The following is a 143,431-nucleotide window of genomic DNA, read 5'->3' as shown; positions in this document are numbered from 1 at the left end:
CTTCACTGCATTCAAGAATATGTGGATTGAAAATCCAAGTAATCCTACTGAAGTGAGAAACGGTTGGCTTTCCAGGGGGAAAACTACTCGTCTCATAAACTCTAATCTTCCAAACAATGTAGGACCAAGAATTATACCTGTCTGTTTAACAAAATAAATATTAAAAATCACCATAAATAGAAAATAAGACAGCAACAAAAGACATCTGTAATTTAATATTCCAACAATATATTATATCAATAAATATTATATATATTACTTGATAGAATATAGAAAACGTTAAATAAATAAGACCCTTTTTTATTTTATGATTTTTAATATTTGATTTATAAAATAAAAGTTCAAAAATAATTTAAATAAAAGATAATATATTAAAAACAACAATATAATGAAGAAGAGAATAATTGTAATTTAAAACAAGCCACCTACAAGTACTTGGCAGATGAACATGGTGATTCCAATACGCTTGAGAATGAAATATAATACATTTGTGGTGAAGATGATGAGAGTCAACTGCAATTCTAGAAGTGGCAACGCGTAAGTTAGAAATTTCTCTGGAGATTTTGGGTGTTCAAAAATGCCATCAGAATGCATCAAAGGAGGGATATTGAAGCAAATCTTTACTTTATCCGATTGCGTATGATCTGAGAAAAGTTGGACATTATTATGGGAAGAATTATGGGAAATATCCATTAGAGATCTTGATTCAAAAGAATCAAAATTAAGAGGCTTACAGAAAAAAATAAAACTTGTTTTTTTTTTTTCGAAAGCAAAATAAAACTTGTTAAATTGTCTCAATTTAATAATAAATTTTATAGCATATAATTAAGAAAGTGATAGGTGGTCAAATTACATAACTAAAATTGTAATATTTATTATCTTTATCATATTTACAGTTAGAGCAGAATTTTCTATATATATAAAAATTCGTTAATTGATTTCTATTTCTTTATAACCGAGGATGATATTAGCTTCTAGCCATTAAATTGTGCGAGTTATACAACTGAATGGGCATGAAATATAAGAAATAACTAAACTCCATACTATTCTCAGATATATTTGAAACCAAATTAAAGCTTGAAACCATTTTTAAATCAACAATGTCGCTTTCAAGAAAAAGTAATATTCTCCTTTTTTTTTTTTTAGTATGTAAGAAGCAATTTGGCACAATAATAAATTTAGTCAAAATTAATTAAATAAAAAATATTATATCCATTCACCAGTTTGGCCTTTCATAGAAAAAGTTTGTTTTTTACAATTTTTTTTTTTTTTGGGTGGTTAACAGGACAGAGAATGTTTCTATTTCGCTCTCTTGTTTTCTCACCAATCCTTGGGGGTAGGTCCTCTTTCATCTGCTGTATGTCGGCCTTTTCTATAAAATCGAGCAAGAAAGCTTTCCTCCCTTGACTCAGTATGGGTTGTCTTCTCCACCGCCAAGTTGGAGTTGTGAATATATTGATTTGAGTTTTTGAAGTAACGGTGCTTGTTTTGTGAGGAGTTCTTTTGAGTTACCTTGGTGTTTTTACTTTTTCTTTGGGTTTTTGCAAGCTTGATGGAGGAAAAGAAAGAGGAGGAGAAAAGGACCCTTTATATAGTTGCATGCAACGTTTCCTTGGAAATCTCCGATGGCCTAAAGAGATTTGAGTTGATTGAAAAATGGCCATGCAGAGAATATTACTTTGTGAATTAATTGATTTAAAGCGATATTGTTGACCCGTTTCCTTGCAGGCCATGCAGAGTAGGCTACCACCGCGGTTGAGATGTTTGTCTTAGTATTTTGTGAGTTGTTTTCATCGTATTATGGCGTTCAGTGGTGGCACAACTGACCAATGTCGGTGGTTCTTCGCTTTGTGGTGATTACCTAGGTTTTAGAGTTAGGCTACCACCGCGGTTCAGATGTTTGTCTTGGTATTTTGTGATTTGAGTTGCTTTCATCGTATTATGGCGTTCAGTGGTGGCACAACTGACCAACGTGGGTGGTTCTTCGCTTTGTGGTGATTAGCTAGGTTTTAGAGTTAGGCTTTGGCTTGGGCTTGGGTCCGGCTCGGTTGGGCCTCCTATGTAGCTTATTTTTACTGAGGCCGTGGGCATCTTGTTTTTGATATACATGGGTTAGGCCATTAATGCAATACAACCTTTACCATTGGAAAAAAAGACATGTCAGAGAATTTATTATTTTTAGCATGGTGAGAGACAGGCTGATATCTAGGAATAGAACCTAACCTTAATTTGTCTGTACTTCCACCTAACTTTCAGATACGTGGATAAAATCTCAAAACTATTTTCTAAATCTTAGTTTTTCTTTTTCGAATTTCTAAATCATAGTTACAGATTGAAAAATTGGAAATTCTGGTTTTCCACTTAGAAACTCTATCTCACGTTTTCTAATTTTTAATGGATAGAAGTCACATATCAATCTTTAAAAAAATAATTTGTTATATATATAAATTATTATTATTTTTATATCTCATTAATACTGAATCGACAAGTTCTAATTTAATAAATTAAAATCATTTTTAAAATCATTAAATTTTAACTTTAAACACCATTTAAATTCAAATAATTAAAAAAATGTCATTATTCAGTCTTGTTGGCTCTGCAGATAAGGATGGGGTAATTTGATAAGCCGTCTAACTTCGATTTATATATATATATATATATAATGCTTTTAAAATTTAAAAATAAATATTTTATTTTTAATAGATATGTACGATACAAATTTAAATTAATTGAGCAATTAAATTTTAAATTGTATACGCGAAAATAAGCGAAAATAAAAAATCTAAGTCGAAGGTTAAACTATGAATCCATGGCTTGCTGGTAGTTGAGGGACACTTTCACAATATTTTCTAAAGTCGCTACCTGCCAACTACTTAACCTACAGACGCATTCTTTCTTTTTTAAATTAACAAACTGATGAATATTTAAGTTGTATTTTATTTTATAATCAAAAGACACGTAAGTTTGCAGTAACTCAGCTAATAATTGAGAATCTAAATCATTATTAAATTCATTTCTCCAATTCCATCCAGTTACAGAATGCCAATGTACCTGGCTAGATGATTCTAGTCTAGCTAGAATCTTTGAATATTCCTTGAGATCTGAATCTATGATTCTCCAGATGGATTCCATTAATCAACTATTCTCTTACAAGAATCCTTTGAATATTCCAGATATGATATATATAAGGAAATTTTTTAAACATCTGAGTTTAGAGTAAAACAAGATGAAGCACACAAGCAAAAATTAATTAAACAATCATCAATCTTGATTAGACATGGTTGGGGGTGGAATTTGGTGGTGTTGGAGCTGAGGCAACTCGCTTCCCACGCTCCGACCGGCTGTTCTCGGCGAACTTGAGGCTTTGTTGGTGTAAGCCCTTTTGCTTCTCATCGTCGTCCCATTCTGATCCATAATAGAATTCTTCGGTGGATTTCACGACGTCTCTCGACGGTGGAAAGAACATTCCACCCCACTGTGGGAAGTAAACTAATGTAACAGGAAGAGTGCAGCAAACAATCATGACACCCATTAAAGAAAGACCAGTTGCTGTAGAGAATTTTGAACTTGTGAAGAAGATCAATTGAGTCAAACCAGAACCAAAGTTACCACCGGCACCAGTCATGCCGGAAATAATACCCAAAGATCGTCGAGAAATGAAAGGGATTATACCAAAAGTAGCTCCACAAGCAGCCTGAGCTCCAACAGAGAAGAGAATCATGGCCAACACAGCAATTGGAAGAGAATTGGCTCGGCCAAGCCAGATGCAGAAGGCTCCTCCTAGGGTTTGGAGAATCCAGAGAACCCATAATCTGCCCCTCATGCCAAAATATCTTGCAGCTCGATCGGAAGCAAACCCACCAAAGGGGCGAGCAACAATGTTCGCCATACCAAATGTAGCAGCAATTATGCCAGCCGTGTGAAGCTTAAGATTGAACCTGTCATGAAAATGAAGATTTTATCATTAGTTGAAGAAACTTGAAGATTAAAGAGAAGGAATAGTTAAGCAAATATATACCTATCGTAGAAGTACTCGGCGACGACGTTGTCAGTGGAGAGTTCAACGCCCATGGAGTATCCATACAGAAGGACAAAGATCCAAGTCCTGTAATTTGTGATGGCATACCAAAAAACCTTGGAGAACTTATCCCTGGCGACATCACCCTTCTTCTGCAGGGCACCGAGATTCCCATCAGGCAGATCTTGGCCTAGAGTCAAGACCAAGATTCCCATGATCACATGAAGACATCCAGGAACAAAAAATGCTATCCTCCAAGCAGTAAATGGAGTTGCACCAGCTCGCTGAATCACATCATAGACCAAAGGCATTATCAGCTGAGTTGCACCACCACCCATGTTCCCCCAACCAGCTGCGGTTCCATTGACAAGCCCTATGATCTTGCTATTAAACATAGTGCTCATCCAGTACTGGCAAGACACAAAGGTTGCAAGAGAGAATCCAATCATGAATCTGACGGCTATGTAGCCTCCAGCTGAGGACACAAAAGACATACAAAACACAGTTGGAGCAGTTAACATTATGAGAAACGCACATCCATATCTTGGACCTAACAAGTCGCAAATCGCACCCATAGCAAGCCTAGAGAAGATGCTTCCAGAAACAGAAGCAACACCAGCATTACCAATATCAACTTTGGTAAGATTGAGATTATCACGAATGATAGGAACAAGAGGAGCTGCAGCGAAAGTAGAGACAAAGCAAGTGAAGAAGGAAATCCAAGAAAGATGAAAGGTTCTCATATGAGGGTTAGCGAAAGAGAAAAGCTTAAACACTTTGGCTTTGTGTTCAGAATCAACTGGTAAGTCAAATTTCGCTGTTGTATCTGTCGGGACAATCGGTGAAGCCACAGACAAGGCAAAAGTTTGCTCTTTTCCGGTGACTCCATGCATGGAGCTACCTGGGGATCCCTCAATATCACCCATCTTTGTCTCCTTAGAAAGAAAAAAAGATCAAAAGAACTGAACTACTAGCTGGAGAAACAAGTTCTTGATGATGGACGAAGACAATGCATAGGGTATTTGTAGAGAGTTGTAGAGTTGACATTTGAGAACGTGAACTAGTTCTCTTGTAATATTGAAGGGCCAAAAGAGATTCCATTGGTGAAGAAATCTTTGTTTATAGAAATTCGGACAGAATCCATTTCGCCGCAAGCAGGGAAAGTCTCATTGTACATCCCAAAGGATAAATGATTAATTTACAATAAGGTAATTTAAGTTTCCTATGACTATAATATAATTATATATATACTTGTTACAGCTCCATCTGTTATAAGACTTTTTTCGCTAATTAAAATATGCTGAAAGTTTAATTAATTATAGGATTTTTTGTCATTTTATTAAGAAAAAATTACTACTTAATCCCTATAATATAAAAAAACTCATTAATTAGTTCTTCAATTTTGAAAAATATTTTAAAATGTTTTCGATATTTTAAAAAGTGTATTAATTAATCATCCATTAATTTTAGTCATTAAGTATTTTACTGTTTAGTTCATATAATTTTAAAAAATATATTAATTGATCCTTGATATTTTAAAAAATATAATAATTAATTCTTCATATCACTGGGCTTTTTAAATTTTTTATAATATTTAACAATTAAAATTAATGTAATAACTGATTAATAAATATTTTAAAATATCAAAAACATTTAAATGTATTTTTTAAAATAAATAAATTAACTAGTGAGTTTTTTCATTTTATAAAAACTATATAATACGTTTTTCTTTTATTAATTATACTTCGATTATTATTAGCTTAGTTAAAAGTAATGAAACTGTCTAATATGAATTTTTTCAAAAAGAAATATATATATCTTGAAAATATTTATTAGAAATTTTTAAATTTTTATCTAAATTTAAATTTGATATGTTTTAATAAAATAATAGTGAAAAATGTTAAGTGTTTTTTCTAAATTTAATTTCACGGTTTTAGTCGGACAGTAAATAACTATTTAAATGGAAAATTTTTTGTTTGAATTTGCTGGAAATGTTGTTTGCATTGTGATACTAATTTCTCTCTGATTTCAATATAATAAAATTTCTACTCGTAAAAAAATAATAACTTAAAATCCCAAACTCTCGTATAACGTGATTATAATCCTTAATTTTTATTAAATTATATATAAAAATCAATGGGATAATTATATAATTTTATAATAATTTACAAGACTAATTTTCGCTTTTAATATTTTTTTAACACATTGAATCAATGATCTTTTAAATTACTAAATTCGCGGATGATAAAAAATATTTTATAAATCAGCTTGCATTAATTTTACAACAGTTTTAGGTGGATTCAAAAATTGTTTCAACCCACTAAAAGTTAACATCACTGCTAGATTAGCTAATCCATTTGCAATATAATTTGTTTGTCTATCATTATAACTAAACCTCAGCCGCCAATTGAGACATAACAATTGATGATATTAATACAAAACATTAGTATAGCGCAAGTTCTTACCTATGTCAACTTCCATTAGATTAAGACCAGCTTTATAGTCTATTTCTACAATTAACCGTTTGATCTTCATATTCCATACTACTTGAAGGCTAAATAAACAGCATATAGCTCCGCATCCATTGAAAAACAAACACTCATATGGATGTAATACTCCCTTCAACTATATTCCACAATAGTTGCACAAGACCCCTACACCTCTCCTTAATGGGCACAACCGATTAGTTAGCTTAATAAGCGATGAATGTCACGAAACACAGTTTCATTCCTCCATTTCTATATCCACTATAGACCTAAACATAAGACCTGCGCAGAAGATGACTCAAAACATACCCCACATTCAAAATCCTGTAAACGAGAGAACCATGTAAAAATATCCATAGATAAGAAAAGATAGAGAATCAAGCCTCCAAACGCAAGACCATAAATGTTGAGCCCTCAAAAAATCTCAAAAAATGTGGAGAATGTATTCTACTACTGCCCCACATAAGGTACAACTCTACTCTTGCGAAAAAACTGCTTCTATCTTTTCATATTGGTCATAAGTTTCTCATGAATTAAAATCCAAACGAAATACCGAACACGTTGAGAAATCATGACTCTCCAAATCATCTTTCAAACTGAATTGGAAGCCGAGGAGGAAGCATCCAACAACAAGTCATATGCCATTTTGACGGTAAATCGACCATTACACGTGAGCTTCCATGCCATTTGATCCATAGCATAGACATCAACTATCAAAAACTTGCCTTCCACCAACTTACATCCCTCACCAGACAGATAAAGTGTGATTTCATTCCAATTCCAATAATCATTCTTCCAGTATTGAGTGACCACAGCTTGTTCATACGAACTTAGAAGGGCCTTGATTAAAAACTCCCAAAGAGGTCCATTCCCGACCTAGTTATCGTTCCAATGTACTCATATCATTACGTACAGCCATGTATAGACCTTTTTGCAATAATGCAAAGCTATTAACAATACCTCTCCAAATAAAAGAGCTAGTAGACTTAGAGACAAACACCTCTAAATTTGACCATGAGTGAAAATACTTACTTTTTAGCACTTGCACTCATAATCCACGATCTTCTTTCAAAATCCTCCATCCCAACTTGGGCAGAAATGCCTAATCCATTTACAAACATGATTTTAAACCCAAACCACCTTGGTTTATTGGTAAGTAAAGCTGACTTCAATTTTCAAGATGTACTTTTTGGCTACCATGTATATCTCCTCAAAAAAAAAAAAAAACTCCTAATCCTTTAATCAAATTCATCACACATAGCTTTTGAAATATAAATTGATTGCGTCAAATGGTTAGAAAGCGCAGAAAGGACAGATTTAGCTAGGGTTATGCGATCAGCAAAAGAAAGCATTCTTGTTTTCCATCCTACTAAATTATTGTCCATTTTTACTAAAAAATCATCAAAATGATGCCTGTTAGCCCATCCTTGTACCACTGGAACTCCTAGATATTTGCCAATAAATTCAGCTTCTAGTATCCCATCAACAGAGTAAATAGCTTGTCTTTTAATATCATTCACATTGGTTGAAAAAAATATTTTTGAGTTTTGAAAATGTATCCTTTGTCTTGAAGCAAGCCCAAAAGCTTCCAATAGTCCTTAATTACCATCATTTGTTAAGCAGAGGCTTCTCCAAACAGTAAGAGGAAAAAATAAAAAGGAGAGTGGGGGACCACGTCGGCTTATTCTGATCGAGCACTATTCACCCGAGTCAACAGCTCTATTAATTAAGTAGTCCAGTCACTCCATAACCAAAATAAATAGATAAGGTGATAGAGGATCTCCTTGACGAGCCCCATGGATAGGAGAGAATTATTTTAACATTTAGTTATCTCAGCAAACTCGCATATGACATGACCTGAGGAGCATTTCAATCACAGAGATCCAACTTGCTGAAAACTTAACCTGAATAAACGTTTCTATCAAAAAATCCCATCGTAGCCTATCATAGGCTTTCTCGAAATCTACTTTAAACACCATCCACTACATTCCGGATTTCTTCTTTTTCATACTATGAACCACCTCATGAAAAATAACTACATTATCATGTAGTTGTCATCCTGAAATAAAATTACTTTGTATAGGTGCAACTAATGATGGTAAAACAAGCTTCATCCTATTCACCAATACTTTGGTAATTACTTTAAATACAACATTACAAAAACTTATTGGACGAAACTGATTGAGTGATTCTGGGCTGAAACTTTGGATATTAACGTAATCAAAATCTCCTCTACTAAAGATGGAAGAGCGGACCCCATAGTACTGTTAGGACCATATTAGTTAAAGAATCCCCCACCATACTCCATGACTTCTGAAAGAAGCCAACATGAAATCTATCTGATCCCGGAGATTTAAAGGGATCCATAGAAAAAAGAGCACCTTTAACTTCATCTGGTGTAAAATCCATTTTCAAGCTACACCGCAGATTGTCAGATAGGCCCTGAAACTGATGGTCCATATGTGCATATAAGTAGTGTACTCTTGTAACGACCCGAAAATCGGACCGCTACCGGCGCTAGGATCCAGGTCGGCTTAAGGCCGCCGGGACCCGTAGCAAGCCTAACATACATCCTGAAAACCTGTTTAATCCCATACATGATCAACAACATACATAAAAATTTAAAACTTTCCTTCAAACATCCAACTCAACCTGAACATACATGTACATAGTCATGATCATAATCGTGATCCCTCTGTGGGATCTCATCAATGCCCCAACGGGCGATACAACATGAGATGAGTTGGCTTTCATGAACATTATAAAACATTTCTGATCATGTAATAAAAGGGATACCTCATACACAATATCAAGCACAATATCTAATCCTCAATATCAATACATGACTGAAACTGTACTTTTACATAACATTAATGCATTTATCATGTCCACACTATCTATTACATGCACAGGACTTCAATACTCTTATGGATCTCCTGGTCTACCCTGTACCTGCAATCCTGGGGAAAATGGGATAGGGATGAGCTACTAGAGTTGTAACGACCCGAAAATCCGGACTGCTACTGGCGCTAGGATCCAGATCGGCATAAGGCCGCCGGGACCCGTAGCAAGCCTACTATGCATCCTGTACAGCTGGTATAATCCCAAACATGATCAAACATATCCATAAAACATTTAAAACTTTACCTTTAACCAGATTGACCTGTGTATGCACTATGACTGAACTCATAGAACCCCCTAGGGTCAACATACCCTACGTCAAACTCGGTCCATCACATGTAACAACATCAAATAAAACTCATGTACAAAGGGATTATCCAACTCGGGCCAAGCACAATACTATAACTCTGAACATATAACATAATATCATTATGCAATACAACTCTTTTTACAACAATACATAACCTTACATTACATCATGTCCACTTCTATTCTATTACATAAACATGACCATGGACGTAACCTGCTGATCTCCTGACTATCTCTGACCCTGCAAACCTGGGGTTAGGGGAGAGGGGTGAGCTAAAAAGCCCAGTGAGCAGAAACCATAAAAGAAAACAGTTCATTTTAACGTATGCTATCATGGAATGCGTCACATCACAAATATATCACCTCAAGGATGAATCTGTCACCAATAGCCCTCTACATATCAATCTCGTACCATAACAAGTCAACAATACTCTATGCCAGGGGCGATACGGCCACGCCTGGACTTCACATACTTTATGCCAGGGGCGATACGGCCACACCTGGACTTCTCATGCTTTATGCCAGGGGCGATACGGCCACACCTGGACTTCTCATCTCATATCATATCATTCCATATCATGTCATAACATACTGAGGGCTAGAGGATCATCCAGTATCCATCCACATCATTGTCATCGTATTATGCAATGCATCATATTCGTGAATTCTAATGCAAACAACCTATTGCATAACATGGTATTCATGATGCATGAACATGCTTGAACATGCTAAAAACATTTGATTTAAAACATAAGGGTTAGTTCCACTCACCTCTGGCTAGCTCTGGACTAACTCTGAAGCAGCTAACACTGCTAAACACCTCGGTTCCTCGGGTCCGATCCTACATAGATGGACTCCAGTGAGGTGCCAAACATACTCTAAACAACTCATAGACAACTACCCAAAAACCCCCTAAAGCATCACTTAAACATGCATAGAAAACACCCATGAAAGGGCTGGACAGGGCACTTTCGGCGGCACCTTCGGCGGCCGAAAGTCCCAGACAGAGACGAAAGTCAAGCAGGTTCGGCGGCACCTTCGGCGGCCGAACCCTCTCTCCAGAGACGAAAGTCAGGCACTTTCGGCGGCCGAACATTACCTTCGGCGGCCGAAAGTCTGCTTTCAAGCCAAAACTCAACTTTCGGGGGCAAGGTTAGGCGGCCAATCCCTGCATCATCAGGCAGGTTCGGCGGCCGAAACCACCTTCGGCGGCCGAACCTGAGTTCATCCAGAACTCAGCCTTTGTGCATTTCAAGCCTCCCAAACCTTCCATACACCCCAAAACAAGCACCCAACTTCTCAAACACATGCATACATCCTTAACCATGCACAAAGGAGCTCAAACAAGCTTAAACTCCCAAAAACAACATCTAAAGCATACATAGATAGTTTATGACCCACATAGGCCAAAACCATCAAAACAAACCAAACCTCACATACTCTCTCCCAATCATGCATACTCTCTCCCATAAGCTCAAGGGGCTTGAAAACTAACTTAAACCCCAACACAAACATCACAAGAACATACATTGGGCATAAAACCCACATAAACCCTAACATGCATATCTACCCATACTCAACCATCAAAACCTCTTAAAACTCACTTAAAACTTCATGAAACGTAAAAGAAAAGCGTAGATCCACACTTACCTCTTGAAGATCGAGGATTTGTGCGAGCTCTAACTTGGAGATGGGAGGAAACTACTCCTTGGGTCTCCAAGCTCCCAAAACTTTGATCTAAGCTTGAAAACTCTTCAAAACAACCATGAACTCATAAAAATATGAAGGAGATGAAGGGAAAACATGAAAATGACCAAAGGAGGACATGAACACACCTGAGCTCGAGAATGGGGAGAAATCTCACCCATTTTCGGTCTGAGGGGCTTTTATAGGTGGCCAGCCAAACCCCCTTCAGCGGCCTAACGTGCATGCAAAACCCCCCCATGTTCGGCGGCCGAACTTGAGGTTCGGCGGCCGAACCTGGTTTGTTCAAACATAGCTTTCGGAGGCCAAAAGCACTTCCGAAACCTTCCCATGTTCGGTGGCCGAACTTCACTTTCGGCAGCCGAACCTGGCAAAAACCTCCTTGGTCTTTTCTTTTCAAAACTCACTTAAAAACCATGAAATCAGTAAAAATCATTTTAGAAATCACATTTTACCCCTCTAGAAGACTCTGGCATCATCAAAATTCCATATTCCAACGGAGATTCCGCCGGAAGGTAGGGATTCCGATGCCGGAATATAGCCGGGTATTACAAGAGCCCAGTGAGCAGAATAATAAAAACATTTAAATCATATGGATCATGGAATGCATCACATCACAGCTAATCACATCAAGGATGAACTTGTCACCAATAGCCCTCTACATGGTCCATGTAACAGCCCGCTTACCGGACCATCACCGGCACTAGGATCCAGATCGGCTTAAGGCCGCCGGGACCCGTAGTAAGCCTACTGTCAACTCTGTGTACCTGATAAATCCCATACATGATCATACTTAAGTTTAAAACTGTTACTTACTCTTTTTTTTTTTTTTTTTTTTTTTTGCTTGACTATCTTTTCTTTCTGTATCACTTCCACTAAGCCTGGACTATGCATGCTCTGTCTGTATGCACTCGAAGAGTGATACCTGCTATGGTACCATACAGTGACTACAGAGATAGAAAGACTACCATGCACCAAGCTTAGCTCATCATCATCACAACATTATCTCAATCATATATAACATAAAAGGATCATGTGCAAAGGGATAACAAGCACTAGGGCCAAGCACAATTCTATAACTCACTATATAACTTACTAGTACATCATTTCTATACATTACATAAACTCTGTACTGTACATCATTATCATGTCCACTATTCTATACTATTACATATGCCTTTTACCCTTGCTATCTCTTTCTCTTTCTCTTCTCTGAGGCCCTGAAAACATGGGTTCGGGAGAGGGATGAGCTGCTAAAGCCCAGTGAGCGGAATCTATAAAACAAATCACATTTAAAACATGCTATCATATGATGCATCACGGCACAAACATTTCACATCTCGGATTGGACATGATCCCAAAACTCCCTCTGTCAGTGCCCGGCCCCCAAAGGAGCTCACACAGGTCTTTCACTAACTACTCATGGTGCCCGACCCTATAAGGGCTCTCACAGGACTCATCCAAGGTAAATGCCCGGCCCCCAAAGGAGCTCACACAGGACATACAATAATGACAGACTTATGGGCTATTGAGATCGCCTCGGTCCAATCCACATATACAAGTAATAATGAAATGCATCAACTTGGTGAATACTAATGCAAAGCATCCTACATAAACATGGCATTAATGATGCATGAATCATGCTAAAACAGGTCTTAACTTTTAAAATAAAGTTCTGTTCCACTCACCTCTGTCAACTGCTGAGCAGTCTCTGTAACTCTAACTCTGTGGGCCTCCTTGGTCTCTCGGGTCCGTACCTACACAGGTGGACTCAAATGAGGACCAAACTTACTTAAACATAACTTCTACTATCTCCCCAAAACCCCCTCTAAAACATCATCGGCATGCATGGAAAAATGGGCAAAAGAAGGCTGGACTGGGCACTTTCGGCAGCACTTTCGGCGGCCGAAACCCCTCTCCAGAGACGAAACTCATGCATGTTCTGCGGCACCTTCGGCGGCCGAAAGTCTCGTCCAGAGACGAAACTCATGCACTTTCGGCGGCCGAAAGCCCCGTTCTCACCCAAAAGCCTAGCTTTCGGGGGCAAGGTTTGGCAGCCGAAACTGCCTCCACAAGGGGTTCGGCGGCCGAACCTTGCTTCGGCGGCCGAACCTGGATTCTCCAGAAAGGCAGAATCCGAGCACAACTCATGCTCTCAGCCTCCAAAATCCTATCAAACACCCAGAACATGCATACCAACACTTCTCAACTACCATATAACATAACTCATGCATATAGAGGCCTAAAAACTAGTTCAAGCCCCAAAAACAACAACAAAACGCATATGAGCAACATATGCTCAAACTCATGCTTATACCCCAAAACATGCCATAAACCTCTCCAAAACTTCTAAAACTTGCTTTAAACATAAGGGGAGGTGAGGATCCATGCTTACCTCTTGAAGAACTAAAGGATTGATGATCCAAGCTTGGAGATAGGAGAAAACTCAATCAAACTCTCCAAGTGCTCAACTTTGCTTCCTTTTGCTCAAATCTCTAAAACAAAGCTCAAATCAAGTTAAAACATGCAAGATTTGAGGAAAACATGAGAAATCACACCAAGGAGAGCTTGCACCTACCTTTGACCCAAAAACAGAGTGTTTAACACTCAAGTCTCGGGCAAAGGGGCTTTTGTAGTGGCCAACCGACTCTTCCTTCGGCGGCCTAACGTGCATGCGAAACCATGCAACTTTCGGCGGCCGAACTTCACCTTCGGCGGCCGAACCTGGCTTTTGTTCCCTTGGCCTTTTCATTTCAAAACTCAATTTTCTTAACTCAAAACATGCAAACATGATAAAAACACTTAAAAAACATCTTACAAACCTTTCTTATACCCTTAGGGCAAGCTCCGACATCCTCGAATCCCGACTTCCAACGGAAAATCCGCCGGAACGTAGGAATTCCGATACCGGGGTCTAGCCGGGTATTACAGTCCAACTGTGCCAGAACGTAGAATGGGTCCTGGTCTTTCCCTTACATATCATAACATAACAGTGTCCAACTGTGCCAGAACGTAGAATGGGTCCTGGTCTTTCTCTTACATAATGCTAGTGAACGTAGAATGGGTCCCACTGGTCTTACTTTCCGTACCGTACATATCACATCGTCATATCATAGATCGAGGGCTATGGATCATCCAACATTCATCCACATCAACATAAAAATATGCAATGCAACATATTCGTGAATTCTAATGCAAGCAACCTAATTCATCACATGGCATTCATGATGCGTGAAACATGCTGAAAAGTTCATTCTTTGCTTTAAAACATAATAAGTTATTCCACTCACCTCTGGGTAGCTCTAACCAGACACTGGGGCAACAGACTCACTGCTGGGGTTCTCGGTTCCTCGGGTCCGAACCTACATAGGTGGACTCAAATGAGGGATCAAACATACATGAACATAACTCTAAACTACTCCCCAAAAACCCCCTAAAACATCATGGAATAATCATAGAAAAAAACATGCAAGAAATGGCTGAACAGGGCACTTTCGGCGGCAGGTTCGGCGGCCGAAAGTCCCTCCAGAGCCGAAAGTCAGGCAGGTTCGGCGGCACCTTCGGCGGCCGAAACTCCCAGACAGAGGCGAAACTCATGCATGTTCGGCGGCACCTTCGGCGGCCGAAAGTCCCAGACAGAGACGAAATTCTCTTTTCGGGGGCAACTTCGGCAGCCGAAAGGCCTGCCTCCCCAGCCATGTTCGGCGGCCGAAAGTTCCTTCGGCTGCCGAACCTGGTTTCTGCCAAAGGGCAGAAACTTGGCTCCTTGAAGCACATTTGCCTCCAATCTTCCAAACATGCATTTAGCTCAACCAAAACATGCAAATACACATACATTGGCTCCTAGGGGCTTCAAACTAACTTAAACCCCAACTACAACACACAACAACAACACAATCCAACATACATTGCTCAAAACATAATATTAGCTCAAAAACCTAACTAGGAGCTAAACATGCATTCTACCCCATAGATCTTGCATAAAACTTACTTTAAACATGAAATGAGCTTAAGATCGGCTCTTACCTCTTGAAGATCGAGAGAGAGACGTCCTAAACTCGGAGGTGGGAGATTTTGAGTTCTTAAACCCCAAAGCTCCAAAACTTGCTTAAAACTCAAAAATCTTCAAAACAAAGTAGAAACTTGTGAAAAAACTCGAAAGATCTGAAGGAAAAGACTCAAGATCGGTGAGGGGTGGCGGAGAACTCACCTTGGCCGGAAATGGGGAAAAAGCTCGCCCGTTTTCGGCTAAGGGACCCTTTTATAGTGGCTGGCCAGGCCACGTTCGGGGGCCGAACGTGCCTCCGCATGCATGCCATGTTCGGCGGCCGAACTTGAGGTTCGGCGGCCGAACCTGGACTTTCCTCACTTATGCTTTCGGGGGCCTAAAGGCGCTCCCGAAGGCATGCATGTTCGGCGGCCGAACCTGAGTTTTCCTTCAAGGTTGTTTTTATGCAAAAACTCATTTCCATTTTACTTAAAACCATGAAATACCTTAAAACATTTTATGAAAACATGATTCTACCCTACTAGAGGCTTCCGACATCCGAGATTCCACCGGACGGTAGGAATTCCGATACCGGAGTCTAGCCGGGTATTACAACTCTTTAGCCGTATATAACTCTTTATAGAATCTAAAAGCAAGTAACCTCAACTCTTGTGGATCTGTACACCAGTTGCTTGAACCATCCCTTAAAGCAAACATCCTCTTTTTCGCACCTCTAATGACCGCACTAGTATGATAATACGATGTATTCCTATCACCCTCTGTAATCCTTTTCTCACGAGATTTCTGAAACTAAATTAATTCTTCCAGGTCCAAAAGAGATTGATACTCAATATTTAACTTCCACTCCAGTCTAACCAGCCTAGAATGCGGTGAATTACAAAGTTCCTTTTGGGCACCTCTTATGCTAGCTAGAAGGCAACTTTTACGTTTATAGATAGATCCAAAAACCTCTATTTTTTACTTATTAAAGTTATTCTGCATACATCTAAAGCGGTAGCCAGAGGAACTTCTGAACACCAGCATTTTAACACTAAATTACTATAATCAAGATGTCTTTGCCACGCGGTCTAAAGACGGAATGGTGTTGCTTGCCTATTATTCACAGAATTTTCTAAAGCTAGCAAAATCGGACAATGGTAAGAGCAAATCCATGGAAGGTGGCACACTCCGGCTGATGGATATAGCAAGATAAATTGCACAAAACTCTATCCAATTGAGCAGCCCTCACAGAATTATTCAGATTTTCCTCGCCCATCAAAAAATCATTGGGTTTGCACATTATCGGATATACATGTTCTTTAAATTGCTTGATAGCCACTAGCTTGCAACCCTAAGCAAATTAAAATTACCACTCCATTCATTCTACAAAATATATAATCAAACTTCTCTATCTTGTTTCATATAATTTTAAAAAATATTTGTGATTAATACAATTAAAATAATAAATTATTTATTTTTATTCATATTTCATTTACTCATATTACTTTATAAAAAAATCATATTTTTAAATTACTTTTAGAACTAATAACTTTATTTTTAATATATGCCCATTACCATTTCCAAAAATATAATTAAAAAATAAAAATAAATAAATAAATATATTTTTATGAAACGGAATAACATACGATTGTAGTGGATGAATTAATATCTTGTAATGACATACAGAGCATACAATTTGAACAATAATTCTCCATTAAAAAAAATTGCAAACAAACTAATATTGATTAAATCAGTCACAATTTATTTTTAGTCATTCAATTTGTTGCAATTTGCAAGTCAACAAAAATTGCTTTATAAAAATAAGAAAAATATCAAAAGTCATCCAAGGTAGCTATCATTCTCTAATACTTTTACAAATTGATCGATGATAATTGCTATAAATGGTTCTTATATATATATATCTATATATATAAGTTAATTATAATTATTTAATAATCTCTATATTTAGATATTTGATTGATTCAATTTAAAATTAAATCGAACTGAATATCTTGAAAATTGAAATTTTTGTATCGATTGAATTGAATTTTAATAAAAATTGATTTAAATTGAACCGATCTAATTTAACTGAGCTTTTTAATAGATTTTTTATATTTTATTTTTAATATTTTAAAATTTAATTGACGTATTAAATCTTGATTATAGTCTAATCTTTATATTATCAAAAATAATATATTATTATTAGTAATTGATTCAATTTGATTTTATTAATTTTTTCTCATTAAAATCAAACCGAATCGAAATTATTAAATTTTTTAAAATAAATAAAAAATTAAATTAAAATTTTAAATTAATTTAGTTCGATCGTTTTTTTCGCTTTAAACTAAATATTACTCTTCCATATCTATATCTATCGTTGCTGTCATAATATACAGCAATAATTTATTTAATTTTTTATCACAAATAAAAAGTTAAAATAAATTATTTATTAGAATATATTATTATATGATATAAAATTAATTTTTATTTCTAATAATTTTAAATTATTGCATAACTATTATTTTAATTGCAGTAAGACAACAATTTCATATCTATCATTAATAATATTATTATTGTTGAAACCCTAAATATGATAGTTTAATAAGAAAAATTGACAAATTGCCAATTTGTCCTCCATTCTTTAAAAAATAAAAATAAAAATGTCCAATTTATTTATTTAAATAAATTTTGTACAGTTGCATCTCCCACAAGTTCTCAAGAGTCAAACATAAAATAAATGTTATGTTGTTAAAAAAGTGCAATTCTTTTTCTCCTAACCCTCATATGATAAAGAAACAAATTATATGATAAAGGCACACGTTACCCTTTCATTACCTCTTAAAGATTTTTTCTGCTCTATTATTTTCACTAGCCAAGGCAAGAACACTTCGCTTGTAGTTTGTAATTGCTGGAACTGGACCGTCAATAGACTTTCTATTCATATTTAATTTGCCTTAATTTTGGCAAATTATGGTAAATTAAAATTATATATAATAGATATTACGAAAATTACAAAATAATTTGGATTAATAATTTTGAATCAAGTGAAAAGTGGATTTAACGATTATTTGAATCAGTTTAGGCGTTTCAATTTATATTAAAACCATCCTGAGTCAGACAAATTATGCAGAATTAAGAAGTCTGTGAGAAAAGAATTATTCGTGTGAGACGAGGCGGAGCCATCCGAAATATTAGCAAATCATAATATCTTAGGGTCTGATTCTAATTTAAAGATTGTATTTGATTCAATTCCAACAAAAACATTAAAAATTTAGCGGGATAGAATGTAATAGTTAGTGAAAATGTTTTACATCGGCGGATTACGATAAATTGAAATCGTATATAGTAAATACTAAATAATTTGAATTAACTATTTTAGATAAAATAAAAAAATGGATCTAAAAATTATTTGGATTAGTTTCGATATCACATTTCAGTTTATAAACAAAAATTTTATATTTTCATAATTTTTTTATTTTAAAAATTATTTGGATTAGTTTCGATATCACGTTTCCGTTTATAAACAAAAATTTTATATTTTCATAATTTTTTTATATTATTTAGTTTAATTTTAAAAATAAAATATATTGATTAATAATTTTATATATAAAGGTATTAATAAAAATTTTAAAGTAAAAAAAAAAAAAAACTTTTTTTGGAATATCTTGAGGTGTAATATTAATGCATTGCATTGACCAACTTAATTATGTGAAATATATAAGAGATAGGCTTCAGTACTTATCCTTATTCCGTCTTCATAGTCAAAGGGTGGGTGGATATGCAAGGTGGCTAGCTGAGTCAGAACTGAGATGATTTCAGAAAAGCTAATCAAATGATGCAAATGCTCTTATCTGCCAAATGTCCATGTATGAAAATCTATTAAATAAGCTTATCATTTAGATTCAAACTCGGTTTTCTATTCATGGCTAGGGCTGAGCACCGTTCGGTTAGAACCGAATAAACCGACCGAACCGATTTAATTTAATAATTTGGTTCGGTTTTAAAATAAAATCGGTTTGGTTCGATTTTAATTTTTAGAAATTTCATATTGGTCGGTTCGGTTCGGTTTTGGAGTCAAAATAATTCGGTCAAACCGAACCGACCGAAATCAATTTTAAACGCAGCGTTTTATTATAGGGTTATATCAATTCACTTCCTACCTATCCCTCGTCATTCTTCACGCGGCGCATACCTTCGTCTCTCTCAAACCAAATCCCTAATCTCCATCCTTCGCGTCTTCAATCCGTAGCCACAGCCACCCACCCCAGTCGCTAGTCCCACAGCCACCCACCGGCCACCCACCCTGCCACCCTTCGCGTCTCTCTCTCACAGCCATCGCTCGCGTCTCTCTCTCTCATAGCCATCGCTCGCAAGACTCTTTTCACTGTAAGTTTCATGAACTTAGCTTGTAAGTTTAGCTTGTAAGTTTCAGTGTTTCACAGCCGTCTCTCTCACAGGCTGTAGAACAAAACTTGAATCGTCATCTCGTTGGACAGTGTAAGGAGATACAAACACAGAAGGTGATTCACAACACCTAGCACAGATTCACAGAAGGAGATACAGACAAACCTAGCACAGGTGATTCACAACACTCTAAATACTCAAAGAAGGTTCAGTTGCTCAGTCTCACCGTGTTGGTAGAGTTAGCTCAGGTATTTTTTTTTTAAGAAAATTTTTTGGTGAGTAATTTCTGGGTTCTTTCTAGGATGAAATTTGGTTGCTGTAAATGTTTGAATTATGCTTTTTTGGGTTTTGTTTCGAGTGTTTTGGTATTGTGTTTCTGGTAAATTTTGTTGCTACTTTGATCTGTTAGTGTTTTGCTGATTTCTTTTTTCCTTTAGTTTTAGTGCTACAGTTCATTTGATGGATTTACTGCTTGTGGATGAATTAATTAATGAAATTAGAAAAAAAAGTTCAAAAATCGGTTTCAAACCAAACCGAACCGAACCGGTTCGGTTCGATTCGGTTCGGTTTTCTATCTTATTTGGTTCGGTTCGGTTTACATTTTGAAACAATTCGGTTAATTCGGTTTTGGCCGGTTCGATTCGGTACCGAACCGAACCGACCGATGCACACCCCTATTCATGGCTGTAAATTCTTGCAGCTAGAGATGAAGTTACACTTATAAATGGGTGGGCTGGGCCTGAAAAGCTCTACCTGGGCTAAAAATTATTAAATAAATACTATACATTGATAAAATGAAATTTAGCGTACGGGTATTTATTAAAGATAAGGAATTATTATTTGAATGATATTATTTAATTAATTAAAATATGACCCCTTGATTTTTTTTTTCTGTATTACTCAGAATTCAAAAGAAAAACTACTAAGACAAAACCCATGGGTTTCTTGGACCAAGCTTATTCAGCTACTAGGATTTTATTTGGGAAAACTTTGACCCAATCATCAAGCCCATAGGATTATTAAGTATATACTAAATAAAAAAAATTTTAACTTTTCGTTGCAATTATTATCTAAATACATATAATAATTAAAAAAAATTGTCAGGACATATTATAAATAAAATCAATCAACTTTGAATGCTATATTTATTTTGTGCGGTACAAAATTTAACATGTGAATAAATTTATTAATTATTAAATTAAATTATTTATATATGAATTTATGTATAATTAATTGAAGTATATAATAAATACATAATTTAAATACAAAAAATTTAATTTAAATAGTTATTAGAAAACTCTAAAACCTTACTCTAAATTTATTTATCACTAATTTATGAGAAGTTAGTACTCTAGAAAACTCTTCCTTGGAACAACAAATAACCGGCTCAACAATACGTAATATTTTTTTATAAAATATCAAGTAACGCCTCCTAATATTTATCTATTTTATTTTTTTATATATATTAAAAAATATTTTTTTATTAATTTTTTAATTATATTTATTTTTAAAATATTAAAAAATATTGTAATAATTTTTTTAAAATAAAATAAAATAAAATAAAATTATGATAGTTAATTTATATATTATTATAGTATAAAAAATGAATAATAATTTTAAAATAATTAAAAAATAAAAATGAATAAAAATTATGAGATAAATGAAATAATTTTTTTATTAATTTTTAACACTCACTTTTACAAAAAGTATAATTATTTTTAACATTTAAATTTTATAAATTATAATTATTTAATTTTAAATATTATCAAATATAATTATTTAATTCTTAAAAATTTAAAGTATATACACATAAAATTAAATAATTATATTTTTATAAAAATTAAGTATTAAAAATTAACAATGAAAATATGGAAGTTTAATTATTTTTTTAATAAAATTTAGAAGCTAAATTATAAATTATAGTTTTATAATTATTAAATTTTACATTGTGTACATTTTAATATAAATATTTAATTTAATAAGTATTAAAATAATTTTTATATAAAATCTAGGTTATATTAACACATCTGGATCTACTTTATAAGAAGTCTTCTTGATCAAGGGGCACCAGGGTTTGGCATTTCTAGATGAAAAATAAACTAATATCTATTCTATCTCAGCCGCCTAATTAACGCTGGCCATTGAATTGGAGAGATTGACAGTGATTAATTATCCCCAAATATTTTCTGACAGCAAAAAAATTTCAAAAAAATATTAAAAAATTGTTGTTTAGATCTTCATCTGATTTGTTTAACCTTAGTTTTTAATTCTTGTTTCCTCCTTCCATATACAATTAATTATCTTAATAACATGTTTGGCATATGGAGATTGAACACTATATTCTAATAAAAACTTGCTATTATTCAATTTTTGCTCACGTGAAGTTCAAGCTGACAAAACACACTGCACAAAAAAAAGAAAAGGAAAAAAAGGAAAGCAAGTGGTTAAATTAAGGAGAAGTACTAGGTTGCTTGGTATGAATAAAGCAGAGACAGCCCCACAAAGAAAAGGGACTTAGCATTTGTTGGCCATGTGAGAATATTTCTTGCGTTTAAGCATTGCAGCACCGCTGTGCTGTTATTTGAGACTGAAGCTGAAGCTCAACTCTGAAAATATATATAAAGAACTGAAGCTGAAGTAGCAACTGCAAGAGACTTGGTTTTTAGCTAGTCAAGCCCTCAAAAATAGAAGTTAACCAACAGAGGTCTCTAATTTTAGCTTCAAAAGCGAACGTGTTTAAATTTGTTTTGTTTAGCTCGCAGAAATTGACAGAAAGATAAATGAATACAATTGATCTGATGAATACATGTGTGTATGCAAGTTCAAGAAACCAGATTTTAAAATATTTGGTCAATCTTGGTTGGCCAGTTTTGAATCACAATCTGAACCCCCAACATGATCACCACATGCTTGAAATATTTCTTCAAAGAAACCATGTCTAATTGCCTATGATGTAACTAAATTTGCTTGGGGAAAAAAAAATGAGTGTAGACAAGGACGCAGATTTGTGTGGATCCCAGCAGAAGGACAACGCAATTTCATCCAACTTCACGTGGCAATGGGGCCCTGTCCGTACACTTTTATTCCATTTCTCTCTCAAACAATCTCGTGCTTGTCCCCATGTGACACCCCACTCTCTTCTTCCTTCCCGATAATATGCATCAAAGTTCATATCCTAATATAAATCCGGTTCGACATTTATTTTCTATTAGATTAATTTATTAACTGTAATACTAATTAAATTAAAAATATATTTATATATTTTTTTCTCTCATATAATATTTAATTAATTTTTTATTTTTTTAAAAATTGATCAAATAATTCATTTATTTTTTGTTTAAAATATTAAAAAATTAATTAAACATTAGAGATGAAAGGAAAAAAAAAAACTTTTTTTAATATAATAAGTAACACAGCCACCAAATTAATGTAGAAATCTATTATTACATATAAAATAAATTACTTTGCTAAGTTGGAATTACGCACAATTCTTCTAAGTTTCTCTTTAATATATATATAGAGAGAGAAAGATGGTCATAGTTTGACTTAAACTGCAAAGTTAATTAACAGATATTATTTTCGATTAAACAGTTTTGATTCATAAAACTGAATTATAATCAGTTAATTCGTAGACCGATTACAATTCCTTTAATTAAATTAGAATCGAAATCGTGTAGTTGAAATAAATAAATTTAAATAAAAACTATCCTAATTTAAAAATTATATTGATTACGTTTTCCTTTGCCATAGAATTTAAGATATTATAAACTTCAATTTTATAAATTTATGTGTTTTAATTTATAAAATATTAATATTATTTATAAATTTTAAAAAAATTCAAATAAAATCAAATTAAAATAATTTTTAATCAAAATCATTTTAAATTAAAACCATTTTGAACTGAAAATTAAGACCACTATGTGGTTTAGAGCCGTGATAATATTTTTTCTTAAAATACTTCTATACTTTTGGACAATATTTAATAGATAATCATCTAATACAATATAATTAAAGTTTTTAGTAATTTGAATTAATATATATATATATATATATATATTGCATTACCATCTACTTAATTCATTTATGTAGTTCGACGGTTATAAGTTTTTTGAGGTGTTATAAGAAATATATTCATAGTGAAAAGAAAGAAAAATCGTAAGAAGTTTAAGCCAATTATTGAAGATTTTTTGCTATTTCTGTCAAGATGTTTTATTTAAATAAATTAATTTTTTATTAATTTGGTTTCCTTAGCTGCAGGAAGTTAATCTCCATTTATTATTTGTTTTTAGTTACTCATTTATAAGAGGACAGTCTTTCATTTTCTATTAATAATCTCTCATTTTCTATTAATAATCTCTCCAAGTTGATTATCTTTTTCATTTTTTATTTAAACGATCGATAAAATCATCAAAAAAAATTTTCAAATAATTATTAAATACTTAACTTAAAAGATTTCATATTCTCTCTTAAATTTGTAAAAATAAATAGAAGCAGGAAATTCAGCTTCTCCTACTTTTCACAAAAAGACTCTTAATCACAAAAAAGACTCTTAATTAGATCCCAAACTAAGACTTGTATTATTAACCTATTCAAAATCACTCATAAAAATATATAATTTTTCCATTTATTGAGTAGCTTCCAAATTAATATTATGTCCTGTGAGTTTAGTTTGGTGGCAACTTCAAAAATTCGGGTGGTGATATCTAGAAATGAAAAATCATAAAATACGTTCTTCTCTTTCGAGACTTTATAGTCCAACCGTTCTTCCTAAATCTAATTGTGCATGTATCTTTTTTCGTCTTTTCTCTTTGATTTTGATATGGTTCATTGGGTTGATACTTTCTCTTTGCTTTTCGATTTTCTTTTAATTTTTTGACACAGGTCTAAAGTTATTTTGAGTACATCAAAAATTAGAAAGAAAACAATTAGAATGAAACTGCATGGATGATTCTCTTTTTTCAGAACATATGGTTAGTCCGTATTTCTTTGTCTATATATTTTTCAGAATGTTTTTATGGCTGACGAAAGACTATTATTGTTGGAAATTTCTTAAATCTTTTCATGATTCTAATTTTAAGCTGTTGGCATTTTTCGGAAAAGAGATAACAGATCACACGAATGGAAGATAGTAGAATTCCAATTATATGGGTCTCCTTCATATTCTTTTCTTTTATTCTTTGGACCATGTTGTTTGGATTTGCCTTATCACATATGTGGCTTTGGACCTTGTTTATGAATGAATTTATTTTTTTGTCTTTTGAAAAAAAAATTTTAATTTCACTAATTTCTATCATTATTAAATTTTAAAAATATTCATAATTCCGGATGCTTATTTTAATGGCTAAAATAGCAATCATACGTGGCATATTTATGACCCTCGTTCTGAATACAATAATATCATGTCTGTAAGGAAATTGAACCACCTGTCTACCAAATCCAATCAAAGAAAATTATAAATAAATTTTCACAAAAAGTAAAGAAAATTCACAATAAATGCGAATGTGCCTTTCACGATGACTTGAAAGTAGATCTGTCCTAGCCGGATTTGAAATTAAAGCCTCGTTTTGTCGGAGTAATAAACTAAAAAAAAAAAATGACACTTCTCAAAAATTGTAAAAAGTTATTTTATTTATTTTACATTTTAAATTAATTTTTTAAAAATTATTTTTTATATAAAAAATAATTTATTTAAATAAATTTTGATAAGTTAGACTTTCTTAATTACTTTATATTAAATTTATTAATTTATTATATTTAAAATTAAATTATAAATATTATTTTTTTATTTAAAATAATTTCACTTTTAAAAAATTAATTTATATATCAAATATAATTGGGTAAACTATAATTTAGTCCCTCTGATTTAGTGAAATATAACCTTTCGTCCCTCTGTTTTAAAAAACCTTTAATTTAATCCTTCACATTTAAAAAAAACTGTAATTTAGTCCCTACCGTCAAATTTTCAGTTAACCTTCCATTTATTTTAATAAAAATGACTAAACTATCCTTTTCTCCTCATCTTCTCCTTCTTTTCCCCGATCCTCCTCCTCCTCCTCCTCCTTCTGCTTCTTCTTTTTCTTCTTCTCCTTCTCCTTCTCCTTCTTTTCCCGATCCTTTCTCCTCCTTCTCCTTCTCCTCCTCCTCCCGATCCTCTTCTTCCTTTTATCCTCATCCTCCGACGTAAGACTTTGGAGGTGATGGATTCTCTTACAGCGTTTAGTCCATTTTCAGATATGAACTTGAAATCTTTTTCCACTATGAATGTCGTCTAGTGCTCCTGAAATGTAATATTATTAAATTTGCAAGTTTACAGGTTAGCGTGGTGTTGCTTAATTAAGGTTGAGCTAAAGATTCATGCAAATTTATCGAGGAATTGTTCTCCTATACCCTCATAACTTATGGGGCTAGTTTGGGGCCATAACCGTTAGTGACTTGGAACTCTCCCGGCATCTTTCAAAGAATTTTCATTACAAATACTGATGGGTCATCGTCTCCCCAGTTGCTACCACCTGCATTATCGGCTGTCAGTAGCTCCTCTGTTTTCACCTGCAATTGCCAACCTGCTGAGTAAATGGAAAAGGAAATGCTCAATATTTTATGTATAGTCCGAAGAGAAAGAGAGTGAAAGCCACCTGCAAGAAGAACCCATTGGAAGCTCTTATCCTAACACGTGTAGAATCATTCGAGTTTTTCACAATCTCAAATGTGTTGGAGATGGCTACTAAGTCAGTCCCATGCCACTGGTGTCCAATCCTAGGAATTGTTTGTTAAATACCCTGAAGTTGAAATGGGTTTCATTGATCCTCCACATCTTCAATAACAAACACCAACATCTGTTAATTAAAAGCACTAGAATAGAAACCAGAAAGAAACTGAAAATGGTAACTTATTTACTTTAAAGGTTTCCCATCGTGAGGCAGACGTCCGATTTGCTACTAAGACGGTTCCTCCACCCAACTCAGCGCAAAGATACTTCCCAACTGTGACCGACTTAAACTGAAGTCAGATCTAACAGCAATAAGCCAATAACAGTCCGACCTCTTTCTCTCTCTCTCTCTCTGAACTTGAAACGCTGAATAGCAAAAGAAACGACGTCATTTTCGACTCATAATAATTGGCATTAATGTTGAGAATGGCGAGCTCCTTCCCGGAGGAGGTGCTGGAGCACGTTTTCTCCTTCATTCACAGTGATAAGGACCGGAACGCAATATCGTTGGTATGCAAGTCCTGGTACGAGGTAGAGAGGTGTTGCCGGAGGAGGATTTTCGTCGGGAACTGTTACTCCGTCAGTCCGCCAATGGTGATTAGGAGATTTCCGGAGCTGAGATCGGTTGAGCTCAAAGGGAAGCCGCACTTCGCGGACTTCAATCTCGTCCCGGACGGTTGGGGTGGTTATGTTTATCCATGGATCGAGGCCATGGCTAACGCATACCCTTGGCTGGAGGAGATCAGGTTGAAGAGAATGGTGGTTACGGATGAGACTTTGGAGCTGATTGCTAAGTCCTTTAAGAATTTCAAGGTCTTGATGCTTTCATCATGTGAGGGTTTCTCTACTGATGGACTTGCCGCCATTGCTGCTAATTGCAGGTTTTCGTTTTTTCCTCTTCTCCACTCTTGAAGCATTCTTTTCCACTTAAACCATGATTGTTGGGTTGTGCGTGGTTGACGAAGAAATGTGGTTTAGGAGGAGACGAGGGGAAATGGAGGGAATACTGTTTGCTTGAGTTTTTTTTATGTAAGGGTAGTTTTGTCATTTTTATTAAAATTAACGGAAGGTTAACTGAAAATTTGACGGTAGGGACTAAATTACAGTTTTTTTAAATGTGAAGGATTAAATTAAAGGTTTTTTAAAACAGAGGGACGAAAGGTTATATTTCACTAAACCAGAGGGACTAAATTACAGTTTACCCAATATAATTATATCATATTTCTCAGTAAATAATTTTTTAAAAAATATATATTTTTAAAAGTATAGCATTTTAAATTAAATAAAATTTAAATGTCGACTAATTTAATTTAAATTTAAATTTAAATTTAAATTTAAATTTAAATTTTAACTTTAATTACATAGAAATTAATAAAATGGTAGAATAGATGAGTACGATTTCATAATTACATAGAAATTAAGTGTTTTTATTTTAAAACAATTAAATAAAAAGTAATAAATTCAAATTGAGAATAGACCCACGGCCAGCACAGCCGATTGAAAAGTAAGAGATTAGACGGCCCACCCCTTGAGGACAAGTTTAACAATCATACTGAATAGACTCACTGATAGGGGTGAGCATTCGGTCGGTTCGGTTTAAAATCGAATCGAACCAAAATAATCGAAAACCGAATTACAGTATTTTACATAAATCGAACCGAATCGAATAAGAGAGATAATCGAATCGAACCGATTTGGTTCGGTTCAGTTCGGTTCGGTCGATTTGATCCGTTAAACCGATTTTCAAACTTTTCATTATTCTTTTTACTCTTTTTAAATTGATTTTTAGTATTTTAAAATTTAATCCAAAAAGAGTAAAAAGAATAATAACAGCACACAAATTCAACACACAAATTCAACAATCAAACATTCAACACACAAATTCAACAATCAAACGTACACAAATTCAACAATCAACAGCAAATAACACTTGCCAAAATAACACTTGCCGACTGAGGGCTGTGGAATAAGCACTTACCGACTGTCCGACGACGCGTGGAGAGCCAATAGAGTACAACGACCGACGCCGATGATGAATCAGTTCAGTTGAGAGGAGAGTGGAGGCACAGGTGCGAGAATCTCGCGGCGAGATGAGAGCCATGCAGAGCATAGAGATGAGAGATTGTCGACTGCCCGACGACGCGTGGAGAGCCGATAGAGAGCAACAGCCGACGCCGATGGTGAATCAGTCCAATCGAAAGGAGAGTGGAGGCACAGGCGCGAGAATCTCGCGGCGAGATGAGAGATGGAGTAGAGCACAGAGAGAGAGATGGAGCAGATGGAGCAGAGCACAGAGAGAGAGATGGAGCAGATGGAGATGAGAGATGGAGCAGATGGAGATGAGAGATGGAGCAGAGAGCACAGAGATGAGAGGAGCACTGGCGGCACGCACGAAGAGATAGAAATCTGTTTTAGATTTAGGGAAGGGAAGGGAAGGGAAGGGAAGGGAAGGGAAATAGGGCATAGGGAACTATTAAAACGACGTAGTATAGGTGATTTCGGTTCGGTTCGGTCTAATCGAAATTTTTACGTCTAAAACCGAACCGAACCGAAATCACCGATTTTTTAAAAATTTCAAACCGAACCGAATTGAAAAAAAAAATCGAATCAAAATTTTAAAATTAATCAGTTCGGTCGGTTATTTCGGTTTAAACCGAATACTGCTCAGCCCTACTCACTGACCAATAAAATAAGCAGCAAAATCTGCCACCCGCCACCTGCCACCTGCCACCCCCCACCCGCCACCCTCCACCTGCCACCTGTCACCTGCGTCCTGCCACCTCATCATGTACGGCCACGAGGCATCCTCAGGTGGAGGCTTTGTACACATCACTCTATTATCCATCAACTTTCCTTTCTCTTTTTAAGCCCACTCATATAAATATATAAGAAAATTTATTTTTCCATTATAAAATATGTTAAAATTAATTCATTTAATCCTCTGTTCAGTAAAATTAGCTGCTTTAATAATTAATAATTATTTTTATGATAATTAGTTAATTTAAAAAAAAAAGAAATTTTCTTAATTACTATCTAAATTTACTTGTATAATTTTCCTTAATGTAGACATTATAAAGTATCAAACATTTGGATAACAATATCAAATTTCTCTGAGAGTCTAAAGGACTCGTGTCCAAAACCATGCTCCGAGACCATGGACCACAAGAAAAATCACATGAAAAATGCAATGCTTTATTTATTTTTTTTTATATTCACCGATCATTAATTTTTCATTTGGTATAAATAATTTTATAAAAATTAAATTTAAATTAATTTTTTAAAATGATTTACGACTCCATCTTTATGTATGATGATATTTTTTTAAAATTAAAAGTAATTAAATTATTTTATTTGAAACAAAATAATTATAAAAAATAATTTAATTAAATTTTTACGAAATTTTTTAATAAAATTTTAAATTTTGTAAAATTTTTATTCGCTAATTTTAATTAATTGTTTTTTTTTTCTTTTGAGAATATATATTAATACGTTGTTAATCAGCTATATAATTAAGATTTTGTTATATAATTTGATTAGCAATGTAATATTATTAATTCTCGTTTTTCAAGTTGCAAATGAGAATTAATAATATTACATTGCTAATTAAATTACATAACAAAATTTAATTATATAAATGAAAATTTAATATAAAATTTAATTATATATATTTGTGTCTGTGAGAGAGAAATATATTTTTTGAAATAAAAGTTGATAAGAAAGAGATTTTTTTAAAAAAATAAATTCCTTTAGATATTTTTCTGTATTTATTTTAATGTTTATAAAAAATAAATTTGAATTTGAATTTAAATTTATTAAATAAGTCATATATATATATATATATATATATAATTATTTAAAAATAAATAAATGTTCTATAGAAGTGCCCATAATTTTTTTATAAAACTGTCAGAATTATGTTGAAAATTTGAAAAAGTAGGGCATGAAATGTGTGAAGTTGGTGAATGAGAATTGAGAACCCTACTCTGGTCTGATCTCCAACTGCAATCCCTATGCCTTCTTCTACCCTATCATCATGAGAATTGAGAAAGAATAGAGAATTGTCCTTCTTTCTCACCACTTTTTTTGTTTCAAAAAGAATTATTCAATCAGAATTAATAAATTTACTCTTTTTTTTAAAAAAAAAGGTAAAGGAGCTCTACTAATAGCAATAATAATAATATAATATAATTATTATTATTATTATTTGCTAAAACATGATACGATAATTATTACCTGAAATTCATTGATTGAATTCATTCTTATTGGTACTTGTCAAAGGTAAATCATAAAAGGAAACTGATCAAACTCCTATAAACAGGCATTAATATATTCTGATGACCGTTGAGTTTTACCACTCCAATATGAGGCCGAGCTCACAATGACAGTGCTAGCCTAAAGTTCACGAAACTTCTCAAGTGGGTCGGCCCAGGCCATTCGGCTTTGAGATCGGGCCTCCCTTAAGCCCCAATCTTTTCACCCCCAGCCCGATCATGAGACTTAGCAGAAGAGGGGACAACCGGTCCAGCCACCTAGCAGTTCTGTTTACACGCGTGCCATGGAGAAATTAAATGGCCTATTAGTATGGAGCAGACGATTGACGCTTTTGTACGTATGTACCTATATGATAGAGACAGGTGGCCCAGTAATAGTAAGGCCGTTAGATGTCACTAGCAGACAAAAGAAAAAAGAATAAAGGAAGAGGAGCACCCTCCTCTCAAACCAAGCTTACTCAACTACTGTAAACCCTATCTTTTGGATCTCATATCATCAATTGGCGCCGTCTGTGGGAACGGAGGAGATCTTTCCATCACTGGAGTTCCACTCTTACAAAACCCACTGAGATCCACAATGGTCAACCATAACAAAAACAACACCACCAATACCTTCAACGACCTGAGCTCTGCCCAAGAAGGGCAACAATTCTTTTTCTCCAGCCCCACGACTCCCAATAATCAACTACCAACCCCTTTTAATCCCTCGCCGAGCTTGGCAGGGAATATACCCAGAGCCACCTTATCTAACCAAGATCTTCAGGCCATGACCCTCCAGTTGCAAAATACTGCTTACTGGTTGGGGTAAACGATGCAATAGAGAGGCCTCAACACTCCACCGAATGTGTTGCCTACGATAGAAGGAATCCAAACCAATGAGCCCCAGCCTATCTTCAATCACCCAATCCCCCAACAAAACAGTAGAGAAATCGGAGAAAGAGGCAGAAGGGCCGGTGAAGAGGAAGAGCCGGAGGCTAGAGTCCATGGAAGAAGGGTAAGGGAGCTGATAGAAAATGACGAGGCAGAAAGTTACTCTGCCAGAACAACCAGAAGAACGGAGAATGAAGAATGGAAGGAGGAGTATCGCATGGAGAAGAGGCCCAGACAATAAGAAGAAGATGTAGATCAAAAACTGTGAAAGATGAGAGAACAACTCCTGGCCGAGTTCGGAGTGAAGGATCACAGTCAAACCCTCTTACCCACATCCTTGCCTTTCTCGAGATGGGTACAGCAGGAGACCATCCCCAAAAAATTCATGATGCCGCTTATAGCAGCATACGACAGAGCAGGAAACCCGAGAGAACACGTCCTTAACTATAAAACTTTCATGGAGTTGCAGACCTTATCGGATGCCTTGATGTGCAAGGTATTCCTAACGACGCTTACGGGGCCAGCACGGGCGTGGTTCAATAGCTTGGAGGTTGGAAGCATCAGAAGTTTCGGAGACCTTGCCAATGTTTTCATCAGCCGGTTCATAGCTGGAGTGCCGGCTGACAGAAAGACTAGTTATCTGGAGACGGTCAGGCAGAGGAGGAATGAATCCTTGAGGGAATATATAGCCCGTTTCAATACGGAGGCCCTACAGATCCCTGAACTAGATGAAGGCATGGTGGTAGAAGCCATGCAGAAAGGGACAACCTCCCCCGAGTTCTTCAGCTCGTTGAGTAGAAATCCCCTTACCTCATTAGCAGAACTGATGAGGAGGGCTGAAAAATACATAAGGCAGGATGATGCCTTGATGACGAGCAGATTTGCCAAGGAGGCAGCAGACAGAGAAAAAGCCCCGGAGGAAAGGAGGTCGGAAAGACATGAAAAGAGGCAAAACAAAAAGCCTAAAACGTGCAGACAACCCTGGGACCGGAGGGACCAAAGACCATTTCCCCCACGGATTCTTGAGACCCTGACCCCTCTCAATGCCTCCCGAGCTGAAGTGCTCATGGCAGTCCAAAACAAGGAGTTTCTCCAATGGCCCAAACCCACATGAAGGCTGAAGCAAGCCAAAGAGATTCTGACAAATACTGTCAATACCATCGCACACACGGCCATGACACCAATAACTGTTACCAGTTGATTAGCGAGATTGAAAGGCTAATTAAAAGGGGGCACCTCCGAAACTTTTTGAAAAAACTAGAAGGAGAAAGGCCTCAGCAAAATCCTGCGACAGAAAGACCTAGGAGGTTAGGAGCAGGACCAGTGAATGACGGTTCCAGTGGAACCATCAACATGATTGTCGGGGGAACTGGAGGTCGGATGAGTAGGAGAGGAAGAAAGAGGGGCCGAGATGGGGAAGGCAGCAGTACTAAGGTCATGCAAGTAGCAGAACATTCTCCAGCGGTCATCTCTTTCTGCTCAAAAGATGCCCGCGGCATTCAGATGCCTCACGACGATGCCCTCGTTATCGAAGCCGTTATTCATAACTACCGAGTCAGGAAGATCCTAGTCGACGAGGGAAGCAAGGTAAACTTATTGCCATACAGGATCCTCCAGCAGATGAGAATCCCCGAAGAGCAGCTAGTTCGGGATCAAGCCCCGGTGAAGGGGATCAGAGGAGCCCGGGTACCTGTGGAAGGAAAAGTGAAACTAGCTCTGACCCTCGGAGAGGCACCCTTGGCTCGGACTCACTATGCGTTATTCTTAGTGGTGAAGCTCCCTCTAAACTATAACGTGATATTGGGAAGGCCTGTGCTGTATGATTTTGAGGTAGTAACCAGCATCAGGTACCTAGCTATGAAGTTCCCAACTGAGGCAGGAGTAGGAGTAGTCAGGGGGTGTCAAGAAGAGGCGAGAGCAGTATACCTGGCCACAGTGTCAGAACCGAGCTCGGCAGGAGAATAATTCTACTCAGAAGTTCTGGAAGTCCGAGATGAGAAGAAAGAAGCCAGAACGGAACCGGTCGGAGAACTGGAAACCTTCCCCTTATCAGAAACATAAACATACAAGATTTTCAGTCTCAATGCTGGACTGACTGAAGAGCAGAAAACTGAAGTGATGGCTCTGATCCGAGGTCACGCCTCAAGCTTCGCCTGGAAACCATCTGACATGCCTGGGATAGACCCTGAGGTGATGACTCACAAGCTGAACGTCCTCCCCGAAGCTAAGCCGATAAAGCAGAAGAAGAGAGTAGTGGGAAGAGAGAAGCAACAGGCCACCAGGGAGGAGGTACGAAAGCTGGAAGAAGCAGGGTTTATTAGGGAAGTAATGTACCCGCAATGGCTAGCAAATCTTGTACTAGTGAAAAAAGCAAATGGCAAGTATAGGATGTGTATAGATTTTACTGACCTGAACCAGGCATGCCCCAAAGATTGTTACCCCCTCCCTGATATTAATAAAATGGTCGACTCTACGGCTGGTTTTGATTACATGTCGTCTCTGGATGCAATGTCTGGTTACCACTAAATCCCAATGGACAGGTCGGATGAGGAGAAGACCTTGTTCATAACAGAAGATAGGACTTACTGTTACAAAGCCATGCCTTTTGGGCTAAAGAATGTTGGGGCAACATACCAGAGATTGATGAACAAAATTTTTCAAAGACCAGATTGGTAGGAATGTCGAAGTATATGTGGAAGATATGGTGGTGAAGAGTCCGACATTTTAACAACACTTGATAGACTTGAAGGAAGTATTTGAGGTACTGGAGCAGTACAAAATGAGGCTAAACCCAGCAAAATGTGCTTTCTTTATCAGGGGCGGAAAATTCCTAGGTTACATGGTGAGTGGAAAGGGTATCGAGCCCAACCCTGAGAAGGTGGAAGCAATATTGAAAATGCCTAAACCAACCTGTGTGAGGGATGTCCAAAGACTCACTGGAAGGGTAGTAACGCTTAATCGTTTCATGTCAAGGTCGGCAGAAAGGTGCCTACTATTCTTCAAGAAGTTGAGAAAATTTTCAAATTTTGAATGGACTGAGGATTATCAAGAAGCTTTCAAAGAGCTCAAGTGCTATCTCAGTTCTCCATATGTACTCAGTAGCTCGCTGGAAGGGGAAGAGCTCTTGATCTACTTATCAGCCTCGGAACAAGCGGTCAGCGCGGTGCTAGTGAGAGTGGAAAGAGGAGAGCAGAAGCCAGTATTTTACGTCAGCAAAGTACTCAAAGATGCTGAGGTAAGATACCTGAACATTGAAAAGATAGCATCTGCTATGTTATTGGCAGTCAGAAAATTCAGGGTATATCTAGAGAGTCATCAAGGAGTAGTGATGACGGACCAGCTGTTGAAGAAAATCCTCCATAGACCAGAAACTTCAGGACGGATGCTTGCTTGGTCCATTGAGATCAGCCCTTACTGCTTAGAGTACTGACCTCGCACCACCATAAAAGCTCAAGCCCTCGCCGATTTCATAGTGGAGTGCTCTTTCAACGAAGAACAAGCAGAACTTGGTAAAGCACCCTCAGCAGCAGTAGAAGGAGAGAGGGAAAGGCAATCCTCACAAGAATTCAGCTGGAAATTGTATGTGGATGGAGCATCCAGCGCTGGAGGCAGCGGCGCGAGAATAATGCTGAAAGGACCTGAAGGGTTCAAAGTTTGTTACGCCCTACGCCTGGAGTTCAATACTTCTAACAATGTAGCAGAATATATAGCCTTAATAAACGGGATGTTGATCGCAATGGAAGTAGGGGCAACCGACCTTGAAATAAATAGCGACTCCTAGTTAGTGATCAGCCAGATAACGGCAGCATATCAGGCAAGAGATCCGACCATGCGAAGCTACTTGGCGAAGGTAAAGGCCATAGAAGCTGAACTCAAAAGCCAGGGAATCACAGTAAGATACCAGAGAATACCTCGAGAGGAAAACGAAGAAGCAGACCTGCTCAGTCGATTATCTAGGAAAGAGCTGGAACAGCTCCCAGATGAAGTATACATACAACACATCGACACTCCTGGTTTCGATAAAACAAACACCGTAATGGAAATCGAAGAAGGACAAAATTGGATGACCCCGTACCTGGAATACTTGGAGAAGGGAAAACTCCCTGAGGACAAAGCCGAGGCAAGGAAAATTGCAGCCTGGGCTGCCAACTACCAAGCAGTAATAGGAACCCTATACCGAAGAGGGAAGTCTAGCCCATGGCTCCGATGTGTGAGCCCAGAAGAAGCTATAAGGGTGATGGAGGAGATACATCAAGGAATATGTGGAGCCCATGAGGGAGCAGGGACGTTGACGAACAAAATCTTCAGGCAGGGATACTACTGGCCCACCGTCAAAAGGGAAGCCGAGGAGTTCGTCCACAGGTGTAACATATGCCAAAGATTTTCCAACGCCATCAATGTTCCAACCACACCTCAATGCAGCATATCTAGCTCATGGCCGTTCTCACAATGGGGCATAGACATCCTAGGACCTTTCCCTAAGACCACAGGACAGAAGAAGTTCGTAATAGTAGTTGTAGAGTACTTTTCAAAATGGCCAGAGGCAGAGGCAGTCCCCACTATCACAGCCAAGAAAATGATAGATTTCATCTGGGGCAACATCATCTGCAGATTCGGGATACCAAGAGTGCTCATATCAGATAATGGCAAGCAGTTCGACTACAAAACCTTCAAAGAATTCACAACAAACATGGGCATATGGCATAAATTTTCCTCAGTGGCCCACCCTCAAATCAATGGTCAGATAGAGGTCACAAATCGAGCTATCCTCCAGGGACTGAAGAAGCGACTGGATAGAGCAAAGAGAAATTGGGCAAACGAGCTTAACAGTATCTTGTGGGCATTCCGAACTACACCTCGGACACCAACAAAGGAAACACCCTTCGCGCTGGCATTTGGAACCGAAACTGTGGTACCCGTCGAGTTGCAAATTCTTACTCACAAAGTACAGTACAACAGTGAGAACTCCAATGACGACAAGTTGAGAAGCAACCTGGATATCCTAGAAGAAATTAGAGATGAAGCCCAGCTCCATACTGCCGCTTACCAGCAAAAGGCAGCTCACTACTACAAGCAAAGAGTCAGGGAGAGAAACTTGAAAGTAGGAGACCTGGCATTAAGAAAGCTAGAAGCCATGGGGAAGAGAGCCGCGATAGGAAAGCTAGCACCAACTTGGGAAGGCCCCTTCAGGATAGATAAAGTTGTCAAACCTGGTGTATACCGAATCGAAGACTTACAAGGAAATTTGAAACCCCACGCCTGGAATATTCAGCACTTAAAGAGGTATTTCCCTTGAATGTACGCAAATATAGGCAAGCATTTGTATTATGAGAAATGTGGATGAAATAAACAAACATATTTACATCTGATACTTGTAACAAAATATGCTACCTTTACTATTATTATAAGGCAGGATTTCTTTAAAAAGATAGAAAAACAACCACACCAACCTTGTTCAAGACCTCAGTGAGGTGGGTGACCGGGCTCCAAAATGACCCCGGCACCACAAAATCGGCTGAGATGATGAAGCGACAGTAAGGCCAAAAGTGCCTGAATCTTGTTAAAGATCTCAATTAGGTGGGTGACCGGACTCCAAAATGACCTTGGCACCATAAAACCAGCTGAGATGATGAAGCGACAGTAAGGTTAAAAGTGCCTGAATCTTGTTCAAGACCTCAGTGAGGTGGGTGACCGGGCTCCAAAATGACCTCGGCACCACAAAACCGGCTGAGATGATGAAGCGACAGTAAGATCAAAAGTGCCTGAATCTTGTTCAAGACCTCAGTGAGGTGGGTGACCGGACTCCAAAATGACCCTGGCACCACAAAATCAACTAAGATGATGAAGCGACAGTAAGGCCAAAAGTGCCTGAATCTTGTTCAAGACCTCAGTGAGGTGGGTGACCGAGCTCCAAAGTGACCCCGGCACCACAAAATTGGCTGAGATGATGAAGCGACAGTAAGGCCAAAAGTGCCTGAATTTTATTCAAGATCTCAGCGAGGTGGGTGACCGGGCTCCAAAATAACCCTGGCACCACAAAACCGGCAAAGGGCCTCGAAGCGGTAACAAGGCTAAAAAGGAAAACTCAAACTTCAAGCAAGTCTAAAAATTGGAAAGGAACAAAGCAGATCTGAAAAGGCTGAATCCCGAGATGAGATACATAGATCTGAGCTCGGAGGAACCAAGCGAGAGAAGAGCCAAACTTGAGAAAAGCAAATGGTAAAATAAAAGCTACAAACTTCCCCTAACCCAAAGTGGAAGAAGAAATCGAAGGCATGAGCGGACGGGTAAGGCTACAACCTCAACTCCACTCAACGCAGGATAGAAAACAAAACCAAGAAGACAAGTTCATCATTCTAAGAAGGTACATGATCTAACTTACTTTGATTATATGGAAAGTATACTTGGGAAAAATAAAGCGCTAGCGAGACACCCCTACATACACCCGAGCTAGCGTTACTGACAAATCAACGAAATAAAAAATAGGAACGCCTTCGCAAGATTAGAAAAACTCACAAGTTAGAAGTTTAGTCAACTACTAAAATCTCAGTTCGGATTAACTCAAGGAAGGAAAAGACTGACAACAGGGCTGGTCAGCCTAGTATAGCTGAACTCTTTGAAATTTACTAAGTGAACATATAACCTAAAAGCCTTTATCCTTAAGGTAAGTCAAACCAGAAAAAGGTTACGGATAGGAGAAACAAATTAAGCCTTTAATAGGTTAAGCAGCTCAGTAAATCCATAAAAACAAACAAGAGCAAAAATAATTCAAGTATAAACACAAATAAAAGACATATCTCATTAAACAAAAGAAAAGTAAGTTACAACTTTATCTAATCATCTAAAAGTATGGGGGGAAAGATTGTCCGTAGAGGACTTACATTACTAATTACATCAGTATTTACATTGTCACCTACACCACTATCCTTGGGGAGCCCAGTACCCTCCTGCTCTGACCCCCCAGCACCCATGAAGGGCATTATCTCCCCTCCCCGGGGTCCAGTGTCTTCTTCCTAGGACTCGGCATCCTCTCCCTGAGGCCTAGCATCGCTCTCCTTAGGCTCGCCGCTCTCTCTTTCATCTCCTCCCTCAAGCTCAGCATCCCCTTCAAGAGGTTCAGTTGCGGTGCGAAAAGCTCCTTCAGGCAGAGGGTTGTCATCCTCCTCATAACACACCTCCTCGCCATCAGAGTCCACTTCAAGGGCTCGGAGTTGAGCTAGTGGGGTGGAGGGTGCATCCCTGACTTCTTTCAGGCCTTGATTGAACCCGGAGGCAAACATGCAGAAACCCCTGTTCCATATCTCGTGTTTCAACTCATCAGAAGCTTTAAAGTTCGCAAGCCGTGCCTCACAAGCCTCCTCTATCTTTGCTTTCAGCTCGGGAGAATTCTGGTAACGTTGAAGATGATCTTCACAGGCCTACTCGATCTCAGCTTTTAGCTCCGAGGAGCCCTTATATTCCAGTAAACACCTCTGGCAGGCCTGATCGATCTCTACCCTCAACTTAGTAGACCCCTTGTATTCCTGCAGGTGCTCCTCACATGCCAATTGGACCCTATCTTCAGCAAGCTTAGCATCCTCAAGCAGGGCTGAACACCTCCTTTCCAAAGCCTTAACTACTTGGCAGAGTTGTTGATTTTGAAGCTTCGACTCCTCTGCTGCCAAAGTCAGGTCTTTGAGATTATCAGCACGCTTGCTCAGCTCCTGCTCAAGAACGACTGTTCGAGCCAGAGCTTCATCCCTTTGAGCCATCACGGTATCGTAGCAAACCTGAGCCCCATCATAATCTACTTTCAACGCCTCATACTGATGCCAGACCTCATTCCTTTGGCCCACAGCCTTGTCCCTCTCCCGCTGGGTTTCCTCCAGGGAGGACAGCTGCTCCAAAACTTCATCACGGCGAACCTCTGCCGCAGCTGCCCTCTCATCAGCCCTCTTGAGAGCATCTTGGGTATAAGACAGTTCCCCCTGTAGAGTCTTCAGATGCTCTTGGGCCACGGCAAGATGGCCCCAGGCATCACTGGTCGCAGCAAGGTTCTCCTTGTGGCGCGCCTCCTCAATCCGGTGGTCCACCGAGTCCCGGAGAGACTGGTCATGGACGTCAACCTCCATAAAGAGGCCCATCACCTAGCGTGAAGAGAAAACTGTTAAGATAGAGAACAACGGAAATCAAATGAAAACCCAACATCAAAGAGGATAAGTTACCATGAGGAGCATTTCCCTAATTGTATCTCCGAGCTCCCCTCGAGTCCGAGACTGGAACGCTACTTGCTCTCGAGTAGAGCTGGCCAAAAGACCAGTGAGAGCAAGCAAACGAGGTTCCGAAGCCTCAGTGACTCCACCAAACATTTGCTTCCGTAGTGTCTCTGCAACAACGCTCGCCGGAGATTGATGGGTAATATCTTCCGCGTTTAAAATCTCATTGTCGGGGGCAGAAAGCAAGGGCACCACGGGAGTTTTCTCTTTCTCAAGGGGAGACAGAGCTGGGGCTGGCTGCTTAGAAGCCCGAGACTTGTTGGGGGCAGGAGCCGAAGCAAGAGCATGGGAGGGAAGAGCTCGCTTGCCAGCGGCCTCCTTAGCAACAACATCACTGGCAGCTGAGGTTTTCTTCCGATGAGGAACAACATCATCTGACTCGGACTTAGCCCTCTCCTTAGGGATGCCCTTATCAATAGGTGCGACCTCGGCACCGGCTTCTTGGACGCCCTCACCAACCGAGACGACCTCCATCTCACCCTCGGGAGCCCTTCCTTCGGATGGAAAGACCTCGAACCTCTCCTCAGGGGCATCCCCAAAAGATGGAGCAACATCCGCCCTTGCAAGCCCCAGGTCCTCTGCTGGCTCGTCAATCACCTTAGGCACAACCTCCGTCCTCGCAATAGAGGCCCGTTGGGATCCAGAGGCCTGGGAAGATTGAGGAAGAGAGCTAGACCTGCTGCGGTTGGAAGGCTTGGAGGTCCTAACAACCCGGGAGCTCGGCTTAGGAGCTCGAGAGGGAACTGAAAATGGGGCAATAGATCGGCCCGCCGACCTGGAGGAGATGACCTGGGCCACCTCCTGAGTAGCATCAGACATGGACTGCCCAGCTCGGAAAGCGTCCAGGGTGGCTTTCATGCTCTCCCGAGATAGAGTAAAATTCTTGGAAGGCTTGATCTTGTCCATGGGTACTTGAGAAGTTGTAGAGACCCAAAACCAAAACAAGTTAGAAAAGCATTCGAGGAAAATTAAGAAGGGAGAAACAAAGCAATTAAACGAAGTGAAATACCCGCATCCCTGCAGTCCTGAAGACTGGACACAAACATGCATTTTTTGACATCATACTTCTGCTCAACAGAAGTCAGTCGAAGGTACCCGACCTGTTCAGAAAGGCTTAGCTGGAGCAGATCGTTGCAGCCTAGAGGGACATCCTCCCAGGAGAGCTCCACCTCCCAAGACAACCCAGAGTCCTTTTTCAGCTCTACCACTGCGAACCCCTCTACCCAGCCTTTTATTGAGTCCTTGTGACCCGAAAAGATGGATAGCCCTCCGCGAGGGGCAAAATAGTAAAAGCCCTAACTTGCCCTAACTAGCTGAAAGAAGGTAACAAATAGACGCGTTGTGGGCATGAACCCCCAGCTCAGGCAAATAGACTCAAAAGAGCACATGAACAAAATGGAATTAGGAGCCAACATCCGAGAGATTATCCCGAAATACCGGAAGACCTCAATGAAAAAAGGGGAGAAGGGAAATGTTAAATCATACTCTCATTGTTTGACAAAGAAGACCAAACTGTGGTCTTTCTGAGGGTCGATTAGACCAAAGGGGGGAGGATTGGGAAGAACGATCCTCTCATTACGATAGGAAACCCGAATATGAAAGAGAGGGGTATCTAAATACTCCCATGAAAAGAAATTTTTTAGGGTGGAAGGAGTAATACTAGACTCTTGATTAATAACATCAGGAAGTTTCGGGCTAGCCATGGTGAAATGAGAAGCGTACCTTAAAGACGATGGGGGCAGAAAGACAGAGCAGGCGAAACGTGCAAGGAGCAGAGAAGAGTAAGAGTTCTGTGAAGGCTGAAAAAATTCGAATTTTGAAACAGTAAAGTGAAGAAGAGACGTTTTGAGGAGGATAGTCCTCAGGCCACGCGGTCATAATAGGTTCTCGGTATTTACCCCATCATCACTCATTTAATAACTGATGAAAAGGTAAAGGGGCAATTGATGACCGCTGGGTTTCACCACCCCAATATGAGGCAGAGCCCATAATGACAGCACTAGCCCAAGGTTCACAAAGCTTCTCAAGTGGGCCGGCCCAGACCATTCGGCCTTAAGATCAGGCCTCCCTTAACCCCCAGTCTCTTCACCCCCAGTCTCTTCACTCCCAGTCCGATCATGAGACTTAGCAGGAGAGGGGACAACCAGCCCAGCCACCTAACAGTTCTGTTTACACGCGTGCCAGTAAAAAATTAAATGGCCGTTTAGCATGGAGCATATGCCTAACGCTTTTGTACGTACGTATCCGTATGACAGAGACAGGTGGCTCAGTAACAGCAAAGCCGTTAGATGTCACTAGCAGATAAAAAAAAAAAGAATAAAGGGAGAGAAGCACTCTCCTCTCAAACTAAACTTATTCAACTCTTGTGAACCTATCTTTTGGATATCGTATCATCATATTCTATTTGTCATCTGAAAAGGAAGACACCCAGAATTTAATGTTTAATAATCAATTACGAATTGGAGCTGAGAAAATAAATAAATAAATAAATAAGAATAAATATATATGAACACAGAATGTGCAAAAGACAGTGAGGCAAGTGGTGGGGGGCACTCAATACGCCAAACTCGAGGGACTCATTAGCTTAATTATCAACCTTTATTTAATTAATTATTTGTAAATTTATATTTATTCAAAAAAATATTAAAAATTTATTGAAGAAATAAAAAAACTCGGGAGAGAAGAGAGCTATTAGCGAAAAAATTTTAATTTTATCTTTGATTTAATTAATTATCTATTCAAAAGACAACTTCACGTGCTTAAAGGCTTGGCTTAGTTATACAACATTAATTTAATTAATTAATTTGTTTTCTTGATAATGGCTTAGCTTATAATTAAAAACTTCATCAAGTTCCAAGGGATTTAATAATCTTTACTTTCATTCCAAACTCCTATTTTCTTTGATTAAGGGCAGAGCTTTTAATTTTTTTTTTTTACGAATTATATTTTTAAGCCATAGTCTAATAATTAACTAAAAATAATTAGAGATAAATACTTTTATTTCCCTTTTTAAATTTCAATGTTCTCCAACATTACAATTTTTCAATTTTTATTACAAATAATTAAGTGATCATCAACATTGTATAAAATATTTATATAACTTTATTTTTTTTATAAATTATTCAATTTTACAGGCAGAAAATACCCAATAAATTATAATTTTTTTAAGCAGAGCCAACATTCGATTGATTTGGTTTAATTTTGAGTGAATATCAAGTCGGTTCGATTTAAAATTGAATCGAACTGAATAAATCAAAAATTAAAATTTTAATATTTATAAAAATTAAATTGAATTGATTTTAGTCAGAAATTGAATCGATTAAAACTGATCTGATTTAATTCGATTCAATTCGATTTGATCGATTTGAATTTTTAATAATTTTTTTTATTTTTTACACTTTATTTTTAATATTTTCAATATTTTAAAATTTAATTAAAATATTTTAAATTTAATATGATCTAATATCTCCATATTATTGAAAATAATATGTTATTATTATTAATCGATTTGATTCGATTTTTTTTAATTTTTTTTTGATTAAAACATAATTAAAATAACTAAAATTCTTAAAATTAAAAATCGAACTTAAATGAATAAAAAATTGAATTAAAATTTTAAATTAATTTAATTTAATTAATTTTTTAATTTAAACTGAATCGTACTCATTCCTATGTTTTAGTGGGTAATTTGTTCTTAAAGCTTAATTAATATATTGAAAGCTAAATTGGGAATTATTTAATAGGCTTGAATTTCTAGATATTGGATTGGAGAGAAAGAAAGGAAAAAGGGAAATTAGAAGATAATGTTAGAATATAAAGAGTTATACCCTTAATTTAAAAAAAAAAAAAAAACTTCTAGAAACATTTTCCCATTTTATTTTTGGACTCTTATGAATATTAATTTATTATTCTTTATACCTTAATCATTAAGATCAATAAATAATTAAATTTTTATGTGAATGCATATATTAAAAAACTCAAGCATTATTTAGTACTAAAATTAAGGTAGTGGGTTGAACATATATAATTGGTTTGGTGGTCAAATGTTGTCATGTGATAGTTGAAATAGAAAATCACATAATTCGTGTAGCACATGTTATCTTAAAATAAAAAAAAATTACTTAATTAGATATTAATTCAAATCCACATTCAGTTTATTCAAATACATGTAAATTTATAATCATAGTTATATCTTTATATTGTAGAATAATATGGACGGTGATCTGCTGACTAACCATAGAATATGAATGATAATTTGCTAATTCACGATCTAATGACCTAATATTGTTGCCTGATTTACTTACGATCAACCAATCCAATAACTGTTATCGACTTAACAACCGACTTGATGATTTGAGACTGATTTGATGACCTTATTAATTGTATTGTATTATTTTAAAATATTATTTTGTAAACGAATTTTGCTAGAATCAAATTATTTTAATTTGAATTTTTTAAAAATTTTTATACTATTTTGTTTTTAAAATTATAAATTTAGTATAAATAGCCCCTTTGATACATGACTGATTGAATTAATATATCTAAAATATTATTCAATTTTCTTTCTTTACATGATATCAGAGCGAACGAGTTTTTAAAATTAGAATTCAGTAAAATATTTTCTCATTTCAATCTATTTAGTTGAATTTTAAAAAATCAGAAGAATGTGCCTACAGTGAAAACTAAAGTGTTTGAATTGAAAAAGATAAGTAGCATACTGTGAAAGTGATGAGTGAAAATCTATTCTGTTTACAGTCTGTTATTAGACCGTCAAATTATCGATAGGAAGTCGTGGTCCTCTCTAAATTTTATAGAATAAAATAAAATGTTTTCAATAATGGCTATTCTAAATTGAATTTGATAAAATTTAAAATAAATTATAATAAAATAAATAAGTCTACACTTTACCATTAGTGCTTTATTATATACATCTCAATTTTTTGTTTGAATTATCATTAATTTTAATAAAAATTATATTTCAATCTAAATATAAGATTTTACAAATTTTGTTTTATTAATAAGATATTATATTAATTTAAAATTTATTTTTAAAATAAATATTTTATATATTTATTATAATAAATATGGTAGGCTATAGTTATCTGACAACATTTCATAAATTGAGAATAATACATTCTACAACATTTCAATTTGATGACGATTGTTCATATCTAAGGAGTTGCTAATCATTAAAACATATATTTTAATATAGGTTTATGGAATTTATCGGTTTAAATCCTATTATTCATTGGTGATTTGAATTTAATTTCATTTATAATATTAATATTTTGTAATATATAGAATACAAAGTGGTTGAAAAATCATAATATGATCAGAGATCGTAAGGCTAATATCTGAAAATACATTTTGAATTTTTGGAGAAAAAATATAATTTGAAAAGTTATTTTATTATTTTAATTTTATATACATATGAAAAGAATCACTTTTAAACGGGTATATTCAAACGAAAATAAAAGATATTCTGGAAATCAATCTGTATTAATTTTGCAACGATTTTAAGTGAATTTAAAAATTATTTTTAATCCATCAAAAATTAATATCACCACTAAATTAGTTAGTCTATCCATAATGTAATTTGCTTGTCCATAATTAAATTTCTATCTGTTAATTAAGGCATAACATACGTGTACAAAATATTATTATAAGCATAACATACATACCAAATATTATTATGACGTAAGTATATAAACTTATCTAATGCCAGCTTTAAATTTCATTTCTATAGTTAACCATTTATCTTCATATTTTATACTACTCGAAAGCCAAATAAAGCAGTATATATATTCTATATTTATTGAAAAACAAACATCCATACGAATATTATACTCTTTCAATCATACTCTCCATCAATTGCGCAAGGCCCTGCACCTCCTTTTCTGGTTCCCTTTACACATCTATTTATGTTACACTTACGGAGGCATTTTGATTCGTTTGCTAAAATTACTAATAATTTGCATAGAAAGTTAGGTGTACAACCAACTTGTACATAGACAAAATTTTTTTTTTTAAATTGTCTGATTTTAAAAAATATTGAAATAATTATAAATTTTACCAAAATTCAAAAAATATGATATAATTTATCTTAAACATTTTCAAATTCAATTTGAAATTTCTATAATTATGAATTCCTTTAAACATTTAGATTTTTTAATTCAAATATTCAATATTTGTTTTTTGTTTTACTTTAATTGTTAACTAAGTCTTATGTTTAGACTTTGCAAATGGCATCCTGTCAAATTTATTTTAAGAGAAAAAAAATATTATTAAAATAATAATAAGAAAATAATAATACTAATTATTTTCCTTTATAAAAAAAGGAAAAGTTGGGGAGGTGCGTGGTAGATGCAGAAGGGAAACCTCATTGGATCACCACTCAAAAACAAAGACTAGGGTTTTGGAAAGATGGCGATGTGTAACTGCGGCAACACTTTATGCAGTACTATACAGCTAAGCATCAACCAATCAAAAGAAACCACATAATTATATTAAAAACACACATAAACTAGTTCAAATCAAAACCACAAAAAAAGAAATTAAAAATCTTAATAGAAAATTTCCTTTAATCAATGTATATAAACACTTCTCCATCCACCACTCCCTCGATCTACTGTTACTATCTATCCATCATTCTTTGAAGAGTTATTTTCTTCTTCTTCTTTTCCATCTATCCCTCAAACCTCTTTCTCTGTATATATCTTCATTTTCTAGCTTTTCCCAAGAAAGAAAATATTGATCTACCTATATATATCTTCATTTTCTTTTCTTCTTTGCCTTTTCTTTTCTTTTCTTTTTCCCGAGAACTAACTGGTTCTTGTATTTCAGATGTTTTATGTTTTTCACTAAATTCTTTTGCTGTATTTGATCTACCTATAGGTTGCAGAAGATCATAGTTGGTGATTTTGGCATTACTATGACATGGAAATTTTCTATAAATGCATCATTTTGTCATAATCTAATCAGAGAAATCAGACCCACATAGCAAAATCTGTGGATTCTGAACTTACATGGCTAGTTTTCTGTTTTTTTTTTTTTTGTGTGTGTTTTCTTTTTCCCAATTTATTTATGATTTAATATATTATAAAATATTTATACAATTTTTAATGCCAAAACATTGGTTTGGTTTTGTTGTCTTTGGTAGCTAATAAGTTGAAGGTTGAGTTCAACACCAAGAGGGTTGGATTCTTCTCGGGCATCCCCTTCACGTAATCCTTTTGGAATTTAACCAGTGGTAACAGGCCACGTCAGATTGTGCTCGTGGCTTTGTTGCTACATTGGTTGAAGAAAAAAAAAATCTTTAATAATCACAAAATATATGAAAATTTAGTTTGGAAAAATATTATTTTGATCGTCTTTGAAAATTTGAATCCCTATATATACATGGAGGAAGGATCTTTATGCATGGATTTATAGATTGACAGTCGTTGTTTGCGGGCGTAGCATCATCAAGATTCACATGCAAATGCACGGTGGTGATCCTCTCTCTCTTTCTCTCTTCATCCCCATGAACCAAAGTTATTTGAAGTGAGAATCTTGATGATGCTGCATCGGCAATAAACGACTATACAAAATGAAGAATCAAACACAAACAGTTCAGAAAGGTGAGTAAAGTCTTTTTCTTTTTTTTTTTTTTTTTTTTTTCTTTTTCTTTCTGTTTCTGTCAGTTGGTGGGTAAAGCCTTTCTCTTTTTCTTTCTTTTTAAGGTCAGAGAAATAGATTTAATTGGTGTATCTTATAATTTTATATGTTTTTCTTTTCATGGTTTTGCAGAGAAATGGATCTTTGAGGTTGCTGACTTAGCAGATCTATGATTATTCTCCTCCTAGGAAACTACTCTGGGATGCAAATCGTATCTTTCATTAGTTTCTTCTTGCAGATGTGATGGGACTTCGTCAAATAATTTTCTCAAGAAAATAGAGAGAAAGTCTTTATGATTCTTTATTTGGAAAGGTGATTAAATTTCCTCAATCAATAAACTTTTTCCTATAATGGGTATTTGGTTTTAGATCCATTTATGGATTCTATCTACATAGATGATAGATCTTTGATTCAGACTTTTCTACTTTCCCAATAATAAATTAAATATTTCTGGATTTTCAGGGAAATTTTCCAAGCTTTTGCTGTGGAGGGTTTTGGCTCATGAGGTGGCCAGTTTTTAAATCAACAGAGAATAAGGCAAGAAAAAAAATTTTTATATTTAAATCAAGTCTTTATCTGATTTTGTTGCTACATGGAAGCATGTTGATGATCTCAGCTAGAATAGTTTACTGCAGTTTTGGGTTCTCCATCTCACAAAAACCTTTCTCTTCACTATAAAATGATTTTTTTTTTTTTCCAAAAAAAAGGTATAAAATACATTTATGGACATTGAAAAAAGGGGAAAAAAAGAAAAAAAGAAAAAAAAGAACTGGAAGCTCTATATGAGAAAACTTTGATATCAGCAAAATCTGATGGTGGGAAGTGGAAACATGTCACATTGTCACTGCCATTGCTGTATTGGCTTTAGCATTCAATCACCCATCACTCTTATTTTTGGTGGACCAATAATATTTTGCTTGCAACTTGTACTCTCTCTATCTTGCCTTCAGTCCACCTATTTTCTAATAATAATAATAATACCAATTAATTTTTAATTTCTTTTTTCTCTGTCAAATGATCTTGATGATTTCATGATAGTGATGATTCAGTAATTTTTCAAGTTTGTGGAAATCTGTGTGCCTCTATCACTATCCAAGCCTTGGATCACACATATTGTGATCTCCATTACAGGGTATATTCCCTCAATTAATTTCTTCCCCACCAATTGCAATGATTGATGACCAATAATATACTCATCTATTAATTTTGATTGATTGTTTGTGAGTCTTGTTAGAATTCTTACAAAGACTTGTTCTTTCCTAAGTGAATTTCTTGATTGCATGCAGTGTATGGTTTGAGTTTTTACTATATTCACATTACTTGCAGTTGCTCTTATAGCATACAGGACAATAATTGAATAAACCTTTACCTGCAAGAATCTAAAAGAGCCATATAGGACAGCTTCTGATCTTCAATCAAAATTCAGTAGTAGATTTTTTTTTTCTCTCAAAGATATATCTCATTGAGCATGCCTTAAATCCTCCAACAAGGAGATAACAAGATTGATTTGAGTCAGAGGATTACAATAGAAGAAATCATCTAATAAACATCTTTTAGGTAGAGTATGGGCTAAAGACTCTTCTTCCCTTTTGACATACCTAAAAAAAATTTGGGAAGGTTGATTTAGCCTGCTTTTAGGTGGATGTGGTTTTGCTGAGTTTTTCTTAGTTAATCAATAATTTCTTCCTATTTCTGTTCATTTTTTAACTTCAATTCACAAATCTTAAGAAGCATAGTCTGCAACTCCATTTTCTTTAAAGCTGTCTTCCCCATCTCAATTAATAGGCTTCACCAAATGGTTTGTTCTTTTTTATTCAAAAATTTTCCTATAATTTTATTTGTTTTTTTTTCTTCAAATTAATTAAGTCCAGTTTTCAAGTAGGCACTGAGTCTCTTCTACTGCTTTTTCTTTGAATCACAATGGAGAAAATTGAGAAAAATAAAACATACACCCCACTGCCAACTTCCCAGTTTTGCAGCAGCTCTATTTGATTTTTGTTTATGCTAACTTTAGTACCAACATAATTTATCTATTTATTATTATTATTCTTTGACAGTAGAGTTTCAGCTGGTCAAATACAATATCATCAGAGGAGCACAGCACACAGGCGATTGAGAATCTATAAAAGTTTTGGAAGGAACATTAAGAATATTAGAAAAAATAAATTCAAGGGTTTGAATCTGACAATTATTTTAGCTGGTTTGGAATTGAGGTTAATGATAATAGTTTTTGCTGAATCTCCCTTTTGCAGAGAGATGAAGAAATTCAGTCATGGGTAGAAGAAATCAAAGCATGGAAACTAATAAAGAGGAAAGACAGTGCAGAATTTTTGGGAAGTGTAAAGCAATGGATATTTGATCTTTTGGAGGATAGTTTGATTGAGATTTTAACAATGAAGAGTGGAATGGGGAGGAGGAGAGAAGCGACGTGGAAGAAAAACTGGCCTTAAAAAGATGTGACTAACTGGAGAAGAGGATGGATGATTGAAAGGAACTGATAATGGAAAAAAGAATCCAAAAAGATCCTTTCCCATTAATTCTCTGCTTCAAAAAAGCAATGGTGATCCCATGTAAATGGTCCTATTTTGTGCCCTACCATTCCCCATTCACGTGCCGTTCATGCAACTCTTGGATCCACCCCCATGCATCCTTCTTCTCCTTTTTAATCCCCACTTGTCTCTATCACCCACTACATCGCTTACCAAGGTATAGGATAGAAATCTCTTGGTGATAAACTACAATATTTATAAATTATTTGTAAAACCTATATTATTATTCAAATAAATTAAATTCAAATATTAAATAGAATAATTTATTTTAAGAAATATAATTATAATTATAATGTATTTAATAATTGTGTTTTTTATAATGATGAGTAATATCATAAAAATATCTATAATTTTTTGTTATAATAATTTCTAGTAAAATTTGAATTATTACAAGTCCTTAAAGTCCATCTAGCCTTCGCAGGCCGACCAAGATTATAATATTGGGTTTGGGCTCCTACAGCATACTATACATCCAAGCCCAGATTGTGAAAACCATCACCAGAAGCTCTGCTGCTTTTAAATTAATTTGTTTATTTAACATTTTCATTATAAAAAAAAAAAAAAAACTCATGTATTATTGTAAAAAATAAATTATTTGAATTATTTACTTATAAAATAAATTAAATAAATAATAAATTATAATATTTAAAAAATAAAAAAATATATTATAATTTTTTAATATTATATTATTAATATATATAATAATTTTTAAATATTAATACGAGTTATTGGCGTGATAAATAAAATATTATTTTTATGTATTTTGAATTTAAAATAATTTAATTTATATCATATTATTATTTTATAATATAATTTTAATATTAATTATTATTTATTATAAAATATTATTTTACTACAAATCAAATAATCTCTAGAGTTAGCAAATTGTTTTTTTTTTTTTTTTTTTTTTAATTTGCCCCCGATATTTATTACTCAATTGGATTTGGTCCTAATATCTCATCCCAGAGCGAGACGTCCTTCTGGGTAGTAGTGTGTGGCTGCGTGGAGGGGTTCAATCGGAAAACCGGTTGGTGGTATTTCCCTCGAATCCTCACCGGCGAATCTGACCTGAAGAGAGCCACCATTCTTTTCCAATCCAAGCTTCTTCCAATTTCCATTTTACACAAATATGTCAATCCAAAAAGTTCTCAGAACCCTCAAAACTGTCAAAAGGACTCTCCCGGAAAAACCCCATCGAGAAATCCCTTACTCCATCTCTAAAACCCTGGTTTCTTCTTCTTCCTCCTCCTCCTCCTCCTCCTCTTCTTCTTCTTCTTCTTCTTCTTCTTTAGGGATTCTCTCTAATCTCAGCCCAGCGAAGCTCCACCAAATTCTAGCTAGCCCAGAGCACAAACCCTCTCAATGCTTGCGTTTCTTCAACTTTATTATTGAAAACCAATCCTTGATCTCATTCAAACCCGACCTTCAGGCTCATTTGACTCTAATTTTCCGGCTTTTAATGGCAAGAAGGTTCTCGGATGCAGAGAATGTGTTGAAATCTGTGTCAATCGATGAATATCCCAGGTACCCATTTCCTTTTTTAGCTGCTACTGTTGAGAATTGTTGCTGTTTTGAACCAAAAGTTGTGGCGAAGTTATTCAATTTGATGATTAAGGTTTATTCTGATAGCGCAAAATTTGACCAAGTTTTGGAGACTTTTGATCACATGAAGAAAAATGGAGTTAACATTGATGAAAGAACATGTACTGTGCATTTGTTTACTCTTAAGAGAATTGATGAGATGAGGTTAGGCCTTGAATTTCTCTATAGAATGATTGAATCTGGCATTGAGATTTCTGTGTATTCATTGACAGTAGTTGTTGGTGGATTGTGTAAGAGTGGAGAGATCAAGAAGTGTAGAGAATTGGTGGAGGATATGTTGAGTAAAGGAATTAAACCAAATATTGTAACATATAACATAATGATTGATGCTTGTGCCAAGAGATGGAACTTTGAGGAGTTGAATTCCATACTGGCATTAATGGAAAAGGAAGGAGAGGCATTTAATGTCAACACATATAAAATTTTGATAGATGGGTACTCAAGCTTTGGAAAAATTGAAGAAGCTGAAAAATTGTTATTGGAGATGCATGATAAAGACTTAAAAGCAGATACCCACATGTATAATTTGATTATAAATGGGTATTGTAAACAAGGTCTGGTGGATAGAGCGGTTTCTGTGTTTGATAAAATGACCAATAGAGATATTAACTTCAATTTTGATACATTTTGGGCATTAGTTAATGGTATTTGCAAGTCTGGGAAGATGGAGAGTGCAATGGTATATGTAAGCAAGATGCAGAGCAAAGGAATTGAGCTAGACGAGGCATTATTTAATACATTGGTTGATGGATTTTACAATAAGGGAATGATAGATGAAGCTTTGGCATTGCAGATTGAGATGGAGAAGAAAGGTTTCGATTTTGACATATCCATATGTAGCAAAATACTACGTGGGCTATGTAAGTCGAAACGGTTCGAGGAAGCAGAAGAGTTGGTTGACATGATGGTTAAAAGACAATCCTCGACACACGAATCTCCATGTAGCAGCCCAAGATATTGATGCACAAATAGAAGTGATTTAGGCTTGTCAATGGAAAGGAGAAGTTTGCAATGTCCTTGACCTTCTTTTAAATTCTCAAAATTTCTGTCTCTCCACCCCTGCAGCTTCAGGGCAGATAACTTGTCGTTATCTTGGCTGTGCAAGGAGAGTCAAATGGGGTAACCTTTGGCTTATTAGCTGATTGGCTCGGCATCAAGAAGCTGGAAATGATGATCAGGAGGAAAGGTGATTAAGTTCGGGGCAGCCTCAGCTTGATAATTTGAAAAGACTGGAAAATAAGAGAAAAGAGTTTTCAGTTGAGGGCTCAACATATTTGCTAAAGGAAGCAATACCAGTCTATGAGAAAATCGCTGGAAGCACTCCCTATTATAAGCAGAGTGAAATTTCGTTCGAGGAAGGCAAAGGCGAGCTAAAATACGTCGATTTTCTTACTTTGAATTCCTCTCTTTCTATGATTTTCCAATTAAATTTTACATTTTACCAACGGAGTAATGTCGGAGTATTTCCAGTTTGAGATTTCAGTTTAGCTAATCTCAAATTACTGGTTGCCTTGATGAATGCCTCCTATTAAATATTAGAAGTCGAGATGAAATTTTGTTTTCCTATGGTTTCAAAATATAATAAAATCATTTATTTTTTAAAAATATTTAAAGTTTGTGCAATTTTTTATATTTAAAAATTTTATATAAAGTGATTTTTTGCGAAATTGTTATTTTATAAAAAGATACTATTTAATTAAAAAGAAATATTTTAGATATAAAAATATGACATTTCTATAAATTAAAAAAATATTTAATTTGATAATAAAGTTTAAAAACATTGTTATTATTGAATAATGTTTTATTAACAGTTTTGATTTTTATGAAGTGATTATATTTTCGGTAGAGATTATATTTTTTTATTAACTTAATAAACCTTATTGTCTTTACAGAAAATATGATCACTCTATATAAATTTATATTAAAGTTTAAAAAACCATAATACTATATGTTAAACTCGAGTTAAAATTGAAATTAGTTTCAATTTAAAATAACTAAAATTAAATTAGTTCAAAGGTCGTTGCATCAACTTCAAACTAAGTTTAAATTGACCAATTTAATATAGAACCAAAACTAAATTCTTTCAAAAACGAAAATATATTTTAATGCATAATCAATCTCGATTAAAATCATTTGAACCAAAATCGCTGAAACTACAACTCCAATTTTCTTGAACGTTAAATCAGAATGCAGTTCTAAACCGATTTCAGGCCGACTCCATTTCGATTTGACTCGTTAGTCAGGCCTACCGGATCCCACAACATTACACCACCTGCCACTCGCTAAGCAAATGCCACGAAAACGTAGCAGTTATCCATCTCCCTTTATTTGCATACTCGACTTTGGTGAACCCACTATGCCCCCACCCCATAATTTACTAGAAGCATTAAACGGGGAGGGGGAAAAAAACACTAAACAAAGCTATTCCAAGTCTTACAACTCATGACTCATCAACTAGAAGTTAGGAGGAAAAAAAAAATGAAATGGGCGAGGAAACTAGAAGTCGGCACAAAATTGATATACTACATGTCTGGGGTCCCAGAGAGAATTCGGCCGCTAACCACAGATCCATGTTTCCCTATGGCTGGAATGCTGAGGGAGCGTTCTCTCCTTTTGACACGGCCAGAGTTGGACAATCTTCCCCCTCCCTTTTCCACAAGCAATGAAGAGTACAGGTATAATGGCTCACCCAGTGGCTCACTTCTACTTCGAAGGAACCGATCAAGATTCTGCAAATACTTATCTTCTTTCAAGGGGTTCATCTCGTTACCAGTGGTAGGCCACACTTTATCTTTTGACTCCTCGTCGTCGTCTGACCAATAACCATTCTGTTGCATATCCTGCATTGCTAGATCATCATACTCTTCATCAGATTTTGTGGACTCCTCGTCAACCGAGCCAATCTGTTCAGAATCAATTCAATAAATCCAAAATAAACGTTAACATAAGGTCCAACACATTGTTTAATAGTATTGATTTCCAAACCAATAAGAACTAAATCTCGAGCTTTACAAAGTTCAAAGTGCTTGATGCAAGTTTACTTTTATCAGGTCAAGAGCTGTTTGGGAACAGTGTGAATGCACCAAATTTCAGTGGCTCTCAGATATTTTCTCTCAGAATGAGTGGGAAATTCACAGATTTTGATACAAAGACTCGTACCTCTTCATGGACATGTTCATCACCATCATCACTGTAATCTTCGTCACTATCCACCTCTGGCGGATCATCTACTTCTTCATCGCTGCCATGCACTGATTGTTCCTCCTTGAGCTGAAGAGAGAATGACGGTGGCATCCATCAGAAAATAGGCACTAGAACACGTTATATTTTCAACTCGGCTAATACACAGAACCTACACTACTGATTTGAATTTTAAGTTCCTTTGACCACTTAAATTGATTGTAACCAACTCCTCCTGATATTTAAAATGAATAGCTTTAAGGAATCATAAATAATAAACAAAGCTCAAAATACCTCTTTGGCAGGACCATCAGACATCCGAGGTGAGCTACAACAAGAAGAGTGATATTTACTTAATGTATCAGTCCAATCAGCCCTCGACTCATCAACACTTCCAGCATGACTTGTACCACCATCGCTGGGCCAAGCGCTGATTCCAAAATGGCCAAACTGAAGATTAACTGGCTCAGCCTTACCGATCTGCAATGGTCCATACATAGGGATCCCTATACCATTGTCAGTCCCATAACCCATTAGAGACTTCCCACTACTATACATAGAATCAACAGGCCATGCCTTTGCCACAGACCCATCAGTATTAACAAGAGCCATCAAATGCCTAGAAGAACCCTTCCTCTGGATAAGTTGAAACATCCCTTTAGAGCTCATTGAATTGGCAGCACACTGGTTCCTGTACTCCTCGTCAACAGCAGCAACCGTATTTGTGGCAGGATCATATAGTGGCTCCCCTGCCTCACGCCTGCGAAGGCAGCTGAAAACTGTTGCATGGATGGCTGCTACACTCTTGTCAACATTTGTGTTGTTGATTTTGGGCACAAGATGCTTATCAGCCCGTTTGCATAGATAATCTTGGATTGTTCTGATGTTACGAATGTATTTCACATATTTGTTTTTAGCTGGGTCCAAAGTCATATACTTTGCACGAACAGCAAATCGTTCCAAGTGTTTGTCTTCGTTCGTAATATATATCATGAATGGTATGATCGAAGGATGTTTCTTCATAAGCCCCATCTGTACATAGGGATTCAAATTAAGGAAGTGCTTCAATTCACTTAGGGAGGACAAATTTCTAATGATAAGAATGCAAAAAATAATTTTACTTACCACAAAATTAAGGCTTAAATGAACACCCTCAACAACCACCGATTCTTTCCTCTCTTCCCATGCAGTTATTAGACGATCAAGGCTGTCAATCACCATCTCACTTTGTGCCTTGAATCCTTCAATTGCCATTTGTTTAGGGCTAATATATTCAGCAGCACCAGAACCCATATCTAGTGCTTGACCATCTGATTTCACCATGGATGAACCATCAGACGCTTCATCCTTGGAATATGAGTTTACAATGCCAGCCAACTTCTTTGCCTTCTTTTTAGCCTTGGCTTCTGCAACTGCCTTAGGATCCAAAAACTCCCCTGCATGATATGTTGAAGCCCAGAGCAGAGGATTTTGTTTCTCGTCAACAAAACTCCTCATCATATGCCGTATAGAGTCGGTAGAAATTACAGTCGTAACTCCTAATCTACTGCCCTGCATGAAACATGAGCAAAGCTTCGCATTATACAAATACAGAGACGCAGAAGTTTAACCTCTCTACCTATATATACATCATGGCATACCAAGCAATGCAAATAACAATTGATATTACAGGGCAAGGAGATACCAGCAGTGCAGACAAAGTAGATTTGCCACAGCCACTAGTGCCACACAACAGCACAGTTATAGATTCCTTCCTTTCTCGAATTCTGCAACACAGGTGAAATGACATAAAGATACAGAATTTCAGTGTAAAAATGGATATAACAGTATTAGAAAAAAATTATTTCACTTAACATTATCAATATTATCGATCAGTGGTGGTTGCGCCCCCCAAAGGTAATATCCCTCAAGTAAGGGTTTCAAACTTGTCAGAAAGTCTCTTGTACGTCCTATACTTCTAAAGAAAACTCAAAAGGGTCAAAATAGGCTACCAACTTCAAAGATTCCACTAACATGTAAAAAAAGGGCCTAATCCATGGGTATTCAACTCCTTTTGTATTGGTTTCTTCTCAAAAGAAGATTTCAAGCATTCTTATGGATCTTCTACCAAAATTTCAACATTAAGAAAGGACTAAAACCTCATTACTAAGCAACATAAGGCCATAGTCTTTTAGAGAGGAAAAAGCTGCATTTCAAAACATTATACTCATTAAAATGTAATCGACCATCTCTATTAAGCACACATCATTCAATACCTTCCTGAAGATTCCAGAAGGGGATAAATCCAATTAAATAATATTGCACCAGAGGAGGAGAAAAAAAGAAAAGAAAAGAAAAGAAGAAGAAAAAAAACTAGCACCTGATAATTAAAATATGGAAGATAACAAACTTGCAACATGTATAAAGCAGTCTAGCCTTAAACGATTAAAAACACGGAGAACCTATTACTTAAGCCATTAATTCCACATGCAACACAACTACAAGAAATAGTCCACAAAGACAAGCAACAAATAGATACCATACAAACGATTCAGAAATACAATGTCAATCAACTTTAAACAGTAAAAAAGTTTTCATTTTACTTTCTTATCACTTTAAAAGAGCTCCAAGTATATCATCCATATTTTTCTTTTGATAATAAGCTCAATTAGCATGTCACAGAATTATGTCAATTCTAATTTGTAAAAATATGAGCAAAAAAGGGAACTTAAGCATATGAAAAATTACTACTTACTAGTGCCAAGTATTTCACAACTTAACTTGGTTACCACTACTAACTTCTAGCACAAGACAAGCAGCTTTAAAAGAAGGCATGCAGGATAAATTCGATAATACATTGCTACTGATTATAGATACATACAGTTTTCAATGCAGGTATGAGATATTTATATCTTACCTGCATGCCAAAACTAAGTCTGCTCTCTGGTTAGGACCCACATACTTATATTCAGTCAAAGAATCACAAACAATATTTAAGAAAGTCTCTCTTCTAACAATTACAGTGGTACGCCTTTTGTACAGCTCAAATGATAGACTCCTGCTTCCATAATCCTTCCACCAATTCGCTTTTGAAAGATCAATCCCACTTACTTCCACTTCTTTAGGAAGTAGAGCATCACTTGAATGTTCACTCCTCATCAGCTCAAAAACCCTTTGGCTAATCTGAAAAGAAAAGGCCAAATACAAACATTACCAATAGAATGGCCGCAAGCGACACAACAGTTTACCCCTGTCTCATGTTATATTTTTGTCATCCTCAAATTTATGCAGAAAAATATAAGTTTCTCCATGTCCAAACAATGTCCAAGTTTTACTTATTGAGAATAATTTGTTTATCAAAGTACTCCACTCTAGAAAATAAATTTCAATGTTGAAACAAACAGGGGGAAAAGTCGTTTTCTCAAAAAATATTTTGAAGGCACAGTGCTTTCCATGTAAAAAAACATAGAGCCTTAAAGAACAAAGCTTCAAATAATGCATGGTTGAACATGCCAGAATATAACGTTCCAATAGGCGGAGCAGTGGAATTACAGGAGGTGACAGGAAAAAAAAATCTTCGAAAGTTATCGAATCACTCAGCGACGTCATTGTTTGTGCAATACCTAAAATTGCAAAAGCAGCTAGTAATTTGACTATAAATGTTCAAATGCTTAGGAGTGAAGCAATATCCTAATAACAAAATTCACACGTTTTAACCAAATTTTAATAAAATAATAGCTTTATCCAGTAAATTCAAAGGCAAAACCACACATCCAGATGGATGAACTACAAGAAAGATAAACAGCGAAACGAGGACGCGATCCATGGAAACCATTATAGACGCTGTATTTAACAAAATTATCATATATTAGAAGATCTGAACAGAACAATACTTTCAGTTAATAGTAGTTGAGGACAGGCTTAGAACTGAAATTTATATTACGGCTCTAAGTTCAAACAAAAATACGCGGAAGAAAAGAAGGGGAGCGGAAGCTGGAATTCAGGACTTTCGCAGAACGTATTACAATACAGATCTGCCAATCCTTACCCTCTAGTTATCTAAAATAAAATATCATTACGAGTAATCTTGATCACATATGAAGCCATAGTTAACAGCAAAATTCTAGTCAACCGATGAAAAGACCAATGGAGTAACGACCCAAATTGCCAAAGTAGCATCTCAAATTTTATATACATATACAGAATACATAACTTAAATATAAAAAAATCCAGAATATATAGTATAATATACCTTGAAAGCGTGACGCGCTTTACATCCCATGAGTTGCAGAGTGCTCTGCAAAACCGGACGCGTATATCGGAATGACTCTTTCCCTTTCTCATTCTTCTCCTCCTCGTCCACCACCACTATATACAGCAGTTTCACCACCTCCGCCATTCCTGCAACCAACACAACCAGAAACAAAGCCCGATTTCACACTGAAAAACAAACAAAAACTTTGGCAAATAAAAAAGAAACATCTCATGCAATGCACATGACAAATTCAAAACGCGTTTTAAATCACGAGTCTCATAACCAAAACATGGAACCAACAGAAACACGGAAAAGAAAGACACAGAGAATCGAAGAACAATGCAGATGTACAATGCGAGTGATTCAGAGATGGAATTGGAACCTGAGAATGTACTGAATAAAAAAGATGAGATCTGTGCAGTGCGTCAAAAGGACAAAATAGAGAGAGAGAGAGAGAGAGAGAGAGATATTATACAGAAAACTAATAGAATTAAACGGTTAGGGTTTATAGGTGCAGAGAAGCAATTTGAAGAATGAAGAAGAAGAAGAGTTAGATGATCTCGCCATTTCTGCTGTGTCACCTGTCCGCCACGCATCGCACGAACAAAGCCTCCACGAGTCTCTTTAATACGCACTTTCTCTCACTACACTACCGCTCTCTCGGTTACCCTCTCTAAAATTAATTTGAAATGACGAATTTGGGCTTCTATTACCAAATAAATTGCCAGAGTGGTGCTTTGAGATCTAGAGCTCCACTTCGGATGAGCTGAGAGTAAAGTAATTAACTAAACCACTTATTTGATTGGAATCTGTTAAGGTAGTGTTTTCTTGAACCGCCAAAGCTAAATGTGTTTACTGTTGATTAAGTTAAAACATTAACTTTTATCATTTAATATTTGATAACTATTTTTTATAATATTTAATAATTAAATTAATAGATATTTAAAATTTACTCTTTCTACCATTTAGTGAACGAGTCATTCCAGAATTCAACTAAAAAAATTTGACATAAATTATAATTACCATATATAGTTGTACAATTTCATATTAATAACGTCATAATTTTATATTTATTAATAATAAAAATTAATTTTAGATAATTATTATTCCATTCTTATGAAATAAGATTTTAATATTTAAAATTTAAAAATACTTTAAAATAATAAATTATAAAAAAATAGAATAAAATGAAAATATATTATATATATTCTTTTGACTTTATTAAAAAAATTAAATAACAGATAATTATTAAAAATGTGATGTTAGTTTTAATTTCTTTTTATTAATTAATGCCTAAAAAGTATTGGTTCAAGAAAAAAAAAGAAATTATTTTATCAGTTACTTTTTTGTTACGGTATGTAGCTGTAATAATTTTAGGCAACTCTAAATTTCTCTTATTTTTTATATATTGCAAAATAAAATTATATGTTTTTAGAGAGAGAAAAAGAAATGGGAGAAAATATGTAATTTCTTTCTTATAATAAAAGTATAAACAAATAATAGTACAGAGAGTTTTTTTGTTAATTTATGTTAATTTGAAAACCTACCATTATAGGTAAAAAGGTGTTTAATAAAAATTGAATTAAAGTTTGAGGAGTTTTAAGAAAAAATATTAAAGTTAGATGATCAAAATGAAAATACATTAAAAATTGAGTGATTTTGAATGAAAATTACCTTTGAATATAAATACTCCTACTTATAAATTGAAATTTATAAGCATTTAAAATCCCTACATTCTTCAAAAATTTATTAATTTATCCATATTTCAAAATAACTCAATTTTACTAGTTCATCTCTATATTTTATAAAATTAAAATATTTAATCTTTCTGGAAAAAAATATCAGAAAGCTTATTTTATATTCAATTGGGAAAACTAAATAATATAAATATTTAAAATTATAGTAATTAAATAATATATATAAATAAAATTAAAAAGACTAAATAATATAAATAATTCAAAATAACAGTATTTTTAATAAAACTAAATAGTTTAATTTTATAAAATATAAAAATATTTTTAATTAAATCACTTTAAAATAAGAATAAATTAATTAGTTTTATAAAAATTTAATAATAATTTATTCTTAAAATTTTAAGTAAACATATATTTTATTAACGTATATATAAATGAATGAATAATTATTATTATTATTTTAATAGAAAAATTCAACAGTTTAATTAATTTTAAAAAATATAAAAATATTTTAAATGTGTGAATTTAAAATATAAATAAATTAGTAATTTTTTTAAAAATAAAATTGTGATGCTATCATAATTGTGACTATAAATAAAAACACATTAAATGAGGTGGGGGTGAGAGGCAGGATTTGGAATGTGTTAAACCTTAGGGGTAAAGAGTTAAAAGAGTGGAGAATTGTAAGTTGGAAACAAACACCAAATTGTCGTTTTTCGTCTATTGTCGTTATCATTTATTTAACGAGACAAAGGACACCGAAAATGTCTATTGTCGATAAATTCCTTCTTTTCTATCGTGTTTCCTCATTCATATATATATATATATATACACAGACATATATCTCAAAAGACGGGTTGTTAAAAGAAATCATATATATTATTACAAAATATATATTTTTATATTTTTTAATAAGATGTATTTTTTCTGATAAAAAAAATATATATTTTTTTAAATGTACTTTATTCAATTATTTTAAAAATAAAAATTTATTATTTATTTAAAATAATTATAATTTATTTTAAAATTTTAATATTAATATAATATCTTATTTGTCGAGGGTTCAAATGAAGAGTAATATTTCATTTATAAATATCTTAAATATTCTCTCTTTAATTAACTATGAGATCTCTTTAAATCAGATCAAGAAATTTGAATTAATATCTCTTTTCTTTATATTATTTATCTGTTCTCTTTAAATTAATAAAATTTTTTTATTCTTTAAGAAAAAAAACTATGAAATCTCTTTTCAAACAAGTAAGAGATAAGTTAAAATTAAATTTAATTTAAAATGAAATTAAAATCTTGCATATTAAATTTTTTTAAAATATTTTACATTTTAATATATTTTTAAACACAGACAATATATTAAATTTTATATTGATTTAAATTCAATTAGTTGCCTATTATATATTTTTTCACTTAATTTATTAATTTTTTAAAATTAAAATTAATAAAATTTTAAATTTAAAAAAAAACGTTTAACGATTCGAGAGAAAGAGATTAAATAGATGAGACTATTATAATGATTCAATAATTAAATTAAATTAATTAAAAAATTAAATAATTGAATGAAAACTATTAGGTATTTGAATTTTGAGAAATTCACTAATTTTTTATTTTAAAATTATTTAATTAAAATATTATGGTAGTTTATAAAATCAATTTCTTTACTTTTTAGTTCTCTTTATTAGAGTAACTATTAATCATTTTGAATTTTCATATATTTTAGTTACAATAATTTTAATTATATCCATTACTTGATTTATGTAATATTAAAATAAATTTATTAATAATTTCTTGAATATATAAAAATTTAATAGAGTAATTTTAAAATATGAATAAATTAGTAAATTTTTTAAAAATTAAGAGATCAAAATAATAATTTTTTTAAAAAATATATTATGAGGAAGAGGAGACTATTGAAGGCACATCAAGTAAGAAATATTTAAAAAAATTAAAAATTAAAGTAATAATTAAAATAGTTTGAAAATAAGGAAGCAAAAACTTTTTATTTAATAAAAAAATGTTGCACTTGGAAAATTATGAAAATAGCTCATCCACATAATTCTCTTAAAAAAACACGTAATTATTTTTTACTATAATTAGTTTGTATAATTTATTTTGGTGTTGGTGGATGAAAAAGATTGATATTTACTATTCACCCATTAGAATATAAGAAGTTATTTTCACATTTGTTAAAATCTCGAAGATCAAAACCATTATTACTAAAATGGGTATTGTTTATTAATTTACACTCCATCTGAAATACAAATTTTTATAAAAATTAAATTAAATTTATTTATTATTTTACTAAAAAATTAATTTTTTAATTGAAAAAATTTTCATCAAGATGAAATTATATAATTTTATTAAAATTTAATAATAATAATAATAATATTCTCTCTTTTTAATATTTTTATTAGTTAAATATTTTAAACATTTCAAATATTAAAAATTAGGAAAAAATATTTTTCATAAAATAAATAAAATTTTATTCACATATATTATTAATTATATTTTAAATTTTATATTATCAATAAAATTTAAAATATAATCAATAATATATATAATTAATTTTAAATTTTTTAATTAATTAATCATAAATAATATAACTAATTTATATATATTTACTATTATTTTCATAAATTTAAAATCTGGTTATAATTTTAATTTATAAATTTAATATGAAGAGAATGCAAGATAATCATAGTTTAGTTGATATATTGTTTTGTTTTATTCTTTGCTGTCTTATGGGCATAATTGTCCTTTTACAATCTGAGCACCTGTTACGCTCCACGTGAGGAGTATATAAGCTCCTCTAAAATTAAGTTTCGTATTATCTTACTCTTGTAAAAACTCATTACATCTTGAATAAAAGGAAAAAGGCATGCTTCTCCTTCTTTCTCTTCATGGTATCAGAGCAGGTTAGGGTTTGCACTTTTCCCTGTCTCTTCCGTTCATCCTCGCCATTCCTTTTTTAAAACAACCTTTACCGAAAAGAGCCGGCTTACACGCCAGGTGAACGCCATCACCAGTCCTACACCGAATTTGGCTTGCATGACAAGCAGATCTCGTTAATCTTTCAGTTTTCCTTCAAGACGGCCTCAACTCAGTCAGATCTACAAGCTTACACCACGATCTGTGGCTAAAACGGACAAATCTTGTCGATCATGGCAGAACGAGGGAATACCAGTAAAGAAGGCAAAATCACGGAGGCGAAGGACAAAATCCAGATCGGAACTCAGAATCTTGGAGATCCTCTGACTCTCCAGTCTTCGGACCATCCAGGTATGGTTTTAGTATCTGCTCCTCTGATAGGGACAAATTTTAGGTCTTGGTGTAGAGCCATTAGGATAGCCCTAGGAGCCAAACAGAAACTGGAATTTATAGAAGGCACCGTTACAATACCTGATAAAGGATCTGATTCCTATGAACAATGGAAGCGATGTGACTTTATGGTCACATCCTGGATTCTAAATTCTATATCCAGAGAGTTAGTCGATGGCTTCATTTACACAGCCTCAGCTAGGGATCTCTGGCTTGAAATTACCGAAAGATTCGGTGAGTGTAATGGAACCATGATCTATGAGTTGCGTAGGAAAATATCCTTGATATCTCAAGACAATGCCTCTGCATCTGTCTATTTCACTAAATTGAAAGGGTTTTGGGATGAATTGGGATCAATGGAGACCCTTCCTCCATGCACCTGTGGAGCATCAAAGGCAATTGATGAAATTAACAATAGAAATAGGCTAATGCAATTTCTTATGGGCTTGAGTGATGCCTACGGAACAGTAAGAGATCAGATCCTGGGGATGGATCCTCTGCCCTCTGTAAATAAAGCCTATTCTATGGTACTGAAATTTGAGTCTTAGAAGGATATTCTGGGAAACATTAATGGGAACACTGAACCTCTAGCCTTGATGAATAGGACATATAAACAATATCAAGGAAAACAAAGGGGACCTGGCCCAAAAAGGGGGCATTGCTCCTACTATGACATGGATGGACATGTCAGAGAGGGCTGTTTCAAGTTGATAGGCTACCCTGAGTGGTTTAAAACGAAAATTAAGAATAATGGACAGCCCTCTAAAGCAAATAGAAACATAGGACATGAACGAAAGGTTGTGGCAGCTGTTGAGGGCACCCCACATAAAAGGGACACACCTCTTGACATGCCTAACACATCTACTCAGATAAATGACCTCAATATCATGATGAACTCCTTACAACAGGAGGTAAGCAAACTGATGAAAGAAAAGGTTGTGCTCACAGCAAATACTCATCAATTTGACTACAACAATGAATATCATTCAGACTCAGATCCAGCTATCTTTGCAGGTACTTCTAACTCTAAGTCTATGGCTTGTGCATTTATTCATAAGCACTATAATTGGATTCTTGACACTGGTGCCACTGACCACATGTCTTCGAATCAGTCATTCTTTAATGAGTTAGAGCTATTAAATAAGCAAGTTTTAGTTTACTTACCTGATGGGAATACTATGAAAGTTTGCTACACTGGTTCTATCACACTTTCAGATTGTATGCACCTAAAAAATGTCTTATTTGTTCCAAAGTTCAATTATAATCTTCTTTCTGTTAGCAAATTAATCAAAGATTGTAAGCTAAGCTGTTTTTTTCTTCCTTCCTGTTGTATTATTCAGGACCTAATGACTAAGAAAGTGGTTGCTGTGGGCAAAGAAGAAGCAGGATTATACAGATTGAATCAGATGAGTTTTATGCCCATTGAAATTGATAAACAATTAGTTGCTATTCTGAATACTATGCCTGGATTACATTCCTTTGTAAATACCATGCTTTCTACACATTCTATAAATAAAGAAAGCCAATCTTCTCGAACTGAATCTTGTATGTATGCTAGTAATATTGTTGATTGGCATGATAGACTAGGGCATGCATCCCTTGGGAAACTCAAACATATTGATGTGCTTAAACACACTAAGGGTACTCCTTTACAGTGCCAAACCTGTCCCCAAGCCAAGCAGGCCAGATTACCCTTTTCCCTTAGTACCACTGTTGCTAAGGAACCTTTTGATCTCCTCCACATAGATATTTGGGGCCCTTATAACATAGAAAGTGTCACAGGAGCAAAATACTTTCTCACTTTAGTTGATGACAATACCAGGGCCACCTGGACCTTCTTAATGCGCCTTAAAAGTCAAACTGTTCATATCTTATCTACATTTCTGAATATGGTGCAAACTCACTTCAATGCCTCTGTCAAGACAATAAGGACAGATAACGGATGTGAATTTCTTAGTAATGATTGCTCTAGACTATTAAATCAAAAGGGCATAATACATCAAAGATCTTGTCCTCACACTCCTCAACAAAATGGAGTGGTTGAGAGAAAGCACAGACATCTTTTAGACATGGCTAGAGCTCTCAAAATACACTCTCATGTCCCACACACCTTTTGGTCTGAATGTGTCCTTACTGCCACCTATCTAATAAACAGACTTCCTATGGCCCAATTTGGGTGGCAGAGCCCTTATGAGCGTCTCTATGGGAAAGCCCCTGATTATTTCCATCTAAAAAAATTTGGATGCCTTTGTTTTGCCACCAAAACAAACACTCACAAAGACAAATTTGGTACCAAGTCCATTAAGGCAGCCTTTATTGGTTATGCCAGTAATCACAAAGCTTACAAACTCTATGATCTAGCTACTGGTGCTATCTTTGTTAGCCGTGATGTTGTGTTCTATGAACACATTTTTCCCTTTAGCACACAATCTCTGCAACCCCCTGTGGTGCTGCCTATTCCCATACCTGATTCAGAGCCTGTCACATCTATATCCTCACCTTCTCAGCCTTCTCCTGATCTCTCTGGCCTCCGAAGGTCTTCCAGAGCCATTAAACCACCAGCGTGGCTGGATGACTTTGTTGCCACGGCAATCACCACTGTCCATCCTCCCATTTCCACCATTCACCTTTCACCTTCATATCAAACATATGTCCTGAACATTTCTCGCATTCCAGAACCTGCCACCTACATTCAGGCATCCCAAAATACTGATTGGGTTAATGCAATGCAACATGAATTGCATGCCCTCGAACAGAATAACACCTGGATCCTTACAACCCTTCCTAAAGGAAAAAAAGCCATAGGTTGTAAATGGGTCTATAAGGTCAAATGTAAACCAAATGGTGACATTGATAGATTCAAAGCCCGGTTGGTCGCCAAGGGTTACAATCAAATTGAAGGTCTTGATTATAAAGACCGGTTTTCTCCTGTTGCCAAATTGGCTACAGTTCGTATTCTCATAGCCCTTGCTACTCATAAACAATGGCCTGTGTTTCAACTTGACATAAACAATGCTTTCTTACATGGCACCTTAGATGAGGAAGTCTATATGCTTCCACCACAGGGTTATGATAAAGCTCTGCCCGGGCAAGTCTGCCTCCTCCAGAAGTCCTTATATGGACTTAAACAGGCTTCTCGGCAATGGAATCTTGAGTTTACAAGTTTTTTACAGACACTAGGTTTCACCCAATCTGCCCATGACTACTGCCTGTTTGTTAAATGCACTACTGACTATTTTTTGGCCTTGTTAATATATGTGGATGACATTCTTCTTACTGGTACCTCTACTGTTGCTATGACTGAGGTTAAAAATGCTTTACATTCCAAGTTCACCATTAAAGACTTGGGGTTTCTGAAATACTTTCTTGGCCTAGAAGTGGCCAGATCATCTACTGCTACTCTTTTAAGCCAAACCAAGTATATTTCTGATATTTTGAGGGATGCTGGTATGCACTCATGCAAACCAGCCTCCTTTCCCTTGCCTAAAGGGCTGCATCTCTCTCTGGACACAGGAGATATTCTTCCTGAACCCCATGCTTATAGACGTCTAATTGGGAGGTTGCTATATGTTAATCTTACACGGCCTGACCTCAGTTATGCTGTCCAGCATCTGAGCCAGTTCATGCATCAACCCCGCAAGCCTCATTGGGAGGCTGCCATGCATGTCCTTCGCTACTTGAAAGGCACTATACATCAAGGGCTATGCTTTCCTGTTACTGCCACCATGCCTTTCACAGCTTACTGTGATTCTGATTGGGCCTCCTGCCCCTTTTTGCGCAAATCTCTCACTGGATTCTGCATTTTTTTTGGATCCTCATTGGTTTCTTGGAAAACCAAGAAACAACCCACTGTCTCAAAATCATCCGCTGAGGCGGAATATCGTGCTATGGCAAGTACTGTTTGTGAATTATTGTGGATTTCTTATATTCTTCAAGACTTGCAGGTGCCTACTCAGCTGCCAATCCCTCTCCACTGTGACAATCAGGCTGCCTTGCATATCGCTGCTAACCCGGTGTTTCATGAACGTACAAAACACATTTCGATTGACTGCCACATTGTCCGTGAGCAGCTTCAGCGGGGCTTCATTCACCCTTCGCATGTTTCCACCACTGCTCAACTTGCAGACCTGCTCACCAAGCCTTTATCTTCTGATCAGCATCACCACCTTTGTTCCAAGTTGCCCCTGGTCTCCATCCCAGTTCCAACTTGCAGGGGGCGTGAAGAGAATGCAAGATAATCATAGTTTAGTTGATATATTGTTTTGTTTTATTCTTTGCTGTCTTATGGGCATAATTGTCCTTTTACAATCTGAGCACCTGTTACGCTCCACGTGAGGAGTATATAAGCTCCTCTAAAACTAAGTTTCGTATTATCTTACTCTTGTAAAAATTCATTACATCTTGAATAAAAGGAAAAAGGCATGCTTCTCCTTCTTTCTCTTCATAATAAATTAATATCAATAAATATTCGTGTATAAATATATATTTATCTTTTTTTTTTCTAGTAAATTTATTGATAATAGCTATAGAGCAGCGATGGCAGCAAAGTAATTAGAAGTAGAACTAAGGGCATAAATATAAACAGTGAGGTTCCAAAACCATGTCCATGTGGATAATCGGCATGAATCTAATAATGTCCCACGTGTAAATGTGAACGCGATCTTTTTCTCGTAATACAAAATAATAAGAAAATAATACAGCGTTAGGATGAGGAGCTTCGCACACGGCTTTGGCACGCACCTCAAGAAAGAGAACAATTATAATGTAATTTCACCAAATAGTAAATCTACAAAAATTTAATATGCAACAAAATATATTTATTTTTAAACAATATTTTGAAGTTAAATTTTTTTAGAATAAAGATTTTTTTATTTTTTAAATTTTTATTGGCTGATAACTTCATATAAAATTATTTATAATTCTTAAAGAAAGGATTTAACTTTTATTTTTGCCTTTTCTGATTCTCGTATCGATTTAAATAAAAAAAGTAATTAAATTAAATTAATTTAAAAAATTTATTTAATTTTTATTTATTTTAATTTAATTTAATTTTTATAAATATTAAAATTTTAATTTATTCTATTTAATTTGATTTTAAATTAAATCGATTGAATACCCACTATTTACCGTATAATATTTATTTTTAATAAGTTGATTATTATTTTTATATATCACTTATTAGAAATTAAAATATTTTTAAAGGAAAAGGAAACATAAATAAATAAATAGTTCTTATATATATATATATATATATATATTTATATTGTACACAATAAAAAAATAAAAAATAATTATAAATTATTACTAATAAACACTCAATAACTTTACTAATCAATAATTTATTTTATTAATATTTTTTATAATTTTATTAATAAATTTCATTAATATCCAGTAATGTTTTATTTTATCTGTTATTTAAGGAAAAATTAAATAAAAAGAACAATAAAAAATAATGCAACACATTATTTAGACTCCATTTATTTCTCAAAAATATTTTTTAAGAAAAATATTTTTCATACTTTTTGATATTTAGAATATTTAGAAAATCTAATAAAAAATATTTTTTTGATCAACAAAATTATTTTCTACATTCTAAAATCTTTATAAAAAATGTCTACATATAAATTTATTTATAAATTTTATTTTTTAATTAATATTAAATAATAAAAAATAAATTATTTTATTAAAAAAATTATAAAAAAAATTTAAAATATAAATTATTTTTCAAAGTAAAAGTAACAAATCGAGGCATACTTTAAATTATTGACATCTATATAAAGCAATAATAAAATGTGCACAATAATAATAATAATAATTTTTATATCATTGTCAAGTATCCTTAATTCCCCTTCTAACTTCTCAATTGTCGCAATCCAAACATACCTTACTGGTGAGTTTTAAGATTCTAAGAAAATTACCCAATGGCCTAAGATATGTCATAAAGGAAAAAAGGAAAATTGTTAGAAAATGTGGTGGGAAAGGTATTAAGCGTATACATATTACTTTTCCTTCCATATAATTCCTTTTATGGACAATCTTTGACAAATTTCCCTTCCATTTTGTAATGAATCTTATGCATTTTTTTTAAGAATAAAGGAATAAAATAATATATAATGGACGATTGCCATTCATTTTGAAATGAAAAGCAGCTGAATATTACATTTATAATTTTTATTATGAAATAAAAAAATATTTCACAGCACGTTATAAATATAAATTTAAACATAAAATTTTAAATTTTGTATATAAAAAAATCCAACATAATAATTTTTAAATACTGAGATATTAAATTCGATTTTATGTATAATGTATAAAATTTGACTACTATACGGTTGAATTATATTATTAAACAATTAAAGTAAAGGAATAAAGAAGTATTACTTAATTTTCTCTTAAAAAATTAATTTCAATAATAAGAGAATATATTCACACGGTTGCCTTCATAATTATAGGAATTTAAAGATTTTATTTTTAATTTCTTTTATTATTGAAATTGAACTTTATCATTCCATTAAAACAAAAGTAAATTGGTAAGGCCCACAAGATTTAGCTTTACTTAAGATGGACGGTAAAGACTAAAGCAAGCATAAAAAAATCAGGAACAATTAATACGTTTGCTTTTTTCTTCTTCTTCTACTTCTTTATTATATATTCTTATTTCTTTTTATTTTTATTAATAATATAATATTCAACGTAAAAAAAGAAAAAACAAAACACGACGTCGTTGGAAGATGTGACCAGAAGAAGCTTCTGATCATCTTTTCAAGAAAGCAAAATATGCAATTGGTTTGATAGTGATCATTTCATAATCATGGGTCTTAGTTGTTATAATAGATGGGAATTTAAAAAACCGCCTTTTTCATTAGCGGCCAAGAGATGTCAACTATGCTCCACCGCACGCAAAAAGACGAGGTCATTGATATAAAATTTCCTTTTTAAATTTGAAATTTCATTTCACAATAATTATTTTTTATAATATAATAATTATTTTAAGTATGCTATTTTAAACTGTTAATTATAATATAAAACTAATAATATAACAACTAATAACTATGATGTATTCAAATAAATTTAAAAAATTTAAATTTTACTCTTAATTTTTTTTTTATTTAAAAAAATTTATCATAGTGTGCCAAAAATTATTTTTTAATCTCATTGAATTTAGTTCTTATAAATAAAATTTAAAAATGTTAGGTCACTGTCACCCATACTGTGGGTGTTGAATGCAGCTAACAAATGTCAGTCATATGTACCATACCAGTCCACAAAGGTAAAACATGCTTTGTTCAACACATTCATTACAAAACTTTGCTATGGAATCTTCAGTAGGGGGACCATCCTTCTATCATGAAGATTTTTTTTTTTTTTCTCTCTCTCTCAAACCATTCACTCTCAACATTTTCAAATTCTTATATCACTACCTTGACTTTATAATTTCATTTTAATGACTTTCTATATATAAACTCAAAAAACATAAATATACATTTTTTTATAAAAAAATCACATAAAATTTATATCCGTGTGTCTTAAATTAAGAGTAAATTGAATTTATATAAAAATTTACATCAAATAAATTTATTGTTTATCAATAAAAATAATAACCACCGTTAAATAAATAATTCGATACTTTTATCTCTTAAATAAAATTAAAAGTATAATTCTCATATGCAGAATAAATATGCATTGAATCACTTTATGCCATAATAAACTAACATGATAAAAATATAATTTATTTTTAATTTAATAGACTAAAAATACATGTTAAATAATAAAATTTAAATAATCACGTGAATTTATATTTATATTTAAAATTTTAAATAATAAAATTAAATATTTTATATTAATCATTATTATAGTTTAAAAATTAAATTAAATTTTAAAAATTAATAATAAATCATAATATAATCTTATTTTATATTAATAAAATAGTTATCTAATTTAAACTTTACATTTAAAAAATTAAGTATAATAAATGTATCTTACATTTATTGTTTAAAAATTAACTTTTTAAATTTGTCTTAGCCAGGGCTATAATTTTAACTAATTTTAATTTATTTTCATTTTAATAAAATTTGTTGGAAATTAATCCGGGAGTGCTAATTGACTTTATATTTGACTAAATTGATGCGAAAGCTTTTTTTTTTTTCTTTTTTTCTTTTTTTGTGAGTGACAGAGAAATAGAACTTGAATTTAAGATATCATTTGGGTCAAACTATCTGTTTATTGGAAAGTTTATTTTTCATAAAGTAATTTATTCCCATAAAAATAAAATGAAATAAAAACAATATTTTTTAAATTTATAAAAAAATTAAATTAAAATACTAATTAAACAAATTAAATATATTAATTTTATTAAAATTTCTGAATTAACTACTTAAATTTATAAATAAATTACATATACTTTTGACCATCGCATGGACGGTGAAGCTTCTTTGGTTGGTGAGAATTTTTCAACCTGAAAAAATATGGAGTGCCATCAATTGACCGGAAATGTCACATGGGAATTTTTCGTTTTGCAAATACCCTAGCAAGATGGGAATGCCAATTGCCTATGATTTTAGTGTCAATTGATGTTAATTCATGGAAAAAAGAATAGCAACAAATTAATTCTTAGGCTCCATTTGTTTTATAGAAAAAATTTTCAGAATATTATTTTTCATATTTTTTGCTATTTAAAATATTTAAAAAAATTAATTAATAAAAAAATTAAATCATTTTAAAGAAAATGACTCTAACTTGTTTTATTGAAAATTATTTTTTATAAAGAATATTTTCAATATAAATTATTTTTTATAAACAAACAGAGACTTAATTTTTAAAGTAATATTATTATATATATGTTAAATTTAAAGAGAGTGTTGGATATATTAAATATTAATTTATTTTATATGGGTTTTTATAAATAATTTAGTTAGTAATATATTTTATATTTGTTAAATTTGAAGAGAATTAATTAATTTTATATGAATTTATATAAATAATTGAGTTGCTTTATATATTAAAATAACTAGTTAAATTGCAATACAATAAGTTATATTCATTTTTTTAGTTTTGTTTATTTTTAATTGAAAATTTCATTCTCAACAATATTGTATCAATGTTATATGTATTTTTTTAAAAATAGTTATTTAGTTTTTATATTTTTTTAAAAAATAATAAATTAGTTCCTACTGTGAAAATATAGCTAAGTAATTATTTTTGTATCATTTAATTCAATGATTAATTTATTGTATATATTTAAACAATAAGACTAAATTATTGGAAGGTATGAAATTAGAGGGATTAAATTGTGAAGCTATATAAAGATTAAATTTTTAGTTTTCTAAAATTACAAAAACTAAATAACTGACTGGTAAACGTATAGGAACTAATATGTGATTTTCACTATTAGAGTCTAAATTGCAGTTTAATCCTTTTAATTATGATACCTTAATTTTAGACCATCAATTTACTTAATTAATGATTAATTTCCTTCTTGGAATTCATAAGGTTGATTTTTAGATATCATTAATTATTTAAAAGTATCATAATAATCCAACAAAATTATAATTAATTATTTAATTCTATTAATTTTAAAAATATATTAAATAGTCCTTATTTTTAAAAATTATTAACTATTTAGTATCTTTCAATTTAAATAGTTAACTTTTTAATTGTTTTGTTTATAAAAACAGTTAGTAATATGTAAAATAATTAAAATACTCTTATTTTTAATTAATATTTATTATTTAAAATATAATTATTTAATTTTTATAATTTTAAACTAAATAATTATTTAGTTTTTACTATTAAATGGATGAAAACTAAATAACTAAATAATATGAAAAGATAAGATTTATATTTTCAAAAATTTTCCATCACATGGCTTCCGATCAATTAGACTCTGTTTAATGTGCTGTCAACTTCGCCTAATCAACAAAAATATTTGATTGAAGAAGTAAAATAATGGAAATTAAATTGAGGTGTAACTTATTTATTAATAACTTATTTTAATATAAAATTAAATGTGTAATAATCACTTTTTAAATTTTATCCGAGATTAAACTAAAAAATATACTTTTGAATTTAAAAATAAAACTCCATTTATTTAAGAAAATAGTTTGTATTTAAATGTAATAAATATTTTTTTGAAAAGTATTTTTGTTTCATAATTTTTTTTAATGAAAAGTATTATCTAAGATAATTTATTTTTTATTATTTAACTTGTGTTTATTTGACGGAAAATAATTTATATTTGAAAAATATTTTTTAAATAAATATTTTTCAAAAATTATTTTTAATAAAATAATTTATTTTTTATTATTTAATTTTATTTTAAAAAATAAAATATATTAATAAATTTATATATGAAAGTACTAATAAAATTCATTAATTACATAAAATGATTCTCTCTTCTAAAAAATAAGCATTTTCTGAAAATATTTTTTGTTAATTAATTTTTTAATATTTTAAATAACCGAAAATGTAAAAAATATTTTTTTTAAAAATAATTTTTATAAAATAAATGGAGCTATAATTTTAATTTAAAAAAATATATTAATAAATTTGTGTATAGAAGTATTAATAAAATTTTAATGTGTAAGAATAATTTTATTTTTTTTTAAAAAATATTTTTATTAATTTTTTAAGCATTGTAAATAAAAAAAATATGAAAAATATTTTTTAATATATAAGTTTTTAAAAATAAACAAATATATTTATGAAAAAAAAGCGCTAAGATATGCAAAAATTTCCAAAAAGTAGAGTCGTCGGAGTATCAAAATTGTTAATGATGAAAGTTTATCTGCAAATAAAAAACAAAGGGATGGTGGCATTCAGTTATTTAATGGAATTTCACATTTTCAATGTGGAGATCCCAGCCCCAACATCACCCTTGCCACATTATCATTGCCTCTCCTAAATTCATTATTCCTCCTTTCTCTTTATACTTTTTTTTTTATTATGATTTTTTCTGAATCTCTAATTTTTTAATTGCTCTATGGTCATGTTCATAGATTACCTTATGCTTTTGATGCCTTCTTGAATATTACCTATTATAATCAAAAATTTAATAGGCTAAATATTATATATATATATATATATATATATATATATATATACATGTTGTGCTGCTGTTAATTTTATTTATTAATAACTTCGTCTTATTTTTCGTGGCTTTTCTTGTGGACTTTTGGGAGCACTGTTCAACCATCAGGATGGCCCAAGTGAGACTACTGAAAACTCTCATACTGGTTTTGACCCATTGGCCCATGTCTTTCTCAAACACATGCCCTCCACATATATATATATATTGAACTGTGATCGCTTCTCATGGTAAAAAGATTGGCCAGATCCATATCAGTTGCTCGGATGTTGGCAGTAAATGCTGTTTGTAAGCTTTAACATGCTAAAAGATTCAATCAAAGAGAGTTCAATCATTTTAAAAAATGCTTGCCACCTGAAGCTTAAGCTCCTCGTACTTTTTGCCAAAAAGAGTGAGAAATCATCAGATAATAACAACATTATGAATCCCTACACGTTTTGGAGATGGAAAATTTATGCAATTTATCAATGACAACACATTACTCTGTTCAAAAAAGGGGCTTGATCCTCACTCACCACCACAAAACACTCAGTAGATCACCTAGAAGATCCTAACTAGTGTTAAAATTTACTGTGATTACACTGTAAGACCTTGTGGAGGAGCAGCAGCTGGTGCCTTAGGCTTAGGCTTTTCCACCACAATTGCCTGAGTGGTCAGCACCATTCCAGCAACTGATGCTGCATTCTGGAGAGCACATCTGGTAACCTTAGCTGGATCAATAACTCCAGCCTCCACCAAGTTCTCATACTTGTCTGTCATGGCATTATACCCAATCTCCCATTCGCTAGTCTTTATCTTCTCCACAACCACCTCACCTTCAATTCCAGCATTCTGAGCTATCAATGACGCTGGTGCTACCAGTGCCTATGTGAAAATGCAGGCAGTTAGTACAGGCAACTAAAAATAAAGGTCTACAAAATAACTTAAGAACCTCGGAGAGAATTTATGTATAACCCACTCCTGATCCTGTAAGAGCAGAATCTAGGAGAGGAGTTTAGTCTTTCGTAAATATCTGACATGCATCTAAAATTAACTAACATTACCTTCTGCACAATGTCCGCACCTAACCGCTCCTCAGCATCTTCAATTTTGTCCTTGATTGCAGGAACATGAGTTGAGAGATGAACCAATGCGGTACCACCACCAGGGACAATACCCTCCTCTATTGCAGCAAATGTTGCATTCTTGGCATCCTCAATTCGGAGTTTACGGTCTTCAAGCTCAGTCTCAGTTGCAGCCCCCACTTTGATAACAGCAACCCCACCAGACAATTTAGCAATCCTCTCAGCTAGCTTCTGCGTGTCATAAACAGAATCTGTCTCAGACAACTCCTTTTTCAACTGTGCAATCCTAGCTTGTAACTCATCCTTGGATGCAACATCAGCAATAATGGTGGTGGAGTCCTTGGTTATGGTTACTTTCCTAGCCAAACCAAGCTGCTCAACTGAAGTGTTCTCAATAAGCAAACCCAGATCGCTGGCTTGGAACTCAGCTCCTAAAAAGCAGGAAAACCCAAAAGAAAATTAGCAACAACCAATAACATAAATATATAGACAATTCATTACTAATGCAACTGAAAGGAAATAGGTAATGAACAATTAATGTCTTCTTGACACAATCCTAGTGCCACATTCTAGCTGTCTATTTCGGCTACTTGTAGCAAAATCAGATGCAAATATTTGATTGACAAAATGTGGCACTAAACTCGAGGGCTCTGATAGGACATCTTTACTGTTAGGCAGCAAAACATTACCTGTTAGAATGGCAATGTCCTGAAGCATAGCCTTTCTCCTCTCACCAAATCCAGGAGCTTTGATGGCAGCAACATTAAGGATACCCCGCAGCTTGTTTACAACAAGTGTAGCCAAAGCCTCCCCAGTAACATCCTCAGCAATTATAAGTAAAGGTGCTCTCAATTGAGTGGTCTTCTCTAGCAGAGGAATTATGTCTTTGATTGCCGAAATTTTTTGATCTGTAATCAACACTCTTGCATTCTCGAATTCACAAATTAGCTTTTCAGGATTTGTTACAAATTGAGGGGAAATGTAACCTCTGTCTATCTGCAATAGACAAGAATGAAGTATAAATTTTTAGACACCAAACACTAGAATTAGCATATACTCATGGACTGAAGACAGAAAAAGGGGAAGGGGGGGAGGGGGGCGCACACCTCCATTCCTTCTTCAACTTCCACTGTTGTCTCAAATGAGGATGACGATTCAATTGACAAAACACCATCAGGCCCAACCTTGTCAATTGCATCAGCAATCATGGTCCCAATAAGCTCATCATTTCCAGCAGAAATGGTTGCAACAGCTGGAGGCATGATAAAATCCAGTTACAAATCAATTAAGTCAAAAGTATGCATTTTAGCACTTTAATTGTGAGAGAATACAATACCTTTGATGTCATCACGGCCTTTAACAGCCCTAGCCTTCTTTTCTAGCTCTTCTATCAGACCGTGTACAGTTTTCTCAATGCCCTTTTTTATTGAGACTGGATTGGCACCTGAGGTAACACTTAAAAGCCCAAGTTTGATTATTTCCCGCGCAAGGACAGAAGCAGTTGTTGTCCCATCGCCAGCAGAGTCATTAGTTTTACTTGCAACCTTCATCCCACAAATTCAAAACAAATCAGTGTACTAATTCTAAAGTCGTACGCCATATAAATTCAATTTTAGTAAAGATGACAAGAAACGATGTGGAAATGAGTAAACTACTATGTGAGTTAGGGGAGGCATTGTCTTACCTCCCTTATCAGAGCTGCGCCAGCATTCTCCATGGGATCAGGTAACTCAATAGCTCGAGCAATTGTTACTCCATCGTTGACTACTTTGGGACTTCCAAACTCATCCAAGACAACATTTCTCCCTTCAAGATCCCAAAAAATAAAAAAATCAAATCAAATCATTAACCATCAATAACAGCACGCTACAAATTTCAATCAGCCAGTCTCCTTAGATGTGGAAAGGAACAAACAACTCTGCATTTTAGTAAGTTAGTCCTATAAACAAACTTGGTCCTTATCTGACGTTTTACCTCAAATTTTTATCTTAATTTTCATTTGACTTAAAATTACAGCTAAGTAAACCAAAATTTAACTTCAAGCATATATCGCGTGTTCTAAGCCCCGCCTTTTCTACATCTCTTAGAGCAATTTGAGCTCTCAGCAGGATAAGTAATCTATGACAGCATCAACAGTGGTGATACCAGGCAAAGAAGTTACCTCTAGGACCAAGAGTAAGCCCCACAGCATCAGCAAGCTTATCAATGCCAGACTGAAGCGCAGTCCTCGAGTTCTGGTCAAAGGCAATATCTTTGGCATTAGCTCGCACTGTAAATCTTCTGACTGATTGCCCATAATTCAGTCTTTGATTATGCTGGTGATTTACTCTCCTCCTCAAGCTCCCCTGCAATTCAAATGACCATACAGTTACAACCACATCAAAACAGAAGTGAAAACCCAGAAGAACCTTTACATTTCCTCTCGGTTCTCTCCGATTTCCAGCCAGAAACAACAAACATCAAGATCTTCTCCGAATTTCTAGGCAAACAATCAGAAAACTCAAATACCAGCAACCCAGCAATACCTGTTTGGGAGAGCAAAGAATGGACGCTGAAGAGACAGCATTAGAAGTTGCCATTTCCAGAATCACCACGAAAGAAAGCAGGGTTTTGTGGTTTAAGCTGGAGGTTGGTGGTGTGTGTGAGGATAAGGAGAGCAGCCAAAGTTCGAGAGCTGATAAGAGAGGCGATTAGGGTTTAGTTTTATTGAGACAGATTGGCTTCGAGAAGATTCTGTAGAGTTCGTAGAACCGTTGAGAGTTCCAGAGTGTGCTTGTTTGGTTCTTGGTTCGCTGCTGAGCTCAACGGCTCAACCACCCCCGAGCCACAATTTGAGGAATGCGTGTGCGGGTGCACTGTGCACGCACTCGATTAGTGCTACAATTTTTTTCCTAAATAATAAAAAAATATTAACAAGATATAATTAATTATAATTTTTTTAAATTTAAAAATAGAGAAAAAATTTAAAGGACAAAGTTAAATTATTATTTTAATATTATTACACATATATTTGTCCGTGTTTATGTTTAACCTTTTGAGTAAAACTTTTGTACTAGTTAGTGGTTAAATTTTGATATTTTACATTTTCAAAAAAAAATAATAAAATTTAAATATTAAATTTATATATTATTTTATCAGCCATACATTATTTTTTATCAATAATTTATTTTCTAAAAATTTATCCAAATAGTAAAAAAATAATAATACTTTGTAGGAATATAATTTTATTATATTAATTATAAAACAGACTATATTTATGTATTTTTAAAATTTCATTAATTTAAAATATTATCTGTAAAATAACTGCTTAAAGAAATTAAAAAAAATTCACTTATTATATATTGATAAAATAAAATATAAAGTTTCTAAACTTTAAACTATATTTGAGAATTTTACAGTAAGAACAAACTAACCGAAAACCATCTTGCAAATATAAAATTTCCTTAAAATTAAATTAATTTTTATAGTTTTTACGATATTGTAAAACGACTGCACTTAACTTGAAACTTCCGCGATTTTAACATTCTTTCATGGTAGCGCCAGTTCTCGGCCTCCTCTGTATACAGGCAATTGCTAGCTCTCTGGAAAATTGAATGTGCGCCCCGGTAAATTTTCAATTGCTAATTTGACGGCTGTTTGTTAACGAGGTAAGGCCGGAAATTTTAACTTTTTGTTTCGTCTCTTTAGATCTGTACTCTGTTTTCTAGAAGAAATTGTGTTGATGCGGCCTTTGGTTTTCGTTGCGATTCATAGGGATGCATGTGCTTTAACCCATTCACCTTAACTGTGTTTTCCTTGATCTGTGTATTTTAGCATTTAGAGTTTGTTTGCAACTTTGATTATTTTATTGTATTTTGTGGTCGTCTCGCAACCGAGGCCCAAAATCGTGTTAGTTGCATTCAGAGGTTCTGAGGGTATCCTTTATTTAGGTTTTAAAAGCTTTTTAGGTTTTTAGTTATATGCTGTTTAGGTTTTTGGTTGAATTGGAGGTGATGATCTCTCTCTCTCTCTCTCTCTCTCTCTCTCTCTCTCTCTGGTGCGCATTAGGTGTTGTGGAAATGTTGAAAGCTATTTTGGCTTGTAGATAAGCTTATGCTTTTGGATTGCCCTTTAGATTGTTATTGAGCAACTGCTTCTGCTGGTTTTGGAAATGCTTTGGATGGTTTGTGATAAAACCCCTTTTGAAATGTGGTCTTTTAGCACATTTTAAGCTATTGAGGTTGTAAAATTGGCAACTTAATACTGGAGTTTCTATTAAGTGATTGGTTATCTTATTTATCAAAATTGGTTGAATTGGCAATTTAATCTGTCTCAATAAAACTAAACCCTAATCGCCTCTCTTATCAGCTCTCAAACTTTCGCTGCTCTCCTTATCCTCACACACACCACCAACCTCCAGCTTAAACCACAAAACCCTACTTTCTTTCGTGGTGATTCTGGAAATGGCATCTTCTAATGCTGTCTCTTCAGCTTCCATTCTTTGCTCTCCCAAACAGGTATTGCTGGGTTGCTGGTATTTGAGTTTTCTGATTGTTTGCCTGGAAATTTGGAGAAAATCTTGATGTTTGTTGTTTCTGGCTGGAAATCGGAGAGAACCGAGAGGAAATGTAAAGGTTCTTCTGGGTTTTCACTTCTGTTTTGATGTGGTTGTAACTGTATGGTCATTTGAATTGCAGGGGAGATTGAGGAGGAGAGTAAATCACCAGCATAATGGAAGACAGAATTATGGGCAATCAGTCAGAAGATTTATAGTGCGAGCTAATGCCAAAGATATTGCCTTTGACCAGAACTCGAGGACTACGCTTCAGTCTGGCATTGATAAGCTTGCTGATGCTGTGGGGCTTACTCTTGGTCCTAGAGGTAACTTCTTTGCCTGGTATCACCACTGTTGATACTGTCATAGATTACTTATCCTGCTCAGAGCTCAAATTGCTCTAAGAGATGTAGAAAAGGCAGGGCTTAGAACACGCGATATATGCTTGAAGTTAAAATTTGGTTTACTTAGCTGTAATTTTAAGTCAAATGAAAATTAAGATAAAAATTTGAGGTAAAACGTCAGATGAGGACCAAGTTTGTTTATAGGACTAACTTACAAAAATGCGGAGTTGTTTGTTATTTTCCACATCTAAGGAGACTGGCTGATTGAAATTTGTAGCATGCTGTTATTGATGGTTAATGATTTGATTTGATTTTTTATTTTTTGGGATCTTGAAGGGAGAAATGTTGTCTTGGATGAGTTTGGAAGTCCCAAAGTAGTCAACGATGGAGTAACAATTGCTCGAGCTATTGAGTTACCTGATCCCATGGAGAATGCTGGTGGGGAAGTTATCGAAAGTAAAAAGGTTTTGAAGGAGGTGCACACTGGAGTAGGCAAGAAGACGAGCTTGCAAAAGGATGACAAGATGGATGTGGAGAGCAATTATGAGGTGGGTAGGAAAAATAAGCCTAAGAAGAAAAAGAAGAAAGATAAAAATAAAACTGGAAGGGATCATTTGGATGAAATTATCGTGGACTATGTTGAGTCTCCAATGAAGGAGAGGAAGAAAAAGAAGCAGAAGCATAATCTTGATGTGGAGTCTAAATCACCAAAACTGATGGAGGAAGATGGAGATAACATTGATTTGGCTGAAGATGAAAATGTAGCTGCACAGGCTCTTTATGCAGAAGATGGTAGAAAAGATGAAAAAAAGAGAAAGAAAAGGAAGAGAGAGAAGGATGTCAGTGATACTGAGATAATGATTGCTGAAAGTGACCAAAAAAATGTTGCAAATGAAAATAAGTTGGATGGAGATGTCATGGAAGAGGTTGAGCATTCAAGGAAGAAGAGTAAGAAAAAGAAAAAGGATGATGTTTATTTGGAAGCTGCATCTCAAGAAGGAATGGATGGGAAATTAGGTAACCAAAACAATCTAATTGGAGAAAATGAAGGCAATGAATATTCAATTGAAAGTGAGGCAAGTGGTGGGAAAATAAAAGACCATGCTATTAAGAAAGTCAAGAAGAAGAAGAAACGGAAGTCTGCTGAAAATGGTTTAAAAGGAAAAGGTAGTGAAAGAAAACAGAGAATCGGCAAAGGTTCTGAGGCTAACAATCCATCAGAAAGGTCTACACCAAAAGGGACATCTAAGAGAGTAAGCTTTTCTGAAGATGTGGAGAAAGATGTCAGTGATACTAAGATAATCATTGATGGAAGTAACCAAAAATATATTGCAAATGGAAATATCATGGAAGAGGTTGAGCATTCAAGGAAGAAGAGTAAGAAAAAGAAAAAGGATAATTTTTGTTTGGAAACTGCATCTCAAGAAGGAATGGATGGGAAATTAGGTAACAAAAACAATCCAATTGGAGAAAATGAAGGTAATGAATATGCAATTGAAAGTGAGGCAAGTGGTGGGAAAATAGAAGACCATGCTGTTAAGAAAGTCAAGAAGAAGAAGAAGAAGGTCAAGTCTGCTGAAAATGGTTTAGAAAGAAAAGGTAGTGAAAGAAAACAGAGAGTTGGCAAAGGTTTTAAGGCTAACAATCCATCGGAAAGGTCTACACCAAAAGGGACATCTAAGAGAGTAAGCTTTTCTGAAGAGGTGGAGGTTTTCCCTTTATCTGATTGTCAAAGTGGTGAGACTGTTCAGAAAAAGGAATTGGTGCAGGGGAAGCGTTTCTCACATGAGGAAGATGAGATGGTTAAAGAGGCTGTTTTGAACTACATTAATGCTCGTGGATTAGGTGAAGAAGGCCTAAAGATGGTTCTCAACTGTAAAAAGCATCCTGAAATTAAAAATTGTTGGAAAGAAATAGGGGAAGCCTTACCTTGGAGGCCATATATTAGTGTTTATTATCGAGCCCATATCTTGTTTGAAAGGGATGAAAGACGTTCTTGGACCCCAGAAGAGTACGAAATAGTGCATAAGTTTCATGAGAAATATGGAGCTGAATGGAAAACTTTGGCTGAAGCACTTGGCAAACACAGGATTCATGTGAAGGATGCATGGCGTAGAATAAAACTTGCCAATAGGAAAAGAGGGAGATGGTCCCAAGAGGAGTACCAGACATTATTTGATCTGGTGAACATGGATTTGCGAATGAAAGCTTTTGAGGAAGTTAGATCATCCAAACATGGAATGTTGAGAGATAATATCTGTTGGACAGCAATCAGTGACAAGCTGGGAAGCAGAACTACTCCTATGTGCTGCATGAAATGGTATAACCAATTAACTTCACCTATGGTAGCTGAAGGTCAATGGCTGGATGTAGATGACTATCGACTTGTGATTGCGCTCTATGACTTGGATGCTTGCTGCATGGAAGATGTGGACTGGGACAATCTGCTGGAGCATAGATCTGGTGATGTGTGCCGAAAGAGATGGAACCAAATGGTCAAACACCTTGGTGATCATGGGAATAAGTCATTTGCTGACCAGGTTGAAGTTCTTATGCAGCGTTACTGCCCAGATGTTCTTGAAGCAAGAGAGGCCTACTATAGCAAACCTCTGGTTACTTGAGTTTATGGTTCTGTGACATGTTTGTTTTTTTCTGGGCTCTTTTACAATCTTTTGAAGCCTAAAGCTGTTGCCATCTATGTAGAGCTTGGAAAAGTGGGTTGTTATGTGCTCTGTAAAGTTTTTACTGCCCCTGATTGTAAAAATTTCATGTAGCAAAATGAAATTTATTGCACAAGCTGAGAAACCATTTCCTAGATGAAGACAATATGAGAGAGAAGAGCCCTCATTATTTGGAGAAAAACCGTTTGTATGATATTATTTAATACTTTCTTATTGTTTCTATGTGGTCATTTCCTTAATTTTTATTGGCAGAACTGTATTTCGTTGTTTTTTGAATCTCCACTGCTGAGGAAAGAAAAACTTGGAGAGTCTGTTCTCTGTAGGCTGATTGATTCTCATCCATAATTTGGTTATTGCATTAACATGGGATGAGGAACTGAATCTGTTCATTTTCCCTCATTTTGCCTTCTCTTTGCTGAAATTTGCATCACAAGATCACTTCTTGTTGGCTGGTTTGAGGAGGCCATATAGAAGTCAGCAAGTGATAGACAGGATTGTTGTTGAATCTCTTATTCTTATTTAAGAAGGCATTTATTCAAATTCTCCTGTAGGCTTCCTGCTAAATTTTTAAGAATTGTTCAATTATTATATAATTATTTTTCTGGCATTTAAATTGGATTGGATATTTTTAAAGGATCAGAAAAAAAAAATCTGGGTGATAGCTCTAGATTGGAATTCAGTATGTTTGTTCAGAGCATTGTTCTGCAAATAAATTACCAATTACCAAATCTGATTTCCATGCATGGCTTCAGACCAACTTTTTAAATGCACAACTGGGATTTTTTCAGTCTTTCAATAATTTTTTCCATATCTAAAAATGGACATTATGTAAACAAAGCTAAACGAATGCTTTTTTTTTTTTTTTTTTTTTTTTTTTAAAAAAAAAAAAAGGTGATAAGGGATTAGGGTATTGAATTTAGAAACTTCTAGAGTTTAATTATATGCTCTTGTTATCAGGTTAAGTTTAAACTAGTTGTTTTGGAGTTCGTAGGTGCAAAACATGCCCAACAAAAGAAGTCTTAAAATAGAATTATGTTTGGATTAATATCAATTATGTAACAAATTGAAATTTCTATGGAAATGCTTCATTATTATTTCTTCCGTTTTCATAATTTTTTTAATTTACTTTTCCATATATATTAAAAAGTATAGTTTTTTTAATTACATTTTTATTAAATATATTAAATTTTATTAAATATGAAATATATTTTGAAATTTTTTTTAAAATAAAATAAAATAAAATAAAATTATAATAATCAATTTATATATTATTATAATTTAAAAAGAAAATTGAATAATAATTTTGAGATAAAAAAGATAAATAAAAATTATAGAATGATAAAAATATTAATTTTTTATTTGTGGAATTTTTTTTATGCGATTAATTATGAGCAAGTATCCATTGATTTTGAAAAATCAAAAAATAAATAAACTTAAGTTTTTTAGCAAATTAATCTGAAACAAAACACGAAGGAAACTGAAATTAACTAAAGAAACTGAAAGTTTTGGCGAATCAAATTGATTCAATCTTCAGCTGAGCCTTTTTAGACTATTTCTCATTATTTACTTTAATTTGAGGCTTAATAATAATTACTTAAACTATCCAATTCATTTTCATCTATTTTTCTCAAAAACTCAATTCAAAAAATTAAATTGAATTAAATTATTTAAAAAAATCAATTTAAAATTAATTTTTAATATAATAAATATATCTAAGTTATCGCTGTAAATCTCAAAATATTATAGATAAGTAAAAATTTAAAATTATAATTCAAAATTATCTTGATTCATCTCCTATGAGGAATTACCAAAATATTTGTGAATAAAGCAAGCTGTTTTCCAATAACATTTGTATATATAGCCAGTTATTTATTTTATTATTTCCAATATAAAGCAAGCTGTTTTCCAAAATTATAATAATTTTGTATTAGTCAAAATCATATTTAAATATATAAATATTTTATTTTGTAAAAAAAATCAAATATTAATTATTTTTAAAATGAAAACTTTTTAAATTAAAAATTATTATTTTTATATTTTAAATAAAAAATATAAAAAAACTTAAATTCAATTATTGTGAAATTTTTTATTTTAAAGAGAGAGAAATTATGTTTGGATTGGATTATTATTAGTTAATTATATGTGCTCAAAGATATAAATTTAATTTTTTTTAGCAAATTAAACTCAACTGATTTATGAAGGAAACTGGACTTAACTAATTAAAGAAACTAAAAGTTCTTTTTGCCGAAAAAATAAAAAGAAACTGAAAGTTTTAGGCAAATCAAATCGATTCAAGCTTCATCTTGAGCCTTTATAGATTTATTTTGGACTATATTCTCATGACTAGTTTCTATTTTATTTCTTACTTCTAACTCTAATATAAGGCTTAATAATAATTACTTTAATAATAGTATATTCATTTCCTTACTACCTATTTTTCTCAAAAATATAATCTAAAAAATTGAAATTTAAAAATTAAATTAAATTAAAAATTAAAAAAAATTATATATAATGGGGTTACCATAAATATATTTTTTTTGTTGTGTAAATATACAAAATCTAATAAATCTTAATTGGAAAAGATGAAATTATGTCAAATACAAAGGCTATTTTAATGTAATTAACTTAGAAATATGCGATAGTAGATTAGAGACAACACCATGATATTTAAATTAAAATTGAATAAATTTTAAAAAAGTCGTTGAATAAATTAAAATTGAATAAATTTCTAATAATTCACTCTCTCAACTTTTAAATATTAATATTTTGATTCGGTTAAAATACTAACGCAACGCGGTTGCTGAACAGTGCTCAACTGTGAAAATTGTAAGCCTCGTCAACACAACTCACACATTACCATATCTCATCATCCATTTTCAGTAAGAAACTAAAACATTAAACACCTTCCTAAGTAATTAGAGCCAGTTTACCTTGCGTATTAGCCATTGGATTAGCAGCACAGATTCACCAACTTTGAATCCAATGGCTGTTAATGCATGGAAGGCAACAGCCCAATAGAAGATTAACATCATTTTTGCCGTTACAAAGAAGAGCACCCCAAGATTTCATTGAGCATTTGTACAAAACCTACTAGAAGATTACATTCACAGATTAGACAAACAAACGTTGTCAGCTCAATTTCTTTCTCTCTCTATTCAAATAAGCCCAACTTCTTTATGAACCTTAAAAAACCCTAGAATTGCAAATCCTCCGGTATAAATAATGTATACAAGTTTTCTCTAATTCTTTGTCTTAAAAGTTTATGGATTGGGCAACAGTCATGAATCTTCCCAGCTCCTCTCAAAGAGGAAGACCAAAATCCATTTCTCTAAACACTCCAAAGCTCCTCATCAATAATGCCAAGCCCAGAAAAGACCGTCACTCCAAGGTGAATGGTCGAGACCGCCGCATACGGCTGCCGGCTCCCTGTGCTGCCAGGATCTTTCAGCTCACTCGTGAGCTCGGTAACAAGACTGATGGTGAGACCATTGAGTGGCTTCTACGTAAGGCTGAGCCCTCTATTGTTGCAGCTACAGGCCATGGTATCACTTCTAAGGCCAATATTGCTCCGGCTCCTCCTGTTGCTGCTGCTGCTTCTGGCCAATCATTTATAAGTCCTTTATCCTCTGGCAAGCTTCCATTGGGTCGTGTGGATTTTTCAGGTCCTGGGGTTATGTACCCTTGTGATGCAAGTGGTGCCGTAACTAAAGCCCAAGGGATTCTTCTCAAGAACTGTGAGTTTCCCAGGCCTGAACAGGCTTCCCCATCGTTTGAGTTTGATCTGGTTGCTAATTTTGATAAGGAATTTGCCGTCAACGATGTTTTCCAATTCATGACAGGCAATGATCTTGAGGGAGAGGTGCAACTGCAAGTGTAAGAAAATGAAACAATAATAATAATTTTATATGATTAATAGCATCATTTTTCTTTCTTTCTTCCTTCCGATTTTAGTTTATGTATTAGCTTCTCCGGTTCTATGAGTTCATGAAGCCTGTGGAATGTAGAAGAGAAGCTTCAATAATTCTCTGTGTTGAGCTAACTTTACAACCTTATTATTATTAAAGATTCATGGGTTCAGTCTTTACAATTCGCTTCTAGTTCATTTCTTGATTCTTTCGAAGAAGAGGGTTTAAAATTTAAACTTCATTCTTATCTATTTGTTCATCATTACATGAATTCTGCAAATTTTTTCATAAAGTTTCAGTTTCTGGGATGTTGCTCAAGAAGTTTAGCTGGACTTTCTGCCATATTTTGGTTGCATCTGGGGATTGAATATGGCCAACTCAAAGGTCTTTCTTTTTTCTTTTGATTTTTTGTTCTTTTTCTGCTGCAATTTTGCAAACACACCTCGATTTCCACCCAGAGTGGAATAAGAACAAAATAAACTCGAGGGTTTTTCTTTTTTTCTTGTCAGGAATATTTTAACAGATTTTCCAGGTGAGAAATTTGATAGGGAAATTAATTATTCATTGCAATCCAACACTTTTCAAGTCGTTTCATTGTGCAGTGCCAGTGGTGCTTGCTTCCTGCTGGCCAGGAGGAGCTAAATCAATCTTCGCCGGCCGCAGCGGCATTAATTGTGTATGGAGGGGAAGAGGTGCCAACATTTTTTTGTGTATGTGTTGTGGGAACTTTTCCACATCGATTAAGGAAAAACTATAAAAGTTATTTATTAATTTTAATCGAACAGTTATATTATTTTTTGATAATTATTGGAGTGAACAGTTTTCGATTTAAATAGAAAAAAATGACCGAATTATACTGAACTGAATTAATTTCAAAGTTTAATTTTATTTTTTATTTATTTTGATTTGGTTTAATTTTTAATTTTAAAATTTTGAGTTATTTCAATTCGATTTGATTTTAATCAGAAAAAATTAAAAAAAATAAACTGAACGTGTTAGTGATAATAATATATTATTTTTAATAATATAGAGATATTATATCATATTAAATTTAAAATATTCTAATTAAATTTTAAAATATTAAAAATAAAGTATAAAAAATAAAAAATTTATTAAAAATTTAAATTGATTCCAATCGAATTGAATCATATCGATTTAATTTGATTTAATTTTTGATTAAAATCAATTCGATTTGATTTTTATAAATACTAAAATTTTAATTTTTAATTTATTTAAAAACGAACCGAAGGAATGATAATCTAGTTGATTATAATTTAAAAGGAAATAATATAAAAAATGTCATGCATTTTCATATTTTAAAGGAAAAATCCATGTAAATTTTGCTACACTCAATGGTTAATTTACATCTGTTGTGCCTATAAGAAAAGCTCAAATGAAATTCAGAATGTCAATGTATCAAAAGTGACAATATTCATACAAAATTTTACCAAACACTTACCATAAATTAATTAATATAAGATAATAACAACTATGGACTACCAATATTTTAATAAGCAAAATATTTTTTTTGGTAAGAAACAAAATGATTTATTGATTAAGAGTAAAAAAAAAAAAAAAAAACAGAGAGCAATTACTCCAAACCAACCTAAGCCAGCAAAACCAAGCCCAAAAAAAATATTTTAAAAATATATTAATTAAAATTCTTAACTCTTGTATTATATTATTTTTAATTGTTATTTAAGCTAATTAAAAACTATCTGCAAATAATAAAAAAGTCGACAAAATTTCGAGATAGAATCCTTTTATAATTTTTTTTAATATTTAAAATGTTTTTCAGTTAAGCAGCTTTTAGTTTCGATTATGATGACATATTAACTGATTATATGAATTAATTATATATTTTCAATATTCAATTACACTAAAATATTAAAAAAACTCAAATTTAAACCATAAAAATAGAAAAAAAAAAAACTATTAAGACAAATGGGAAATTGTTTAAAACAAAGATCTTAATAGTCAAATAGATATTTATTCTTAAAAAAAAGTCAATTAAATACCTAATGTTTTTTCCTCCCATTTCTTAAACTTACAGAACCCACCATCTCTAAACATTCCCTACTACCTCGCCATCTCTTTCTCTCCGCCATTTCTTCCTCCGAGAAAACACCGATCCTATTCTTTCACTTTCACCACAATCTCTCTGCTTCTTCTTTGATCAATAGAGTTCTCTTTGCTAACCAAGCTTTTTTCTTCTTTCTTATGTACAATATAGATTCAACCCCACAAGCTGTTTTTCAACTTTTCTTCAATCTTTCATCACTTTCTTGCAGAGAAAGATATGATCAGAGAAAAGGGTATTGCAGAAAGCTGTTGTTTTCTCTCTGTAACCCATTTCTTTGTTGTTATCTTCTTCACATTGAGTCTGTTATTATTCTTGCAACCAATTTCTTGCCAAAATGATCAAAATTATGGTAGTAGTGCAGCAGCGGATCCTAATGGCAATCCAGCAAGAAAGCAGATCTTCTCTCAGTTGGTTGTTAATAGTTTCTCGAATATCACCTCCGTTTTCAAGAAAGACATCAGCAAATACTTTGGTTTCTGTGTAATGGACGTGTGTGTATATGTTCATATCGTTGTTTATCTCCTTTTTTGTATGAATATATTTGGAACTGACGGAGCTTACAAGTAGTAATTTGTCTTGGTTTTGCAGGGATGCAGATTGGAATATGGCTTTCAATTTCTCCGAAGACAGTACTTTCATTACCAACTGTGCTAGGAAAACCAAAGGTTTGAAAATTTCTGTTCCTCCTATATATATATATATATATATATATATATATGTTATTGTGATCAATGAAGGGCATGCAACAAAATTTTGCTCTCCGATGTTCTCTCATTTACCTAAAAATGGATGTTTTGCTGACACCAGCTCTTCACATTCAAGACGGCTCTCATAACAATCATAACAACCCAACTCTAATTGGCCAAAATAATTTTGTAGTCCCAGAACCGCTAGAATCAAAATGGTTAATTCAAGTTATTTGAATCGTTTGATTTAGAATTATATAAAACCAACATGTTTTCTGTATCCCATGCATGAAGGACAGTTGCACACGTTGAACTTAACGAGGATCCTATGGTTTGAGCTAAATTGGTTTCATTGTACAAATTTTCATTTTTCCTTTGGGTAGCAAACAGATTAATTAATTTCTTGAAATTTTTCTTCCCTTCGTTAATTTAATTGAGTATACTTCACCTTTTGCTAGAATCTTTAATATTATTTTCTGGTATGTTGGTGGATCAGGAGACTTTACTCAGCGAATATGCACAGCAGCAGAAGTGAAGTTCTACTTCAATAGTTTCTTTCAACAAGGATCAAAGAGAACACATTATATGCAGCCTAACAAGAATTGTAATTTGAGTTCATGGCTTGCTGGATGTGAACCAGGATGGGCTTGTAATGTTGGTCCTGGTCAAAAAGTTGACCTTAAAAATTCAGAAACTATCCCTAGTAGAACTACTGAATGTGCACCTTGTTGTGAAGGCTTCTTCTGTCCACATGGTCTTACGTGCATGATACGTAAGTCTTCAATTGTTGCATCCCATCATTACAAATTTCTATATTTTCAGATTAATCAAAATTATTTAATAATTTTTGCTACCTATTTATATATAAACTCTTCAATTTCCAACTAATTTATCAATATGGGACGTTTTAGCTTGACTAACTATCAAAAGCACTCTCTTTCAGTCTAACTAGTTTTTGTTGCAATTGCTCCCAATGAGAGTCTGAATATCCAAATAATTTGATGGATGTCAGCGAAAAAAACTAGGCTACCATTACTTATCATTTCCTTTGAGGTCACTGAACAAGGAATAGGCTTTCCTTTTCTCCTGCAAAACATTTAAGAATAAATTGATGGTCTAATAACTTGATCCAAATAATTTTTCAAATTTAATAATTTTTGTTAGTTATATATAAATCAACTCAATTATCTTTTCTTAAACGGAATCGTATTGAATCGAATATAATTACTAATTCAAATTTGCTAACCTTCGCAATCATTTTGATTTAGCTGTGACTAACTTCCTTTATTGTTTGTTTGTCATTTTCTTATATTGTCACTGCAGCATGCCCACTGGGTGCTTACTGCCCACTTTCACAACTGAATAAAACCACTGGTATATGTGACCCGTAAGTTCATCCTCAACTCTTCTAATTTCTTTTGTTTTCACATACATATAATTCATTAGCAGTAATGTTTTGCAGATACAATTACCAACTTCCTGCTGGGAAGCCAAATCATTCTTGTGGAGGAGCAGATGTTTGGGCTGATATTTTGAGTACTAGAGAGATGTTTTGTCCAAAAGGATTTTTCTGTCCATCCACAATCGAGAAAATTCCATGCAGTAGTGGGTATTGATAACTATCCCAAAACTTCCAGCATATATATCTATAGAATTGAAAGTTAGGGCTCTTCATTTGTTGCATGTTCTTAATTTTTTTTTATTTAAAACTTACCCCATCCCTTTACTGCATATTATTGTTGAACACTGATGCAATTTCTTTCTTCAATGTTTCAGATTTTACTGCAGGACTGGTTCCACAACTGAAAAAGGTAGATCACTTTGGACATAATAGGTGTTAAACCTCAGATCTCTGACATGCACACATAATTTTACAGGAAAATATTTAAATGAAGAATCTAACCTTCCAAATTAGAAGTTTGATATGATTAACATGATGATGGTTCTAGCTGCATATAACTTCTATTGATGACCTTGCAGGATGTTTTCGGTTGGCAACTTGTGATCCAAAATCATCAAATCAAAATATCACTGCATATGGCATCATGGTTTTTGTAAGTGACAGTTTCTCTTTTAATCATAAAACAGTGAAATACTTGAGCTTCCATGATTATTTCACTTGCACTATTTAATTAAGTTTCAAATTTTTAACAACTATGAGATCTGACATTTGAGTTGTCAATGTAGGCTGGATTGTGTTTTATGCTCCTCATTATTTACAACTGTTCGGATCAAGTTCTTGCAACTCGAGAGAGAAGACAAGCAAAAACTAGAGAAAAAGCAGTTCAAAGTGTGAGAGAAACAGTGCAAGCACGCGAAAAATGGAAATCAGCAAAAGAGATTGCCAAGCAACGTGCAATTGATCTACAAGCTCAATTATCACGAACATTTACTCGTTCAAAATCTAAAATGCAAACAGATCAAGTTACAAAAGGTACTGGTCAAGCTAAACCTGGAACAGATGCTGCCTTACAATCCTTGCCTGGAGGTAATTCATCTGCACCAAAAACAGGAAAGAAAAAGGAGAAAAGTAACCTTACAAATATGTTACAAGAAATGGAAGATAATCCTGGGAGCCATCAAGGCTTCAATATAGAGACTTCAGATAAAAATACGAAAAAGCACGCACCAAAGGGTAAAGAGTTGCACACTCAGAGCCAAATGTTCAGGTATGCATATGGACAGATTGAAAAAGAAAAGGCTATGCATGAGGGTAAGAACTTGACCTTCTCAGGGGTACTTTCAATGGGTGGTGATGTTGAAATCAGGAAGAGACCTTTGATTGAGATTAGTTTTAAGGACTTAACCCTCACTTTGAAACATAAAAAAAGACATCTACTGAGGTGTGTGACTGGGAAATTATCACCTGGTCGAGTTTCTGCTGTCATGGGGCCATCTGGGGCTGGAAAAACAACTTTTCTTTCTGCTTTGACTGGAAAAGCAGCTGGCTGCAATGTAACAGGTATGGTTCTTGTAAATGGTAAGGCAGAGCCGATTCAAGCATACAAGAAAATCATTGGTTATGTGCCTCAAGATGATATTGTGCATGGAAACTTGACAGTGGAGGAGAATCTCTGGTTCAGCGCAAGATGCAGGTATGTAACAGTAAATTCAATCATGAACTAGCAACAGTTGTTTACCGTGTTTCTTTTGTGACTGGATTTTTTATTATTGTAGACTCTCTGCTGATCTACCAAAGGCAGAAAAGGTTCTAGTCGTCGAAAGAGTCATTGAGTCCTTGGGGCTACAGCCAGTGCGGGATTCTCTAGTGGGGACAGTGGAGAAGAGAGGAATTTCTGGAGGTCAAAGAAAACGAGTAAATGTTGGGCTTGAAATGGTTATGGAACCTTCACTTCTGATATTGGATGAACCCACATCTGGTTTAGACAGCTCATCTTCCTTTTTACTGCTCAGGGCTCTTCGACGGGAAGCTCTTGAAGGTGTAAACATCTGCATGGTTGTCCATCAACCAAGGTAAGTTTAATGATTTTACTTGTAGTATGCTATTTATGCACAATGTTTTGAGACAAAAACATAATTTTCCGACATGACAAACTAATTTCCACTGTTCTTCAGCTATACATTGTTCAACATGTTTGATGATTTGATACTTCTAGCGAAGGGTGGCCTAACGGCCTACCATGGACCAGTAAAGAAAGTTGAAGAATACTTTGCCGGCCTTGGGATTACTTTACCTGACCGTATGAATCCTCCAGATTACTTCATTGACATTTTGGAAGGGATCGTAAAACCGAGCTCAGGTGTGAACTTTAAACAGCTTCCAATTAGATGGATGCTTCATAATGGCTACCCAGTTCCTATGGATATGCTTCAGAATACTGATGAAATGAGACCATCCACAAGTGATTCAACACAAGGAGAACCAGAGTCTTTTGCTGGGGAGTTTTGGAAGGATATGAAAACTAATGTTGAGATGAAGAAAGAAAATTTAGAACTCAATATCTCAAACTTAGATGACTTATCCAATCGAAAAACTCCAGGTGTCTTTCAACAGTACAGATACTTCCTGGGGAGGTAAGGTTAATATTTTCTTTTCATAATAAATATTAGGGAGATTTACAATTTAGTCCCTAAATATTATCATTATTAACAAATCAGTCCCTATATTTTTAAAAACCTATTAAAACGTCTAACGAAATAGTCATTCCGTCTATTTTTGCTGTTAAAAATATAGTAAAAGACCAAATTACCCAGCTTCTTTTCCTCCTCCTCCTCCTTCTTCTTCATCGATTCTTCCTCCTTCTGCTTCTTTTTCTCCTTCTTCTTCTTCTCCTTCTCCTTCTTCTCCTTCTTCTCCTTCTTCTCCTTCTTCTCCTTCTCCTTCTTCTTCTTTTCCTTCTCTTTTGAGGAAAAGGGACTATTTCGTTGATGGAAAGAAATGATAAGAACGTTTTAATAGATGTGAGAAAAGATAGGGACTATTTCTTTGATGAAAAAAAACGATAAAGACATTTTAATAGATATGAGAAAATATAATGACGTTTTAATAGATTTCTGAAAATATAAGAATGTACGATTTTGTCGATGGAAAGAAATGATGAGGAGGGACTATTTCGTTTACGGAAAAAAACGATAAGGACATTTTAATAGATATGAGAGAAGATAAAGACTATTTTATTGACATAAATAAACAATAAGGACGTTTTAATAGATATGAAAAAAGATAAAAACGTTTTAATAGATTTTTAAAAATGTAGAGACTGATTTGTTAATAATAGCAATATCCAATGATTAAATAAGGAATTTTATTTGAGGATAAAATTAAATTTTAAAAATTTTCTATCTCATCCTTTATCTAATTTTAATGGAAAAGAAGACGGAATGACTATTTCATTGACGGAAGAAAAATATAAGGACGTTTTAAAGAAAAATATAAGGACGTTTTAATAGGTTTTTAAAAATATAGAGATTAACTTGTTAATAATAACAATATCCATGACTAAAATTTAAATCTCCCTAAATATTATGTGAACGTGAATTTGATGCCAAATCCTTGTACTTTGAGTAGGCTTGATTCTTTGACCTGCTCGTCATAGTGATTTAAAAATGACCAGTTTTTACTCTCTGTTTCTTCTTTGCAGGATATGCAAGCAGAGACTAAGAGAAGCAAGGACACAGGCTGTAGATTTTTTGATCTTATTACTGGCTGGAATCTGCTTAGGGACATTAGCTAAAGTGAGCGATGAAACTTTTGGAGTGATTGGTTACACATACACTGTGATTGCAGTCTGTAAGTTAAAGTCCTTCAAGTTTTTTGTATCTGAGATTCTGCAAATAGACATGTTATTTTTAATCAGATAGTTTATTAAGAACCCATTGTGAAGAAATCATTAATACAAGGTTTAATCTCACCAACATCAAATTGTGATGGATTTCAGCTTTACTCTGCAAGATTGCAGCTTTGAGATCATTTTCTTTGGACAAGCTACATTATTGGAGAGAAAGTTCTTCAGGCATGAGTGGCTTGGCTTATTTTCTTGCTAAGGATACAGTTGATCATTTCAACACAATTGTCAAGCCAATAGTGTATTTGTCAATGTTCTACTTCTTCAACAATCCAAGATCAACAGTCACAGATAATTATGTAGTTTTAACCTGTCTGGTTTATTGCGTGACAGGGATAGCTTATGCATTAGCCCTTTTCTTAGAAGCTGGTCCAGCTCAGCTGGTGAGTAATCTACAGACACACAAATGGAAATTCTTTTCTTCATTTCTGCTTATGAGCCAACTTTTGACTCATGCAGTGGTCGGTGCTTCTTCCAGTTGTTTTGACCTTGATAGCAACCCGTGGTGACAGCAGCTTTGTTTCAAAAATTGCTGACCTGTGTTACACTAAATGGGCATTGGAAGCATTTGTGATATCAAATGCTAAAAGGTCAGTGACACTTACTTCCTCATGTGTAGGAATTGAAAGAATCTTTCTTCATTAACCATCTTAATCTTGATGAACTCTGCCTTAACTTGCAGATATTATGGTGTATGGCTAATAACACGGTGCGGCTCGCTCATGGAAAGTGGGTATGATATCAGGGATTGGTACCGTTGTTTAATCTTACTCATTGTTTCTGGCTTGGGTAGTCGTATTGTTGCCTTCATGATTATGATTACCTTCCAAAAGAAGTAAATTCAGCCATTCTCTGCTCCACCCTTTCTGTACAAAGTAGAAGAAAACATCAATTCCAGATTCTCTTGCTTTTGTGTTAAAAACTTGCATAGGAATTGAAACATACCCAGAAAAATATGGTGGATAGTCCTTGAAGAAGTTGGGGATTGCTAGAGAGCTATGAAAACCTGTGAAAAGGAATCTCATCTACACAACAATGTAAATCATAACAGGATAACTCCGATTTGTGCATAATGATATGTGTAAAGGAATCATCTTTTCTTTTCTTTTCTTTTCTTTTTATACATATTTTTGTGTACATTACACACATAGGAGTAGGAATTTAATGAACAAGGCATCCCAATGTCTTTTCTCGCATCTCCTTTTTGTTTTCCTTCTATTTTTCATATTAAATTATCCTACTATAATTATAGTTTGAAAATTATTAAAATTTAGTAGGTATTTTATACAAGCATTGTTAAGTTTCTTTGTTTAGAGCTTAAAAAAAATTCCCTAGCATAATTTTAATTCTCACGAATAACTATGATAATATTATTGTTGCAAGTGTCCAGAAAATCATAGGGAGAAAAGTATAATTAGCAAGATTTTAAAGTTTAGGGGGAAAAACATAATTTTGAACATTTTAAGGACTAAAATATAATTTTTAAAAAAGGTGAATATTGCGTTTGTGCTGCCACTAATCGTTCCGGAATAAAATAGGGAAGAGGGAAAGAAGGTGCAAGAGGATTTTGAAACTCGATTTTCATGGATTATCTTATCAGCACATTTTAGGTTAAAAAAATGGAAGTTAAGAGCGAGAAAATAATAAAATTGCAATTTATATTAAACAACTAATGCAAAGTTTTTAAGTTGAATTTCATAATTATAGGAAAATGAAGTTATCTAAGCTAGACTTAATTCAAAGTTATGGATGAGTTTCAAAATCATTATAGGAAAAATGGCAAAGGGAATATTGTTTGAACCTTCTGTAAGCCTATGGCTGAAAAGAAAGCAGTAATAAGGAGAAGATTTGATAATAATGAAAAGATATATCAAAGAACAAGAGATATTGTTCCTGACACATAAAACCATGCAACTTGAGGAAATCATCACATTAAAACTTTCAATACAAAAAAAAAAAAAGAAAAATTAAGCACTAGACATTATCAAGAAATATTCATTCTTGTCCTGGATAACTTCTAAAAGATATCATCATCAACTATACTTAACTAAATCAAATCAATAGATGGTATCATCAAGTCTTTCCCACCAACCTGGATTTTGGTTCTTTTACTCTGGTCTCATTCCTTTGAATGTTACTAGGCTTTGTCCAAATGGAAAAGTTCGCCTTCTGTTCTTAGTATGCTCACACACAACCTCTTCGCTTACGGTGCTGTAAGCAAAATCAGAGATGTGTCCTTTGATTACCCTGAACAAAATCACGCTTTTGTCAGCTATCCAACGCCGAGGCACAACATTGTTTCCAAACTTATCAGGATTTTTCTTGTAGAATTTCAATGGGATTACAGTCTTCTTATTCCATTTTCCCTTCTTGTAGTCTCTCAGCACCAACACATGGAGCTCATTATTTGCAATGACAGAGAGAGCAAAGTGAAAATCCCAGCACATGGGAAAAACTTTGTTGCTCTCCGGAAAGGAACTCCTAGCCAAATAAAAAACTGTAAAACTCTCATTCTCCATATCCAAAGACACTATCTCATAGTCCTCTGATCCAACCGTATTGGTTCTTACAAAATAAGCAACTGCACTTATTACAATAATCGGTCTGTGTTCTTGTCCATTGAAATCGCGGAAAATATGGGTATCAAGGGCTCTCCATGAGGGTTTCTCATCTTTACCAAGTGTAAGAACTTCAAATCCTTTAGAATACTTAGTTTCCTCTCGATAATCATATACAGAAACCAGTTTATAGCAGCCACATATAAGAAGAGTGACGAAGAAGTCTCTGCTGTTATGGGTTGGAGCTGGCAAATCAATTGTTCTGCGCATTGCCAGGTTCCTGATACGGTACTTATTCAGGACAATGCATCTCTCCATTATCAAACCATCAAAGATAATTATCCACTCATATGATACCCCATTTTCTTGACACGGATTGGTATAACAATTAAGATTCTTGCTTCGTGACATATGTTTTTCGATGAAGTAGCGATCTTGGATTAGTTCCAACCATTGCTTGCACACGCTCTTGCATCTGGCCAAACACTCTACAGACAACCAGCTCAGAATTTCGCTTACGAGATCAACCGGAAGGTATGGTTTTCCAGAGGGAATGGAATGATCCTGTCTCATCATTGGAGTGATGAAGACTGGTTTGCTATTCGGATCCGAATGGTTACCTGTGAAAAGGAATTTAATATCAACTTTCAAGTAGGAATCAACTATTTCCAATTTTTTATATCAACAAATAAATAGAAATACAGGGTAATTTTCAAGTATTGTAGTAGTAAATCTATCTCTATCTTTAAAGTTGGACTACAACAATGAGAACACTTTTCTTTGTGCTTAACATATAATTGGTATCATTAACTATTACTCTTAGTGAATGTTTCTAATGCAGAAGACCATGGTTTTGTTGAAATTGAGTTTTAAGGGGTAAAAACAAAAATATTATTCGAAAGAAAAAAAAAAAGATTCGGCTACAAAGTAATTTGAAAAAAATTTTATTACTATAGTATTTTGGGATTAAAATATATTAAATTTAATTTTTAATCAATTTCGTATGCTATTTAACTAATGTACAAGAGCTCTAACAATAATATCAAATGCACCTTAAAGTTTAAATTTAGACAACTTCAATTTTTTTTGAAATGTAGGAAAATTCTTAAATAAATTTGGTCTACCATGGACTCAAAATATATTAAAGTACCCATTTGATTTTTTTAGGGAGAAATCACCTACCTGTGTTTTGAATCCACGGTGGATCATATCACGCAAGTTTTTTCATGAAATGTATATGAATGATATTCATGAAATGTATATGAATGATATTCATGAAATGTATATGAATGATATGCATGTAATCTTGATTGGTGTGAGCTAACCCATGATAACTGTAAGAGGGGAAAACATTCTCTATGAGACTGATACGAGTAAAGTTTAGATTTTTCTCTCTGTTGGAAAAATGGATTTGAGAAGAACAAGAACCAATAAATAGAAATAAGAATGAAGAGGGACAGAAGCAAAGAAGGATTAGAAAGAACAGAAAAGAAGGAAGAACCTAAGATTTAGGAAATAATGTTAAGAAGAGTTAACTCAAGAACTGAAAAAACTTAAAAAGGAAGAAAGAACAAAATACAGAAAGAAAAATGTAGAGAAAATCAGAGAGAGAACAAGAAAGAAGTATTGCCGAAAGAGAAACAAATTTTTCTTACTGGGGCGAAGAATCGAACTGCTCTGATACCGTTGATGCAAAATAAAAGAAAAAATGCACCGGACGGAAGGAAAGAACACAAAATAAGTGAAGAACTCGGATAAGAAAGAAATGAACAGAGAGAGAAGTCTAAACTTTACTCGTACATCAATCATTCAATTACAGAAAATGTCCTCATACAGATCATCTGTTAGCTCACATCAGTTATCAGTAAACACGTGTTATATATATTACTTCCCAACTAAATCATTATTCAAATGCGTTAATTATTATCTTGTCCCACAAAAAGAAAAATGAATGAGAATCATGTAGAGCTCGATCGCTATTATATTTTCTCTTGGGAAGAAGAATTTGCTGTTTGTCGGATGCCAGCTACATAGAAGAATGCATGGCTTAATCAAGAAAGCATAAAGAAAAGTGGCAAACTAAGTTACAAACCATTGTAATTATATTAAAGAATGAAAATGTGCTCGATCGATGATCGGATAATCAACAATAACCAGTAAAATTATGTACACTGAATTCAACAAATATACTCAACGTCAAAGATTATCTTTTTTTTTTCTTTAAGGAAGAAGAAACTAAAACAGAATGGTAGTAATAACTTCATGAAAGCATACCTTGGAGAAGATGCTTCTGGATATTGATGCCACAGTTCCAAAAGAAACAAGAATTATATAGACACTATATATAAATCCACGTGATGCTGGGTTTTTGCCGTATATCAAAAAAGCCTTTTCTTTTGTTTGTGGTGCAGCGGGTTACATCAATTCCAATAACCTAATATCAAGTGCATGTGTGTTAATTAAAGAAAAGTTGGGATTAATTAGGATTTAATTGAAAAAATTATTATATATTAAAAAATTTAATGAATAAAATAATGGCCCGATCAAGGTATTATTTCATTTTCCGAGACTACAATATTAACTAATTATAAATAAATTTCGAAAAAACAAAGACTAATGATAAATAAAAATTATTTGAGATAGAAATTGCATAAGAAAAGTTCCAATTTCCATCCATGAATAAATTTGAACAGCATTTACATTTTGAATTCCCAAACAAAATTTTCACAAGTTTTTAGAATAAAAATGTCAGAATTCAATTAACAGGAAAAAAAAAAAGTTTCAATACTGATTCAATATATATGAACACATCATCGCCGCCATTCGTGCTACTCAACAATCAAACACAAATCTACTACCAATGTGAGCAGGGATGAAGATAAAATCACTATAACTCCAGTTCCCATAACAGAAGACTCACCAAGATATTTACTCCGAGAAACCAAACTGAACTGCTCAGATCCTTCAAATCCTTTATTTTATCAAGCCACAAAAACCCTAACTCCTTTACATTAACCGAAAATGATGAATTTTTCCCTGTTGAAGATGAAAACGAACATGACAAGCCGCCAACCATTTGGCCAGTAGAGGAATCACCACGGCGATGGACAACAGTTACGATTTTAACTAATAAGAAAAGGTAGTGATTGGAATCTGAACCACGACGACAATGAAGAATCAGAACCACAAGGCAGATTCTAATTTCGCGGCAACTCTGAAGAAAGATGTTGCAAGTGAAAGAGCCAAAATGATCGACGATAAAGCAGACAATGAAGATCGAAGAAAAGACAAATAATTTTCTTTTTTTCCCGTAGAGGTAGAGGTGTTGAGGAGGGAGACTTGAACGAAACATTTCCATAGAAAATTCAATGGTTTCAGGATTTGATGCTCAACACTAAGAGCTCAAATTTTTTTTTTTTTAAAGTAAAATAATTGTTTTTTTATTAATTATTTTAACGAAAAATATTCTCTACAGAAACAAACGGAATATTAACGTGCTATATACTTTCCCCTTCTGGTGATATATTATAATTTTTTTTTTCATTTTAAAAAAAATTACTATATTAATATATTTATCTTATTATTTTTAAATTTTAATATTTCAGTCTCTCAATTTTAATTTTATTTAAATTTAAAAAAATTAAAATATAATTTTAAAAATACTTTTATCATTAATAAAAATTACTTATCCTTTAAATTTTTAATTTTTTAAAATTCTAAATTTTTTTTCTTCATTCTCATTCTCTTTATTATTTATGTTTAATCTATCACTCAAAATTATAAAATTTATTATTATAAAATCTATTTTATAATAATTAAGGAGGTGATGGAAGACGTTACTGGCCAGCGACATAAGGGACAGGTTCGGTGGTGGAGCCGCAGCGAACAGTAGGTGATAGGAACTAACACGAGTAGAAGGCGCAGCAAGCGGCAAATGACGGAAACGAGCGAACAAGCGATGGCAAGTGATAGACGACAACAAGCAACAGTTGACCATCACAGGCGACGGCGAGCTGATTTTTGAATTTTGACTTTTAATTTTTTATTTATTTTGATTTTTGATAAATTTATTAATTTTTATTAAATTTATTAAAATAAAATTTAAATCTCTTAAAATTTTTATTTATTTATGAATATTAAATTTATAATTTTAATTATTATTTTGATTTGTGTGTAAATTTTTATTGTTTAAATAATTTTAAAGAATTAAAATATTGGATTTTAAAGAGAGTAGTTAAATTATTTTTTTATTAATAATAGTATTTATAGAGAAATTTTTAATTTGAATAAAATTAAAGTGGGAGACTAAAATATTAAATTCGTTAATTATACTTTAATTTTTTCATTATAAAAATAATTGGCCAGTGTATATAAGATAGATTAAATTCTATCTCCATTCTTTCATTAATTAATATATTTTAAATGATAATTAATTATAGAAAAAAAAATATAAATATATTAATTATTATTAAACTTTCTGATAAATTAATTTTAAAAAAATTATTATGTGGTTTTTATATTTTAGAGAAATTCAATTTTAAAAAATATATTAAAATTTTAATTTTAAAAATATATTAATTAGTTCACATTAATTTTAGTGAGAAGTATCATGTAAAAGTTTAAAATGCCTTTGATAGAATGAATTAAATAGTAGATATTTTATAAGAACAGCTATTAATTAGAAATAACTTTATGCTTAATATGATTATAGTTAAAATTTTTAATTTTAAATAAAAATTTCAATTTTTAAATTTATTACAATTATAATTAATTTTTAAAATAATTTATCAAATTAGACAGAAACATCTAAATTACAACTTTCAATACTAATATAAACTTTTTAATTATTATAACCAACTTCTAAAATAATTTTGATAAATATTTAGTTAAATATATATAACTAATTTTTAACAGTAATTAACAAAAGTATTTAATTCTTATTATTTTAATCTCTAATTTTTTTCATCTAATTAACTATATATCTTAAAAAGATATTTATCTTATCATGATCCCTAATTTAAAATTAATTAGATTTAGACATTCATTTAACAAGTAGAATTCTGATTATCTAATTAACCATATAACTTTAAACACATTTAACTTTTATTATATTAATCTCTAATTTAAATTTTAAAATTTCTAATTTAAAATAAATTAAACTAAGAGATTTATTTAAAATGGAAAATTCTTATAATCTAATTAATCATATAAAAATTTTAAGTTTTATTATATTAATTTTTAATTTAAACTTTGAAATCTCAAATTTAAAACTAATTAAACTTAAAAGATTCATTTAAAATAGATATTTCATATTTTAAATTAGGGATTGAAATAATAAGAGTTAAATATTTTTAGATTACGTGGTTAATAAGAGTGAAAGAATTTGATATATATATATTTAACTAAATATTTTAAAAATAAATAAATACATATAGTATGAGATTTGCTCCATTTTAAAGTCATCAAAATTATTTTAAAAATTGATTATAATAACAAAAAAAAAAGTTTAAGTTTAATATTAAAAGTTGTGGCTATAATTATAATTAAATGAAAAATTTTAAATTTTTCTATCAATTTGATAAATAATTTTAAAAATTGAATATATATATTATAATAAATTTAAAAGTTTGAGATTTTATCCTTCAAAATCGAAAGTTTTTACTATAATTATGATTAAACGCAGCAAAATTATGATTTTTTCTAATTAATAGACCATAAAATTTTTTTTATATCATAGAATTTAAATAATAAAAGTTTTTACTAAAATTATGATTAAACGCAGCAAAATTATAATTTTTTCTAATTAATAGACCATAAATTTTTTTTATATCATAGAATTTAAATAGTAAAATATTTAACAGTTAAAATTAATATAAAGAGTATTGAGTAGATTTTTTAAAATTTTAAGGATATTTTAATATATTTTTTAAAATTACAAAATAATTAATGATTTTTTTTATAGTATAAAAAATAAATGATATTTTTTTCTTAATTTTATAATAATAGAAAAACTTACTGTTTAGTCTTATAAAAAAATTTATTAGTTAATTTTTTAATTTAAAAAGTTAAAATATCACTGAAATTTTAAAAAAAATTATTAATTAATTTTTTTATTAATTTTAGTTGTTAGGTATATTTACTAATTAGTTTTTATGATTTAAAAAAATTCATTAATTCATTAATTAATTTTTTAAAAAATTTATTAATTAATATCTTCGTACTAAAGATTTTTTTATAAAATTTAATAATTAAAATTAACGAATAAATTAATTAAAATTTTTTAAAATATTAAAAATATTTTAATATATTTCTTTTAAACTGAAAAATGAACTAATCGGTCTTCATTTATATTATAAAGACTAAATACTCATTTTTTTCTAACTAATACAAATTATACTTGAGTAGAGAATTGTCATCCTGCCTAATGATTGATTAAAACAGAAACAATCAAGTAGGTATAATAATAATAACAATAATTGAAAATTCATAATTTATTTAGCAATCTCATCCATATAAAGCCATTGGAATGAACTTGTTAAAGAAGGTATAACCACTAACCCACAATTGCAAGCTACGCTAAAGCAAAGCAAAAGCCCACTTCGCAATTCCCTTTTAATTTCTCTGTGTAATGTCTCAGTCTCTCACCCACATTTTCATCAGACAGTAACCATAGACTTAACCAACTTCTATCACCATGAAAGCTCCTTCTCATCCCCTCTCTAAACCCAAAACAACTTCTTTTTTCTTTTCAATTTTCAACAACCAGCTGACACTTCTCTTCCTTTAGTTCTAAGCCAATTGGGTATCTTTTTTATCTCATGATCACCTGCATTTGTTGCGCATTCCTTGTTGTTTTAATGCCTCCTTGAGTTGTAAAGGAAGGTTGAAGCTACAGTATATTGAAGCATATTCTTCATGGCTAGTAAGAGTGATTCACCTGCAAATTTCAATGTCCCAGTGGATGTTGTATGTTTTGTCTTTCATCTCTTCTTTATTTCACCCTTTCTTAAAAGAAAAGGAAAGAAAAATTACCTTTATGCTTAGCTTTCTTCTTTCTGTTTCTTTCTTTTATGTTTTGCTTTGGTTATTTGTAATTACAGAGAAGAAAGAAGATCAGCGGGCAGCAAATGAGAGAGGCACTTGAAAGAGAGGTATATAAATATATCCATTTTCATATGCATATGCATGTTTGCATTAATTACTCACACAAGTTTTAGAGCCAATCATCTGGAAAATTAAACATAGATCTAAAAAATAAACATAATTTATATCTTTTTCTATATCCATTACTGATTTCTTTCTCTTGAGTTTTGTTTTTCTTAAGAGAGCAGTACAAAATTTAAGCCTTTCTAGTATGCAAGTACTTCTTTCTTGAGAACCCATCACTCTTGATTATTTTCCACAAGGCTATGGATATCAATAAATGAGAACCATACCCATGTGTATTTTTTAATATATATTGAATTACATGAAGTTGGCAAAAACCCATGTAGGTTTCTGCCCTTCAACAAATGCTGAAACAAGAAGAGAAGGTGCATGAGATTTTGGAGCATTTACACAACAAGGGTGATCATGGCTCTGGGATTTCTATCCCAAACTTCCTTCCTCCCAAGGTAACGTTCTTCCTCTTGCCCTTGTATAAGGACAAAATGTGTGTATAATATTATGCTACTTTCTGAGGCAACAAGTGGAAATCTGAAGGATTGAAATTAAGGAACACTTGAAAAAGACTAGACATTTTATTATATTTTTTTATTAAAAGAAAGCCGAATCCCATTTATGGTTTTCTCCGGTGATATACAAAGAGAAAATATAAATTAAGTTTTTATTGAGTTTTTGTTTTAAAAATAGATGTTTTTTATTGGTTGGATGTATGTGTACCGGGTGTCTATAAGAATTTCTCATGTATTAGTTAGCATATAAGTTTACTTTTTGGCCTACCAAAACAGTTGGTGCCAACTTCTTTTAACTTTCAAGCAACAACTTAATATTAGGAACTGGGCGCTAACCACTGTTTCCAATTATGTTAATTAAATCTTAATCACTTAGGCAAATTTTAATTCATCAAATTTAACAGAAAATTCAATTGTATTATATTGTATTACGGTCTACCAAAACGTAGCATTATAGTTTAGTCTGCATATTAGAGAAATTAACGAAAATATTTGGAGTTCAGGAGGAAAATTAAAAATTAATTGTTACTCAATGATTTGCATACAGGCAAAGGAGCTCTTAGCAGAATTAGCTATGGTGGAAAGTGAGATAATTCGACTGGAATCCCAAATAAGCCAACTTCAAAAAGGATTGAAACGTGAACAGGAAATTGCAAAAGAGACAAAACCAAAGCAATGGCAACCTGGAAGCAGTGTAAACAATCTTCAAAACCATTTATGGAGTAGCACCATGCCAAGCCCTTTAAATAGAAGCATTATTCAAGAGAAGATGGCATTTGAGACGAAGGCATTACATTTTATAAGTAAAGCAATTAAAGGTGATTATAATCTTAATGATTTCACTGTCAGTGACAAAATGGGAAGTTCCAGATTATTTCCTGACCTGAAAGAATATCAATTCAATGAGGAGGTTAAATTTCAAGAAAGGCTTCCAAGAAAAAGTGGGATGCTCAAGTCTCCTTCACCTTTGAGAGATCCTAGGCATCCATCACCCAAGGTATGCCTTGAACCATGAGATGCAACTTGAAAATGGCTCAATTGGGCTTGTTCATTTAGTGTTTTTTTCTTTGGGTTTTAGCCACGAGAGAAGAATGTGGAATTCTCCTCGGAGCACTTACCAAAATCACTGTCCAATGCAATTCTATCAGAAGAGAATAATATCCAGCAATGCCAGCCCAACAAGCTATCTGAGAACATCATCAAGTGTTTGAACTTCATATATTCTAGGTTACTAAGAGCATCAAGAGCAATGGAACTGGAGAAATCAGGTCCCATTTCAAGGTCTCTGCAATCTTCTTTAATATCAAGAAGTTTCAGAACTGATACAAGTTCAAACACCAAGTCAAACCTTGTTTTACAAAAGGAATCAAGACAACAGGACCCATATGGCATCTTTGATATGGAAGAGTCTATTCCAAGAGATGTTGGCCCTTACAAGAACTTGGTCATTTTTACATCTAGCTCTATGGACCCAAAATTCATTTCAAGTTCTAGTTCTATTCCTCTGCTGAGAAGATTAAGGTATGCTCATTATTAAATCTATGCAAAGCTTGGTGGACATGGACATTATTGTCTTCTTAAGTAATTTTAGAACAGAAGAATTAACTAACAAATCTTTGTGGACTTCAGGGTCTTAATGAACAATCTGCAGACTGTGGACTTGAGATTCTCGACTTACCAACAGAAACTAGCCTTCTGGATCAACATGTACAATGCTTGTATCATGCATGTATATTATAGAAAAAATTTTATACTTAATTGTTTCCTTTGTCTCTTGAAGATAGTGACTAATCTGATGTGCTTGTAATCTCACACTTCATCAGCAGCAGCATATGTATAAAAAGCATACATGTATAGCTGCTGCTCTGATGTAGAGACAGGGCTAGGCACACATCAGATTGTATTATAATACATCTTATAATAATCACTTCTGTTTAAAATTCTTATTTTGGATCATTACAATTTCAGGGATTTCTCCAGTATGGAGTGCCTTCATCTCCAGAAAAATTGTTCACATTGATGAACAAGGTACATCTCAAACTTATTATATATAGACAGAGAGAGTGAAAAACTTATCTGTATTTGGTTCACATGGACCCAAGACACATTAATGTGGGTCCCTCCATGTAAAAATCACATGGGACCTACATTATGTGTTGGGTCCGGATTGGTCCACCTAAGAATTTCCCATATATATATATATATATATATAACCAGAAAGTTTAACAATTAGTTTCTTAGTAGCTCATTGTCTATATATGAATGGTTTAATTCAGGCAACACTAGACATTGGTGGGAACACAATCAATGCTCAGGCAATAGAGCAGTATATTTTGAGGAAGCCAACATCTTCCAACAAGGTAAATTTCATTGACCTCATGTTCTATTATAATGAAGTGTTACCTGTCATACTAATACAATTACCATATTTTCCTGGAAAATGATAAGGATGATAAAGAAGCACTTGTTCGTAAACTTTATGGACTCAAATCGACAGATCCCAATGTCACATTTGCTCTTTGCTGTGGAACACGTTCTTCTCCAGCTGTAAGTGATCAATTTTGTTTTAAAAAGATCTCTGCTATGCCTTCAAAAAAAAAAAAAAATAATAATCCAAAATGCAGGTGAGAGTATATACAGCTGATGGTGTTATAGGTGAACTGGAGAAATCAAAGCTAGAGTACTTACAAGCCTCAATTGTGGTGACTAGCACAAAAAGGATTGCATTCCCAGAACTTCTGCTTAGAAACATGCTTGATTTTGCCTTAGACACAAATTCATTGGTGGAATGGGTTTGTCAACAGTTGCCTACATCTGGGACTTTGAGGAAATCAATTGTGGACTGCTTCAGAAGCCATAACAGTGGGAAAATAACCAGCATTTCTGTTGAGAAGATACCATATGACTTTGAGTTCCAGTATCTGTTGGCAATATAGACTTTTGATTTATAAATTTCCATTTTTTTTTCAATTCCTTTATCTTTTGTGGAAAGAGAATAATGAGAAGAGTCACATTGCTTCAACTAATAAACTTTCTCAAACACACTGACTTTGCTGATGTTCTATTGGAGGCTTCGTATATGTATCATCTGCAGTGTACATAATGAGTGTTTACAAAGAAATAAGAGTTGGTATTGGAGTGTAATTTTTATTCAATTCTCTCTTCATTTTCTCTTATTTCCCATCATTAATTTTGCAACTAGTTAATTGATAAGTTTATAAAATAATTATTACCCTTTACAGCCCTTTGCCATTCTTCTTGACTGTTTACCAAATAATTGAAGCTCTTTGCAGGCAGTCGAAAATTGATTCGTGCATCGGATCAATAGGATATAATAACTATCTCAAAACTACTACATAATTTAGATTAATTATTTTATGTCTTTTCATCCAAATATTGTTTAGATATGTTGAGCTGAACTGTTAAATCTTAATGGGTTAATAATTAATAGTTGATACTTAACCAGATTGCAATCAAGAATCGATTTGAATTCTTGTTCAAAGTCTCATTGGAATGTCATTAGCAAGTAAAATTCTAGGCAATTTTGGTCTTGTCTAAATTAGACATTGTTGTAAAAGTGAAGTTATTTAAAATGCTTCTCCTATCTCACATAGTTTAAAAGAATAAGTATGAGGAGCAGGGCTCGTGTATATGAAATTAGACCGAAAATTTCTATTTTAGTTCAAATCCGTTGGACAAGAAATATTGAATCATAAGATTAAGTTCCTTATTAGCTTCTTATATACATAGATCAGTGGCTTGAGTTGAATACAGACGGGACAAGTGCTTAGGCAATAGAGCAACATATGCTAACCCTTTATTTGATTGAAAATATTTTTCAAGCTTTTATATCAAGCATTCAGGAAAAATTGTAAACGAAAATATTTTTCTAATTAAATTATTTATAAAAAATGATTTTTTTCCACATTTTCTGAATTTTAAAAATTTTATTGACACTGACATGAAAATTACATCCACCTCATATTCTAGCTAAAAGAATCAAATAGGTAAAAAGTCTATTTGAATCTTTAAAGTATGACAAAATAGTCGTATAAGTCATTAAATTTTTTAGATTTCAATAAGCGTTTCAACTATTAAAATAAATAAAATAATATTTTAAAATTTGAAATAGATTAAATAAATTCTTAATAGACATATAAACCTTTTTCATTTCCATTTCAAAAAAAAAAAAAAAAAAAAAACCTTTTTCATTTCACACCTTTTTTTCTCTCATATTATATCTCATCTTTTGTTAATTTTTTTAATAACTTATTTAGTCTATTTTAAGAATTGATGCAAAATCTAAAAAATATCATATTTATTTATAGCACCAAATATTTTTTTATAATGAAAAAAATTTTTGAGAACTTATATATTTTATTTATCCATAATTTATGATGTCATGAGATCCAGAGAAAATAAAGTTTAAGTGTGTATGGAAAAACTTGGTCTTGAGGGTCACGTTTTCATCTTTTATTCCTTTTTTATTTGTCTTGTTCTCTAGTAACGCATAACCGTCATCTTGTTATAGTGCCACATGTTTCTGTTACGTAGAATTGTACATACAGGTGTATCTGTCTGCCCATATTCGTCAGGCAGCTATTTAATTCCCCTCCGGCACGTGTGCTGATAGGGTCGTGGCATAATTGGGCTTGCTCTCCTACTTCCTGTCACATCAACACAAGCTGAGTTTCTTTCTGGCAGGTCTGGGCCCCTGGATCAGCCCGGTCGATCTGCTTTAGTAGCGGGTTAAATGATGTGTTGATGGATTGGCCTGTTTAGTGGACTAAAATGGACTTCGAGCCTGTCTTTTTCTTTGGAACTCGATCTCAGTCCGGATACCAAAATCTAGCAGCCATCAATTTAGAAGTTAAATAGGATTTTTTCCATCAATATAATAAGATAAACCAGGCATTATCAATAAACTTGATAAAGATGAAGAATGCACAATACATGCTTTTGACTAGGTATAAATCAAATGATGTCAAAGCTTTACTCTTTTATAATTATTATTATTGTCCTGCATTACCTTGAATTATTTAATCTTTGTAAAAGTGTGAAATCCTCAGTTTACTTGAAGTCCCCACTTTCTTTTTCCCTTTCGATTTGTCCAAAGGACATATGATGTGATGACTTAGAATTGGAGTTCCTTTTGGTGATAAGAACACAAAATTATGAATGCTGTGTCCAAAGGAAGAATTAAAAACAAAGAGAATATTAATGTGGACCTTTAAGAATTATTGTAGAATTGAAAATTTCCCATTTCAGTACACCGTTTCATGGCCTCGCTTCAAACCTTCTTTTTCATTTTAATTGTGAAATTGACAAGCAATTTCTGTAGGAAAGCAAAATGTTGGTTGCATTATTGCCTAATGTCCATATGTCTTCATTTGGAGTTTTTATACACCTCATTCTCAAAATTTGCATTTGCATGGTCATTTTCACCTTTATTTAGGAAAAATTTAAGTTCAGTGTAATTTAAGTTATTTTACTCTTTTAATTTTATAAGAGTTTTGCTAAATCGATATAATTACTAAATTAAGTTAAAACTAAATTCTTAGGTATTATAGTTCATTAGTGTCTCAAACGACTCTATACAACTCTATCTCATATCATGAGTAGTATTTTCCTCATAATTTTATTAATTATAATTTAAAATAAATAATTTAAATTATTTAATAGTTTTAAACTAATATATATATATAAACTAATTTCTTAATTCTAGAGATTCACAAATTTTATCTTTTTTTATTTATTATTTTAATTTTTAAATTTTGAATAATTTAGAGAATGTTCGGGCTGAATTATAAACTGATAAAATTAATTTACAAACTCTAAAACTTTTTTTAAAGAATAACTCTAAAACTTAAATAATATGTTTATTTATAATAATATAATAAATTTAAAAATATAAAAAAATAAATTAATCTCTCCAACTTTTTATTTGATGCTTATAATTACTTTGCGTATAAATTAATTTAATCAATTAAATTAAGGTACAACTTTTATTATAAAATTAAAATTACATCATATATTCTCCTTTAATGAAAAATATTTATAATAAATAAAACAAGATAATATAAATTTTTTTAATTAAAAATTTTAAATTCAAACTAGAGTATCTTTAAAATATAAAAAATCTATAAAAACTGGTATCACATTCTATATATATCATTTTCTTTAACAGATATTAAAAGGAGTGATTGAAGCTTAAACGAAGGATGATGAGTTGCATGAAAAGATGGTTAATATTATGACAGGGAACTAACTTTAAGTGGAATTTAGAGGCATGACATGTGAAGATAATTTGATTTGGGTTAGTTGAAATATCATATTCAAAAACCAGTTGATTGAAAGCAACTGGTCCATGCAAATTGAGGAAATAAGATTGATGGAGTTGACAGTTGATTGATTGGGAAATAAAGCATTTCATGTTTTGTTTTTTGTACTGTATGGAATTATTAATATATAATTATTCAGAGTTGACATATTTATTCATTGTGGAAATACTAGGATAGGATTCATAGTTTTGCTGTACCATGGGACTCTTTTGTTTTCTTTATGGCCCCCAAAACTGCTCTGCCTTGTCCACTATACCTTAAAATTATTTGTGATAAAAATCTGGAAATTTACTATCAAGTTTGCAAATATATAAAATAAAAATATTTATTTTACCTCATATAATTAGAAAATTTTAAAATAATTATAAATTTATAATTTAAATATTTATATTTAATAAATTTTGAACACTTTTATTTTTAAATTATTATTTATTAATATATTTCAATTTCTAAAATGCAAAACCATTCATCAGCCAACATTTTACCTTTTTTCGAACTTTTTGAAAACCTGAATCTCCCCACGCTGCCGTTTTATTTATATCTACAGTGAGTTCTTACTAATAATTTGAAATAAAATTATAGGTACTATATAGTTTGTTTTCAATTTTTATTGTAATTTTTAGTATATAAATTTTTTTATATTATTAAGAATTGAAGATTATTAATAAATAATAATTAAAAAATAAAAATATTTAAAATTTATTAATATAATTATATAAGATAAAATAAATATTTTTATCTCATATAATAATAATTTTTTAAAAAATACGGATAAAATAATTATTTATTGATAAAATAAATATATAATTATTTAAGTGTTTAATTTTAAAAATTAAATGATTAATTCTGTTTTAATAAAAATTAAATGATTAATTTATTTATTAAATTAAAGAATAGAGATTAAAATGTAATTTATGTGTTATTTTCACGTTTTCCTTTAGTTCTTCGATGACAGTGCAATGGGAGTGGAGGGGACGGCAAAGAGACAGTTAGTAACGCCGTCAAAAATATGGACGGCGGAGAACAAAGACAAAATCGTACAATTCAAAGGAGGCAGATATGAATCATCAGGTGCCCACCCACAGACGCATCACATGTCATGCACCGGACCTCAATTCCCCCATTTCAATTTAACTTTCTCTCTCCCTTTCACGTCCGCCCACAAATTTATTGTTTATTTATTAGTGTCCTCTGCGCTGCTCACCTTTCGCTCAGTACTCTGCAGCTTTTCCTCTATCTTTCTTCGCCATTTCCTCTCCTTTCAGCTGGTTTTACTCTTCTTCAATCTCGTTGTAAGGTGCTCTAAACTTAACATTTGGTGTTCCTTTTTTTTTTCTAAGTAAAAAACCAGAAATTTGTTTGTATGTTTGATGTAATTGTTTTTTGGAAATTGATTTTTGGTCTTGCCTTTTGCTTTCTGGGATTTTTATTGAGTGCTTTTGTTGTTGTTGTTGTTGTTTAATGGCGTTCTCTATGTTGTTTGCTTTATTCTTGTGCATGGTACCCATTGCTTTATTCTTGTTCTCATTGTTAGCTGCTATGAACATGCATGAACATTAACAGGTTCTTCTAGAGCATTTGATTATCCTAGGGAATTCATTTTGTTTTACATTGTTGTATCTGATAAGCTACGAGAGAAAGATGGACAATTCAATGCAGAAAACAATAAAGGTAGGTGCTATTTGTTTTGGAAAAAAATGGTATAAAATGTCAAAACAGAGTCGTTTTATGGGAAACAAGGAATTCTTATCCACAACCCGTTTTAGCATTGGGGTTTTGTTAAACATTGATCATCTGCTTAATGCATGTCAAATTTCTCTGGTTGTTTGGTGTATATGGTTTTTCATCTGCTTAATGCATGTCAAAATTTTCTGAAATCATCACTTGAAAGTGAAATTTTAAATATTATAGACTTGAATTTAATGTGTATGATCCTCGTGGATAGAGGGTTTAAATGGTTACAATTTGTCTAAGTTGGGTGATATTCTAGAAAGTAACAAAATGATCAAGAATTCATGTACCTCAGACTACTCTAGATTCTTTCTCTTCCAGATGCTTACATAAATCCAACTGATTATTGAATCATCTGAGTGTGACCTTAATGAGTACATGGTTAACAATTCTCACACATGATAATATGTGTGAGGAGAGAAACTTGTGTCTAAGTTCTTGAAATTTTAAACTTGATGGTTGTGCATGGAAATGGTTTTACCTCTAAACAGAATCTCTGTTGTTGCCTGATTGCCAGTAAATAAAGTTTCAAAATTTTTCATCCATGCTGCTATTAGAAACCAATGAAGCATTTTTATCTGACCATTGGAAATAGAAAGAATTCAAGCATAAAGCCTACTGTTCGCTGATTTAGATTTTAAGTGTGCTTGATTGTTAAGCCAGACTAAGTTCCTTGAAACCTTTCTTTTTGGCAAATTCCTTTCACGTCTCTCATTAGTACTCCAATCACTTATCCCTTTTTTTTTCTGAAACAAATAAATATTTCATTGATCAAATTCAAAGCAATCCAAATAACACAGAGAGGACAGAATTTCTCTCCTAAAGAGTAGCCATAAAACTAACTATTACAGCCAACATAGCATAACAGAGTTTGCTAATCTTAAATGAAATCCTATCAAAATAAACTGAGAAGATGATTAGGACAAAACAACTAGATCTTCAAAATGGTTGAACAACTCTTTGGATCTTCCATACCTAGTTTCATTATCCAGGTACTTAGTTGGATATGATGAACATAAAAGAATTGAAGGGAAACCAGCCACACTACCAAGGTTCAATAGAAGAAGCTCAACATCTACAAAACAGCTGTTCCAAACTCTGCAAGATGTTCAAAAGAAGGAAACTGAACAAAACAAACACTCCATACACAATGGTGACTAGTATTAATAATAAAAATAATTAAAAAAAACATAATAACAAAGCAATCTCAACCAAAGATCAATAGGTCTTTTGTCAAACTTCAAAACATAAACTGAATCCAAAAACTAGATAATTGTGGAGAGAGAACTGATTGATTATACGTAAAACATGAAAAGGTTGGACATTATGCTTTGTTGATGTCATCTGAAGTTAATTTTTTAACAGATTTAACTTTTATGGTTATGAAGTGAGATTGCATTTCATGCTTAAATATTTGCATGTTTGTTTTCCGAAAACAGGTGAATGAATTGCTGATTCAAAATAGATGGATACAGAATCAAAGGATGCTTTAGTGGATGAGAATGCCAGCATCTTCTTGCATAGCCATGCCGAGGTAAATACTATATTCATACATATAATTGTTATGGACTTATGGGTAAATTGCATTCTCATTTCTCTGGTTTACTCATAATTACAGTTCATGACAAGCTATTTGCAAACTGCAATCCCATCCTTTTGCCTAATTGCATGAAGAAAATTAATATAGTAACCATATTTATCCTTTTGTAAAACATATAATAAATAGGAGAGGATTAAAGAAGCAGAACTAATAGAGTAAAATAAAAAATAAATATCTCTAACAAGAGGACATTGGCAAATCTTCCTTAGCATCATCCTCCCTGTTGCTGAGGTATTGATGTTTTGTAAATTTCATTGTACTTGGTGATATTTTCCATGACAGTGAGTTATTTCAATATCCATGATTGTGTATTTTTTTGGAATATTGATTTGGTTTGTATTTTAACTTTTTATTGGGTGATTGTAAAATATTTTTAATTTGATAGTGATGTCTTGAATTTTATTCGAGCTTTTATTTGTTTGAGGTTGCTTATATTAAGTGGTGCAGTTATAATATCCATTACAAAAGCATGTTGATTATATGTGAATTAATAATAAGAAATTCCAACACATGGACTTAGTTGTTTGTTGTGGTAGATTGAAAAATTATCTTTCCATACAGCTTCCCACTAAGTTGCCTTTCTTCTTGGCTCAACATGCAAGTTAATTTTAATTATATGAAGTTTTAATGTATTGTAATTTTCTGGTAAATTTTTCCAACTCTTCTATTCCCTTCTGGAACCCTTGGAGCGATAATTGCACTGGCATGTGTTTATGTAACCTCTCATCTTTTTGTAGGTTGACCAAGATTTATCTTATTTGACTACTTTTGAAGATGAAGTTACAAGATTGCAACATTACTTACCTGAATGTAACATGGATTGTTTTGATGGTACCGTCGGTTTTGAAACATTCAATTCACTAAAGGGCTTCAATGTTGATAGTTTTCCATGTGCTTTCGACTATGATCACATAAACTTTGATAGTGGTAATGATCTTGTCAACTTATAGGGTGTCATTGTGCATATATATGTGTGTTCATGGCAGCATGCATACGCAGACGTGCATGCATTGGTGCTTCTATTTGTGTTGATATTGATATTGCCTTGAAAGAAAATGTATCAATGAAACAGCTCTGTATTGCAAGCAAGTATGATGCCCTTTTGCCAGTGGAGGTTGTAAAAGATCAATATACAATTACAGTTCATAAAGTAAATTTTTAACTTGCTTCTGATGTTCACTGGAACCATTGTGTTTACTCACAAGCTGTTTATGGAATGTTAGCTTAAGCCTTTCACACACACTGAGGGATGTATATTTGGGGGACAACTCCTTTTAATAGTCAAAGATGCAATTTCTTTGATAACAGATGCCCAAACATTAAACTCTTCACATATGCTTATATCAACAGAATTTTAGCTTATATTTAACTTCCTGTAATGTTAAAGGTCAAGCTCTTATAACATGTTTGCATTGCTAATTGAGATGATCATTGTGATTTTAACAAGTGTTAGTTCGTTCTTTCAATCTGCTACACCTGTTGAGTAGATATGACTTATTTAGGGTTTCTGTTGGCAAGCTGTTCCTTTATTTTGGGTTCATCACCATGCTGTTTCCAACTTGGAAACATTGTGAAACCTGCTAGAAATCATCTTGCCATCAGACCCGTCTTACATTGAGTTTGTTAATTGATCTAGTGTTGTGAGTATATATACATACACTGTGTTTGTGTTGGAAGATTGTGATAGTAACAACAAAAGATACAGACGATACAAGCATATTATATTTTTTAAAGTGTTAATCTTAATATTTGAACTGTCAAATATGCAGCAGACTATATTACATGAAAATATGGTTTCTTGGCTATAACTTCTTGTTAGAGTAATCAATAATATATATTTATCTGGGGAAGACCTATTTCCTTTCATATCTGCGGCTCCAACACTACAAATGGAAAAGTGATGCTCTATTAGCAAATACATTTTCAATTTCATTTTTTGCTTTCAAGTACATTTTCGAGCTTTAGGCATACTCCCTATTTTGTAAATCAAATGCTGCTTATGTGGTTAACATCAGGTGCTGGTTCATGGAATCTGACAAAATTATACAGAGCTTCAAATGCTGTCTTGCTATGTGTGCATTTGCATTTTATTTATAATTGCAGAGTTTTTCCATGGTTTTGCTTTTATCATGTTTTGAAATTTTGTATTTTCTGGTTTTAAAGAAACTTCATTTTCTAATAATCAAGGTACTGCCTTCTTGATTATATTAAGTTGTTTAATGGGGATGCCATTTCTTATATGCCAAATTTTCTCTTATTTGATGGTTAATTTTATCAAATTACTAGATATGACTTGTATTTTCGTCACTCAGATGCACTGGATTTGTATCTTGCACAAGAAGCAGAGGAAACAAAGGTACAAGTATTTATTGAGGGTATTGAATATGTAATTGGTTTCATTTTATAGTTTATGCTTTCCAGAAAGTTCATGATGTGTTTGACTACCAACCAGAGCTTTTTCTTTAATCTAAAGCAGGAGCCAACATTTTGTAAAATATTAATCATATGTTGATAGAATCACATTGATGTTATGTTGTTTTGTAATTCTCCTAACATGCTCGACTGCCCCAAAAAATGCGTACCTGAAGGTGGTTGCTGTATTTATAGGGAGACAGCAATACGCTACCAGCCACTAACAAGAAGGTTCTTGGTGATTTCAGAATTGATTCTGCATGCAAGGGAACATTTTGTAAGTCCTTAAAGAGTTATTCAACCTTGTTTCATGGCTTATGTTAATCAAAATACATCTTATATTCTAAAACTTCTGTTCATCCCCATTTAGGTGCTGAACCAGCTGATGAAGCTTCCAATTCGAGTTATGGTTCATGTGAAAAAACCTGTCTAGGAAATGTGGCTTTAAAAAGCCAATCCTCACATTTTCAAAAAAGAGAATGTCATTCTGAAATATCCAGTATGTATCCTTCAATGGAAATAGCGCTTGAATCTGCAAGTGACAGGGCTCCCCTTTTGCTTGATAAGATGAGAACCCAAGATCTTCGTCAAGTTTTCAGCAGAATATTTGGATGGGAAACATCAGTTATGGACAAGCAATGGCTGAAACGCCGTATAGTATTTGGTTTGCAGAACCGAGGTGAATTAGTAGATAGTCTGAACTTGTTAGAATTTGATAAAACTTCCAATGCTGATGAAGAAAAAGCTGTTGTTTTACTAAATACAGCATTGTCTGGAAGTGCTTGCAACTCGACAGATATATTGGACAACCAACTCAATTCAAGAGAAAAACATGTGAAAAGGGCAAGGCTTGCTGGTTGCAATTCTTTGAAAAGTGTGTCTTCTCCACTAAGAGAGGTTGGATTTTGTTCTGTAAGTGAAAGTAATACTGCAGAAGCACTTGTTACACAAAAGCAAACACGCAGGCCTACTAGGATATGCACCAAGGGATTGCAAGAGCAAAACTCAAGATATCACCACAGAAAATGTGGGGCATCCTATAAGAATGCAAGAGATGATTTCCTGAATGTGAAAACTCACAAGCACCATTGTCGAAGGGGAACAGGAACTGGACAATTGAATTGTCAAGAAGAATCTCTGAAAGGAACCTCGTCCTGCACTGAGGTTCCATTAGGTCTTGCAGTCCAGATTGGGGAATCGACAAAAAAATCTCATTTGGTAAGTAACTCCTATACATGGGGTTGCTTGAAGTTTAGTTGTCCAATTAAGCATGACGTTTCTCAAGGTTCTTAATGTGAATCATGTAGTTTCTTGCACTCAGTGTATGATCTTGTGCTTTCGTAATAGGTCAACATTCTTGACGCAATACTGCTTTTATGCAAATCTGCAGGTTAAAAAATGTGCACATTTCTTCTGTTTCTTCTGTTCACTTTTGCAGTTGTGATTTAGTTAAGTTGTTCACCATTCTTGTTATCATTATATTGATTTATGGCCATCATGGTTCTCCGTAGGTTAATGACTTTGACAATTGCAAGGACAATGAGGTTTCAGTTTCAGATGAAGATTTTGATAGGGAAACCTCTTCAGCTGAGTCACAAGATGACGTCTCAGAAGTTGATTCTGTAACAAGGAGAAAAAGGGGTAGAAAGCGGAAACAGCGTCACCGGAGGTGGACCCCTTCTGAGGTGATGAAGTTAATTGAGGGTGTTTCCATGTATGGAGTTGGAAAATGGACTCACATAAAGAAGTTACTGTTTTCATCATCTTCTCATCGCACATCTGTAAATCTCAAGGTATTTCATGTGTAGCATATCATGCATTTGTGCTTAATTTTTTTATCCAATGCTCTTAATGATGCCTGGGTTTCAGGACAAATGGAGAAATCTTTTGAAGGCGTGCAACAATGAGATGCAAAAAAAGAGAAAGGTCAGTGTCTAACCTTTTCTTTTTGTTGCCTTCTAGAATTGAAGACAGATCACTGAGTCTAACTTTGTGCTAAATGTTGATTTTTCTTTTCTTCTCTTTTTTCCTGTAACTACTTAAGAAGAGAAAAAGAAAAAGAGGGGGTAGAGGTTTGAAGTTTGAAGTTTGAACTGTGAGTAGGTATCCCATTGCTGACCTTTAATGGAATGATGTTTTTATATTAGAACATCTCGTGTGTAGACCTAACTTTTAGTTTCTATTTTTCTTAATTTATAAAATGTGAATTCATATCTTACTGGATTATTGTATACCTGCAAACCTACAATATTTGTCTCCCTATTATTGTTGTCCCTCAATGGAGGTATATTCTTTTTATGAGGAATAATTGTTTGTTTTTACAAAAAAAAAAATAAATAAATAAAGAAAGAAAAAAAAGGAACAAGAAGCAACTGTTTGCTATAGCCCTGCAGCTGACTACAAAAATCTACAGTTCATGTTTAGTTGCTCTTATAATGCGAAAGAGAATGACCACAGATATTCAATTATGCAGGGAGAGCAAGGGGAAACACAATTATCACATCAACTATCAGAATCTATTTGGTGTCAGGTCAGGGAGCTGGCCGTCATATATTCATACCCAAAGGAAAGCAAGTCCAAAGTATCATGCAATACTGTAGCCTCATCAACTCCCAGCTACTATTGCTAATTCCTTTAGGCCTTTGACAATTACTGATGAGGGTTAGTAAGCATAGAAAAGACTGGAAATTTCATAGACATAGAAACTTAGTCGGGTATAGAAAAGTGAAACCAGAAATGAAACCCAAAAAAAAAAAAAAGGTTACTTTGAGAATGTCCTCGTCTTTAAGTAGAATTACTTTCTCCCTTCAATTCAAACTCATAGGTTAAAAGGAAAACATAGAGATGATAGGGCAGTTGTTCTTTGTTAAACTGTGGCAGCTGAATGTGCTATTTGTTATGTAGGCCTTTGTTTTCTCCCCTTATCAACACATTATATTATGCAGCCAAGTATGAGCAGCTTTGAGTGAACATGGAAATTTTCTTACTATGTTCTACCATTTCTGTTAATTGCTGGAGGATGGGAATTTAGTGCTGATCGTTTCAAGGGCTTTGCTGATCTCATGGTTCCCTTACCGATTATACTATTTGCGCTAATTGGAATGTGGAATGTTTAGTTTTGACCTTGCTTGTGATCTTCATTCACTACTTTTTGGCTTCTTAGGGAGATTGTTTTTATGACCCTAGACCACTCCATGCGAGTGGTCTCCGCATTATTCTGAGAATGGCCGCCCCATGATGCGTTTCATAGTATATATGAGAAACGCTTCTATTTTTCCAATTTTCAGCAGCAAGACTTCCTCAAATGCTTTGCCTTGGGCCCTAATTGGTGGGTTGAACCCAATTCCTTTTTAAATTGAAAAGTTTTCATAATTTTAATTAAATTCATTTGAATTCTCAAATGAAGCCAATAATTATATAAAAAAAGAAAAGAAATTAAAAAAATAAAGCATAAGAAAACTTTTAGTAAATAATAATAATAATAATGGCTAAATCTGCCGATTAGTAGCAATTCTCTGAATTGACAAAATTGAAAGATTACTTTTTCACGGTAATATATACCCCAAGCTCTTAAACAGATACTTGAGCGAGAAGCACTGGTCAATAAGCTGATCTGCAATATACTACCGCTTGGTATATACTCAGCCAACAATTCTTGCTCAATACATGCAATTTAAGACAAATGGAAATATAAATACTTGAGCGAGAAGCACTGGTCAATAAGCTGATCTGCAATATACTACCGCTTGGTATATACTCGGCCAACAATTCTTGCTCAATACATGCAATTTAAGACAAATGGAAATATAAATCCAATCACTTGCATCAACAACCAATTGAATTAAAAGCAGACTTGCAAGCCTCATCTCAGCATCTGAAGTTGTACAACCTTTCCTTGCAGTTTGGAAAAGGCAATTTTATCACTCCTCACTGTGAATTTATAAGGGAGCATCGACTTAGCAACTTTAGCTTCTTTTGCTAAACAAAAAGAGAAGATTCCCCAAAATGGGTATCTTTTCTTCTTCAGAAGTCAAGACTTTTCCCATTCATAGACCTGAATTTAATTCTGCCAAAGAATGGGATCGATGTGTGTAGAAGTTGCACAATGTTTATTCTGTTCTATGAATTTTCATTCTGGTTTCTATATACACCTATGTTATGCGTTTGGCTTTGTCGAATAAACATAAAGGTAATGACAATGCATCCAGCCTATTACCAGGCAAAATAAGCAGATATATCACATATATAAACAAATGAAAAGGACAAAGAGAGATCAAGGGAGGAGAAAAAAAAAATCGCCAGAGAAGTATCTTATTGCAAAAAATTAATGCCGGTATCCATTCATGCCTTTCCGTTAGCTGCTTCTATCTTCAGGATCTATTTATATTTCTTGTGTACAATAGTAATTGCAGTATGGGTAAAGTTTTATGTAAAGCTTCATGTAGCTATGTTCTCAACAAAATTTATGCTCAACCTAATATCAAGTACTTGCTCTGATCAGACGAAAGTGGAAAAAATATTGGAGCTAAACGTAACTGAGCATGTCCAAAGCAACCAGAAAAATTTCTTGCAAGCAATAACTACTGAGAAAATTCAGTAAAAACTGGTAATCGCTTTCTTGTTCTTGGGCCATGAAGAATACTATGTATATAGGCATCAACATCTTTTTTCGGAGAATAGCCAATATCACCTGGCAAGTCAACTTTAATTCCATCATCCAAGGGTGACCAGTCTCGAGGCATGATAGTGGTGCGGGGGCTTTTGTTGTGGACTTCTGGTTTGATACGTTGCACTGGTGGGATGACTGGGCTGGTGTTCTTGCTGGAGTATACGGAGTGTATGTTGGTTGCGGGGCTTTTGTTCTTGTATTCAGGTTTGGAAACAGAGGCCGTTTGGCTTGCTGCCGCCGCTGCTTCAGCCATGAGGAAACGCGACTTCTGACCAGAAGAGTATGACCCAGAAGTCTGCGACTTGAAAGTATGCGTCTACATAAACAGAAAACAGATAAGCAGATAAATAGTCTTTGATTTCTTTCTGCCAATAATTAATGTCAAGAATTCAAAATTTTGTTTTCTTGAAGTTCAAGAAAGAGCGTTTACTTCAGCTTTACTCTTCATGGGGAAACAAGTCGGTCGAAGCTCTTCTTTTCCATGCGCAAACTGCAAAAAAGAAGGCACAAAATCCTATTATCCACCCTATGATGACCAGAAACTAACATTAAACCAAACTTGTAAAAAAGCACAAACTATTTTCTATTATTTTCCATGGCTACTCACCCTAAATTCTCCGATTGCAAAAGACAGAGTTCTCCATACGTATTATATATGTGCTTTTTAATTTCCACCGGTTAAGAACTGAAACCAATAAGTTAATCAAGGAAAATTCATTGAGTAGGACTCATCTTGGTCCGCCAGAAATCAAATTGCAGATTGCGGATTGATTCTCCTTAATAGTGAAAATCTGTACTTTTATTTCCTAATCAGTAAGCAAATCAAATTCACCGTCCCTACTTTCAATTAATTCGCCCGAAAATATTGGAAAATATTATTAGCGTCGATTACTATTCTAATATGGAGCAATACATAAATCTATCGGCCCTAAATTAATCAGAAAACAAGAGAGGGACCTGGCATTTGGAGCCATACCGGCAGTGTCCAAAATCCTCCCAAGACCGACAAAGGTCCGTCTTGTACGCGCGAATACCTGGAGAAGAAGACGAAGAATTGGATGGCGAATCACTAGAATCAGACGCCAGAGACCTAGAACTCCTACCACCAGAAACAGACTCCACCAAAATCCCATCCATCACCAGCACATCATCATCCACAACCTTAACAGGCGTTCCAAACATCGGCGTTGACATCACATTCTCAACCGAGGACAGCGGCGACAATGACCTTCCAAAGCTGCTGTTATTGGCGCTGATGGCCGGAGAATAGAAGGCGTCATTGTTGCCATTACAAGAGGAGGATAAGATCGGAGATCCACCGCGAAGGTATCTGATGAGAGTGGAGTCGATGTTGAGGCGTGTGTTGATGGGAGAAACGCTGCCGTTTATAGAGTTGAGTTTGGGGATTTTTTTGGAGCCATGTAGGGCATCCATGAGTCGAGCTTCTGCGATTTGGAGATCGTTAACATTTGCTATTGTTCGTTTTCTCGTCAATTATATATATGTACGCAGATGAATAAGAGAGAGCCACGAGCAATTTCACGTATTTTTTAATTTAAAGTCCCGCCTAAGCTCTGTTTATTTCCTCCCTCGAAACGACAGCACATAACTCGGATCAGAAAGACAATGTCTCATGGGCCAAATAACATTTTAAGCTCGCACTAGTTTCTGTTGATTGGATCTTATGGCCCAGTAGTGGCCCATTAGAAAAAAGGAGTTTGGACTCCATTTTGATCGAGAAAGGGAAGAGAACGTCGAATCTAAATTTTTTTTTTTTATCTTTAACCTCCGTTTATTTCATATTTTAAGAAAAATATTTTCTTATTTTCTAATATTTAGAATACTGCAAAATGGACGGAATTTAGAATAAAAAAGATAAAGAAAACATTCATGTTTTCTAATTCACCAATATACGTTCAATAATAATAATAATAAATTCTGGTGTTTTAAGACATTTAATAAAATTAGTTGAAAGAATTAGTTATTTGTTAAACAATAACTTTATATTTTTGAAAAAAAAATATTTTCTAAATTTTGATAATATTATCAACATCACTAAAATTTTTACATATGAATCTTATTAATATTTTTATTTTTTAGTATTACAACCAAATTAACAATGTAAAATAATTAGTTTTGGGGGAAAATAGTTTCCTTTAAAATGTTATTTGCTGTGAAACAATCCAAGCTTTATTTTTCCTACCTATCTAACTTATACATTTGAAAAGTAAAATGATTCAATTACTCTCACTTAATTATGAATAAGGTTGTAAACTGAAGTGATAGAAGTTATTTTCCTGTAATTTATAATATGAATTTTATTATACGTGATTTTAAGAATAGAGGTGTATAAAATAAAGAAAATAAATTAAGGGGCATAGGAGAATGTTCTTGATAAAGGCTTTTGACACTTAAATTAAATTTTAAAAAATTATTAAGTGTGAGCTTATTTTATAAAAATTGCAGAAAAGAGGAGTGAAGGAAGGAGAGGAAGAAAATTCAGTCTCAGAGAAAAAAAATTATTTTATTTAAATAAAATTCAGCCTCATAAAGCTATTTTATTTAAATAATTTATTAAATACATAAAATTACTGTTGTTGTTTGGAGTATAAGTGAACATTCGATCGATTCGGTTTAATATCGAATTAAATTGAATAAATTAAAAATTGAAATTTTAGTATTTATAAAAATTGAATCGAACTGATTTTAGTTAGAAATCAAATTAAATCGGTCTCATTCGATTCGATTCAATTCGGTTTGAATTTTTAATAAATTTTTTATTTTTTACACTTTATTTTTAATATTTTAAAATTTAATTTAAATATTTTAATTGATATAATCTCTTCATATTATTAAAAATAATATATTAATATCACTAAATCGGTTCGATTTGATTTTTTTAATTTTTTTTATGAAAACCAAACTGAATTAAAATGATTAAAATTTTTAAAATTAAAAATCAAATCAAACTAAATTGAAATAAATAAAAAATCGAATTAAATTTTAAATTAATTCAGTTTAATTAATTTTTTAAATTTCAACCAAATATTGCTTATTTCTAATAACCATAATTATAAAAATAAAATAAAATAAAATAAAATAAATAAAGACTTCCAAATATCACAACTCGGAGGTCACGTCTAAAACACCCTATGATCACGCAACGTATCGTGTAAATTAAGTTAAAGAATAATAAATTCGTCAACAAGTCAAGGTATTGGAAAATTATTATGTGGAAATTTACGTATATGCTTTTTTATGACTTCATTTTACTTTTTATCTCATTCTTTATAATTTAAAAAAAATTAATTTTTGTATATAGTAATATATATAAATATGATGCACTGGATATACCAAATAATTTGCCAAAGAAAATAACATCCAACAAATTAACAGATAATGAGAAAACAAACTCTTTTAATTTTTAATATATACACGTATTTAAAATATATATAATATGATTTACATATTAATATATTATTTTAATTTTTAATTAATTAGATATATAAATTAAATTGTACACTTTAAGTCAAACACGTAAATTTTTTATGATCAGTAGGTGGCTGGAGTCAACAATTAGTACTTGTCTTCTTAATGCTCAAAGATAAGATTGACGAACCTTCAAAGAAGATTTTAATATATGAATTTTTTTAAAAAATAATAATAATAATAATAGTATCACAAACCAACTATAAGTACGAGAATTGGTTCTGCTTCTCTCATGCACCCTAGCTAGCAAGCTCACATGGCAAACACAATCTCTTTTATCTATCTTTTCCTTGTTTTCTACATGATAATTTCCTTTCCACCACCTTCAAATGCAATCTCTTCTTGCAACGGTCCATGCAGTACTGAAAATGACTGTTCCGGCCAACTCATTTGCATCAATGGCAAATGCAACGATGACCCAGAAGTTGGAACCCACATTTGCACAGGAGGCAGCTCTGTGCCCCCTTCAGACGGTGATTGCAAGCCATACGGCACCTTGACATGCGGTGGACAATCCTACCCTCAGTATTCGTGCTCTCCACCAGTCACTTCCTCAACAAAAGCTAGCCTAACTCTGAATAACTTTAGTGAAGGCGGCGATGGTGGAGCTCCATCTGAGTGTGACGAAAACTACCATGACAAGACGGAGCGTGTGGTGGCGCTTTCGACGGGGTGGTATGCCGGACGATCAAGATGCGGGAAGATGGTAAGAATTACAGCTGAAAATGGAAGGAGTGTATTAGCAAAGGTAGTTGACGAATGTGACTCAAGAAATGGGTGCGACAATGACCATGCATGGCAGCCACCTTGTAAGAATAATATTGTAGATGGATCTGATGCGGTTTGGGAAGATTTAGGGCTGAATAAAGATTTGGGTGTTGTGGACGTTACTTGGTCAATGGCCTAGTTAATGACTCAGTCGCTTTGAACGATGAACAATATGTATGATGAACCCAACTTGAAATTACGTTCTTGTTAGATTGTCATATAGTTCCACGACAATCACGTTAAGGCTGTCTTTGCATCTAGAAATTTTATAGGGTCCGATTCAAATGAATGATAAATGAAAATAAAATACTTAAAAATAAAACACATAAAATAAATATATGTGAATAATATTTTATTGATGGTAATGATATTGGTATGCTAATAAGTATAAAATATGAATGTTAAAGTAAAAGAATTATAAGTAGCAGCCTATATTTTTGGAATTCGCATCTCTAAAGATAGAGAAAAAAAGAATAATATATCCTTCTCCTAGGCCACACAACATTGAATCTTTTGGCCCACTAATGATCCATTATGAAAAATGGAATTTGACTAAATTTTGGTTAAGGGTGGAGAAAGTCCAACCTCGATTTTTATGGACTCAACACCTCCCACGATTATGCTTTGATTCACAATTACGCCCTATTTAGTTGCGATGACAACTGGATTTCATTATTTCAATGTAAGGCCGAGTTCAATAATGGCAGCACTAATTCAAGGTTCATGATGCTCAGGGGTGGGCCGGCCCAGCCCATTCAACCTTGACTTAGTCTTGCTAAACTGATGGGGCTTCCCTTGAGTCTCAGCCTCCTCACTTCAAGCTCGGCCATGAGACTTAATAGGAGAGGGGACAACAAGTCCAGCCACCTAGCAATTCAGTCTACACGCATGTCAGGAGGAATTAAATGGCCGTTTAGCATAAAGCAGATGTCTGACGCTTTCGTATGTACAGATGCGTATGACAGAAACAGATGGTCCAGTAGCTACAAAACCGTTAGACGTCACTAGCAGACAGAAAAAAAAGAATAAAAGGAGAGGAGCATCCTCCTCTTACCAAACTCACTCAACTATTGTAAATCATATTTTCTCTAAATTTCAGAACATCATGTTGAAATGAGTTATATTATTAAAAAATTATTTTTCAAAAATTAAATTAATTAAATTAAAGAAAATAATTTACTTTCTAATTTCAACTTTTAAAAAGTCAAAAAACAAATATTAATCAAACGCAAAAAATTCTTATATTTCCCGTAAATTTGAAATTCGTTAATTGAGTTGTCCAGCTTAATAAGGTATTAGCATTAAAAATTTATTCAATATAATTAATTAAAAATCAGTTTAAATATTTAATTATAAAAATTACAAATAAATAAAATTTTTAAAATTTTTTTTAAAAATTAATACTTAACTCCTATAATATGAAAAAATTTACGAGTTTATCATTAATTTTAAAAAATGTATTCATAATTTATGCAATACTAATTAACCCCTCTATTAATTTTAATTTTGAATATTGCAAAAAAATTTAAAATGTCCCTGATATAGAAAGATTAATTAGTAAATTTTTTAAATTCTAAGAGACCAACAAAAATTAACTAATAGACTTTTAAAATATCAAAATTTTAATGTATGTTTTAAATTTAAAAAATTAATTAGTAAATTTTCTATTTTTTCTCAATAATAAATGTGGTCACAAATTACTAATGAAATATATTTTTATGAATTATTTTTAAAATTATAAATATTATTGACACAACGTGACAACTATATATTCATACAAGAAAGGCAAATAGTCATTTTCATCTAGTATGAATTTGAGAAATTTGTTGTGTGATTTGAATATAATTACTGCAAGCAAGTTCTACTAGCATAATGGACGGCTTTAGAGTCAAAACGACAAAGAGAAAACATTCATGTTTCCTCACTCTTCAATTTTTGTTGTCTTTAATTATTTTATTATGATTCATATCAATTTCTACAAATACTTTTTTATATGTAGGTTCCGTGATTTTATGGTGTTTAATTTTATAAATCGGCCATTATAATTTTAATAATAGTATAATTTTATCTCGTGTTTTATCTCTAATAAAAAAAAAACGTCAATTAATATCTATTCTCATTTCAAGGTTTCAGTTTAATATGAAAAATAATTAAAAAAATGTCATTAATAATTTTTTAAAATAAAAAAAATTATTATTTAATTTTTAAATATTATCATTACTAATAAATCAGTGTTTATATTTTTAGAAATTTATTAAAACTTTCTTATCTTTTTTTTCGTCAACGAAATAGTCATTCCATCCAATTTTCCATTAAAAATAGATAAAAGATGAAATCCAATTTTGCTCTCAAATAAAATCTCATATTTAGTTCTTGGATATTGCTATTATTAACAAGTTAGTCTCAACATTTTCAGAAATCTATTAAAACGTTTTTATCGTTTCTTTCCCTCAATAAAATAGTCCATCCTCCTTCTCAAAAAAGAAGAAGGAGGAAAAAGAAGAAGATGATGATGAAGAAAAAGAAGAAGATGATGAAGGAAAAGAAAAAGAAGAAGAAGAAAAAAATCGCCTCCTCTTCTTTAAAGAATAAGAATAAAAAAAAAATTGAAGAAGAAGGAGGAAAAAATGGGATAATTTGATTTTTTATTATAATTTTAATTGCAGAAATAGACGGAATGACTATTTTATTAACAAAGATAAAAAATACGGATGTTTTAATTGGTTTTAAAATTTGTATGAACTGATTTATTAATAATAATAATATCTAAAAAATAAATTATAAATCTCCTAAATAAATAAAAATGATTAACGCAAATAACGCAAATCTCGCATCCAAAACACCTATGCCCACACAATTTGTCGCGTAGATTAAGTTAAACAAATATTAATTGTGTGAAGAAGTCAAGAATTGGAAAATTATTCATGCAATTAATTGATCATATGTGCTTAATGGTAAATTATTAAATATACCTACTTTACCACCTCAAATTCATCCGATAATATATCCAACAAATAAAAATAAATCACATCAATAAATTTAATTAAAAATTAATAACACTAAATTTATTTAAACCCTAATCTAAACTATGAACATCTTATTGGTGATATGGATTTTCGTAGTTTATTTTAAATTAAATAATGATGCATATACACAGTATAGTTATGTAAGTATAGAATTTGACCAAGAATGAATTTTTAGTACTAATTCCTTTTCTTGATTTGTTCCTTTTAAGTTTGGGTCCTACAATCTAAAGAAAACTTTGTCTTTTTTTAAAAAATAATCATTAATATTAATAACCAAGACCATTACAACGCATCAGTTTCAGCTAAAGAGGCCAAATTCTAATAAAGGAATCTGCTCCAGATAAACATATTCTTGTTGAGCAGAACAGATGAAAATAATTAACAGTGACTTTTTTAGCTCTTGAGTTTTGCTAAGATTAGACTTTAAAATTTTTTATCTCTTTACAAATTTCCATTTTTGTTTTACGTTTTCAAGGCTTTATTATTTGGCTTATCAAAAAACAATGACATTTTTATTATCCTATTTTCCACGAAAATGATGTGGAATTTTTACCTTACATAGTCCAAACAAATGCATGGTGTTCAAAGACTTGAATAATAATCACAAGTGGGCTAGTAAACCATTGCAGTAATTGTCTTCTTAATGCTCAAGGTAAGATTCTTCGTTAACTATGGTTATAACAAAAAAAAACCAACATAAAGAAAACTCAACAGTAGTCTCGCAAACCAACTATAAGTACATGAGTTGGTTATGCCTTTCTCATGCACATCAGCTAGCGATCTCACATGGCAAACACAGTCTCTTTTATCTATCTTTACCTTGTTTTCAACGTGATAATTTCCCTTCCACCGCCTTCAAATGCTATCTCTTCATGCAACGGCCCATGCAGGTCTGAAAATGACTGTTCCGGCCAACTCATTTGCATCAATGGCAAATGCAACGATGACCCAGAAGTTGGAACTCACATTTGCACAGGAGGCAGCCCTGCGCCGCCTTCAAATGGTGATTGCAAGCCATACGGAACCTTAAGATGCAAGGGAAAATCCTACCCTAAGTATTCATGCTCTCCACCAGTCACTTCCTCAACAAAGGCTAGCTTAACTCTGAATGACTTTAGTGAAGGCGGCGAAGGTGGAGCCCCATCTGAGTGTGATGAAAGTTACCATGCCAAGTCAGAGCGGGTGGTGGCGCTTTCGACCGGGTGGTACGCCGGAGGATCAAGGTGCGGAAAGATGGTAAGAATTATAGCTGGAAATGGAAGGAGTGTATTAGCAAAAGTGGTTGATGAATGTGACTCGAGAAATGGGTGTGACGATGAACATGGAGGTCTGCCACCTTGTAAGAATAATATTGTAGATGGATCTGATGCAGTTTGGGAAGCTTTAGGGCTGAATAAAGATTTGGGTATTGTAGATGTTACTTGGTCCATGGCTTAGTTCATGGATCAATTGCAAACAACTTAAGAAATATATATGATGACCTGAACTTGAAATTACATTATAGTTAGGTTGTCATGTACGTTAGTTTCAATAAAAGAAGAATGAAACGAGAATCGCGTTAAGGTTGCCTTGCTATATTTTGAAAGTCTCCATTTCTCATTTTGCTACTTGTCTTTTCCTATAACTTTTTTTCCTATTAAGAAAATCAATGGTGAGAAAGATAGATGTGGGTCAATAGACTCAACACTATAGAGTTGGGTTTGAAAGCAATAAAACCTTTTTGAATCTATTGCTTTGGTTATTGCACATGTACATTGTTTCAACAGTAGCCACCAAATTGGACGTCCTAACAACCACGACCAAGACCAAGAGTATACATTATTTTGAATCTATTGCTTTGTTAAACAAATCAATTTAAAATAAAAGGTATTTTAATTTTTTTTTTTTTAAAATTAATGTTACATCACAGGTTAAATCATTATTTTGATTATTAACGTTTTCTTTAACTTTTTTCATTTTAATCAATTTTTATAAAAAGCAATTTTTTTTCAGTTTACTTTTAAAATAATAATTTAATGTTACATCACATGTTAAAATCGTTATTTTGATTTTTTAGTATAAGTAACGTTTTTTTATATATTTTAATTGAATTATGATAAAAGAAAACTTAACTAAAAGAATTTAAGTACAAATAAACTTTACAAATAATCTAAATAATAAATTTTAAAATAAAATAATTTTTTCAGTTAAATTAAATTCAGTTTTTATTGTAATAATATAAAAATATTGTGCGTATCTTCAGTAATGCTTAGTTTCTCCTTAAATATTGAATTATAGACTATAAATAATAGGTCAAAATAAATACTATAAAAATTATAATTAAAAACACATTAATTTTTTAGAATATTATCAATCTTTTTAAAAATTATATAAAATTATAATTGTAAAAAACTTAAAGAATTAAAGACTTTTTCAATCCATTACTGCTATTTTCTTTTTCACTTTTATATATATTATAAAATATAGATATGAATTTATTATGGAGTTAATATAAATATAAATTATTATATATTTATACAATAATTAATTATAATGAACTAAGTGATTTACATAAATATTTTCAAAAAAATAAAAAAATTATAATAAATATTATCTGAAACATAATGTCCTGTATATAATAATTAAATATAATATCCAGTGTATAAATTAAATTTTGGATTAACATGTTTTAGATTTATGATAAGATTTTTTAGAGAGATGTCCAATGAACGTAAATAAGCCTTTTTGCACTACATATACGTTATGCTATTCCATCAACTCTCCATCCCCATCTAAGCGAATATGGAAAAAACAGTTTGCTTAATTTCTCTTTCCTTCCTCTTCAACTTCATCATCTTCTTTGGTTCGCCATCAAACGCCATCTCCTCCTGCAATGGCCCGTGTCGAACCCTTAATGACTGCGAGGGCCAGCTCATTTGCATTAATGGCAAGTGCAACGACGACCCAGATGTTGGCACCAACATATGCGGTGGAGGTGGAGGTGGAGGCGGAGGAGGAGGCGGAGGCGGCGGATGCAAGCCCTCTGGTTCCTTCACATGCAATGGCGAAACTAAACCTATATATAAATGTTCACCACCAGTGACATCCTCAACAAAAGCTATTTTAACTTTGAATGATTTTAGTGAAGGTGGGGATGGAGGAGGACCATCTGCATGCGATGGGCGGTACCATGACAGATCAGAGAGTGTAGTGGCGCTTTCCACAGGATGGTTTAATGGGGGATCGAGGTGTGGGAAGAAGATAAAGATTACTGCTAATAATGGGAGGAGCACGACGGCTAAGGTGGTGGATGAATGTGACTCTATGCATGGATGTGATCGTGAGCATGCATGGCAGCCCCCGTGTGACAACAATATTGTCGACGGCTCCGACCCTGTGTGGGAAGCTTTGGGTTTGAACAAGGATCTGGGTAGAGTGCCTGTTAGATGGTCCATGGCAAATGAACTTGTCTCTGATATATAATAATAAGATTGAAGACAAGTCTATTGTATCTATTTGACGAGGGAATAATGATAACGTAAAATAAAGATTTAGTCTTTTTAAAATACAATTTTATTTAATTTTGTGTTTCTGTAAGAATTTTCCATACTATTGAGGGCTGTGGCCTTAAGAATGGGAAGCTTAACTTGGACCTCACACAGTAAGGTCCATAAGCTTAAATTTACGACTTAATTTGTTTCTCATTAAAAAAGTAACATCTTAAACTTCGATCAAAACTAAATCCAAGCATGAAAATTAACCCTTAAAGGAATCGTTTTGCTAAATCATGTATCATTGCTATCAAAATAATTCTTGTTTAAGCTGGTAATGTAAATATACGAGATTTAATATGGATTTTATTGCTGTTTTACCCTACAAAGAATCTTTTCCTTGTGTTTCAAGCAAACCATATCGTGCCCATACCATCTGAAAATTTTTCTCCAGAAAAAGCCTATTTCATGACGATAAAGCAATAAGCGCTGAGTGTAGAATTGACATGTGATTTATATTTATGATAAGTTTTTCTAGAGAGGTTGTCCGATGCACGTAACTCCATCCCTTTTGCTCTATATATACGTAATACTCTTCCATCAATTCTCCATCCCCATCTCGCCAAATATGGATAATTCAGCTCTCTTAGTTTCTCTTTCCTTTCTCTTATTGTTTGCTTCATCATCAAACGCCATCTCCTCCTGCAATGGCCCGTGTCGAACACTTAATGACTGCGAGGGCCAACTCATTTGCATTAATGGAAAATGTAACGACGATCCAGATGTCGGCACCAACATATGTGGTGGAGGTGGTGGCGATGATGATGAATGCAAGCCCTCTGGTTCCCTCAAATGCGAAGGCAAAACTAAACCTACATATGAATGTTCACCACCAGTGACATCTTCAACAAAAGCTATTTTAACTTTGAATGATTTTAGTGAAGGTGGGGATGGAGGAGCACCAACTGCGTGAGATGAGCGGTACTATGACAGATCAGAGCGTGTAGTGGCGCTTTCCACAGGATGGTTTAATGGGAGATCGAGGTGTGGGAAGAGGATAAAGATTACTGCTAATGATGGGAGGAGCACGACGGCTAAGATGGTGGATGAATTTGACTCTGTGCATGGATGTGATAGTGAACATGCAGGCCAGCTGCCGTGTGATAACAATATTGTGGACGGCTCCGATGCTGTGTGGGAAGCTTTGGGTTTAGATAAGGACTTGGGTAGAGTGGCTATTACATGGTCCATGGCAGAATAGAGTAAATAAACTTCTTTGTGATACTAATAAGATCAAGGACAAGTCTATTGTCTCTATTTGATGAGGGAACAATGATAATATGAAAATCAAAACAATTGATATTTAAGTGACTATTATTTTTGTTGAAATTAAATGAATGTTTTTATGCTATTTATTTTCAGTTCAGTTTCTAATGATAATATAAAAATTTAATTGTTTATCTCGATCAATTTAGGTGTGAAAGGTATATTAAAATTTTTTTTTAATATAAACCATATGGTATTTAAAATATGTTGATTTGATTAATTTAAATTTATACGAAATAGGCTCGCTGAATGATAAAATATTTTTCAAGATTCGAACTTAAAATATCTAAGTAAGAGAGAAAGATACACACCATTTTATTTCTTTTTTTAAGGTTAAATATATATTAAATTAATAAAATTAATAATGATAATTATGTAGTGGTATAATTATTTGTATAACATAAATAAATTACTAATTTTAAATTTTTATTGAAATTGAAATGATATATTTAATGCTTTGAGACGAGAATTTCCTTTTTGTTTTTGGTGAAAGTTAGAAATTTATGGAAGATGAGGCTCCAACATATGAAAATGATCAAGGTCGCACCATATCAATAAAAAGTTTATTTAAAAAAAAAAAAAAAAGTTCAAGAGACAACCGGCTGAGCTCCTATATTGAGGACAAAGGGAAATTACTTTTGTTAGTATTTACATTATATTTTATATTTTTTTCTAAAAATTTTTAGTGATCATATAATACATTTGATTGTTAATATTATAAATATACGGAAATGTTAAGTTTTGTTTTGGTTGGTATAACTTAGTTAGAAAATTTAAAATTTTTAAAAAATATAAAAATTATTTCTGTTTGGTTGATATTTCTTTTTCTCCATAAAATCAAAAATTTTTTAAGTGACTTTTTAAAAAATAACACATTCAAATTAAATAATACCTTATCAGTCACCTTATATATAATAATTTTATTATAATTATTAATTATAATAAATTAAATATAAATCACATAATAATTAATGGTATATATCCAATTGTTATAAACATAATGATTATATTTTGTATATATAAATTTATTAATTTTTATTTAAAAATTTCGCTAATTGTGTATGTATCTATGATATATATAAATATTTTTTTTCCTATTATTTTTGTTTATTTTTTTTTGTTATTTCAAAATTATTATCTATTTTTCTGACTATAAAAATATATAAATTGACTATTATAATTTTATTTTATTTTATTTTAAAAAATCTCCTAAAATATTTTTTAGTATTTAATAAAACTTAATATATTTAATATGGATATAATTAGAAATTTAATAAAAAATTATATTTTTTAATATGTATAAAAAATAAAATAAATAAAAAAATTATAAAATGAAGTAAGTATAATATAATTAATTAGTAGAGAAATATTAATGAAAATCACTTTTTAAATAATTATCTAATACTATCCAATTAATTTTTAATTAAAAAAATAATAATTAATGTAATAAATACTCTTCCATAATTGGGGTGGAGAGTGTTGGACAATTACTTAAGAAACTGATTGTCGCTAGCATTTGTTAATTTAAACAATTGTTGAGATAATCTATAATGCAGTTCTAAGGTTTAACAAAACTATAATTTAATCTTTATCATTTAATGAAAACAATTTAGATTTAAAGTTTCATTATATTAACAAAACTCCAATTAAAATTCATATATTATAATAATTTAATATTTCAAATTTCATTTTTATATCAGTTTATGTTGTTGAGATTATACGGATGACATAGCTGAAATATAATGTGATTAGCTAAAATCTGTAAAAAAAAAATGTAAGGTAGTAGTGAATGCTCACAGCAGCTATTTCGACGTTCAAGTAAGTATTGTTCAGCATAGAGAATGTAAGGATTTTCTTAGAGTTTTTGTATTAGAAAAGAGCTTCTTCTTTTTTTATACTATAAGAAACTAGAGATAAATATAGAATTTTCTGATAATCTGGCGATGACATGGCTGATTGTTTGATAAGGGATGTCACCGGCTAACAAGTTGGTGATCCCCTTATTATAGGCATAATATGATATGTTGGGTTGTCTCTACTAACGGTAACTTCGTACTGAGACTCGCCTCACCGAAAGACGAGCGAGTCTTGATGATGATCAGGGTGATACAGTATCTGAGTCTTCCTTCCTTAGTTTGGCCCGCATTTCTTACTCATTAGATTCTTGTCACGTGTGTCTACCTGTCACGTGTGTCTACCTCATAGTGATAGCTCATAATTTACTTTGGACGATTGTTATGTAGTACTACACGGCCCCCGCTGGTCTTCAATTCTTCATATTCGAAGGTGATGATTTATTTTTTGATTATGTGACACGATTTGACTGTTTGCATCATTTTATCTTCCCTTGGTTGTGATGGTGGCCTTATTTTTTGGGTTATATTAAAGTCTTTATCGGTTATGCACTGTATAAGAATCTTCCTTTCTCTTTTGTGTTTGCAACTACTGTCTACGGGAGACATGAAATGGGGAACTTTTCTTTCTTCTTTTTAGGGATAGATCTGTATAGAGGATGTCGTCATGATCTACGAAAAGTAGTTGAAGGTGGGTCTTCATAAAGGTGCAAGCATATCGTTGAAGGCTGCAACTAGCCTGACTATAATGTCTTTTTAGTGTCGCGATCCTTGGAGCTTCTATGGAGGTACAGGCATATTGCTAAGAGTTACGACTAGCTCGACTATAATGCATTTTTAGTGTTGCGGCCCTAAAGAGAGGGGTTGATTCTAAGGGCAAGGCTAGAAAGGTAGTTGAAAAGACAGTCCTTCGCACGGTGTCTTCCCATAGGATGAGATTAAGTTTTTACTAATAAATTTTTTAGAAGATTCTGATGTAATAGAGATTTTGCCTAAGTCTCCTTGTAATCTTTTGTAATAAAAATGCCTAAGTCTCCTTGGCACGGTTCTTGATGGACAAACAGGACATCCTCTGTCACGCGCTTATTTTCCCCTTTACCCTTATCGGGTTCTCTCGTAATGACTTGTATGATTCCTGCCATTTTGAGATATTAGAGAGGAAAAATTTTTTTTTTAGAAAAAAAATGAATAAGAGACCAGTTTTAATCCAAATAAAACAGATGGAGGTAATGGATTTTTGGCAACGAAACCAAAGGATATTGTTGAAATTAGATGGATGACTAGCCGGAATGAAACTATGTTTAGATTGGCTAGAACCTATAAGGAAGAAAACTGACGTGGTGAGCACCCACTTCGACGTCAAGTCAGTATCGCCGAGTATAGAGAATGTAAAGAATTATTTAGAGTTTTTGTATTAGATAATAACATACATTCATTTCTGTGATTATTCTCTTTTTATAATGCAAGAAGGTAGAAATGAATATAGAATTTTCCGATAATCGGGCAATGATGTGATTAGTTGCTTGATAAGAGATGTTGCCGACTAACAACTTGGTAATTTCATAATTACAGATGTAATAGAGACACACTGAATTATCCCTGCTAATAGAAATTTCGTACTAAAACTCACCTCACCGAGGAAAGAGTGAGTCTTGATGAGAATCCGAGTATTACGGTGTTTGAATCTTCCTTTCTTAGTCTTTTTTAGTCTGGCCCGCGTTTCTTACTCATTAAATTTTTATCATGTGTGCTTACCTTATAGTGACAATTCATAATTTACTTTGAGCGAATATTACATCCTATCAATTTAGTACATTTAATTATTAATTAATAATTAATAATTAATAATAATTTAAATAATTTATTTTGAGTTGAATTATTTAATTTTCTATTAATTAAGGATAAATTAAAAAAAATTACTTTATCAACAAAATAAAATTAAAAGACTATACCAATTACTATTTAAAAAGTAAAAATTAGATTTCATTTCAAAAAAATAAAAATTAAATTATAAGTTTCGTTAAATATCAAAACTATACCAGAAATTACCCTAATTGTTATGTGCCCTAATTTACTGCGGGAACTTGTTTCCCCAGTAGTATGGAGGGAGCTTTGGACCTTACACAGTAAGGTCCATATGACATGACCCATCTAGATGACGTTTTTGAGGTTTTATGGACTTTCTTGGGTTATTGACCCATCAAGAATTTTACATTTATACTATAATTAAAAAAATATTAATTAAATTCTAAAATTTTTGAAAAATTCACAATGTACTATATTGTTAGGTGATTTTCCAAAAAAAAAAAAAAACCTTTAAATTTTGCTCTTATTGACTTTTCTTTTTTACTTAGTTTTTTTTTTATTTAACATGTTTGATTCTAGAATCGAATGCATCGATTTTATATACCACATATGGTAAATTTTTTCTGATTTTATTAATAAAATTTGCTTTTCCTTATATATATATATTTATTTTAAATATATTAAATTTTATTAAATATTAAAAGATATTTTAAGAAATTTTTAAAAATAATATAAAATTAAATAAAATTATAATACTTAATTTATATATTATTATAGTGTAAAAAAAGAAAAAAAGAAAAAAAATTTAAAATAATAAATAAATAAATAAAAATTATAAAGCGAAATGAATAAATTAAAAAAAAAAAACGTTCAACCATCTAAAATTTATAAGCCAAAAAAACCCAATTTTATGAAAATAAAGAAATAAAAATTGAACAATCTTTGAATTACAGACGAGGTCTAATTGGTTTAAATTAATTTATTTTAATTAAATTAAAATAATTTAAAATTTTAATTTAATTTTTAAAATATTTCAACTTTGGATAAGCAAAGATGCACAAGACACACACATACAAAAGTCTGATCAATAATAATTCCAATTAAATTGAAGCATGCCTTTCAACAGAAAACTTTCTACTTTTTGGGAGGCAATGACAAGCTACACCCAAAAAGATATATAATGTGGAAGGCCGAGAAACAGCTTTATCCCAAGACCTGGACTACAGAATTCACAATAAAATTTCATTATCTTAATATTTATTTTACTATATTTTAATATAATTTTTTACGTATTTTTATTAATTATTTTTTTTTCAATATGTATGACTAGTGTTAACAATTTTATAAATATATTATTATTCTTTTTAATATCTATCAATTGTTAATTATAAATTAAAATAAACAGATAGTTTGTTTATAAAATTTATTATATCAATATAATTAAAATGAAAATATATAATTATCTTTAACTTTTTTTATAAAAAAAAAAGAAATATTGATCTTTAACTATTCTTTCCTTATCAAAGTATAGTTGATCTAGCTTAAATATGATTTTTCATTCATTGAGTTAATAATATCGGCCGATCGGATCCCATTTTTACTGGTAAGTTAAAAATCATTGAGCCACCGCCACCACCACACTTACTGATATAATTGAAGAAAAAAATTGAAGTGACTGGAAGGAGGCAAGGCATGCAAGGCCTGGCCTAGACAATTTCCAAAGGTGGCCATGATTCAATATTCACTTGCAATGACAGCAAGCACATATATTGATTTTTATTTTTATTTTTCCTCCTCCGTTCTTTTTCTGATGTGATACACTGTAATGATGAGTGATTTCACCATTTTGTTTGTGGTTGTCCATCACCATTAGCTCACATGTGATGGACATGGATATATATATATATATATATATAAAAACATATTTAGAACATGGAGATGGCTATATTCCAATGATCTGTTTGTGTTCGGCAGCAGAGGTGGGGGCCCTCCCCATCTCTTCTTCTTCTTCTTTCTATTGAGTGATGCATTGTATTGTTTTGTTATGTTTTCTTTTCTTTTCTTTTCTTTTCTTTTCCTTTCCTTTCTTTTCATAGAGCACATGAATGGTCAATGTAAGCAGGAAAATCAGGCTGTCAATTTTCCCATCCTCTTTGTAGCTTCAAGTACATTACTTATTAACCCTAACCCTAACTCTAACACCCTCTCTACCCAAAAGGAAAATATAAATTCCCTAGGAATTGCTATGCTGAATTTTCTGTCACTATTCACATCTGTCAAATTTAACACTCTTTCATACTATCTGTCTTTTCACCGGCTTCATTTATTTATTTTTTTACTTTAAATAATTAAAAAATAAATTATTACCCTCTAACTTGTCAATTATTTACTAATTAATTTTAAAATGTAATTTCTTAATTCAATTCATCTTTAAATTTTAATTCATCAATAAGTAGTGATCCTATTTAGGAATTCATACTTTATTATTTATATTCAATAAATTCACTATTAAGATTTTAAAGATTATCATTACATGTACATTAATTTCAAGTGTACTTAAATAAATTTAAGAGTTTTTATGTTTTACTCTTTCAATTTTTAATTTTTGTTAAAATTTTTTTTATTATTTTAATATTTAATAATAAAAATATCAATATATTCTAATTGATATTAAAATCATATTTAAAATTGCAATATCTGAAATTTGAATTCAATCAAAGCTAAATTTTATTGACAATAATTAAAAAAAAATTCTTGGATTAACATTACAAATAAAGGAGTAAGATTAAATATCCTGACTTTGATTTATGAAGTGAGAAAATGAGAGGAAAAAAATATATAATACAATGGAGAGCTGAAGAGAAATAAAAGTTTTTTTTTTATCGAAGAAATAAAAGTTAATAGAAGAAGATAAATGGAAGAGGAAATATATGTGACATTAAGGTTTTGTTGTTTTGCACAAAATATTTTTTACATTGAAAAAATATTTTTTAAAAATTATTTTAGTTGTATAATTGACAAATTTATAAATAGAAGATTTATTGTGTTAATAAAATTTTAAAATGAAAAAAATAATTTTATTTTTTTAAAAAAGATAATCATTTTTAATAAAAATTGCTTTTTTAATTATTTAGTTATGAAACTATATATAATAAAAATGATAACATTTAGAAATCACATTAATTAATTAATTAATTAATTATTTTGGATGGATGAATTTATTAACTGAAGAAATTAAATTTTAAAAATTAATTAACGAAACTGAAAAAAAAAATCAAAGATTTCATCATTGAACATTCTTAAATTATAAAACAATCCAGCTTAGGTTTAAAAAAGAAAAGAAAAAAGAAAAATTTACTATCACCTTTGGGAAATTCTAAAAAAAGTAAATAAAAGGTTGTGGCAAACGTGTAATTTATTGAGAAAGGAAGTGCAAAAACGTAACAGAGAAATGAGCTGGATAAAAATGAACAGTGGAAGAGAAGCAGAGGCAGAGTCGCACAGTGGGGGGAAGGGCGAGAAGCTACTGTCTTTTAGGGTTTCTGTGGTGACATAAGATTGCGAGCTGTGACGTCAGGCTGCGATTGTTCCTTTTGCAGTGACTCTGATAATTCAAAAATATTAAATTATTTATATTTTTCCAAGTGGCCAAACTCTCTTGTTCCCAAATTTATTTATTTATTTTTTTCTCAATGTTCCCAAATTTATTAGAATTGGTTGGGTGGTGACTTTCGTCTTTATATCTCGACTCCAATAATTTCATGGGGGTTTTAGGGGGAAGGAACCATCAGTTTATCTGATTAGGTATAACTTTTGTTATCATCGATGCTTCTTATATTAGTTTGTGGAGTTGTTTTCGACTATAAAAATAATTTTATTCACTATAATAAAAATAAAAATAAAATTTATTAATTAAATCTTTTAGCCAAACCCTAAAGCTATAATTTCTAACTGCTAAGTAAATATTTTCTCTTTATATATATATATATATATATATATATATTTAAATTCTACAATGTGGTCGACTTAAAACAATTAAATCATAGCCACCCAATGGAGATGGCGAAATCCTTCCGCTAAATTCACGCATGACTCGGCAATAAGAAACAAGAAGACCCACAGCTTACGACCTCGTCAACTCGTCACACAGACTACTAACGTGGCTAATCAGAGAAGATAGGTCGAAGAGTACGGCATCTTAATGTTGTCTAGCTATAGGGCCAACAACCTCTTTTTAATGCCAACACCTTTTTATTTTAAATTGATTTATTAAATGTAAAATATTATTAAAAAAAATTATTTTAATTTATCCATCTTATTGATTTGTCGTAATTTATTATATAATTCTCCCATTTTAATCCTTGAAGGTACTCTTCGAGAGATTCTCCAAGCTTAAAAAACCTTTAAAAATAAAAATTTCTCTCTGAAACAGAGAATTCAAAATCTTTTTTATATTTTTTAAAATATATTTCCCACTGTTATGGAAATTGGATTGTCCAATAATTTATATTTCCAATGCTCTGTAAAGTGTAACTTTGCTGTCCATTCTTATGCCTTTGCTTGTAAGGGGGGTAAGACAGAGGAACAAGGTAAGGGTAATTTTTTATCTAGAATTATATATAATTTAATAAAATATTTCAATTATTATAATAAGAATAGTAAAACCTTGAATAATACATGACATATCTGTAATTACAAAAAAAATAATAATAAAAAGATGATTTTTTTGTGATTATCTCCAGAATTAAATAAAAGACATTGAAGAATGTACGTCACTATGATGATGATCATATTGTGTAAATGGTTGAAAACTTTTAACTTTTTTGTAATCATAATTGAAAATTTTATCGTTTTATGCATTTTAGG

The 143,431-nt window shown here is 32.7% G+C and overlaps 17 protein-coding genes, 1 long non-coding RNA gene and 1 pseudogene across 24 annotated transcripts in view; 13 read left to right on the top strand and 6 right to left on the bottom strand.

The window, feature by feature from the left end:
• Positions 1-693, bottom strand: part of LOC110625717 (cation/H(+) antiporter 11) — a 2,755-nt gene extending 2,062 nt beyond the window's left edge. Inside the window, exons 1-2 of the mRNA XM_021771345.1 lie at positions 436-693; positions 1-141 (exon numbers count right to left, since the gene is read on the bottom strand). The exon at positions 1-141 is cut by the window's left edge and continues 858 nt beyond it. Coding sequence (XP_021627037.1) covers positions 1-141; positions 436-693 — 399 coding nt within the window. The remainder of the gene's footprint in view (positions 142-435) is intronic.
• A 2,292-nt stretch (positions 694-2,985) lies between these two features.
• LOC110626356 (high-affinity nitrate transporter 2.1) lies at positions 2,986-5,022 on the bottom strand. Its single transcript, XM_021772198.2, has 2 exons — positions 4,019-5,022; positions 2,986-3,938 (listed from the first exon to the last, which is right to left on the bottom strand). The coding sequence occupies exons 1-2, from the start codon at positions 4,942-4,944 to the stop codon at positions 3,272-3,274; spliced, it is 1,593 nt and encodes a 530-aa protein (XP_021627890.1). The 5' UTR covers positions 4,945-5,022; the 3' UTR covers positions 2,986-3,271.
• A 27,122-nt stretch (positions 5,023-32,144) lies between these two features.
• On the top strand, positions 32,145-32,771 carry LOC110625716. The gene has a single exon (XM_021771344.1). The coding sequence runs from the start codon at positions 32,145-32,147 to the stop codon at positions 32,769-32,771; it is 627 nt and encodes a 208-aa protein (XP_021627036.1).
• Positions 32,768-33,622, top strand: LOC110625715. Its single transcript, XM_021771343.1, has one exon. It carries the CDS (start codon positions 32,768-32,770, stop codon positions 33,620-33,622), a length of 855 nt encoding a protein of 284 aa, XP_021627035.1.
• A 12,918-nt stretch (positions 33,623-46,540) lies between these two features.
• On the top strand, positions 46,541-50,083 carry LOC110625958. Its single transcript, XR_002489638.2, has 3 exons — positions 46,541-47,531; positions 47,701-47,880; positions 48,031-50,083. It is a non-coding gene; the product is annotated as an uncharacterized LOC110625958 (long non-coding RNA).
• A 941-nt stretch (positions 50,084-51,024) lies between these two features.
• LOC110625451 (pentatricopeptide repeat-containing protein At2g28050) lies at positions 51,025-53,324 on the top strand. Its single transcript, XM_021771044.2, has one exon. It carries the CDS (start codon positions 51,247-51,249, stop codon positions 52,678-52,680), a length of 1,434 nt encoding a protein of 477 aa, XP_021626736.1. The 5' UTR covers positions 51,025-51,246; the 3' UTR covers positions 52,681-53,324.
• Positions 53,325-53,851: 527 nt separating this feature from the next.
• On the bottom strand, positions 53,852-59,748 carry LOC110627077 (P-loop NTPase domain-containing protein LPA1 homolog 1). Of its 2 annotated transcripts, none has more exons than XM_043962089.1 (8): positions 59,609-59,748; positions 59,131-59,279; positions 57,796-58,061; positions 56,584-56,665; positions 56,025-56,450; positions 55,194-55,931; positions 54,879-54,989; positions 53,852-54,622 (listed from the first exon to the last, which is right to left on the bottom strand). In XM_043962089.1, exons 2-8 carry the CDS (start codon positions 59,275-59,277, stop codon positions 54,242-54,244), a joined length of 2,151 nt encoding a protein of 716 aa, XP_043818024.1. In that variant the 5' UTR covers positions 59,278-59,279; positions 59,609-59,748; the 3' UTR covers positions 53,852-54,241. The 2 variants fall into 2 exon arrangements, with proteins under 2 accessions (XP_043818024.1, XP_021629002.1); XM_021773310.2 differs by having other exon boundaries at positions 59,516-59,745.
• Positions 59,749-75,616: 15,868 nt separating this feature from the next.
• On the bottom strand, positions 75,617-79,098 carry LOC110626489 (ruBisCO large subunit-binding protein subunit alpha). The gene is made up of 8 exons (XM_021772408.2): positions 78,830-79,098; positions 78,466-78,649; positions 77,989-78,110; positions 77,641-77,848; positions 77,411-77,556; positions 76,994-77,300; positions 76,284-76,735; positions 75,617-76,104 (listed from the first exon to the last, which is right to left on the bottom strand). Exons 1-8 carry the CDS (start codon positions 78,881-78,883, stop codon positions 75,817-75,819), a joined length of 1,761 nt encoding a protein of 586 aa, XP_021628100.1. The 5' UTR covers positions 78,884-79,098; the 3' UTR covers positions 75,617-75,816.
• A 695-nt stretch (positions 79,099-79,793) lies between these two features.
• Positions 79,794-84,083, top strand: LOC110626441 (RNA polymerase I termination factor). Of its 2 annotated transcripts, XM_043961925.1 has the most exons (4): positions 79,807-79,951; positions 80,652-80,800; positions 80,981-81,164; positions 81,519-84,083. In XM_043961925.1, the coding sequence occupies exons 2-4, from the start codon at positions 80,747-80,749 to the stop codon at positions 83,801-83,803; spliced, it is 2,523 nt and encodes an 840-aa protein (XP_043817860.1). In that variant the 5' UTR covers positions 79,807-79,951; positions 80,652-80,746; the 3' UTR covers positions 83,804-84,083. The 2 variants fall into 2 exon arrangements, with proteins under 2 accessions (XP_021628040.1, XP_043817860.1); XM_021772348.2 differs by lacking the exon at positions 80,652-80,800 and having other exon boundaries at positions 79,794-79,951.
• A 3,003-nt stretch (positions 84,084-87,086) lies between these two features.
• On the top strand, positions 87,087-87,879 carry LOC110625976 (transcription factor TCP9). Its single transcript, XM_021771686.1, has one exon. It carries the CDS (start codon positions 87,126-87,128, stop codon positions 87,738-87,740), a length of 615 nt encoding a protein of 204 aa, XP_021627378.1. The 5' UTR covers positions 87,087-87,125; the 3' UTR covers positions 87,741-87,879.
• Positions 87,880-90,067: 2,188 nt separating this feature from the next.
• On the top strand, positions 90,068-96,682 carry LOC110625714 (ABC transporter G family member 28). Its single transcript, XM_021771341.2, has 14 exons — positions 90,068-90,342; positions 90,440-90,516; positions 91,034-91,309; positions 91,861-91,924; positions 92,000-92,146; positions 92,314-92,348; positions 92,518-92,591; positions 92,725-93,632; positions 93,715-94,011; positions 94,114-94,572; positions 95,640-95,788; positions 95,937-96,226; positions 96,303-96,433; positions 96,526-96,682. The coding sequence occupies exons 1-14, from the start codon at positions 90,068-90,070 to the stop codon at positions 96,680-96,682; spliced, it is 3,339 nt and encodes a 1,112-aa protein (XP_021627033.1).
• On the bottom strand, positions 95,842-101,809 carry LOC110625787 (putative F-box protein At3g17265). 4 transcript variants are annotated; one of them, XM_043962143.1, is made up of 5 exons: positions 101,322-101,809; positions 100,676-100,835; positions 97,936-99,021; positions 96,789-96,868; positions 95,842-96,709 (listed from the first exon to the last, which is right to left on the bottom strand). In XM_043962143.1, the coding sequence occupies exon 3, from the start codon at positions 98,975-98,977 to the stop codon at positions 97,952-97,954; it is 1,026 nt and encodes a 341-aa protein (XP_043818078.1). In that variant the 5' UTR covers positions 98,978-99,021; positions 100,676-100,835; positions 101,322-101,809; the 3' UTR covers positions 95,842-96,709; positions 96,789-96,868; positions 97,936-97,951. The 4 variants fall into 4 exon arrangements, with proteins under 4 accessions (XP_043818078.1, XP_043818079.1, XP_021627125.1 ...); XM_043962144.1 differs by having other exon boundaries at positions 96,789-96,849; XM_021771433.2 differs by having other exon boundaries at positions 96,789-99,021.
• Positions 101,810-104,992: 3,183 nt separating this feature from the next.
• LOC110626282 lies at positions 104,993-109,229 on the top strand. The gene is made up of 10 exons (XM_021772102.2): positions 104,993-105,367; positions 105,502-105,552; positions 105,895-106,014; positions 106,622-107,071; positions 107,153-107,595; positions 107,704-107,803; positions 108,043-108,102; positions 108,351-108,434; positions 108,523-108,621; positions 108,699-109,229. Exons 1-10 carry the CDS (start codon positions 105,317-105,319, stop codon positions 109,008-109,010), a joined length of 1,770 nt encoding a protein of 589 aa, XP_021627794.1. The 5' UTR covers positions 104,993-105,316; the 3' UTR covers positions 109,011-109,229.
• A 4,333-nt stretch (positions 109,230-113,562) lies between these two features.
• Positions 113,563-121,144, top strand: LOC110626856. 2 transcript variants are annotated; one of them, XM_021772989.2, is made up of 9 exons: positions 113,563-113,707; positions 115,586-115,680; positions 116,484-116,673; positions 118,059-118,102; positions 118,354-118,435; positions 118,529-119,376; positions 119,670-119,951; positions 120,028-120,084; positions 120,632-121,144. In XM_021772989.2, the coding sequence occupies exons 2-9, from the start codon at positions 115,612-115,614 to the stop codon at positions 120,785-120,787; spliced, it is 1,728 nt and encodes a 575-aa protein (XP_021628681.1). In that variant the 5' UTR covers positions 113,563-113,707; positions 115,586-115,611; the 3' UTR covers positions 120,788-121,144. The 2 variants fall into 2 exon arrangements, with proteins under 2 accessions (XP_021628681.1, XP_021628680.1); XM_021772988.2 differs by having other exon boundaries at positions 113,570-113,712.
• A 1,296-nt stretch (positions 121,145-122,440) lies between these two features.
• LOC110626855 lies at positions 122,441-124,338 on the bottom strand. Its single transcript, XM_021772987.2, has 3 exons — positions 123,785-124,338; positions 123,258-123,317; positions 122,441-123,143 (listed from the first exon to the last, which is right to left on the bottom strand). Exons 1-3 carry the CDS (start codon positions 124,259-124,261, stop codon positions 122,739-122,741), a joined length of 942 nt encoding a protein of 313 aa, XP_021628679.1. The 5' UTR covers positions 124,262-124,338; the 3' UTR covers positions 122,441-122,738.
• Positions 124,339-126,554: 2,216 nt separating this feature from the next.
• On the top strand, positions 126,555-127,403 carry LOC110626204 (kiwellin). Its single transcript, XM_021771987.2, has one exon. It carries the CDS (start codon positions 126,573-126,575, stop codon positions 127,221-127,223), a length of 651 nt encoding a protein of 216 aa, XP_021627679.1. The 5' UTR covers positions 126,555-126,572; the 3' UTR covers positions 127,224-127,403.
• Positions 127,404-130,862: 3,459 nt separating this feature from the next.
• Positions 130,863-131,685, top strand: LOC110625511 (kiwellin). Its single transcript, XM_021771130.2, has one exon. It carries the CDS (start codon positions 130,897-130,899, stop codon positions 131,545-131,547), a length of 651 nt encoding a protein of 216 aa, XP_021626822.1. The 5' UTR covers positions 130,863-130,896; the 3' UTR covers positions 131,548-131,685.
• Positions 131,686-132,813: 1,128 nt separating this feature from the next.
• LOC110626914 (kiwellin) lies at positions 132,814-133,670 on the top strand. The gene has a single exon (XM_021773101.2). It carries the CDS (start codon positions 132,892-132,894, stop codon positions 133,570-133,572), a length of 681 nt encoding a protein of 226 aa, XP_021628793.1. The 5' UTR covers positions 132,814-132,891; the 3' UTR covers positions 133,573-133,670.
• Positions 133,671-134,208: 538 nt separating this feature from the next.
• LOC110625713 lies at positions 134,209-134,942 on the top strand (annotated as a pseudogene).
• Positions 134,943-143,431: the final 8,489 nt, after the last annotated feature.

The sequence above is a fragment of the Manihot esculenta genome, chromosome 11 (genome assembly GCF_001659605.2).
Source record: "Manihot esculenta cultivar AM560-2 chromosome 11, M.esculenta_v8, whole genome shotgun sequence".
NCBI lineage: Eukaryota > Viridiplantae > Streptophyta > Magnoliopsida > Malpighiales > Euphorbiaceae > Manihot > Manihot esculenta.
This window is presented reverse-complemented; position numbering and strand designations above follow the sequence as displayed.

Coding starts and splice junctions, on each gene's coding strand:
- LOC110625714 (XM_021771341.2), top strand. CDS start 90,068: ATGATCAGAGAAAAGGGTATTGCAGAAAGCTGTTGTTTTCTCTCTGTA. Junction 94,012..94,113: donor ATGGTTGTCCATCAACCAAG/GTAAGTTTAATG, acceptor ACTGTTCTTCAG/CTATACATTGTTCAACATGT. Junction 94,573..95,639: donor TACAGATACTTCCTGGGGAG/GTAAGGTTAATA, acceptor TCTTCTTTGCAG/GATATGCAAGCAGAGACTAA.
- LOC110627077 (XM_043962089.1), bottom strand. CDS start 59,277: ATGGCGGAGGTGGTGAAACTGCTGTATATAGTGGTGGTGGACGAGGAG. Junction 55,932..56,024: donor ATTTAAGCCTTAATTTTGTG/GTAAGTAAAATT, acceptor CCCTATGTACAG/ATGGGGCTTATGAAGAAACA. Junction 54,990..55,193: donor CTGATGGTCCTGCCAAAGAG/GTATTTTGAGCT, acceptor TTCTCTCTTCAG/CTCAAGGAGGAACAATCAGT.
- LOC110625451 (XM_021771044.2), top strand. CDS start 51,247: ATGTCAATCCAAAAAGTTCTCAGAACCCTCAAAACTGTCAAAAGGACT.
- LOC110626282 (XM_021772102.2), top strand. CDS start 105,317: ATGGCTAGTAAGAGTGATTCACCTGCAAATTTCAATGTCCCAGTGGAT. Junction 106,015..106,621: donor CAAACTTCCTTCCTCCCAAG/GTAACGTTCTTC, acceptor ATTTGCATACAG/GCAAAGGAGCTCTTAGCAGA. Junction 108,622..108,698: donor GAACACGTTCTTCTCCAGCT/GTAAGTGATCAA, acceptor TCCAAAATGCAG/GTGAGAGTATATACAGCTGA.
- LOC110626489 (XM_021772408.2), bottom strand. CDS start 78,883: ATGGCAACTTCTAATGCTGTCTCTTCAGCGTCCATTCTTTGCTCTCCC. Junction 78,650..78,829: donor TTCTTTGCTCTCCCAAACAG/GTATTGCTGGGT, acceptor TTTGAATTGCAG/GGGAGCTTGAGGAGGAGAGT. Junction 77,849..77,988: donor GCGCAGCTCTGATAAGGGAG/GTAAGACAATGC, acceptor TGTGGGATGAAG/GTTGCAAGTAAAACTAATGA.
- LOC110626855 (XM_021772987.2), bottom strand. CDS start 124,261: ATGGATGCCCTACATGGCTCCAAAAAAATCCCCAAACTCAACTCTATA. Junction 123,318..123,784: donor GGTATGGCTCCAAATGCCAG/GTCCCTCTCTTG, acceptor TCTTTTTTGCAG/TTTGCGCATGGAAAAGAAGA. Junction 123,144..123,257: donor CCATGAAGAGTAAAGCTGAA/GTAAACGCTCTT, acceptor CTGTTTATGTAG/ACGCATACTTTCAAGTCGCA.
- LOC110626204 (XM_021771987.2), top strand. CDS start 126,573: ATGGCAAACACAATCTCTTTTATCTATCTTTTCCTTGTTTTCTACATG.
- LOC110626356 (XM_021772198.2), bottom strand. CDS start 4,944: ATGGGTGATATTGAGGGATCCCCAGGTAGCTCCATGCATGGAGTCACC. Junction 3,939..4,018: donor GCCGAGTACTTCTACGATAG/GTATATATTTGC, acceptor TTTTCATGACAG/GTTCAATCTTAAGCTTCACA.
- LOC110625787 (XM_021771433.2), bottom strand. CDS start 98,977: ATGATGAGACAGGATCATTCCATTCCCTCTGGAAAACCATACCTTCCG.
- LOC110625716 (XM_021771344.1), top strand. CDS start 32,145: ATGTGCAAGGTATTCCTAACGACGCTTACGGGGCCAGCACGGGCGTGG.
- LOC110625511 (XM_021771130.2), top strand. CDS start 130,897: ATGGCAAACACAGTCTCTTTTATCTATCTTTACCTTGTTTTCAACGTG.
- LOC110625715 (XM_021771343.1), top strand. CDS start 32,768: ATGAAGGCTGAAGCAAGCCAAAGAGATTCTGACAAATACTGTCAATAC.
- LOC110626914 (XM_021773101.2), top strand. CDS start 132,892: ATGGAAAAAACAGTTTGCTTAATTTCTCTTTCCTTCCTCTTCAACTTC.
- LOC110626856 (XM_021772989.2), top strand. CDS start 115,612: ATGGATACAGAATCAAAGGATGCTTTAGTGGATGAGAATGCCAGCATC. Junction 118,103..118,353: donor AAGAAGCAGAGGAAACAAAG/GTACAAGTATTT, acceptor CTGTATTTATAG/GGAGACAGCAATACGCTACC. Junction 118,436..118,528: donor TGCATGCAAGGGAACATTTT/GTAAGTCCTTAA, acceptor ATCCCCATTTAG/GTGCTGAACCAGCTGATGAA.
- LOC110625976 (XM_021771686.1), top strand. CDS start 87,126: ATGGATTGGGCAACAGTCATGAATCTTCCCAGCTCCTCTCAAAGAGGA.
- LOC110626441 (XM_043961925.1), top strand. CDS start 80,747: ATGGCATCTTCTAATGCTGTCTCTTCAGCTTCCATTCTTTGCTCTCCC. Junction 80,801..80,980: donor TTCTTTGCTCTCCCAAACAG/GTATTGCTGGGT, acceptor TTTGAATTGCAG/GGGAGATTGAGGAGGAGAGT. Junction 81,165..81,518: donor GCTTACTCTTGGTCCTAGAG/GTAACTTCTTTG, acceptor GGGATCTTGAAG/GGAGAAATGTTGTCTTGGAT.